Here is a 144,179-nt window from a genome sequence, read left to right on the forward strand (position 1 = left end):
TGTGAAGAGCATTCTAACTGGTTGCACCACCATTTGTTATGGGAGTGGGGGCACTGCACAGGATTGAGGTAAGCTGCAGAAAGTTGTAAACTCAGTCAGCTCCATCAGGGGTACTGGCCTTCCTTGCAACCGGGACATCTTCAGGGAGCGATCATAAGAATCCCCATCACCCAGGTCATGCCCTCCTCTCATTTCTACCGTCAGGGAGGAAGTATAGGAGCCTGAGCACAAACTCAACGATTCATGGATAGCCTCTGCCTCTCTGCCATCAGATTTCTGAATGGACATTGAACCCATGAAACTACCTCACTACTATTTTTCTCCTCTCTATTTGCATGACTTGTTAGACTTTTTGTATATATAGACTTTGTACTGTAATTTACAGTTTTTGTTATGCATCGCAACATACTGCTGCCACATAACACATTTCATGACATATTAAACCAGTACTTGATTCTGATTCAGATTCTGACATTGTTCCAAATTCAGGAAAAGTTATTGTCCTTCAAGCCTCAGGCACCTGAACCATTGTGGATAACTTCACTTACCAACTTTGAACAGATTCTACAACCTATGGACTCACTTTCAAGGACTCTGCAACTCACATTCTCAGAACTATTTATTAATTATTTTTATAATTGCACAAATAGTCTTCTTTCACAGCACATTGGTTGTTTGTCAGTCTTAGTGTGGAGATTTTCATTGATTCTGTTGTAATTCTTTGTTCTACCATGAATACCAACAAGAAGATGGATCTCAGGGTAGCATATAGTGACCCAAGCACATTTTGACAATATACTGTACATCCTTCTGTTCAATGTAAGTATTATAAATGATGAGATAATGGATTTGAAAGAGGGGCTAGAAGAAAATTCCAGAGATTTGTAACTTGCCAGATGAAGTCATCTTCCAAAAATGGAATAACAAACATTAGTCAGAACCAAATGTCAGTCAGTAGATCTGAGGAGTGCAATTGCTGCTCTTTCTTCTTACTTCAATTCTTTCCTGTTTTTATTTCCACCAAAAGGACAAGTTTGAAAGGGACAGCCAGGAGACAAACTTCCATTTCAGGATGTAGAGTCAATGCGTCAATGCAGAGGGGGTGCTCAGGAGCAATTCAATTTGCCTAATTATTGAAAACTGTACAATCATGTTATTGAGGAGCCACAACTGGCGCTTGTGCTGACTGTTTTGTAAGAGCCCACTCAATCATAAAATATTCCGACTCCATTCAAGTAGAGGACAAAAGGCTCCGATTATTGAAGAACTAGTGCGTGGAGCAACCAGACAATAGCTTGAAAGCACACAGAATTAGTGTTAATGGTTCAATAATAGCATTTCTTGTTGTGTTGAACTCAGTGAGCAGTGCTCACACCACTGGGTTTGAGCCACACTCAACAGACTCAATTAGGCAGACACTCGATCAGGGTGACACAGCAGCGTAGCGGCAAGCGTGATGCTTTACAGTGCCACAGGTTCAATTCCCACTGCAGGCTGTAAGGAGTCATGTTCTCCTCATCACTCTGTGGGTTTCCTTGGGGTGCTCCAGTTTTTTCCCACATTCCAAAGACGTATGGGTTAATGTTAGGGAAATTTTGCTTCGTTCAGTTGTTAGCATATTGTTAAAGCAAACTGTTCTCCTTACAGAGATGATCAAGAAATAGAGACATGAAAAACAGTGAAGATCTAGATGGAATAAATAAAAAGAAAGCATTTTTGTTGGCTGATTGAATGTGCCTTCACCCTTCATAAAGCAGGTGGTACAGTAGCGTAGCGGTTAGCGTAATGCTTTATAGCACCAGCGTTCAGGGTTCAATTCACGCTGCTGTCGGTAAGGAGTTTGTACAATACTCATGGCCATGTAGGCCTCCTCCAGGTGTTCTGGATTCTTCACATATTCCAGACACACAAGCTAGGGTCAATAAGTTATGGGCATTCTATATTGGCGCCCAAAGCATGGTAACAACCCTTAGACTGTGCTGGTCGTTGATGCAAACAACACATTTCACTGAATGTTTCTGTGTACACATGACAAATAAAGCTAATCGTTAAAGCAATGCGATCCTGAATGCCAACTACACATAATATATAAGCCATCCTCCAGTAATCCTTGTTCCCACTGAAAATCATTTTAAACCATTCTAGTTCAGAACCCTTCCTCCAAAAACCTCTCTTCCTACTTTGCTAGACTGTTCATTATTTTCAACAGATCTGTCATAACTGCTCTTGACCTTTCCTGCTCCAAGGGAAATGACTGATGAAGTGCAGAAATATGGAAAAGCACTGGCTAGAGGATGGGCTGAGATGTGGCAGATGTATCAGGGTGCAGGCCTCAGAGCATTGGGAACCGGGATCTGATAAAGCAGTGGGGGTGACAGAATATGGATAATGGGAAGTGAATGATAGGTGAGGGGATAATGTTATTATATCATAGGATACCTAATATGGCCTGGTATGGAAATATCAATAATCGAATGGAAAAGCCTACAAAAAGTAGTGGATGCTGCCTAGTACATCATGGGTAAAGCTCTCCCCACCGCTGGTGGCGTAGTGGCATTAGTGCTGGACTTCAGGGCCAGAGGTCCCGAGTTCGAATCTGGCCAGCTCCCGTTAAGAGCTGGTGATCTCTTAAAGAAAACTCACTCGGCAGAAGGCAATGGCAAACCACTACTGTAACTTGCCTAGTACACAATTTCCCAATACATCAGAGCGGCGTGGAAGGAAATTGTCCACTACCTGGAAATTCTGGATTTGACATACCTACTACCATTGAGCACACCATTATCGCAGGAACGCAGCATCCATTATCAATGATCTAAGCCGTGCTCTCTTCTCACTGCTCCCATCAGGAAAAGGTACAGCAGTCCCAGAATCCACCCCACCAGGATCAGCAACAGTTATTACCCCTCAACCATCAGGCCCTTGCAACAAAGGGGATACCCCAACACTGAACTGCTCCCACAACCTGCAGACTCACTTTCAAGGACTCCATCTTGTTTTCAGTACCTTGTTTTTTTTTAATATTTTGTTTTTTCCTTTTTTGTATTTGCACAATTTATTGTCTTTTGCACATTGCTTGTTTGTCCGCATTGTCGCGTGGGGGTTTTCATTGATTCTGTTGTGTTTTTGTTTTTCCTTGTGAATGCCGACAAGAAAATGAATCACAGGGCTGTATACGATGACATATTGTAGTTTGATTATAAATTTACTTTGACATTGATATTGTTGAGTTGTCTGTGTATGTGATTGCTAGTGACAATGGGATTAGCGGGCTGCTTAACAGGCAGAACTTATAATGTATGTAACCTTTCAAGAGGCAGCAGAGATGTCCAAGGAACAGCAAGGGGACGGATAAAAAAGCAACTTGAAAGTAACTCCATTTGCAAAAGCTTTGCTTTCACTCATCTCCACATCCCTGATCACCTCACCTCAATTTCCCTTCCTGATTGTGCTGAGAGCACGCAGCATGGAAATGAACGAATCAATCACACGAGAGGAGTTTGATACACTGAGACAGTTAGCTAAATGGCGCTGTTATCCACACTTCATTTCCCCGTAACTCACTGACAGCAGCAGCCGGAGGAAGAGCGTGTTATTGATGAGAGAAAGGAGAGGGGGGTCATTCATCAGTCAGCTCCCAGCTCAGAGCAACCTCGGCTCCTGCTGCAGGACAACAGGACTGGATCAGATACCAGGCAGTGCCGGTACAGAGAGCCCGTGGACCCAGACTGTGAGGGCGCGGGTAGCAGCAGTCGGTGTGCCCAGACGAACTACGGACAGGTCAGGCAAGTTTGCCAGGACTGACAGCTATGTGCCTGGTCCCAGAGTGTGCTAATACTGACAGTCAGTGCACCCAGACTGAATGCATGCCAGTGTACACAACCCCAAAGTGTGCCAGTACCAGTCAGTGTAGCTGCTCCCAGAGTATCAGTACCAGTGTGCCCATGAATACCCACAGTAAGTGCACCCAGACCATTCCAGCATCAATAAACTGCATTGGTCCCAGAGTTTGGCTTCCCCTCTGCCATCTGATTTCTGAACTGTCATTGAACCCAAGAACACCATCTCCCTACTATATTTCATTTCTATTTTTGCAATTTTAAAATTTAATTACATATATATATATATATATATATATATATATATATATATATACATACACATATACATACACACACACACACACTGTAATTCAGTTTTTTTTCTCTATTACGTATTGCATTGTACTGCTGCCGCAAAGACAACAAATTTCACGTCTTACGTTGATATCAAACCTGATTTGGATGAGTTGATTGAGCTGTTCCCGAATGGTGCCAATTCCCACAGCCAGCTTACCTGCGGCCACACAATGCCAGTACCAGTCTGTACACCAGCTACCAGACAGCAGTAGCACCGTCCCAGACATCACCGGTACCAGCAGTTCCTGTGCAGTAACCACAAGAGTAGAAAACTTATCAACACATAATCTTGCACTTTGTTTACCTGCATTGCACACTGTAGCTTTACACTTTATTCTGTATTATTACTTTACCTGTTCTACCTCAATGCACTATGTAATAATTTGATCTGTATGCACAGTATGCAAGACAAGCTTTTCACTGCATCTCAGTACATGTAACAACAGTAAACCAAAACCTCTGACTCATTTCAGTGACTGCTCCTTCAATAAGAAACATTAGCCTATACTTGCTTTAAAAATTCTAAGCTCTCAGAATTCAATGTGGCACCATTGCATTTTTCTGATAACATTTTGTAATAACTCCAAGGCAAACAAACACCAGCTTAGAACAAAATGTAAAAAGGGGTTAGGGCAGCAAGGACAATTTCACCGTAGAAAGGTTATGTATCCAAACAAATGCTTGCCTTTATACTCAAAAGTGGGAATTAAATGTACATTTGGATTTCCAAAGTTGACAAAATAGGTACAGAGGCAACACGAGTGAATCTGCAGATGCTGGAAATAAATAAAAAACAAAATGCTGGCAGAACTCAGCAGGCCAGACAGCATCTATGGGAGGAGGTAGTGACAACGTTTTGGGCTGAAAACCAAACGTTGTCATGACCTGCTCCCATAGATGCTGTCTGGCCTGCTGAGATCTGCCAGCATTTTGTGTTTTTTTAAAATAGGTACAGACAGAGTTTAGCAATTTACAGCTTGTTTGAAAGCTATGTGCAAGAGGGTTTTAAACAGTGTCTGCTTATTAACTGGTAAGTTGGTTAATATCACTATATTATTCATTCAGTTGCAGATTCTAGAGAGAAGACTTGCATTCATTGACATCCTTAGAAGATCCTAAAGTACTACATGGAAAGAATAGCTTTCGGCCTGTAGCTCCTATTCTGTGGGCACCTCTCTGTCTTGTAGTCCTACTTTGCAGAAGACCCTCCACGACATTGATTTAGTCATTTGGTGCACGGTTCAGTGGTTGCATGGAGTCAAAGGCCTTACTCTTTAAATCTCAAACTCAATCAAGGTCCATCAAGAGTGCTGAGGGGAAGGTGTGTGCCCCAGCTAAGTTCCATCATAGGCACAACACTCTTTGCCATCAAGGACATCTTCAAGAAGGTGGTACTCATCATTAAAGACCCTCATCATCAGGAATCTGCCCTCTTCACGGAGGTGGTGTTACAGGAGTCTGAAGACCCACATTCAATGTTTTAGGAACAGCTTCTGCCTCGTTCACTAGATTTCTGAGTGGTCCATGGACACTAAATTGTTATTTGAGCTATTGAAATGTTGTACTCTGTCACAAATTTAATGATAGATGTGTTAATAAACCCGCCTGATTCTTAACCACAAGAAAATCTGCAGATGCTGGAAATCCAAAGCATAAAATTCAGCTGTGGAAAAGAGTTAAACAGTCCACATTTCAGGCCGAGACTCTATCAGGACTGGAAAGCGGGGGTGGGGAGGGGGGGTGGAGGAGTCAGAATAAGGTGGGGGGGGGGTGAAACGGGAGAAAGATGTACAAGATGGCAGGTGATAGGTGAAACTGGGAGAAAGGGAGGGGTGAAGTAAAGGGCTTGGAAGCTGATAGGTGAAAGAGATAAAGGGCTGGAGCAGGGAGAAAATGCTAGGAGGGGACAGAAGACTGGAAGAAAGAGAAGGGGAGGAGCACCTGAGGGACAGGCAGGTAAGGAGATAAGGTGAGAGGGAAATGGGAATCTGGAATGGCAAAGGAGAGGAGGGGGAGCAATTACCAGAAGTTCAAGAAATCAATGTTCATGCCGTTAGGTTGGAGGCCACCTAGAAGGAATACAAGGCGTTGTTCCTTCAGACTGAGTGTGGCCTCATCGTGGCTGTAGAGGGGGCCATAGACTGAACGTTGGAACGGGAATGGGAAATAGAATTAAAATGGGTGATCACTGGGAAATCCTGCTTTTTGAGGTAGATGGAACAAAGGTGCTCAATAAAGTGGTCTCCCAATCTCTGTCAAGTCTTACTGATATACAGGAGGTCACACCAGGAGCACCAGACACAGTCAATAACCCAGTAGACTCACAGGTGAAGTATCACCTCACCTGGATGGACTGTATGAAGCCCTGAATGATAGTGAAGGAGGGGGTGTAGGGGAGGGTGTGGCACTTTTTCTGTTTGCAATGATAAGTGCCAGGAGGGAGATTGGTGTGGAGGGATGAGTGGACAAGGGAGTCACACAGGGAGTGATCCTCACAGAAAGGAAAGTGTGGGGGAGAAGGGAAAAATGTGTTTGGTGGTGGGATCCTGTTGGAGATGGCAGAAGTCATGAAGAGTTATGTGCCAGATGTGGAGGGGTGTAGGGTATTAGGTGAGGAAAGAGGCACCCTTTTCCAGGTGTGGAGGTGGGACGATGGGGTGAGGACAGATGTGTGTGAAATGCAAGAGATGCGGGTGAGGGCAGCATTGAAGGTGGGGGGAGGGCACCTCAGTTGCTCTGGAATGAGAAGCCTCACGCTGTGAGCAGAAACAGCGGAGACAGGAACTGAGCAAAGGGGATGGCATTTTTAGAAGTGACAGGGTGGTAAGAGTTATGGTCCAGATAGCCATGAGAGTCAGTGGGTATATAAAAGATATCAGTAGATAGATGGTTTTCAGAAATGGAGACAGATTGAGAAAGGGGAGAGAAGTGTCTGGAATAGACCAAGTAAAATGTGATGGCAGGGTGGAAATTGGAGGGAATGTTGATGAAATTGACGAGCTCAGCATGGATGCAGGAAGGAGCAACAATGCAGTCGTACTTCCCAGTGGCCACCCGTTTATTTGATTTCCCATTCTGACATGTCAGTCCCCGGCATCCTCTACTGTCACAATGAGGCTATACTCAGGCTGGAGAAGCAACACCTGAAATTTTGCTTGGGTCACCTCCAACCTGATGGCATGAACATTGATTTCTCAAACATCCAAGTAATTGCCCCTCTTCTCCTTCACCATTCCCCATTCTTGTTTCATTCTCACACCTACACTTCTTCCCTGCCTATCACCTCCCTCTGGTGCTCCCTCCCCTTCCCTTTCTTCCATGGTCTTCTATCCTCTCCTGTCAGATTCCCCCTTCTCCAGCCCTTTATCTCTTTCAACAATGAACTTCCCAGATCTTTATGTCACCCATTCGCCCTCTCCTGGTTTCACCCATCACTTTGTAACTTCTTCCTCCACTCCCACCCCACACTCTCATTCTGACTCCTATCCCCCTCCTTTCCAGCCCCAACGAAAAAATCATCTGGTTACTCTTTTCCATAGATGCTGCCTGGCCTGTTGAGTTCCTCCAGCATTTTCTGTGTGCTGCCTCTGAAGCGTACAAGAATGCACAGCATCATTTAATGCAGCATATGGAATTGTATTTGTGGTCACCCATCTGGGAACAGGCCTTTGGGGCAACCTGGGGGCAAATTAACCTTTCGAGCAGCATATCTTTGGGATGTGGGAGAAAAGCAGAGCACTCAAGGAAACCAACATGTACAAGCAAGCTGGATGAACTCAGCAGGTCGGGCAGCATCCGTTGAAAGGAGCAGTGAACGTTTTGGGTCGAGACCCTTCATCAGGACTAAAGAAGGAAGGGGTAGGGGCCCTACAAAGAAGGTGGGGGGAGGGTGTAGGGCCTACCCCTTCCTTCTTTAGTCCTGATGAAGGGTCTCGACCCGAAACGTTCACTGCTCCTTTCAACGGATGCTGCCCGACCTGCTGAGTTCATCCAGCTTTTTTGTATGTCTTGATCTGACCACAGCATCTGCAGTGCACTTTGTGTTTACTCAAGGAAACCATGTAGTCATGAGGTAATGCACAAATTCCACTCACACTGCAGTAAGTCAGGGTTGAATCTAGGTCCTTGGAGCTGTGCAGCAACAGCTCTGCCAGCTGACATCTCATTGGTTTCAGTCAATGATTTCCTCTTAACCAATATTTCATTTACTTATTTAGAGATACAGCACAGAACAGGCCCTTCAACCCAATGAGTAGTGCTGCCCAACAAGCCACCTATTTATTGAGATTCATCATGGAACAGGCCCTTCCAGCCCTTTTATCCGTGCCATGCAGCAATTCCCCAATTTAATCCTAGCCGAATCACAGGACAACTTACCAATTAACCTACCAACCGTCTTTGGATTGAGAGAGAAAACCAGAGCACCCAGAGGAAACCCACATGGTCACGGGGAGAACATACAAACTCCTTAGAGGCGGCAACAGGAATTGAACCCAGGTCCGCCAAAAAGTGTTGTACTAATGACTATGCTACAATGCTGCCTCTTGCCTAATCACAGGACAATTTACAATGACTAATTAATCTACTAACTGGTAGATCTTTGGACTATGGGAGGAAACCGCACTTGGAGGAAACCCACACAGTCATGGGAGAATGTACAAACTTCTTATGGTCAACATCAGAATTGAACTGATGCCCTGAACTGTAATAGCTTTGTGCTAATCGCTATACTACCATAGCGCCTCAGCATCAGATTGATCTGCTCCTTATCTTAAGGATGTTTGTTATATTCCACTACCTAAAAAGAGGGTGGAGTTAACTGATGATGGTGCTAAACGGTGAGTCCATTGCTTGCATCTCTGGAAACAGCTTTATTTATATCTTTTATATCTCTGTTTTTCCCCCTTTCAAGGTTCTTTTGAAGACCCTGACCTGGAGTTACACTCTGACTTCAGTTCTTTGTGGGACTGAGACCCACTCTCAGGACCTCACGACCGGCCACTTTTCGATATCCCAACCGTGCACCCTCAGGATGCTGAATTTTCGTGGCTCTGGAGGCGGGCTGATTTAAGGCTGCTGCCACCAACTGATGCGTGGTGGGAGAACACGGAAGATCAGAAGCAGTGTGCTTGCTGCTGGCTGGGCGCCCAGAGCTCAGAAAAAGCAACACAACAAACTTAACATAAATCAGTGAGTTGCTTTGTTATGTCTCCCCTCTTGCTATGAAATGGGGACACCTCTTTTTCCCTTATAACAGAGAGAGCCTGTGGATGTTGAATACCGGGTTAATAAGCTGTCTTTGGGGTATTGCAAGTCTGTGTCTTTATTGATGGTTTGCTGCACATTTGAGTGCTCAGTGAGGAGTGCCGATGCTTTTATTTGGCTGGTATGTGGAAGGGAGAGGAGTTGGGGGGAGGGCTTTGGAGTTCTAAGTTAACTGTCATTCATTCTTTGAGGCACTCCTCTGTTTTTGTGGACGTTTGCAAAGAAAAAGACTTTCAGGATGATTAATGTATACATTTCCCTGACATTAAATGTACCTATTGAAACCTGCAAGTCACTGCTCATTCATGGCTGCACTTCAATAATGACTGCATTTTGAGACTTCAGGTTTGAAAAGGGTGAAGAGATTCTGTGACATTACAGGTGGTCTTTAGCATACATGTCTAGGTGGAGCGAGTGAGCAGTTAAGTACACAGGCAGAATTTTGTGTGCATATAGGATGGATTTTACATTTTCTGAAACTGTTTGCACCATGTGTCTGACATGGTTTAAGTAGCAGCAGGCACAGACAGGAAGAAAAGGGCAAATATCCAGGAAGGCTATTTGAGCAGGATACTAATGTGACTGATTGAATCAAATTGCCCTTTGAATGGAGTCTCTGGCAGGGACTGCAGCCTCCATTTGTCACCTCAGTCAGTGTCACAATGAGCACGAAAAGCATCTGCTCAGGATGCAATGCGAAACAGATTAGGATGACGGCCTGTAATACATTGACAACATCCATTAATCATTTCATTGCTGAGAAATTTCACTTTGGAAAAAATTAATTTTGGGCCCCAAAGGCTATTTATGCCTTGCACTTCATTGCTCAAGCATACATAACTAAATGAGACACCCAGAAAGGAGATACCTTATCAGCCAGGTTACAGTGAGCTGAAGTGTTATTCGTCAGCATTGTTAGTGTTCAGGCAAACTTCGCGAGCCTGGTGCCAGATGAATGGTGCTTGGCCCAAGTCCCATTTACACTCAAGCTATCTGGATTGGTTGACAGGCTTCAGCCCCAACTATTCCAGTCCTCTCCTGGCTGCCCCCTGTAGATCTACACCTTGTAAACTTGAACTGCTGCCACATCTGAGCTTGTCTGAAGTCCTATACACTCACAGTTGCCATCACTGGGTAAGAGGGCAAACATGTGCCCAGTCTACACTGGGGGAAAAAAAATCCATCAGCAGCTTTAAATTCCTGGGCATTAACATACTGATGGGCCTTGCCTGGAGTCAATCCATCGATGCAACCAAAAGGAAGACACGGTGTCCTTACTTTCTTTAGGAAGTTAAGGAGGTTCAGCTCATTTCTGAACACTAAAAAACTTCTGCAAAATCATAAAACAAGACATTCTGCAGATGCTGGAAATCCAGAGCAACACACACAAAAGGCCAGAGGAACTCAGCAAGTCAATCAGCATCTGTGGAAGGGAATAAACGTTGATGTGTTAGGCCAAGACCCTTCATCAAGGCTGGAAAGAAAGGGATTCTTCCACAAATGTACTGATGAAAGCATCCTGACTGGTCACATTGTATTCTGGTATGGCAATTCAAGTACAGGGGAAAAACAAGTTGTGGAGAATAGTGGACTCAGCCCAATACATCACAAGCCCATACTTCCTCTCAATAAATCACAGGCACACACCTCCCCACCATCAGCAGCATCTAAAGGAGGTATTCTTCATTGCAGCATCATCTTTGGAAGACTCCCACTATCCTGGGCACATCATCCTCTCATAGCTACCATCAGGCAGGAGGTACAGAATCCTCAAGTGCCAGACCACTCAATTCATAAACTGCTGTTTCCCTTCAACCACTTGATATTTGAACCAAGCAGCACGAGCCTACAGTTTGAGCACTTTGATCACCTTCACTTCAATGGACTTTTTGTTCTCATTGTGTAAAATTTTTTGTATATTTTATGAATGTGCCCTGTGATGTAGCTTCAAGTTTTTATTGTGCATCTAAAGGACATCCTAAAGGCATGGTAGCTAAGTGCCTTTGGCTTACCTTTTGCTAGTGTGATAATTTAGGTTTTAAAATTCTCAACTAATTAAAACTTCTGATGGTGTCAATTCTACCCACTTTTGTAACTAGCTCCAGCCCCTCCTCACTTGGTGGCTAATTGTCCAGTGACCCCCTTAGTGTAAAAACTTGCTTTCATGGAAAAATCGGAGTACTGCAAAGACACTAACAAACAAGTCTAGTTTAGGATGAGCATTTCCCATTACAATACACATTCACATTTAACTTTAATTTCAAACTTGATCAAGCTGGATGGAATGAGCAGTGGGTTGGTCTCTAACACTTTCACAAATAACCACCAAACATGCTGAAACCAGGGTTGTGAAACTTCTTGCAGAGTCAGGACAGGAAAGCATGAAAAAGACTTTTCAATGGTCCGACCTCAGGCAAAATGCTGCATTCAGTTCCAGGTTCTCAATTCTTGATCAATACATCAGTGATAGATGCATGAGATATGCAAAACAAAAAATAAAAACGGTAAAGGGTCTCATGTGAAGCATCAATCCTATTCCTCTTTCCACAGATGCTGCCTGATCTGTTGAATGTTTTCAGGATTGTTTTTATTTCAAATTTCTAGCAAATGCCTTTATTACCAATGTACAACTGATTCACTAGAACCCAAGATATCATTACACAAAATCTTGATCACAAATGTAGAGTAACATTCCATTACTACATTGAAGAAATGTAATTGTGTTAAATGCATAGTCTTGTTTTAAAAGTTAAACCCATTCCATTACACCTGTTCTCACAGATGAATGCAAACCATCCAATCAATTTAAATTGGAAAAATTGTGTGTGAGAGGGGTGAGGGACAAGGGCGTTAAGTGAGTGTCCTGGAAAATGTCTCTTCTGCTTCTGACATTAGTTAATGCATTATCTGACATAGCTGCAAAATATTTTTGCGTTATTTATTGAGATACAGCATGGAATAGACCTTTTCGACTCTTTGAGCAGTGGTACCCAGCAATCCCCTGATTTAATCCAAGCCTAATCACAAAGCAGTTTACAATGACCAATTAACCTACCAACCAGTACGTCTTCAGACTCCGGGAGGAAACAGGAGCACCTGGAGGAAACACACGGTCAAAGGAAGAACATACAAAATCCTTACAGGCAGATGTGGGAATTGAACCTGGGTTGCCTGTACTGAAAAGGGTTGTCCTAACTGCATAGCTACCGTGCCTTTAGGGTGTCCAACTTTTCAAGTAAATTTATTATTAAAATATATATATATATATGTATATCACAATATATAAACCCCGAGATTCATTTTCTTGCGGACATACTCAATAAATCTCTAAGATAATAACCATAACAGAATCAATGAAAGACTACCAAACTTGGGTGTTCAACCAGATTGCAAAAGACAAACTGTGCAAATACAAAAGAAATAATAGTAATAAATAAATAAGCAATAAATATTGAGAACATGAGATAACGAGCGAGCCCATTGGTTATGGGAACATTTCAATAATGGGGCACGAAGTTGAGTGAAGTTATCCCCTTTAGTTTAAGAGCCTGATGGTTGAGGGGTTGAAACTGCTCCTGAACCTGACAGTGAGAGTCCCAAGGCTATTGTACCTTCTTTCTGATGGCAGCAGTGAGAAGAGAGCATGTCTTGGCAGTAGTTGGGTCCCTAATGATGGATGCTGCTTTCCTGTGACAGCATTTCATGTAGATGTGCTCAGTGGTGCGGAGGACTTTACTCGTGATAGACTGGGCCGTATCTGTTATTTTTTGTACAATTTTCAATTCAAGGGCATTGGTGTTTCCATACCAGGCTGTGATGCCTCCAATGTACTCTCCACAAAACATCTGTACAAGTTTGTCAGTTTTAGATGTTATACTGAATCTTCATAAACTCTTAAGTAGAAGTGCTACTGCGCTTTCTTTGTAATTTCACTTGAGTGACAGGCACTGGACAAGTTCTCCAACATAATAGCACTGAGGAATTTAAAGTGGGTAACCCTCTCCACCTCTGATACTCCGATGAGGACTGACTCATGGACCTCTTGTTTTCTTTTGCTCAAGCAAGTAACGATTCCATACTATGATTGTAGCCCCTTGATGAATTTACATCCAATATATAAAATGATCAAGAGTTTTGTTAGGGCAGATTAACCATTTCCTGCTTAAGCTCCAGGATGCCAAAATCTCAAGACGCACAGTCAACAATTTAGAAACAGCTTCTCCCGTCAAATTTCTAAATGGTCCATTTTATACACTAATTTGTAATTTATAGCAGCTTTATTCTTTGCACTGTACTGCCATGAGAAAAAACAAATGTAATGTCAAACAAGACAGTGATAATAAACATGATTCAGATTTTCGGCAGCCTTATTCTATTACTATGTTACAAAGTCATGAGACTGAATAGACACCTCCAGTTTGTTTAAAACAGTTTGTCTAGTTAGCAACAGACTAATAACTGAAAAACCTGTTTTACCTACTTACCCTTGAAACTGACCAACAAAAGCCTTGGGACCATTTGTAAGAGGACATAATGGCTCTTACAGGTTAACCCCACCTACAGTAAATTGTGACGAGCAAACAGAGGCAATATTGAAGAGAAAACAGAAAAAACAATTTTCACCTCAATATTACTGAAAAGTAGGAAGAATTAGTCAAAGACCTTGCTTACAAGATCAGAAATGAGGACAGTTATAGGAACACAATTGTTTACGTGCAGAATAAAATAATTCTACTCAAACCAGAGCCTGCAGGAAACATTTCCAAAGGTTTCCATCGTATTTAGTTTTAGAGTAAAAGGTCTACTTTAGTTTGCCTTCATCTTATTGAGATGTTAAGCAATTGTTCCAAACATAATTAGAAAATTGGACTCTCAGAAGATGCAGACTGAACGGAAGGCTTTCAAGTATCTCTGCTCAAAACTTCCCAAATTGGGACACTTGCACCATACCTCTAACTATCCTGCTTCAGATTTGTTTTAAATTATTAATTCACTTTAAAGTCATACACACACACTTAAAATTTTGCCCAAAAATCCCATCATTCTGCTCCTTTGAAATATCATTCCAACTGGTCTCTGCCCTTGCTCTATAATAGATGAAAGTGTGCAATGTTCCTGCCAAAGTTTCTTCCTTACCAATTTAACTCCCTTTAATTTGAGGAAACAGGAGAGCGTATCATAATTATATGTTTCTATGAAGCTGCACACAAACCACCTGTCCTCATTGAGGGGTCAGCACTGGAAAGGGTGAGCAGTTTTAGGCTCCTGGGTATCAACACAGAGGATTTATCATGGCCCAGCATATTGATGCAATCACAAAAGCATTGCAGCGGCTATACTTGAGTTAGGACTAAAATTCGATATGTTATGAATGACCAGCAAATCGTTACAAGATGTAATGTGGATCACTGCCTGGTTGCATCACCACCTGGTACAGAGGTGCCAATGTACAGTACTGGAAAAAGTTGCAGAGCCTCAACGATCTTCATTGTGGGCAATAGCCTTCGCACCAAGTGCATCCTCAAAAGGCATGGACTCAAGGCGACATCCATCATTAAGGGCCTTCGCCATCCAGGACATGCCCTCTTCTCATTACTACCATTGTGGAGGAGGATCAGGAGCCTGAAGAGACATTCAGCCTTTTAGGAACAGATTCTTTGCCCTTTGCCATCAGGATTCTGAATGGCCCATGAACCCATCAACATTGCCTCACTATTTTAAAATATTTTTTAGGTATTGCACTGTACCGCAGCTGCAAAACAAATTTCACAACCTGATTCTGAATAATAACCAGATAACCATTTTTTTTTAAACATAAGCCTTACACAATTACTTTCTCCTGGAATGCATTGGGTGAGGAATGGAGGCAGTAACAACATTGCAGCCACACTCCATTACCATCTTTTGGTAGAGAATTCCCCTGGATAAGCCATTGTTTTACATCAATCTGCTCATTAGGTTTTTTGTTGCATCTTGCTTTTCTGGTCCTTCAATTTGCTTTCAAAAGTACTTGCCTCAGTAGCATTCCCCATCATGTGTGAAACAGTGCCCCCCAGTGATAAAGCAGCAACATTTTACATTTTGACAGAAAGTCAAATGACATTCTAATCTGCCTTTTGTGTTTCAGCATAATTTATAACCATGATTACACAACATATTTGAAGCTGTAGACATTTCAGAATAGCAAGATCCCACAAAGCTATTATCACAGCACAGGTTAAATTCTACAGATTAAGTACTGGCCAGAACCTTAAGATTTAGAGGAAGACATCTTGTCCAATATCCCAAAACATATAAAAATCTTTAGACAACACACACAAAATGCTGGTGGAATGCAGTGGGCCAGGAGGCATCTATAGGAAGTACAGTCGATGTTTTGTGCCAAGACCCTTCGTCAGGCCTAACTGAAAGAAATCTTTAGACTTTGTCCCACATCTCTCTCAGCTGGAGTTCAACAGATCCACTACACAATGTTGAAAACCATTCTCAGATACCAAATGATTGAGTGCTTGATACCAAGATCTTTGGGATCTCTATACCCAGTCCATCAAACTGAAGGTGGAACCTGAAAATATAAACATAGAAACAGGCCCTTTAGCCTATAAAATTCAGAATGACCATTAACTCTTCACTCTACTCAATTTCTATATTAGTATTCCATTCTCCTTACAGCCAGGCACCTCCACTACCAACCGACACATGGAGTGAAACAGAGCACCCAAGCAGTCACAGGGAGAACGCACAAATACCACAACACCCAAGGTCTCGAGTTGAGAGGCAGCTTTTGTACCTGGGACATACAAAACTGTTCATAATTAAATCTCATTCTTCAAAATTCTGGACAGTAAAGGTTCATTTGTCTTACGTTCTTGACAAATCATCACCCTCCACCATAAATCCACAGAATCATATTTAATATCACCAGCATACATCATGAAATTTGTTAACTTAATGGCAGTAGCCCAATGAAATACATGGTAAGAGAAAAAACTGAGCTACATCAAAAAATATATTAAGTAGTTAAAATAAGTAGTGCAAAGTAATAAAAAAGTAGTGAGGTCATGTTCAAGGGTTCAATGTCCAATTAGAAATCAGATGGCAGAGGGGAAGCAGTTCCTGAATCAGTGTGCCCCTTCAGGCTTCTGTACCTCCTTCCCTTCAGTAATAGTGTGAACAGAGCATGTCTTGGGTGGTGAAGGTCCTTAATGATTGACGTCATCTTCCTAAGGCACCTGTCCTTAAAGAAGTCTTGGATACCCTGGAGGCTGGTACCAATGATGGAGCTGACTCACTTTACAAGTTTCTGCAACTTATTTTGATCTTGTGCAGTAGCCCCGCCCTCCCATATCAGATGGTAATGCAGCCAGTCAGAATGTTCTCCACTGTACATTTGTAGAAGCTTGAGTGTTTTAGTTGACAAACCAAATCTGCTCAAACTCCTAATGAAATATAGCCACTGTCTTGTCTTCTTTATAGCTTCATCAATGTGTTACTTTCAGGTTAGCTCCTCAGAAATATTGACACCCAGGAACTTAAAATTGTTCATGCTCTCCACTTCTGATTCCTCTACGAGGATCAGTTTATGTTCCCTTGTCTTACTTTTCCTGAAGTCCATGATCAGTTCTTTAGTCTTGCTGACGCTGAGTGTGAGGTTATTGCTGCAACACCACTCAACAGCTCGTAGATTTCGCTCCTGTACGCCCTTTCATCACCACCTGAAATTCTGCCATCAAAAAATCTATAGATGGCATTTGAGATATGCCTAGCCACACAGTCATGGGTGTGGAGAGAGTAGAGCAATGGGCTAAGCACACATCCTTGCGGAGCGCCAGGTTTAACTGCCAGCAAGGTGGAGATGTTATTTCTGATCTGCAGATTGTGGTCTTCCAGTTAAAAAGTTGAGGATTCAGTTGCAGAAGGAGCTAGAGGAGCTAGCTGTTCTGTAGCATTTCAATCAGGACTGTAAGAATGATGGTGTTCAATGCTGAGCTATAATCAATAAACAGGACACACAAAAAAATTAGGTCATTCAGCCCATCAACTTTGCTCCATCATTCAATCTTGGCTGATTTATCTTCTCTCAGGCCTTCTCCATGTAACCCTTGACACACTTACTTATCAAGAACCTATCAACCTCCACGTTGTATATACCCAATGACTTGGTTTCCACAGCCATCTGTGGCAATGAATTCCAGATTCACCAAGCTCTGGCTAAAGAAATTCCTCATCTGTTCCAAAGAGACATCTAATTATTCTAAGGCTTTGCCCTCTGGTCCTATACTTTTCCACTATTAGGCCTTTCAATATTTTAAACACGAAAAAGTCTGCAGATGCTGGAAATACAAACCAACCCACAAATTGCTGGAGGATCTCAGCAGGTCAGACAGCATCTGTGGAAATGAACAAATAGTCAAAGTTTCAGGACGAGACCTTAATCAGGAATGAAAAGGAAGTGGGAGGATGCCAGAATAATAAGTTGGGGGGGGGGGAAGGGAGGGTAAAGAGAAACAAGCTGGAAGGTGAAGGGGAAGCCAGGAGGGTGGGAAAGGTAAAGGGCTGGAGAACAAAATCTGATTGAGAGGAGAGTGGACCATGGGAGAAAGGGAAGGGGGTCCTAGCAGAAGTGACGGGCAAGCGAGAAGAGATAAAGGCCAGAGCGGGGAATAGAAGGAAAAGGGAGGGGGAGGGATTTTTTTATTGTAATATATCAATATTTATGCAATCAGGTTTGGAGGCAACCCAGACAGAATGCAAGCGGCTGCTCCTCCACACTTAAGATAGCCTCATCATGGCAGAAGAGGTCATGGACTGGCATTTTCGAACAGGAATCAGAATTAAAATATTTGGCCATTAGGAAGTTTCACTTTTGGCAGATGGACCGGAGGTGCTCGGTGAAGTGTTCCTCCAACTTACTACAGGTCTCACCAGTGTAGAGGCGGCCACATCAGGAGAAGCAGACACAATAGACAACCCCAGCAGATTCGCAGATGAAATATTGCCTCACATGTAAGAACTGTTTGGGGCCTTGAATGGAGGTGAATAGGAAGGTATGGCACTTCGGCCACTTGCAGAGCTAAGTGCTGGGCGGGTGATTAGTGGGGAGGGACAAACGGACAAGGAAAATATGGGGGGGGGAGCAATCTCTGCAGAAAGTGGCAAGTAAAGATGTGGTTAGTGGTAGGATCCCTTTGGAGATAGCAGAAGCTGCAGAGGACAATGTGTTGGATGCAGAGGTTGTGGGGTGGTAGGTAAAGACGAAAGGAATTCTTATCACTGTTAAGACAGCAGGAAGATGGGGTGAACACGAATGTTTGGGAAGAAATGTGGGGGAGGGCATTATCAATAGTAGAGAGAGGAAAACTCCATTCTTTGAAGCACCAGAAAGCCACATCCTAGGAACAAATGTGGCAGACACAGAGAAATGAGAAAAGGGAATAACATTTTTTTTAAAAACAGGAGATAGGGTGGGAAGAGGTATAGTCAAGGTAACTGTGGGAAACAGTAGGTTTATTACAGATGTCGGTTGTTGTCTCCAGAGATTCAGAAAGGGGAGGGAGGTGTCAGAATTGGACCATGTGAATTTAAGGGCGGTGTAGAAGTTGTAGGCAAAGTTTATGAAGTTCTCTTGCTCAGCATAGGTGCTTTAAACAGCACCAATGCAATTGTCAATATAGCAGATTAAGAATAATCAGGGAAGGCTTCAGGCTTCAAACATGGACTGCTTTACATAGCCGAAGAGGCAGGTATAGCTGGGCTCATGCGAGTACCTTGAGTTTAAAGAAAGTGGGAGAAGCCAAAGGAAAAATTGAGGGCAAGGACCAGTTCCGCCAGATGGGGGAGGGTGGTGTTAGAGAGGAATTGGTTGGCTCTTTTGCCAAGAAAGCAGCAGAGAGCTTTGAGGCGATGGGGGGGGGGGGGGGGGGTAGAAATGTAAAGGGAAAATGAGGTGATCAGGACTAAGGAATTGAACATTTGAGATCAAGTGCATGAGAAGTGTATCAGATGAAGGTGGGAAGGGACTGACCAAGGAGGATAGATTGGAATCAAGGTAAAAGGACACACGTTCAGTGGGGCAGGAACAGACAGACAACAGGCCTACCTGGACAGTCTGGTTTGTGGATCTTAGGTAGGAGGTAGAAGCAAGCAGTGCAGTACAAGGGAACTATGAATTTGGTAGGAGTGGATGGAAGTTCTTCTGAGTTGATGAGGTCAGTGATGGTGTTGGGAAACAGTTTTCAGATGGTCTGGAGTGGAGTCCTCTTCAGGGAGTACGTATGAGGTGTCTGAGAGGTGCTGCCTGGCCTCAGCAAGTTAGAGGTCAATGTGCCTCGCAACAACAGCAACCCATTTGTCTAGGGGTTTGATGGCAAGGCTGGGATTGGTGTGGAGAGAGTGGTGGGCAGTGCATTCAGAAAGGGTGTGAAATTCTTGACAAAGAAGAGGACTTGGAGATGGAGGCGACAGGAGAGCTCGACGTTGTGGACGTGGAACTCACTAGGGTGTGGGCAGAGGAAAACAAGTTTGAGGCCCTTGTTGAGGACATAGGGTAAAGTCAGAGGGAATGGTGAAGACAGCAAGGATGAGAGATAGGATCTTAGGGGAGTGGGGGAAGGTGGAGTGGTGGGTAGTTGGAGGATCCAAGGACCAAGAGGTTGCTGTGGGGACCCAGAGACACGGGGTTGGAGAAAGGGGAGCTAATAGATTTCAATGAGAATTTCCCCCAACCCCCATTTTTCTGAACTCCAGCAAGTACAGGCCTGAGCCATCAAATGTACCTTATACATTAACCTTTTCATTCTCGTAACACTCCTCTAGACTCTCCAATGCCATCATATCCTTTCTTAGATACAGGGACCAAAACTGCTCACAATACTCCAAGTGCGATCTGACCAATGCCTTACAAAGCCTCAGCATTAGATCCTTGCTTTTATATTCTAGTTCTCTCAAAATGCATTACATTGCATGTCTACCTTACTACCAACTCAACCTGCTATTTTAAGGGAATCCTGTACTAGGACTTCCAAGTCACAGGGTGTCAAGGTAGCACAGTAGCTTGTGTGATGCTATTACAGCTCAGGGTGAATTTCAGAGTTCAATTCCCATGCCATCTGTAAGAGTTTGTATGTCTTTCCTCCAGTCCAAATCTTACTGGTTAGCAGATTAATTAGTCATTGTAAATTGTCCTGTGATCAGGCTAGTGTTAATTAGGTGGATTGCTGGGAGTTGCAGATTGCTGAGCCAAAAGAACCTATTCCACACTGTACCTCTAAATGAAGTCCCCAATTTCTAAATTCCCTCCCCATTTAGAAAACAATCTACAAAAAATGTGAGACCATTATCCTCCCTGCACTGTATTCCATCTGACACTTATTTGCTGATTCTCTTAATCTGTCCAAGTCTTTCCACGAACTCCCTGCTTCATCAATTCTACCTGCATTACCCATCTCTGTATCATCTATAAACTTGGCCACAAAACCATCAATTCCAACATCTAAATCATTAACATATAATGTGAAAAGCAGCAGATCTAAAACAGACCCATGAGGAACACACCACTGGTCACTGTCAGCCAATCAGAAAAGGCTCTCTTTACTCCCACTCTTTGCCTTCTGCCAGTCAACCAATCTTGTTTAGTAGCCTGTGTGACATCGTGTCAAAGGCCTTCTGAAAACCCAACTAAAAAACATCTGACTCTTCTTTGTCCATCTTGACTTATTTCCTCAAAGAATTCAAACAGATTCATCAAGATATTCATCAAGGAATCAAGGATATTCATCAAGGAAACCATGCATATAATCTGGAAAACAAAACACTTAGTACACTGATGTTATTGGTTAGTTTACCTTCATATTTCATCTTCTGTCTCCTTATGACTTTTTTTAGTTGCCTTCTGTTAGTTTATAAAAGCTTCCCAATTCTCCAGCTTCCCACCAATTGTATGCCCTGTTTTGCTTTTATGCCCTTGACTTCCTTTGCATCTTTCTTTTAAAATGCTGCTTCTGTGGGATACACTAATCCTGTGTCATCCAAATTACCATAAGAAACTTAACCATTACAACTATTGTCATCCCTGCTAGTGTCCCTTTCTAATCAAGGTCAGCCAGCTCCTCTCCCATATCTCTGTAATTACACCTTTAGTCCACTGATGCCAATACATCTGATAGTAGCTTCTCCCACTCAAACTGCAGAGTGAATTCTATCATTATGATTACTGCCTCCCAAGGAGTCTTTACCTTAAACTCCCCAATCAAATCTAATTCACTACACAACATAATCCAGAATTGCCTCTCACCTAATGGGCTCAACCACAAGCTGCTTTAAAAAGCCATCTCGTGGGCAATCTATAAACTCTCTTTTGGAATTGAGCACTAACTTGACTTTTGCTACCTGCATATTGAAATCCCCATGTCTGTTGTGTCATTGCCCTTTTTACATAAAACTTTTCTATACCCACTGTAATTTGTACCCCACATCCTGGCTATTATTTGGAGACCTGTATAACTTCATTCAGGGTCTTTTGACCCTTGCTGTTTCTTAGCTCCACCCACAATAATTCTACATCTTCTGATCCTATGTCATTTCATTCTGAAGATTTGATTTTTACCAACAGAGCCATCTCACCCCTTCTGCCCACCTGCCTGTCCTTTTGATACACATCCTTCGATGTTAAGCACTTAGCTCTAAATCTTCTTTCAACTGTGACCCACAACATCATACCTGCAATTTTAACTACTTTAATTTGTACAATGCATGCATTCAAATAATGCCTTTAGCCCTGATTTCACCAGACTTTTCAATTTTGTCTTCATGATGATGGAGGTTAAATTCTTATCCCTTTCGACATTCTTTATTCTGGAGACTCCAGTAATTCTACTCCTTTTATTTATTCATTTTCTCAAGCTGTTTAACCCACCCCCAGCATCAAATTGGTATCTGTGTTGCAGTTCCTCTACCACACAAGCTTTAGCTTATCTTACAACACTTTAGAACCACCACAAATGTTGAAATGAGGATAGTTTAAATAACTTCAAATCCTTGAAACACAATACATTCTTCTCAAATAAAGTAGCACAAGATTAAATTTCATTTCAGTGGTGCCATCTTGTGGGGAAGATTCAACTGGTTAAAACATTCAAAATTGGAAAAAAATACTAAACAAAATACATAGTATTCAAATTAATTTGAAAGTAAAATAAAAGGTTAGAATAAAGACTTTTGCATTTGGAAATTATCACCTGAAATTAGAACTCTAATAAAAAGCTCCAATAAGGACTGCTGGTTGGCATGCACCACCCCTACCGGTCAAAACCCTCCAATTTCAAACAGAACCACAATTCAAAGGGTACATACAAGAACTTAGACCTCCACATTCAAGAGACTTTATTATCAAGGTTTTGAAATGATAGTAATATGGCACTATGCAGCAGCTTGGGAATGAAGACCTATACAATTTAGAACATTCAAGGTTATAAAACTGACAAGGGTTTCCTGCATAGATGAGAAACCTAGAAGTAAGTATTTCTTCTCACTTAGACACCACCCAATTACAATTTTTTCCCTTAAGCATTTTCTGTTTACTTCAAATATTCCATGAGGTAGAAGGCAGCTTCACATCGTGAACAGATCATGGTTAAAACACATCTTTATTGGATTAATTACATCAAAATTAGACCCCTAACTTTGGCTGATCCCCAATGGAAACAATCTCTAATCAAATTTCTTTATAAAATTTACTATAAAGCTATCTTTCCAAAATTTTTCTGGAAGCTCAACTTGTTCAGGTTTGAGCTAATTGTCCAACTTTCATTTACTTAATCTACAACATTGCAAACTTGAAAGACTTTATAAAAAATACTGCTGAAATACATAAACATTTATAAGAGAACAGGAGGAAAAAAAAACCTTGAAACATCAACTTTATTAATGTCACTAGCATAGCCCTGAACCTCCCTTGACTATGAAAAACCAAAAGCTACCTCTGAACTTTTTAACCTGACTGGAAATAATAGTGAACTCACCTATTAAAATGAATTCATTAGAGACACTAGATAAATGAAAATGAGTTATTGCATTTAACCAGGGTATCAAAACCAAAATGACAAATTTGATGCAAGCCACAAAATTCAGGTAAGATTTTAAGCAGCATTCCAATATAAAGCTAGGGGCAAGAGATTTAGGGATGAATTCCAACTTGTAGACCTTGGCACTTGAAAACAGTTATCAATATGACAAACATGAGGCAGTATCTGAGAAGAGTAAAGATCCTAACATACAGGCCAGGTTATGCAGTTTTGGTGGGAAGGCCTTGCTTAAAAATGTTAGATTTTAAAACTGAGATGGGTAGAAATGTGAGCCAGTTACTCAATGGAAGATTAGGCAGTACGAGAGGATTGCAAAAACACACTTAGAAAAATTAAATATAAGGCACTACATTGTGAAAGTTGCTCTCAAATTACTTCTGTGTTAGTAAAGTATCAGTACTCCTACTCAGCAAGACAACTTAAGTTGAAAGAAAAACTACAGGAGCTTACTTGTCCCGGAAATCTTAAGAGCAGGAATTTCACAGACCACTGAAGTTTTAATAACATCACTAGTTCAAGAAATACCATGCATCAGCAACATGTAAGACTTCTGAACCATTTACCATTTCATCCACTCAAGGATGTTTTTTGAACTCATGCTAAGTTCAAAGCTTGCAGCTGAAAAAAGGCTTGGTATTGTGTGTTGCACAAGGGAAGGGAGGAACATATAACAGTGTATGCAGCAGACTAATGCCAGAATTTCCCAGAATGAAACATCCTGCCAAATCTGCAACACAACGCACTGGTTGAAATTTTTTTTTAAACTTAAGATTCAAAAGGAAACAAATGAGACCCAGGAAGCCAATTTAGAGTTGGTTTAGTATAATATATTTCAGCTTTAAAGAGACATAGAAATCAGCTTTCCACAGTTTTCCTATAAAAGACCCCATTTTCCAAAGCATTATGCACAAAACATTTTAATTAGAATACAATTGTATCGTGAAAGTAAGGTGATCCTGCAACATCCCAATATAAAATGGAGTCACAATGACCAAAAGTAGATGTTAACTGCTGGGATAAGTCCATCAAGGAACAATATGGACTAATAATGTCAAAAACCATCAATGAACTATTAGTGCTTGATAGGGAGAAGAGGTGCAATGATAAAGGCCAATATGTAATCAACTCGTAATTTCACTTGCAACATCTACAACATTGGAAATGTGTCCATGCTTTTTGTATAATTATACAACTAACTCATCATTAAATCCACATTGGCTATAACCACTATGCAAAGAGGTGAAAATACTGTCTGTTCAAGCAATGCACATGGCAAATTTCAGGAACAGTATGTGCAAACGGTCTTCTGGAGATCTTTTTAAATTGAAGATATAAAAACGGGTGAAGCCTCTTCAGATATGTTAATTTTTTTTGAAATTGGAAATGCTGGCACTTTCCAATTAGGCAACAGTTCTTCATACCTGAAAATACATAGAATACAACTAGTCACAAAATCAAAGCATACAAAAACTCTCATAACTGTTCCAAATGTATAATCGTATAAAAGGATAATATTTGTAAATATTATAAACAGAATAAATGCCTGGAATTTATCATCCTCAAACACGTGAGAAAACAAGCTACTTTAAAACAGATCCTTGGCATCTGGTACTTCAGAATTTTCCAAAAATATTAAACTTGTACTTTGCCCATTAAAAGCAGCATCAAATTTCAGTCTATGATAGCAACAGAATGCTTACAACAATAATTATGAATTCAAGAGAATTGGGCTTGACAAAATAATTGAGAGATACCAGGGAAAACAATTCAGAGAAAACAATTGAGGGATACAAGTGATATTTATGCAGAGCTTTTGAACTTAAAAGATTGAGCAGATGGACTGCAATGGCTTTTTATGTACATTCCCATTTACTGATTAGTAAAGCTGATATCATCCAATACCTTGCCTTTGAGGATGGCAAATTTAAAGCAATGGAAAATCAATCAGTTTCAGGATACTAACCAGGCAAACACACATTTTACAGTAAATTAAACGGGAAGTCATTCACAAAATTGGGACAGCGAGTTACTAAAACAGTCCTGCCTCATCAGATATCAAGTCAAACAGCATAATCAGCAAACAAGTGGGAATTACAACTGCAAAGTTGTATTAAGTGAAAATATAAATTCAGAAACAATGGGAATACACCAAACAAAACTCATACTGCTAAAATTAAAGGTACAATTGCCTAGTATATCAATATGTTTAACTAATGAAACTAATGCGAAATGAAACAATGATAAGTTTGTGCAATAATGAATTATAGATCATACCTGGCTCAGACCTGCTGCATAGCAGAAGTTTAAAGCAGCATACATTGGGATTTCTTCTTTTTTGACTTTTCCACTGGCGCTTTCCTATTGATCTGTCTGACCAGGTCATAAAAGATCTACAGAAACAGACTGTTTTAGTTAGAGAGAGTGCGCGAGACACACCCACACACTCATTAAAGTGGGACAGCTAGTAGAGACACTCTCACAGCACTCGAGACCTGGGCATAGGCCCAACTTCAGGTGCTGTCAATAAAAGTTTACAGTTTCCTTCTGCAACCATGTGGGTTTTGCAAAGGGGCTTCAGTCTCCTCCCTAATCCCACAGAAGTATGTGTTGGTAAGTTGACTGGCCACTGTAAATAAATTGCATCCATTGTGTTGGGGGTGGCAGCAGAATTTAGAGAATGGCGAGAATGTAGGGAAAATAAAATACTGATCAATGTAAATAGGTGCTTGATAGTTGGCATGGAGTCAGTGGGCTGAAGGGCCAGCTTCCCTACTACACCTCTATGGCAATACATAATGGTGGGTAACTTGAAAATTGATTCTTGAGTGTTGCGTCCTTCACTGTTATACAGACAGAATGAATCAAATTAATTTATAGTAATTTAGTGAAATAATACCTCATGTTAAAAGTCACAAAGATAGTCAAAGTTAAGGCAAGTGAGAATCCTTCATCCATAAGCTGCACCTTACTCTAGTGAGGGTGAATCTAGAGAACAGTGTTCATACAGATGAGAAACTGACAGGCATTGAAAGCAGTCAGCTGTTATACTGCAAGTGGGGGGGGGGGGGGAAGAAATTGAAATCAGCAGAGGGGAGGGGGGAAAATAGAGATTGATACCAAGAGGAATGGGAAAGGCTAGTTAAGACAAATTTTAAGTTACAACTGGATAAATAAAGTGTTCTAGCAGTGGCCCAAATAGCCTCTATGCACCAAATTATCTTAATGAATAAAGGGTGGAACATAGCATCAAGAAACAAACAAGGAGGCAAATACTCAAGTCAATCTTGTCCAAGAATGGAAACTGCATGCTAAAAAACATCAATAGCCTTTCTCAATGACATCCATTTTATATTACACATTCCCTTGCCATTAGGAGAACAGCTAGACAAGTAAACCTTCCCTTTCTACATTTCAAGTACATACATGCACGGGCAAAAATAATCATATATAATATATGTGCCTGGAATGCAATACCTCAGGCGGCAGTGGAGGGAAATACGTTAGAAGCATTCAGGAAGTTCTTAGATTGTCATGTGACTGGAAGGAATAGATACTGTAGGCAGGAGGAATTAGTTTAGTCGGGCATTTTATTGCCAATTTAATTAGCTCAGCTCAACATTGTGGGCCAGAAGACCTATTTCTATACTAGTCCATTATAATATAATCCACGAATTACTCTAAAATAGAGAATGTGGATCTTCCAGAATGGATAGTTGCACAAACCTCATTAACATTGATCTTCGACTTTGCAGAGGACTCTAAAAAGGCACAGTTGTTCCATTGTCTTGCTAGGTTCTGGCCCTGTTCTTTGCCCACTACTCGCTCATCTTCCAAGTCGCACTTATTGCCAACCAGAATCATGGGAACCTGAGTGAAGACAAAATAATAATGTTAGACTTAGTTTAAAAATTCCCTGTCAAATTTTAATATAATGGATTCTGGTTAATTGGGTCATTGGTTAAGCTGGGCAGCCGCTTATTTGGGACAACCCTTAGAGAACTAAAAAAGAAAATTGCTGGGATTCTTTTCACTTATTTGGGACACCATGATGCTTAAGTGGGGCAGGAGACTGTTGCCAAACAGATTCTAAATAGCATCTGCTGCACACTTGTGTGGCTGTTAGACTCTACACTGTGCTTCGAGCAAAGTTTTAAAATAGCATCAATTACAGGCGTTTGTGTACAAAGAGTGATTTTTGTCACTGATATTTGGTGAGAAGTAAGCAGTAAACCATCTCAGAACTGTTTTGCTCACTGCTGTTTCAAGCATTTAAGCTTGGAGATACCAGAAACAGTCAGGAGTGAAAATGAAACCATTTCACTACTTCAAGTTAGGAGCTAAGAATAAGAAAGTATCGACAACCTTGAGTATTACGATGAAAAGTGCTTCAAGGATGCAACCATTGACAGCATTGTATGAAAGCAATCCATTTTATCTGCTCTAGGTGTCTACGCTGATTTTGTTCATTGGGTACACTGGATGAATTTCTCTATCAATAACAATTGGGAATTAATTTTTTTATGGTTCTATTGGTAGTGTTCTAATTTGTTCTGTAATTCATTTAAATGCATAATTTTGTTACTCAGTTTGTCTTTTTTAATACCTTAACTATTTCCATGCAACTTCAGCTAATTGGGGCAGCCACTTAATTAGCCCAAAATGTACTGGTCCCAATATGGCCCAGTCAACTAGAATCCCTTGTATTCCTATTTTATTTGAAACTATTTCATTACCTATTCGTACAGTACAAAGGACAAGACAAATGCTCTCTCGTTGTTTAAGAAACAAATGTTTTCCTTATGGATTAAAATAATCCCACTCATCAACACTTCTACTTATAAAAATATTAAGTGTCAGAGACCTAAACCTGTACCAGAGCCCAAAGTGATCAGATTCACCTCAGAGGTTGTTAAGAGGGGTTATGGCTTAATGTCTCGACTTTAGGAGCAAGTTAATCTTCCTCTTCCCACCCCCTTAGAATGTGAAGTTAAAGAAATGCAGTTACAAGAAAAATTGTAAACTTCAGTGCTTTAACTTCATTACAGCTCAACATCAGAAATATTAACAAGGTGACTGGTGAAAATACTGCATTTCAACGAACTTCCACAAAATGGCTCCATCCCTTTAGTCACTGACATCAAATTTCCACCTAGCTTCTCCAATGTATATTTGGTTCGTGCTCCAAGATGACAGACCAACTTTTAGATATCAAAGCATCTGGGTCAGTAATAACTATCTTAATTACCACACTGGTTTGTAAAACATAAGACATATGACTAATAGCACCAGCTAGTTAACAATCTTCAATAAATTGACATGACTGTTTGGCATCCACGTAGAACAAAGGAGTAATGGTTGGATCTGATTTAAAGTACAAGTCTCTGATAACTCAATTTATTTGATTTTATAAAGAATTTCATTTGACTGCCATGGACCTGGTGTTAAGTTATTAAACACGAACATGACAGGTTTAGGAAGCCTATTTACAGTGAACAAAGTTTCACTACAACTCAATCAAAAAGTTGGCACAATGTCCCCTTACAACCCAGTATCAAATTATATAGATAATTTTAAACCACCACCACCAAAAATACATATATTGAACCTAGCTCATTGTTGGGAGGCAGTCCTGTCTCACAAGCTAGTGATTCCATGACAGCCATTCAACATTTTCACAAAGCACCTTTTCTAGATGATTAATTTAGAGGTGGAAGCTTGATAAACCAAGTCCCTCCACTTAAATTTTCAATTGCATATTACAAGATAGAAATGCATCTTGGTTACATGGAATTGGAATGACAGGTAGCTTCTGTCTGGCACCAATTTAAAAAATAAAACATTATGATTATTCTTCCAGCTCTAGTCCATAAAACAGATTATTGATTCCTGTTTCACCGTGTCATGGTGAGAAAATACCCAACTTCAGATATAACTGCCCTAAAACATTAGGTTTGTAATTCTCAAGTAGCACTATTTTCAATTTTAAAAGCTTCTGTCACCTTAAAAGAGAGAGTTGAAAGTGAAACATTAAAAAACCTTATGCAGAACATCTACAATCTAAACATTTCAGCTGAAAGCCATAGTTAAACAACATAGTTATGCTATTAAATCACAAATTTAGATTTAGTGAAGTGATCTGAAAAAGGTTTCTGATTATGAAATAATTGTTTTTAGGCCAACAAGTACTATAATGTCTAAATGGAAGCAATTCAGCTATTAGCCCTTCTACTTGTGCAAAATATCAGATCTAGAGCAAAGCATCTTCTGGTGGTATAGCAAACAGCCAGGTTACAAATTATAAAAGGAATTAACTCAGCCAGATCATCTAGTACAGGGGTGGGCAAACTTTTTGACTTGTGGGCCACAAAGGGTTCTAAAATTTGACAGGGGGGCCGGACCAGGAGCAGATGGACGGAGTGTTTTGGTAATACACCTCATAAGAGAAAATAAAATATCATGGGATATGTAGAAAACATGTGCTTTAATTTCAATTGAAAATGAACAAATGCATTACAACAAAATATCTGTCTTTGAAGTCCCATGGTATTTAGCTATTTATTGAAATGACTTTTAAAACACTGAAAATTAAATGAATAAAATACAGCTTTTTTTTTTTTAATAGTAACAGTTATTATTTTAAAGCACTGAAAATTCTGTTATCCTTCAAGATATTATCATCATCACTCTCCTCCTGACTGTCTTTATTTCAAAAACGGTAGGAGATGCAGGTCTACTTGTCCTGCTCCTTCTTATTCAATTGTCCCCTGTGCCAAAACTCAACAACGTCCAGCACAAAGACAGAACAGTGACAGCGCGCCAGTATGCGGAGCACGTTATAAGATTTGGAGCGCATTTTTTATTTCGAGAACGTACGTGCACCTGCGCACTACTCATGTCCATCACTTAACAGAAATGACATGCAACATGTAAGGCTTATTGAAAAAAATATTTTCAAATGCATTTTTTTTACATAACACAACGAAGAAACATATTTTTAATTTCAGTGGGAACAGTGTTGTTGGTCTCCCTTTTTAGCCAGCGCATCCAAGTCTGGATTTAGTTTTGTTGTGGCGATTCTCAGGATGGATCTGAGGTGTTGGTCAGTTAACTTGGATCTGTGGCTGGCTTTGTTGATGTTCATGACACTGAATGCTTGTTAACACAAATAGGTCGAGCCGAACAAAGAGTAAAGCGCAAATGTGGAGTAATACGCTGCACCTCAACAAAGGTCAATGTATATAGAGTGCGTCATCTATTGGGAAAACGCCAGAATTGTGGGGAAAAGACGTTAACAAGGTTTATTAATATAATTTCATCAAGTTCTAAGCCTTTGATAGAGTTGAATGGACATATTTATTTAATGCATTGAGAAACTTTAATTTTAGTCCTAATTTTATATCATGGATTAAATTAATATATTATAAACCTGTTGCTTCTGTTCTTACAAATAATTATAGATCCTCTTTTTTTCAATTATCTCGTGGTACGAGACAAGGTTGTCCTTTAAGTCCTTTATTATTTAATATTGCATTAGAACCTTTAGCTATTGCTATTCGTGAGTCTCCTAATATTTTTGGTATTACCCGTAATGAGAAATTATACAAATTATCGCTTTATGCTGATGATTTGTTGTTATATATTTCTAATCCTAGTAGGTCTATTCCTGCTATTTTATCCTTGTTGGCTCAATTTGGTAGTTTTTCTGGTTATAAGTTAAACTTAGATAAGAGTGAGTTATTCCCTTTAAATGCGCAAACTTTATTGAGTGATAGGATGCCATTTAAAGTTGTTACTGATAACTTTATCTATTTAGGTATAAAAATCACCAAGAAATATAAAGATTTATTTGGACTGAATTTTTTACCTATGCTTCATCAAATTCAGCAACTTACTACTAGATGGTCTCCCTTATTTTTATCATTAGTTGGTCGGATTAATGCTATTAAAATGATGATTTTACCGAAATTTTTATATTTATTCCAAGCTTTACCAATTTTTATTCCTAAATCTTTTTTTGATAATATTGATTCAAAGATTTCCTCATTTGTTTGGCAAAATAAAAATCCTAGGTTAAGCAAAAGGCAATTACAAAAGTCTAAAAAAGATGGTGGTCTAGCTTTACCTAACTTTAGATTTTATTATTGGGCGAATAATATTCGTAACCTAATGTACTGGAAACTAGATTTGGATTCACCTGTGTGCCCACAGTGGGTAAATTTGGAATGTAGTGAGGTTAAGGGATATTCTATATTTTCCGTTCTTGGTTCTTTTCTTCCTATTGATTTAGCCAAATTCAATAAACAGATATCTAACCCTGTTGTTAAACATACACTACGAATTTGGTTTCAATTTCGCAAATTCTTTAATCTGAAAAACTTTGCTCTGGACAGCCCTATTTTATGTAATTTTTTTTTTAAACCTTCATTGACAGATCAAGCTTTTAGTATATGGAAAAGGAAAGGTATAAAATGTTTTCGTGATCTTTTTTTTGAAGGTACTTTGATGTCTTTTGATCAACTATCCAACAAATTTGAATTACCTAAATCTAATTTTTTTAGATACTTACAAATTAGAAATTTCTTACATAAAATTCTTCCATCTTTTCCTAATTCAACTCCATCGGATTTTTCAGATTTGATTTTTACTTTTAATCCTTGTCAGAAGGGATTAGTAGCTTTTATTTATAACATGATTATGAAGATACAGCCAGAAATATCGGATAGAATTAGACAAGAATGGGAAAAAGAACTTCGATGTAATATATCAACAGATAAATGGGAAAAAATTTTACAAATGGTTAATTCCTCCTCTATTTGTGCTAAACATGCTTTAATACAATTTAAAATTGTACATAGAGCTTATATGTCTAAAGATAAACTTGCCCGATTTTATTCGCATATTAATCCTCAATGTGACAGATGTCACTTAGAAGTGGCTTCATTGACTCACATGTTTTGGACATGTCCCACTTTACATAATTATTGGAAGGACATTTTTGATGTCATTTCCTCAGTATGGAATATCGATTTACAACCCCATTTTATTACTGCAATTTTCGGTATACCAAATGAAGATGGCAATCAGCTTTCCCCTTCAATCAGACGAATGATTGCTTTTGTAACATTAATTGCCAGAAGGTCTATATTACAAAACTGGAAAGAAGTAAATCCTCCTACTACATTTCAGTGGTTCTCCCAAACTATTTCTTATCTGAGTTTGGAAAAAATCAGAAGCACTATCTTTGATTCTTCAATTAAATTTGAAGAAACCTGGGGACCATTTATTCGACACTTTCATATGAATTAATTTGGCTTATTTCAGATCCTTTTCTCTACTTATACTTGTTCAGGTATGGAGTTCTGGAGTTTTTCTTGACACCTTTATATATTTATAAAGTGCTATTATTGCCCATGTTAGTTTTAGTTTAGTATTTTTTTTCATTATATATTTTTTCTCATATATAATTTTAATTTTTTTTTCTTCTTTCGACGATTATTTTTGTTTTTCATATATATTTATATAGACTTGATTGATTTATGTACCTTTTGTTGATGGATGTTTTAATAGGATATTATTATCCTATTACTAATGTAATCTCAAGTCTATTGAATCTGTAATCTATTCATTATTTTGTGTTATTTTTTTTATATATGAAATTTAATAAAAAGATTGAAAAAGAAAGAAAGAAGTTCTGCGGGCCGGATTAAAAAGCTTAACGGACCGCATATGGCCCGCGGGCCGTAGTTTGCCCATGCCTGATCTAGTAGCATCCTTGGTACTATACATTGATGCAACCAAGGCAGAGCCAGCCAGAAGTCCTATACAAAAGAAACTAGGAGCTTGTGTCATAACTGGCTCTGTCCCAGAAAGATGTAGCTTAATATATCACATGCAGCATCACTAGAAGGAAGGGTAGAGTTTCAGGTTGGAATGGAGTAATTCTGAAAGTCTACAAGATTGAACCCAGATACAAGTTTAAGCATCAGATCAATGAGGGCAAGAAAACACGTCCATTTTACTAGCACTTAACAAAAGCACTATATCTATCTATCTAGTAGCACTCTTCAGGATCAGGCTATCAGACTACACAGATGTTGAGAAACAATAAAGGGTAAGAAAGCTACTTAGCATCATCCTCAATATGTAGGCTGATCCATCAGCAGTAGCTATTCGTGAAAGCTGTGACAATTTGGACAGATATGAATAACCGAGTCTAAGACATTTCTTTATATTCAATGGCATTACTATCTTTAAATACTTGATTCTAAGATACATTACAAAAGTAGCCGAAGTAAAAAAAAAATGCTATGCTAGGGCTTCACCAGCCTCTCCCAAATCAAGTGAGAACAGTGAAGCAATGGGTACGCTAAAATTAAACAGCACCCTGGCTTAGCATTCTTTTATTGCAAGAATTACATCCTAATCACTTCTGTACAAAATTTCCAGCAACTAAAGATTCATCAAAACATAGGGCTGGGCAACACATGCCCCGATTAAATTAAAATGATTAAGTTTAACATCTACACAAGAGATTTTGGTACTCTATCAATGCTGCTCAGCCCACAATCAGCACACCAACTAGCTACCATAATTAAACAAGATATTCCAAAAAGGAATGAAGTCCACCTGCAGTGTTTCACTTTACAACCAAATGTAAATTTCCAGTAAGTTTACAAACCACTTAATTATCCAAATCCTATCACTTCAGAATCCAGCTATTGAAGACATACATACACATCCAGATGTGCAGAGCTTGCATCTTGGCATTAGACAGGAAGCAAAGTGCAAGAAATAGCCGTACTTTTCAGATTAGCACCACAAATCATATAAATATAAAGGTAACACTTTGCAGAGCAAGTGATCAGATTTCATTTTCTGCTGCCATCTATAAGCGGTTTGGAAATTCTCCCTGTGAATTTCCTTGCAGTTCTCTTGATTCTGGACAGCAGGAATACATCTTCAGACTGTTGGTCATTAAGGCAAAATGACATTTCAATGTATTTTTGATCTATATGTGACAAAGCTTACTTAGATTTCGAATATTACATAGATTTAACACATAAACAAATAACATGATGGCGAGTAGCACAGTAAAAACAGTGTTTCCACTTTAAAAGTTTCCAGGAATATTGAGTGCTGTAATGCTGAAAAAATCTATTACAGTCTAGCTATGGCAAGGAAAGAAACTAGTGGCAAGCCAAAGCACACTTGCTTTCAAGAACACTATATTAGCAATATCTTAAGGACTCAACTTTTACAATTTTGCTGTTCTTCAGTGTTAAAGATTTAAACGGTATCTGCTCAATATTTTTAGATACTTCACTTAAAACAAAAGTCTGTGGTTCTTGGACAATGCATCTTAAAATCTTATAAAATTTTTGGCACACTGGTAGATCTCAAGTTCAGTTGTATTCAATGATGACTTAGGGAATATAACAGGGTGTGGGCCTACTTATCCCTTTCAAACTGCCAACAATCTGTTCTTGCATTGCAAAAGTCTTTTTTCCCCCCACAATGAAGCCAGTTTATGACTTTGTTTCAACATAGCCCTTTAAAAATTTTTTAGTGCACTCACATCCTGAAGAAAAACTGCCTCTTACCATTTTAGCACAAGTTTTTAAAAGTACATTTCTTCTCAGCTGGCAAAGATTTTTTTCAAGAATCTGTGCTGGGTTCTTTGTTGTTTCTAATTTATATCAATGATCTGGATGATAATGTTGTTAACTGGATCAGCAAATTTGTAGATGATGATCTGGAGTGTAATGGACAGCACAGAAGACTATCATGGCTTGCAGCGAAATCTGGGCCAGTTGGATAAAATGGCACATGGAATTCAATGCAGACAAGTGTGAGGTATTGCATTTCAGTAGGACCAACCAGGGTAGGTCTTACGCAGTGAATGGTAGGGCACTGAGCACTGAAGAGGAACAAAGGGATCTGGGAGTACAGGTCATAAAGCTTTTGTCATATTGGCCTTCATAATTCAAAGTATTGAGTACAGGAGATGGAATGTTATGGTGAAGCTGTAGAAGACATTGGTGAGGCCTAATTTGGAGTACTGTATGCAGTTTTGGTCACCTATCTACAAGAAATACACGAATAAGATTGCAAAAGTGCAGAGAAAATTTACAAGGATGTCGCCGGGCTTGGAGGACCAGAGTCAGAAGACTGAATAGGTTAGGCCTTTATTCCTTGGAATTTAGAAAATTAAGAGATTTGATAGGGGTATACAAAATAATGAGTGTTTTAAAAAGGGTAAATGTAAGTATGACATTGGGTCAAGAGTAAAAGGTTTAAGGGGAATACAAGGGAAAACTTCTCAACTTAGATGAGGCAGATTTCTAGCACTCAAAGAGTGCTGAGGGAGGGTTGTGAGAGAGTGGAAAAAGCTGCCAGCACAAGTGGTGCATGCAAGCTCAATTTTAACAGTTAAGGGAAGTTTGGATAGGTACATAGATGGTAGGGGTATGAAGAGCAATGGTACCAGTGCAGGTCAATGGGCTTGGCACAGATGAGCTGAGCTGAAAAGCCTGCTTCTGTGCTGTATTTTTCTAATCACTATTACAAGAAACATAAGGTTGTGATAGTAAGTGATTTTAACTTTCCACTATTGACTGGGACTCCCACACTGTAAAAAGGCCAGATTGGGATAGTTTGTCAAATGCATGCAGGAAAGCTTCTTTAATCAGTACTGATATCCCAACTAGAGTGCCATACTTCATCTACTATTACAGATTGAGGCAGAGCAGGTGACTGAAGTTTGTGTTGGGGAATATAATGCCATTAGATTCAAGATAATTATGGAGAAGGATAGGTCCTCAGGTTGAGATTCTAAATTGGAGAAAAGCCCATATTGATGGCATCACAGATAGCACCAGGCAACCGTGGATTGGAGCAGTTTGTTTTCAGGCAAAGGTGAACTTGGTAAGTGAGAGGCTTTCAAAAGTGAAATTTGAGTGTAGAGTTTTATGTTCATGTACGAATAAAAGGCAAGGATAACAGGTTTAGGAAACCTTGGGTTTCTGAGAGATATTGAGGCTGTGGTTAAAAAAGTGTATAACAGGTATAGGCAGGAAGTTGCAACTGATGCACTTGGGTATAAGAAATGCAAGAGAACACTTAAAGGAAATCTGGAGGGCTAAAAGGTGGCATGAGGTTGCTCTAGTAAAGAAGGTGAGGTAGAATTCCAAGGATAGACAACACGTGTGCTATGATACTCACGACCAAACATTCCAAAGCTAATATCTTAATGTTCCGAATGTATTTCTAAGAACAAGAATAAAAATGGAACCGGCATTAAAAGGTCTTCAAAACCACTACACAGCATTACTGACAGCACTGCAGTGCTGGAAATCTGGCACAAACCTCAGCCTTCTGCACTGCTGTGCCAAGGCAAGAGCCCAACTTAAGGGAACAGTTTGAGGAAGGCGACTTGACCCATAACTCAACTTCTCATTCCACAAATAAATAATACCTGTCATCTTACAATATTTTCTATTTGTTTTCAATCCAGAACCTGCAGTTTTTATTCCACCCTCCCCTCAGGATTCACTTTGATCACATTCCACTGGATGCAATGGAAGCTGCAGCATCACTGCCCCCCCTCCCCGCTTGATTGCGGAAAACAGCATTACTATTATCCCAACACATAGCAGTTGCTTAAAGGGATACATACTTAGAATGACAGAATCTTACTGTATGCCCACATTTGGTACTATAGTGCAGCATCTTACTGTATATGGAAAGCATGGGAACTCTGCTACAAAATATGGCTTACAATATAAATAGTAACCTCAAACCCCATATCAGCACTTTACTGGTGACATGGTAAAGTTAAAATTTATTATCCTGTGCGTGAATTATATGTTCAACTAACTCCTTAACATATTTCATGTCGATACAAAATGCAACCTTTAAATTACAGAACTTCTAAAACTGCCATATTAGATTCTCCAACAAGTTCCAACTTCTTTCCCTTTACATTGCAAGGTTTCCTTTAAAGCACATGTCAACACTTTCTTGAAAATTATTAACAATTCACCCTGTCAGACCATTCCAGATTATTTGTTCAGTGAAGTAATTCAACATCCACTTGCCAATTCTCCAATGTTTATCTGGGTCTTAGCCTTGAATTAATAGCTTTTCCATACCTGGATGAAGATCGCAATTTTGAACTCATTAAATATCTCTATGTTTTCTAACGTATATAGTGTTTCTGGTTTCTCCATATGATTCAATTTCCTTTCCCCGCAGCACTTCTCTGAAAAAATGTTCTATGCATCCACTCCAAGGCACTGACATCCTTTATGAACTGCAAATATTGGTGTTCATAACTCAAGAACTTTGCAACATTCAAGCTACTATCCAAATCAATCTTCACCATGTCTGCAAATTTACTAATCCACCTATTTACATTTTCATCCTGATCATTTTTATAACAAGCACCAGAGATACCACTATGAATCCATGCAGAACATCACTAATCACAGACCAAGTCCCATCAACAACTCCCATCACCTATGGGGCAAATAAATTCTGAATTCAAATGACCAATGCATCTGATCTTCTGGATAAGACTTTTGTCGAATACCTTATTAAAATCCATTTAGATAACAGCTCAACATTTTTCACCTCTCAAAAAAACTCAAGTTAGTAAGACATGACTTGCCTTACAAAGCCATGCTGATTGTCCCCAATTAGACCATGATTTTCTAATGCTCAAATTTTATCCCCAAGAATCCTCTCCAGTAACTTCCCTACCACTTGTGAGAGACCCAGATCTATAGCTTCCAGGGTTATCCCCAATTCCCTTCTTAAAGGGAGAGCATTAGTTCATCTCTTGCACCCCCCTTCACCTGTAGTACATCTCATTACATCTTTGGGATTTATTTATCTTCATGGTCTGTAAGGGAGCCCAGACTATTATCTCAATGTTCAAGTAAATTAGTACACCCCACACTGACCCACCTATCTATCATGTTCTTGGTATTAACTGATACAAGGTACTCACTTTGGACTTCATCCACATTCTCTGCCTCCAAATACTTCCTCCTTTATCCTTGACTGATTCTATCCGCTCCCTATTTTGTGTGCATTTATGTATTTAGAGATACAGCCTGGAACCGGCCCAGCAACCCACTTATTTAAAACTAATCTAATCACAGAATAATTTATGATGACCAATTAACCTAAAAGGTACATCTTTAGACAGAGGGAGGAAACCCATGTGTTCAAAGGGAGAATGTACAAACTCTTTACAAATGGCAATGGAATTGAACTCTGAACCGCCCCAAGCTGTAACAGCATCGTGCTAACCACTGCGCTACCATGGCGCTCTAGTTATCCTCTTGATCTATTGAATGCCTCGTGATTCTCTTTAATCCTATTTGCCAAGGACATTTCATAGCAACTCCTAGCTATCTCAATACCATCCACTTTTTTCTTGCCTTAAGCAGATTTAAATTTATTAAATTATCCAATAGTAAAATTACCAACTCAGCCAAGGATGTCTGAAGACTTGGTGACATGAATTAGTTATGTCCATCACCCCTACTAGGGCACACGATGACAAGGACAGGCCCGAGAACTGCTGCAAAAGGAGGGTTGAGCATGGAGCTCACAACCCCATCCCGTCAAAAACCAAGGGCTATAGAAGTGCCAGCCGAAACTTCAAAGACCTCATCCCTAGGAGAGGAAGGATACATCAAGATGGCTATACCTGGGGACAACTGCAAAGACTGATCCTGAACTGAGGACTCTAGCGAACTGCTATTATCATAACTAACATCACCATGGAATCAGACATTTAGTATGCTCTTGTTGCAAAGTTCCTAGTGTAGCTTGTTTCACTATTTACTTCAAACCTTCAATTTTAAATTTACTTCCATACCCCCTCTCCAATCAACCCCATTTCCAAGCAGAACAATACAACCTTTGAGTCCCTGATAATTGAAGCCCACAGCTGGTACCATTGTAGGAAATCCTCTTATCCTCTCCCATGGCCTCAGCATCCTTCTAAAAAGGTTCTCACCCAGAATTGGACAATACTTCAGCTGAGCTTCAAGGCTTAACAAAACTTCCTTGCTTTTGTATTCTATTTGTAAAGCTGCAAATCCTGTTGGCATTATTTTAAGATGAAATAGCCTGACATCCTGTTCACTGCTCAAGTTTGTGACTAGGTAAACCCAAGTATTAGCTCACACTGCCTTTTTATATATATATATTTATGAGCTTATGAATTCCTGCCTCCACTTCTATCTTAAGATATGAGATAATTAATGTTTTTAATATAAATACCTTACCTGTCTAATCATTGGCTGATGGGATATTGTGCATTCTAACTTTCTTAAAAAATCTATTATCAAATAACACTTGTCAAACTAACAATTCACAATTAAACTTACATTCACATTGAACACACGCTACCAGCAATAAACCTGTTGCATTGCCTTCAAGTACAGTTTTCTCCCATGGTATCCACATGGGCCTCAGCCTTTTCATTGGCCACGTTCCAAATCTTCGCCAGTAATGCTCCTCCCAACTCTTGCTCAGCTGCACTTACGACTGTACTGGTCTTGCTTCACGCACCCATGCTGAACTCAAATTTCAACATTGCCTCCAACTTCCACCCTGCTGTTAAAATTTACATGGTCTATTTCTGACACCTCTGCCCTTTCCTCGATCTCGGAAGACAAACTGTTAAATGCCATCTTTCATAAATTTACCAATTCCTACTGTTATCTTGACGTTACCTTTTCCCATCGTTTCCTGAGAAAACAAAACGCTATTCCCTTCTCTCACCATCTCCGCCGCATCAGTTCACAGCATGTGGCTTTTCTCTAGGGCATCAGAGATGTCCTCTTTCTTCAAAGAATGTGTTTCCCCTTTCTTCACCACTGATGCTGCCTTCATCCACACTTCCTCCATTTCCTGAACATATGCAATCACTCCAGCTTTCTGCCACCTTAACAGAGAGTCCCTTTTGTCCTTACCTACCACCCCAGGAGCCTCCGTATCAAAACACATTCTCCGCAATTTCCACCACCTCCAAAGAGATCCTACCCCTATTTACATCTCAACCCCAACCATAACCCCCTTTCCTTCGTGAATCTCTTGCGCATTTGTCCCTTCCCCACTAATCTCTCTCCCAGTACTTATCCCTGCAAGCAGCCAAATTGCTACACCTGTCCATTCAAGGTCCCAAATAGTCTTTCCAGGTGAGGTAACATTTCACCTGCAAATCTGCCAGGGTCATCAATTGTGTTCGGTGCTTCCAATGTTGTCGCCTCTACTTTCATGAAAGGAGTTGGAAATTGTGCACTGCTTCTTCAAGCAACTCCACACTATCCAAAAAGCGAAATTTCCCAATGGCCAAACATTTTCGCTCCGAGTCCCATTCCGATGTGTCAGTCCATAGCCTCCTCTTGTACCACGATGAGGCCACCAACGTGGAGGAGCAACACCTTATATTCCATCTGGAAAGCCTTCAACCTGATGGCATGAACATCCTTCCAGTAATAAAAAAAATTCCTCCCTCTCACCTTCTATTCCCCACTCTGGTGTATCCCTCATCACCTCCCATTGAATTTTCTCCTCCTTCCCACTGACCCATGGTCCACTCTCCTCTATCAGATGCTGATGATTCCTCTGCTGTCCTCTACTTTTCCTACCCACCTGGCATCACCCATCACCTTCTAGCTATACTCCTTCCCCTCTCTCCACCTTTACATTCTGGCGTATTTCTGGTTCCTTTCCAATCTTGAAGGCTCATGGCTCGAAACCTGGATTGTTCGTCCATTCCACAGATGCTGCCTGACCTACTGAGTTCCTCCGGCATTGTGTGTATTGCTTCATATTTTCAGCATCTGCAGAATCTATGTGTCCAGTTCAGTTTCACGGACATCTTTAATCACTCTACAAAATTACAGGGTGGAGGCAGGAAGCAGCAGACACGTGAATACGATGAAAGGATGCCTTTTGTCAGGGTGGATGTGCCCGTTATGATTGAGGCACCACAAACACAACAGGAAATCTTTTGGTTTCTGCTCTGCTGAAATCTTGCAACTTTGTACGTAGACAGTGATGCAAAACAAGCTCAGCATTGAAATATTTCTAGGACCCATACACAAAAAAACTTGAAACATTAAATAAAAGAGCAAAGAATTATGCAAAGTAATAAACATGTGATATTTTAGAACTGCTATACAATTCTGGTTCAAAAGATGACATTGAGTAGTTTGAAATGGATTTTTATTTAGCATAGGTTGTATACAGATAGAGCAGAATTTGGTTTAAGGCCAAATAATCTAGTTGCATTATTATATGCATGTCTTTTCCAGCTGGATATTCTATTCCGCTCTTTCTCCCTCTTCCCACAGTGCCAAATCCAAGTTTTAAACAGGCCAGGTTGTTAACACCCCTACTTACAAATGAGCTCCCATAACATAATTAAATTCAGAAGTTTAAACACACATACCACGCCTATAAAAAGTAGTCACCCCCTTGGAAGTTTTTGTGTTTTATAACATTGAATCACAGTGGATTTAATTTGGCTTTTTTTTAAAAACACTGATCAACAGAAAAAGACTTTCATGACAATGTGAAAACATCTCTACAAAGTGATATAAATTAATTTCAAATAAAAAAAAATAATTAATTGCATAAGTATTCACCCCCTTCAAGTCAGTATTTAGATGTACCATTGGCAACAATTACAGCCTCGAGTGTGTGCATTGGTCTGTCAGCTTTGCACACCTGGGCACTGCAATTCTTTCCCCCATTCCTCTTTACAAAACTGCTCAAGCTCTGTCAGATTGCATGGGGATTGTGAGTGACCAGCCCTTTTCAAGTCCAGCCATAAGTTCTCAATTAGATTGAGGTCTGGACTCTTACTACTCCGACATTAATTGTGTTATTTTTAACCCATTCCTGTGTAGCTTTGGCTTATGGTTGGGGTCATTGGCCAGCTGGAAAAGAAATCTTCTCCCAAGTCGCAGTTCTCTTGCAGACTGCATTAAGATTTTCCTATATTCCACTGCATGATGCATGTTTCACAATAGGGTTGGTGTATTCGTGATGTGCTGTTTTTGGCTTACGCCAAACATAGCGCTTAGTACGATAGCCAACAGCTCAATTTCAGTTTCAATCGGACCATAGAACCTTCTAGCTGACTTCAAAGTCTCCCACATGCCTTCTGGCAAAGTCAAGCCAAGATTTGATGTGAGTTCTACCCCCGCTCCCCCAACAGTGGCTTTCTCTTTGCCTCTCTGTCATAAAGCTACAACAGATGAAGCACACGGGCAACAGTTGTTGCATGCAGTCTCTCTCCTCCCAGCCACTAAAGCTTTAACTCTTCTTAGTCATTTCCCTCACTAGTCCCCTGCTGGCACAGTCACTCAGTTTTTGAGGACTGCCTGCTCTAGGCAGATTCATAGCTGTGCCACTGTGTCATATTCTTTTGATTTCTTGATGACTGACTTAACTATACTCCAAAGGGTGAGGAAATTTTCTTGTATCCATCTCCTGACTTGTGCTTTTCAATAATCTTTTTGCAGAGTTGCTTGGGAGTGTTTTCTGTCTTCATAGTGTAGTCTTAGCCAAGATACTGACTCACCAGCAATGTACCTTCCAGATACAAGTGCGTTTTTATTATAATCAATTGAAACACCTTAACTGCACTCATGATCTCCATTTAACTAGTTACGTGACTTCTAAAACCAATTGGTTGCATATGTCATATTGAAGGGTGGGGGGGGTGTGAATACTTCTGCAATTATTTTGTGTTTTATATTTGTAATTAATTTGTATCACTTTGCAAGGTCTGTTTTAACTTTGATACAAATGAGTCTTTTCGTTGATCAGTATAAAAAAAAAGCCTAATTAAATCCACTGTGGTTTAGCATTGTAAAATAATATGAAAAATACTGGGGGGGGGGGGGGGAAGAGAAAGAGGGAAGTGTGATGAATAATTTTTTAATAAGCTTTGTAAGTATCCTGTTCTTATTAGTTTCTCTTTCCTTATTGGTCTTCTCTGCTTTTGATGGCATTCATTACAATACTGTAAAGATATGTTACCATATATGATTTTTATCCATTTACCAACTTGAACTAATTTGGCTTATGGACAGCTATAAAACTGAAAATTACCCAGGACAGCCTATACTTGTTTGCATTACCATGCCTTCAGCTTATTATTGTCACACATTTTTGGCAGAACTTTGCAGAATAGTAATTTCAATAAAGTACCATTTCAAGTAAAGCTTAGATACGGAGGATAAAAGGAAATATCATGAAGGGAATAAATTTGCAGTGTGTTTTTTAAAAAGGGTCCTGCCAAATTTGAATACTCAGCGATGGTGCAAAGATCCATGACGTCTGCTTATATTATTTTCTGTTAGGATAGCAATAGATGTTACACTCACTTTAAATCTTCTATATTAAATGCTTTCAACTTCATTAGAACAAGTTATTAAAAACATCCAATTACTAAACTTAAACAGCTAAGAGACTAAGCAGTTGTCTAAAACCCATTAAGAATGAGCAAATTTTGAAACCTGTCGGAAAGGTCAAATGCTGACAATTTGAAAACAAGTCCAGAAAATGAAGTTGAGTGAGGAAATATACACAGAAGCATGACAAATAATGTAAATATACTTTGACAAACTGAATCAGCATTAAAATAGCAAAAACTTGAATTAACTTTTTAGTGCATGACAAGTGTAACAGCAAAGTCTTACATTTTCATAGGTACAAAGGAAGTGGCAGATGTATTGGCAAGATCAGAACACTACTTAGATTGGAATTAAATTGTATAGGCAAGGTAATTGGAATTATAAGGATTTGAATTAGGATTTGAAGCCAAAATGCAGAATTAGCTCAAAGATGATTATGGAAAGTTGATCCAATCTGAATTGCCACTTCCCACCAGGCATTTACTCACAATCCCAATTAGTCTTGCAACGCTAGCAGAGATGAAGATAGCACATTTGATTCCCCTCAGCCAGTGATACAAATTTTCTAATAGCTAACCCCCTAAGCATCAATCCCTGCAATACCTCATTAGACAAAGCTTGTTATACAGAATCAAGTAATCCTCACTTAGCTTCTGTCTAGTAACCTATTCTTAATCCTTTACAGTTTATTAACCCCAATTTCACATGCTATAACAGTTTTCTGAAAATTTACACATACATTTATTGGCTCTCCTTCAGATATTCCAAGTGGTCACAAGAGAACTCCAGAGATCATTCACCCGGTCTTTCACCTGGTCTTTCATTAATGTTTTACATTATAAATTAAAGCTACCAGAAGCTTGAGTTGGAATACTTAATTTCAGGAGACAAAATTAAGAATACTTACATCTTCAGTGTCCTTGACTCGCAAGATCTGTTCTCTCAGGTCCTGTAAGTCATTAAACGTTGACTGTGCAGTTATTGAATATACTAGTGCAAATCCCTGGCCATTCTTCATATACAGATCTCTCATTGCTGTGAACTGCTCCTGGAGTGAAAATAAAACATTTGATCAGTTTGATGATCTGCACAGGATTTCTGTTGTACCCTATATAATTCATCAGGAGCACCCAAGTGTTAATACAATTTAAAGGAAATAGGAAATGCTTTAATTTCCCATTCAGTATCTGTGCATCACTGGATACAACCATCTTTAGCAGCTGCTGGTCCTGCAGGAGGATTTCATGTGCTCTCACAAAATGTACATTACAAAATTGGAGGGAAACAGGGTTCATTCTCATCTATTAGATGGGTGCATGCTAGCAGATGTCAACCTCCATATTTGGGATCAGAACTCCATTCTCTAGCTGTCAGGTCAGTGGTCTTGAATCTTCTATCTACTGAGAGATAGAACTACTTCAGAGAGCAAAATAAGTGGAATCTTTTGATGACTGAAGGGAGTTCAGGTCACAAATGAACTAGAACTACATCATTTGCCAACCCTATACATTGGCCACAAACTATGGTTAGAACTTAAAGCAGAGTTACAAGTTTACATCCTCAACCATCATAGCACATTTGCACTTTCAATTTTTCATGTATAGCCCCAACAATGTTATTTATGCACATTCCTCCCATCAATCCATAAAGATTAATCCACATTCACCTGATTTACAAAGTCTTTTACTTGAACTTTTAGTTTTGTAAGTTAAATGTAAATGTCAAACACTAGCCTGATTAAACACTAGAGGGAGCCCCAGAGCTCAACAGAGAAACAAGGCTTGGTCATATTTTTGAAGTGTCAGCCAGACTGCAGAATTCCACTAACTTAAGTCTTAGAACAACATTTACAATGACTGCTTTCTCTCCCACCCCAAGAAATATAGTTTGAATTATCCACAATTGGAAAGTTGGACATGCTGCATCATTCACCTGGTAGGCTGATACTCTAGGTTAGGGTCCCACAACAAACCTTCATGCTTAAGATTACAGTTCTGAAGGGAATTCGGAAGAAACTCCTTTATCCAAAGGAGTTTCTTTGGATAAATGTAGTATTTCTGCCATGGAATGCCCAAAGTTGGTGGCACTTTAAACAAGAGACTGGATATACACATCAGGGAGAAAGCACAGGATTGTGTTTGTATTTTTTTTTATGGAGGAACAATGAGGGAAAGCTCAAGTTGAGCATAAAATCTTACTGTGGACTGATCAGTTCAACAACTGCCCCGTTTCTGTGCCATAATTCCATATAGTCTTTTATTCCAAGGCTCAAACAACTTAACAGAATTTGCTAGTTTATTACTTCCGGCCGCTTTTTTTTGGCTGGATTTCAATATTTTAATGCAACTCAGTTTTAACATGACCACATCTCTTAATTATTCAGTTATATCATTGTTATGTGAATGAAGATTCTGGTATGGAGACCCGCAACTTTTTCAACAGAGGTATTTAATTTTATTTGGTTATGTGCCAGATGAAGAATTTCAAAGAATTACATCATTCCCAAGATGGAATAACATTATACATTTCTGGATTCAATGCAAGTGAAACTGAATACCAAATAACAACCAACAAGTGAAAATATTATTTGCTCATAGGACACACTGAAATAACTGGGTGGCGTGGTGTCATTGGGCTAGAAGGGCCTGCTACTGTGCTATATTTCCAAACAGATAAACTGAAAATTCAAGTGGACCATTTAGGATTCTCCAGTCACAAGCAGCAGCTGAATGGGCACAACATATTTTGATTACGGAACGGGGCCAATATAGAAAGATCAACTTATTTACAAATAAAGCAACTCCAATTATCTGACATTTATTATAGTGCATCCAAGTATCACATGCAATACATACATTCATGGAAAATAAATGTAGAAAATTAATACATTTAAGACAAAGTTGCAAACATTGCTCATGTTATATAATCATATCATTACAGTCCCATTCAAATGCTTGAAGATCCATTTTACAATGTTTCACAATCTATCTGAAGGTCCTGGTGTCAGGCCACTTACAAAACCAACTTTTAGGGAGGCATGCATGTTTATGAAAATGACAATTAATATTCCATGGATGGATACACTGGAATGCTGTGGATACATTGCACATGTATGCAAGGTCAAACCATGCAATACAGCCAGGATAGATTGATATAACAAACATTGTTTCGTAATGGATGGGGGAAAAAAAAATCACATCTTGGATTCATCTCATTTTGCTCACTAATGAAATTAAGTTCAAATTGGGTCATTTGCAGGGTGAAACAAGACATGTAGCAAAGCCAGATTCTTTAACGTGGAAGTTGCCATGTTCCCCAATTCTGCAAATCCATCTGGATTCTTAATTACTGAAGAATTAACAATTGCTCTTCAATACTGCACAGGCAACAAATTTCAAAGCTGAAGGTAACATTATCAGATCAATAATATGTATCTCAGTGGTCTACCAAATTACATGTCTAACATGGTTTCTGCTAGAAAGAACAAATCTGGTTAGTAGAGAACTGAAGACTACTTTCAGAAGAACAATTAATAACAAAATGACCAATGAACAAAGAACCAATGTACTGCTACAACGATATAATAAAGCTAGAAACTATTGAAGTTTGTTCAATTATTTCTTACTGTTCCTGCTGTGTCGAGGATTTCAAGCATACATTGTTGGCAGTCTACTTCAACTTGCTGAAAAAGAGAAAATACATCTTAATTTAAATCTTGCATAATTAGCTACTTAATTAAATTAATATCCTTTTAAAATATGATTTTTTAAAAGTTGTAGGCATTTATAATAGACAGGTGGATACAAATGGGTCAACTAGTGCCTCAAGTCTGCTCCAATCAGTCAGACCATGGCTGAATTGCACATCAATGTCATTTATCTCAATATTCATGCTCAACACTTCAGATTTCAGCTCCAAAAGTTACTGATTCAAATATTTAGAGTGCTGCCAGCACTTAACTGATGTGGCAAAATGTCTTCTTGATTTTAATGCTGAATTTTCTAATTTAGAGATATTATCTTCTTGATTGGGTTTCCCATTTTGATATGAGTGATTGGAATGGAAGCCATTAGGCAAGCAACTTCTTCAGAACTTAGACAAGAGACTGCAGATGCTGGAATTTGGAGCAGGTATCTGCTGGAAGAAAGGGGTGGTGAGGAGAAGAAATGAGGGCGGATGGATGCTGACGATGAGCGCCAACTGTAGTAGTGAAAGGAAATAGTGGATTCCAGTTAATTGGACTATCAGTTAATCAGTCAGACTTTTAAAGAAAAGTAAATCAGAGGTAGCAACCAAGATACCTTTTTTTTTTGTTTTGTGACACGATGCCACTTCATGTGGACAGGAGACTGTTGCTGAACAGTTTCTAACTAGTGGCAGTCATGTGCACTTGTTAGGCTGTTAGACACTGCACTATGCTTAGAATGAGCATTTTAAAATAGCGCCAGTTGCATGTTTGTGTCCAAAAAGCAATGATAATCGGCAAGAATAAAGTAACAAGACAATTCTGAACTGTTTCACTCATTGCAGTTTCAAGAGTTCAGACTTGGAAATGCCAAAAATGACCAGGAGTGAAAATGAAACCGTTCTTAACATGTTGAAGTAACAAAACTATGAAGAATTTGAAGATATCAACAATCAACTTTAATGTTATCTTTGGCCCCCACTGAACACTCAGCTCTCACCTGTGGCTCAAGTAGTTGTTTGCATGTAACAGCAGCCACAGCCCGGTACAGTTTGAACAGGTGGGATAAATCAGGTGAGGGTCAATGGCGGGTCACATACCCCAGTGAGATAGGGACAGGGACATTGTTGTCCTAGTATGCAAAATCAGCTGTAGCACACTGGGCAGATGAGATCTACAATGAGATCCAAAGGCCAGGAAGGTGGTTCTGCAATGCTATGTGGAGAACAAAGCGCATGAGAAGGCACAGGAAGTAGTCATGGGCATCCAAGGCAACTTGGGAAAACCCCAACTGTGATGTCTACTTGTAGCACTGGACTCAGACTCAAGGTTTAGAGAGTGGAGCTACCCCAATGTAATGGACTTTAAAAACTCTTCCACACAAGTTTCCTGTCAGTGGATGGGGCAGGCAATCACTGTCATTGGTAGTCTTCCAATCTGTTCTGCATTTTATTCAAATAAATAATGTTACTCAGTTCAACAGTAGTGCCTTGTTCATATACCTTTTTAATTATTTCCATGAAACATGATGGCAAAGCAGCACAACACTATTATAACTCAGGTGTTTCAGATCTTGGAATTCAATTCTAGCACAATTCTGTAAGGAGTCTCATTCCACATCCTGTGGAATATGTGTGTTTTCCCCCTAGATGTCAAGTTTCCACTCAGTACAAAAATGTACCAGGTAGCTTAACTGGTCATTGTAAATTATCCCGTGATTGGGTTAGGTTAATCAGAGTTGTGGGTTTGCTGGGGCATCATGACTTGAAGGCCTGGAATGCCTACTCCGTGATGTATTGCTAAATAAACAAACTTTAGCTAATTGGGGCAGCCACTTAATTGAGCAAAAATGTACTACAGGCCCCAATGTGTCACAATTAACCAGAATCCACTGCATTGTCATCCAGAACTTTTGGATCTTTATTTTTAATAATTTAGTAATTCTTGTTTTGTTATGAACAAAGGTAAAATTGTGCTTTACAGCACTTTCTTGGGAAACTAATGCAGGATTTTATTTCCCAGTTTGAACCAATTCTCTTGCTGACCATTCAGCAATTTAGGTCACGGTAATGTATAGTTAAATGAAGAACTGAGCAATTTCTGTTCCACAATGTGACATCTAACAATGTTTTATATTAGCCACCCAGGAGACTAAGATTGCCAAATTGAAGCCTAATTGTAGTTTTATGCTGTGAACTGATTAAATTCCTCAATTTACTGTTGAAATGCAGATTTAAATATTTACGGAACTGTGGAAAATTTTAATACTGTAGGCCTCATAGCAGTAACTTTTATTGCAGTAAACTTTGATGATAATTTTCAAACATCACTCAATGTCACAATGATTTAACTCCATTTTGAATGAAAGGTGAAAGTCACTCCAATATTTGCTGTCTGAAGTATTTTGACTTCATACTTTTGTCATTTAGTTTGCTTTTGAACCAAATTATCAGAAGTTTGAATTTGACTCCTACTAAAATAAATCTAATTGTAGCAAAGTGCCCATTACATCCATTAATAACAGCTCAAAATAGAAAGCATTAAATGTTTAAAATTTAATTTAACAGTTCCAAATGAGGAAAACTTCCCATTTAGAAAAGTATTTATAATATTTCTGAACACTTTCATAAAGCAACATGCTTTTAAAAAAGATTGACATACAACTGTAATACGTAGAGAAGCCATTACAGACACTTTCTCATTAAATAAATTCAGCACAGAAATAACTTCAGTTGCTTTCAATGGATGTGATCAATGGGTCTGAAGGACACTGGTAATTTTGGGTTGCTTTGTGAAGTCTCTTCTTAGGCTCTCGGGCTACTGAGAGAACAGCAGTCTCACGTTTCCTGAGATCACTAGTTAATAATGAAGATTAGAGGCAGCTCTCAAAAACAGATGGCTGCTGATAGATATAGTAATAAAAAAATAACTTTCTGTGTTAATCATAATGTGATCAAATAGTGACACAGCATACACACTCCAGTTAGGAGGATTAAAGGATCAAGATCTATGCAAGTTCTGTAACAGCAGAATACAATAGACCCACACCATGCATTGTTTTCTCAACCCTGCAACAAATCAAATTTGCAAGAAGAATGCTTAGTTTTCTGGAAATTTTAGGAAATCATAAACAAGACAAGAAATAATGACAATTGGGATAGGTGGAAAGTTGGGAACATGGGAAGAAAACGTGCCCAAACAGGCTGGAACAAATGTTCCATGTGCAATGCTTATAAATTTCTATGTAATAAAGGACAGCGAGATTGAAAACCTCAGCAATTTCTTCAATCAAGCAAATTTCAAATGCAATTTGCTGCATTCTCACTTGCTCATTCCCGATGAGACTAAAATGTTTTGTTTTTAAAAAAGATTGATTTCTTCATATCTTGAACTGCATATTAAAAATCTCCATCCTTGACTGCAGACTAATTGAGTAAAATACACTGCAAACCCATTGGCCCAAAGCTGTTCCACCATTCCATCATGGCTAATTTCCCCCCCACCCCCTCCCACCGACTGACTTCTTCCTCATTGCTATAACCCCTGATGTCCTTACGAAGGAAGAACCTCCAACTTTCCTTTGGTACTTGGAGAACAAAATAAAATTTAAAAAATTGTGTCCTGACGAAGGACCAAAACGTCAACAGTGCTTCTCCTTATAGATGCTGCCTGGCCTGCTGTGTTCCACCAGCATTTTGTGTGTGTTGTTTAAAAAATTTAAGGTGACACTATAAAGCTGCAGTGGTGAATAGAATCAACTTGATTACTTATTGACAAATGGAGCAGAGTGCATAAAGCTGAATGCACTGGAACTACTGGGAATGAGGATGGACTAGATGACAAAGTGGTCTGTGCTGTATCAACATCACCATCCCCTACTCTATATTATTGTAAAGTGCTAAATTTTAGTCAAGCCTTCGTAGTTAAGTGTGCAACTCCCAGCTATCTTACTGGATTTTTAAATTTAAGAGTGTCACTTGCAAAAGTGAAATAGGCAAGATTTGGGATCAAAATTTATCTATAATTGTGTTTCATCTCTACATAGATTTAAAGAACCTGATCTGAGGAGGATATGGACCAATGCAGAAAAATCAGATTAGCATAGATGGACTTGTTAGTCAACATGGATGAGTTGGGACAAAGGGCTTGTTTTTAATGTTGTACTTTGCAACAGTTGCACATACTGAGTGGTTTAAATGCAAAACCTTTCAAGGCATTTTAGGCAAGCACAAAATGAAAGAGCCACAAGAATGGATAGCTGATTAAATACTTAGTCAAAGCAGTGGACTTATTGAACATGTTTTATCTTCTCTCCACATTCTTAACATCAAAAAGGAACGAAAGCTAAAATCTTCGCGCTGAAAAACAGGGAACGAACAGAAAAAACGGGCCAAAGGAACAAGGTGGTGGTTAGCATCAGAGATTAGAGGGAGAGCCAAGGCAGCAAGTCAGCAAAAGTAGGTCCAAATTTAAGGCAATAAGTGCAAAATTTATGGCAGCAAGCACTGGAGAGAAGAGACGGAGTGAACATACAGATGTTATAACAGCACAGTAGAGTTTTGGATAGTTCTGTGCAAAGCAAGAGCAGATTTATTTTGAGTTGGTAACAATGATCAGTGGAATGGATACAGTTTATATGAATTTCAGTAAAGCTTTAGATAACTTCCCATATGGGTCTCAACCTTTCGGGCAAGTCACCATTGCATCAAATTGGATCAAAACGTCAGTTTGGCATTAGGAGACAAGGGTGATGGCAGAGATTTGTTTTTTTGTTCAAAGATTAAGCAAAGATCAGAGGTGCTGGTCTGATGAGTAGTCTTGGGCTACACGGTGAAATAAACTTGAGTTGCGAACAAAGGAAAAATACACGTCTCCTGACACCAATCACCTTGCCTTAAAGGGCAGCATAGTGGCAAAGTCCAAGAGCTACTAAATTGATTCAGCAATCTATTTGACCCATAACTGCAATGAACACTGCCAAGAAAAGCAAACCTAGCTTATCCAGTCTCTCCTAAATGCTGAAATATTCCACCACTGGCACATCCTGCTGACTCATCAGCACTGTTCTGGGATTTTAATTCATAAACTATTCAGGAAATTCTAATTGTTTAACTTGATACAATCCTCATCAAATCAAGCCTACATTTTAACATGTATCAATTTTATCCCGTTAGGGGAGACTGAGCTCCTCTTTATCAAACAGGAGGTTGTTTCAATTTCTCAGTCTACTTTGCCATGATCCTTTCATCTTCTGTCTACTGGCACTGCCCTTTCCATAGCTATTATTTTGTATTTTTGTATTTCTGTTTGCACTACCATGGTGTACATATGTTTTCCAATGATTTGTACGGATGGCAATGTTTTCCCACCATCTCAGTACATATGATAATAAACTTGCTAAATGTTTTGCTGTGTTAAGTGCAATAAAATACAAAAAGTTGTCATTGCTACCATACAGAGAGGAAGATCACATGCACACACTTCTCAATCCCCGCCCCCCCCCCCCAACCCCCAACCAAATACATACTACCAAATCTCACCTTTCTGTAGGAGTCTTCTATTGTTGGGTCATACTTTTCAACAAATATTCCCTGAACAAACTGTACAGTCTGAAAGAAATAAAAACAATTTTAATGAGCGCCATTATTATTGCAAATAAAACAATAGTCTAATCTCAGTTGGAATATATTTCTAGGAATGGAAGGAAAAGCCTGGATTGAAAATTAACATAAGTAGCACCTTACCTATTTAGACTTAAAAGTTCATGTTCTATTGGCCTATCATTGCTCCAGTTACAAAACCAAAGTACAGGTAAGCAAATCCACAGAAAAAGATCAAAAATTCATTCAACTCGTAAGTGCTCTGTTATGTTCATTATGCTACTATCAGGCTCTAGAGATTATAAAGCAGAATATGTAATGGTTTAAAAGCCTAAAATAAAAGGACATGATGGCTATAAGCAAGCTCCAATGTAAAATTTTCAAATTCAAATCTAAAAGATTGAATACATCTTGCATAGGTTAATCATCAGCATTGGACTGGAGCTTTCCCAATCCAGAAAATCTAAACTACAAACACTAACATCACAAATTATTCATGAAACTTTACTTTTCAAAGTGACTTCTGGTTTATGATAAACTTGAAGTTAAAATCTAGCAATGTTATTTGAATCACATTGGATCAAACATGAAGCATCAAAGTTAACAGATCTGTGCAAAATTATTACACAGAAACATAGAAAACCCACGGAACAATACAGTCCCTTCAGCCTACAAAGCTGTGCTGAACATTACCTTAGAAATTACCTAGGGTTACCCATAGCCCTCTACTTTTCTGAAGTCCATGTACCTGTCCAGGAGTCTCTTACCTCCACCACCGTCGCTGGCAGCCCATTCCACGCACTCACCATTCTCTGCATATTAAAAAAAACTTACCCCTGACATCTCCTCTGTACCTGCTTCCAAGCACCTTAAAACAGTGCCCTTGTGCTAGCCATTTCAGCCCTGGGAAAAAGTCCACACAATCAATGCCTATCACCTTATACACCTCTATTAGGTCACCTCTCATCCTCCATCACCCCAAGGAGAAAAGACCGAGTTCACTCAACCAATTCTCACAAGGCATGCTAGCCAATCCAGGCAACATCCTTGTAAATCTTCTCCACACCCTTTCTATTGTTTCCACATCCTTCCTGTAGTGAGGTGACCAGAACTGAGCATAGCACTCCAAGTGGGATCAGACCAGGGTCCTATATAGCTGCAACATTACCTTTTGACTCTTAAACAATCCCACCATTGAAGGCCAATGCACTGTATGCTTTCTTAACCAGAGTCGATCTGCGCAGCAGCTTTGAGTGTCCTATGAACTCAGACCCCAAGATCTTCATTCCTCCGCACTGCCGTTAATGCTATATTCTGCCATCATATTTGACCTACCAAAATGAACCACCTCACACTTATCTGGGTTGAACTCCATCTGCCACTTCTCAGCCCAGTTTTGCATCCTATCAATGTCCCACTGTAATTTCTGACAGCCCTTCACATTATCCACAACACCCTCAACCTTTGTGTCATCAGCAAATTTACTAACCCATCCCTCCATTTCCTCATTCAGATTGCGCTATAAATAAAACAAAATGCTCTGCAAATGCAGCTCAATTTTAGTGAACTATGACCAATATAATCTGCTGATAAACAACACTTTTCCTCAGATCTGTAGGGGCTGCTTTTTCCAGGTCACAGCTTATTTGGCTTACAAGTGGAAAACCTGCTTGAAAGCAGGGCATGTTGGCTCAGATAATATTGCCTATCTCAAAGCAAATTTTTCATTTGTGTGCAAAATTACAAATTGTTAGATACACGGACAGGAACAGGAATGCCTTCTTGTAGAATCAGGCACACAAGTCAAAATGGATCAAAAATCAACAGTGATATCTAGCCTGAATACCAGTGCAATAGACTTCAACTCAAATTGTACAGAACAGATGATTTTAGCTCACTTCATCAGCTGATGAAAACATAAATTCCAGAATACTACCAGAACTTAAGCAATTGGTGTTCAAAATCGCAGCACTTTTAAAAATTCAGCAAATTAAACAATGTACAATCAAGCAGGTGTGGTGTGTGGCCAAGTGGTTAAGACATTGGACTAGCGATCTGAAGGTCATGAGTTCAAGCCCCAGCCGAGGCAGCATGCTGTGTCTTAAGCAAGGCACATTGCTCCAGTCCACCCAGCTGAAAATGGGTACCCGCAAAATACTGGGGGTTAACCTTGCGATAGACTGACAGCCTGTGGGTGGGGCTTGTACCCTTAGTCACTTCACACCATGGTAACTGGCATGAGAACCAGCCTGATAGGCCTATAAGGCTCGGGACAGACTAACTAACTTAACAATCAAGCAGGAAGCACTGGTATCTTCATGGGTGGGAAACTGACATCCAACCATATGGAATCAGGCTTAAAATCACTAACATGCAGTGCCTACAATATGTATTCTCCCCCCATCCCTTGGAAGTTTTCATGTTTAATTTTTTACAACACAATCAGTGGATTTAATTTGGCCTTTCTGATACTGAAAAAGACTTGTGTCAAAGTAAAAACATATCTCTACATAGTGATCTAAATTAATTACAATATAAAACACTGCAGAAGTTTTTTAATATGACACAGCAAATCATCACTGGTGCAGCCAATTAGTTTTAGAACCCACATAATTAAATAGAGATCACATGTGTAGTCAAGGTGTTTCAATTGATTACAGTCAAAATACACCTGTCTCTGGAAGGTCCAACTGCTGGTGAGTCAGTATCCTGGCAGAAACACCACAAAGATGAAAGAACACTCCAAGCAACTCCACAAAAAAGGCTATTGAAAAGCACGTCAGGAGATGGAGACAAGAAAATTTCCATGTCACTGAATATCCCTTGGAGTACAGTTAATGAATAAATGAATACAATAAATGAAAAGAATATGGAACAGCTGTAAGTCTGCCTAGAGCAGGAAGTCCTCAAAAACTGAGTGTGCCAGAAGGGGATGAGTGAGGGAAGCCACCAAGATATCTGTGACAAATCTGGAGGAGTTACAAGCTTCAGTGGCTGAGATGGGAGAGACTGCATGTACAGCAGCAGCTGCCTGGGTGCTTCACCCATCGCAGCTTTATGTGAGAGTGGCAAAGTGAAGGCCACTGATGAAAAGACCAGACATGAAATCTTGACTTTGCCAGAAGGTACGTGGAAGATGCTGAAGTCAGCTGGAGGAAGGTTCTATGGTCTGATGAAACCAAAAGCCTCAGAATAGAGGGCAGTCCATTTAGATCAGCGATGGAGGAATTTCTTTAACTCAAGGGTAGTGAATCTGTGGAACTCAATACAACAGATAGCACTGGAGGCTCCCTGAGTGACTATCTTGTCCATTCATTCCTCTCCACTGATCTCCCTCCTGGCACTTATCCTTGCAAGCAGAACAAGTGCTACACCTGTCCCTACACACCACCTTCCTCACCACCATTCAGGATCCCTAACAATCCTCGAGGTGAGTTGACACGTTAGCTGTGAGTCTGTCGGGGTTACCTACAGTATCTGGTGCAGCCTCCTGTATATCAGTGAGATCCAATATAGATTAGGAGACTGCTTCGCCAAGCACCTATGTATGCTCCGTCTGCCAGAATAATTGGGATCTTCCAGTGGTCACCCACTTTAATTCCACTTCCCATTCATATTCTGAAATGTCGGTCCATAGACTCCTCTACTATTACAATAAGGCCACACTCAGATTGGAGGAGCAATACCTTATATTCCATCTGGTTAGCCTCCAACCTGGTGGCATGAACATGGATTTCTCAAACTTCCAATAACAGGCCCCACCCCAGTGTCTTTCTATTCCGCATCCCCTTTTCCTACCCTCACCTTACCTCCTTGCCCTCTGGTACTCCTCCCCACTTTCTTTCTTCCATGGCCTTCTGTTCTCTTATCAGATTCCCCCTTCTCCAGCCTTGTATCTTTCACCAACCAACTTCTCTCACCACAGGAGCCCTTGAGGGCTGTGTACCAAATCCCCTCCTTTACTCCCTATATACCCATGACTGTGTCGCCACCCACAGCTCCAACCTGCTAATTAAAATCTAATTTAATCTGCTAATTAAATTTGCCAATGACACTACATTGATTGGCCTAATCTCAAACAATAATGAGGTAGCCTACAGGGAAGAAGTCATCTCTCTGACACAGTGGTGTTAAGAAAACAAACTTCTCCCTCAATGTCGCAATAACAAAGGAGCTGGATGTGGATTACAGGAGGAATGGAGACAGGCTATTGACATCAATAGATCTGGGGTTGAGAGGGATGTTCCTTGACATCCACAACACCAAGGGCTTCATGTGATCTGTACACACCATCTGTGTGTGAAAAAAAGCACAACAGTGTCTCTTTCACCTCAGACAGTTGAAGTTTGGTATGGGCCTCCAAATCCTAAAAACTTTCTACGGGACACAACTGAGAGCACCTTGACTGGCTGCATCACTGCCTAGTATGGGAACTGTACCTCCCTTAATCGCAGGACTCTGCAGAGAGTGGTGCAGACATCCCAGCACATCTGTAGTTGTGAACTTCCCATGATTCAGGACATTTAGAAAGACAGTTGTGGAAACAAAAAGGCCCGAATGATCATTAGAGACCCGAGTCATCCCAACCATGGTCTATTCCAGCTGCTACCATCTGAGAAACAGTACCGCAGCAAAAAACGCCAGGACCAACAAGCTCCGGGACAGCTTCTTCCACCTGGCCATCAGACGGATTAATTCACACTGATTTGAGTGTACAGCTATGTTACATTGACTGTTCTAGTTATCATAAATTATAAATTACTATGATTGCACATTTAGACAGATGTGATAAAAATTTTAGTCATGTATGTGAAGGATGTAAGAAATAAAGTCAATTCAATTCTCAGCTCTTTAGTTGCCCCTCCCCATTTTACCTATCACCCTGTTTCTTCCTCCTCTCCCCTCCCAACCTTCTTAAACATCCTTTTTCTCCAGTCCTGATGAAGGGTCTCAGCAAGTCCACTGTACTTTTTTTCCCATAGATACTGCCTGGCCTGCTGAGTTCCTTCCGCATTTTGTGTGTTGGTTGAAAGTGCTCTTAAGTACTAATTTAAAATAACATTAAAATACCCCTTTCTTTCAATAACACTCATCTGGCAAGTGGCTTATAAACATTATGAGGGCTGTAGACAAAACTGCACATCTTGATATGGTGTTAATAAAACTTCAAATTAGCTGCTGGAACATTACCAAATCATTAATAATGCACAGATAGTAGCTCTCAAATTCATTCCTATTAGAGAATTCTAACAGCCATTACAAAACTGATTCAGTTGATAACACAACCTACAATACTTAGATCAAGAAAGGTTAGCAAAAGAGCTGCATTAATCTGCGTCTCTGATCATGATACACAGGTTTAATAGGAATTGGAATAATTTAGGTCAGTTCAGGGAGCAAATGGAAGAGAAAGGATAAATGTGAAACCACCCATGCCTGAACACTGCCCAGTTACCCTAGTTAGAATAACAATACATGGTTGGATGCAGAATGAAGAAATGCTCAACTATTTGATGTTTCCCTTAGAAGATAGCAAATAAAGGATTTGTTCATCAGCAGTGCTTACCTATGCTTTTCAACCATGGTTGTTTAAGTGAGAATTAATATGTTTTTCTAATCCCTTCAAATTTAGTACTCGTCCATTCAGGGCAAGCACAGTTGACACAGAAAGGGCAGGAAAGGAAGAAAAATTATAAAAGCAATTTAGATTAGTGGTCAAAAAATCCCTAGTGGTCAGAGTTAATTAGGAACCAAAAAGGAGATTCACATAGCAGATGCAGCAGGGATGCCAAAACAAGCACCTCCATCAGCTTTCCCCAGCTGCAGACAATGTAAATGGAAAGGAAGTGACTGTAGTGAAGGTTTGGAAGTCCTTGAGGTAGGAAATTCACCAGTGTTCATGTGGATATATCCTTCATTGCAGAGGAAAGTGAAGACAGAAGCAGCTCCACTTTGTTTGTTGTTTGCTCCCAAAAGACCAGAGAATTCAAAACCAGATTTTTAACCACGAACGGATGTTGTGAAATGTATTTTGCGGCGATAGTGCAGTGCAATACATAGAAATTACTACAAGTTACAAAAAAGTGCAGAGTTGTTTGTGGATCATTAAATCTGAAAGCAAGGGAAGATGCTGTTCCTTAAACATTGAATGTGGATCTTGAGGCTCCTGTACCTCCTCCCTGGTGTTAGTATTAAGAGGGCACGTCCTGCATGATGAAGGTCCTCAATCATTGAGGCACCGCCTCTTGAAGATGCCCTCAATAGTGGGGAGGGTTGTGTTCCAGGTTGAGATTACAAAGTCTACAGCTTCTTTCAACCCTGCACATTGGAGCCTTCATACCAGGCAGTGATGCAACCAGTCAGAAGCTCTCCACCGTACAGTGGTAGCAATTTGCTAGTGTTTGGTGACATAGAAAAACCTCCTCAAAATCTTAAGTATAGCCACTGGCATGCCTTAGACATGATTGCATCAATGTCGCAGGCCCAGGCTATAACCTGACATTTGAAGCCTAGGTACTTTAAGATGCTTGCTCTTTCCACAGCTGAACCCACAATAAGGAGTGGTGTGTTCTCATTACTTACTCTTCCTTGAGTCCACAATCAAATTACCTGGTCTTGCTGATGTTGAGTGCAAGGTTGATTGTTGCAACAATACAATCAGCCCTTTTCACTCCTATACACCTCACTGCCATCTAAGATTCTGCCAACAGTAATCAGCAAATTTATAATGGCATGAGCTGTGCCTAGCCAGAGTCCGGTATAGAGAGGGTAAACTGGACTAAACATACATCCTTGCAGCATGTTTGCACTGATTGCCAATAAGATGTTATTACAGATTAACATTGATTGTGGTCGCCCAATTAGGAAGTCAAGGATCCAGTTGCAGAGGGAGACAGAGGTCAAGGTTTTGAGGCTTGTTGTTTAGTACTGAAGGGACGGTGTTAAACACTGAGCAGTAATTGACAAACAGCAGACTGATGTATTGCTCTTGTCCAAGTGCTTCAAAACCAAGTGTACAGACAGAACATGTGTCTGCTGAAGTCCTGCCACACGCCATGCAAAATGCAATGGGGCCAGATCCTTACTCAGGCTGGAGTTAATTCTAGCCACGACCAACCTCTCAGAGCACTGCATCACAAAGTGCTACCAAATGATATTTATTTAAGCATCTCATCTTGCTCTTCTTGGGAAATATGACTGAAGTTCATTCGAAGCAGGTGGAAACCTCTGACTACAGCAATGAGAGACTGAATGTGTCCTTGAACACCCCAGCCAGCTGGTCATCACAGTACTCTACACTCTTGAGAAATGTTAAGATGTTAGAATACCTCAGAAAGATCACAGGACCACCAGATACCGTGGGGATTCACACACAGTTATTCTCCTTTCCAAATTGTGCAATAACGACATTGAGCTCATTGGGGAGTGAATGCATCACTGCCATTTATGTTAGGTTTCACCTTTCGAAAGTAGGTATGCAAACTCTGCCACAGCTGCAGTGAATCCAACTGTTTTAAACTTCTCATGGAATTGCTTATTCACCCTCATGATAACCTACCATAAATCATACCTGGACTTCTTGTATGGTCCTGGATTGCCAGTATTAAACAACACATAACTGGCCCTCAGCAGACTGAATGTCTTGTTTCATCCAGGGCTTCTAGTTTGAGCATGTTTGCGAAAGCACACATTCATCCATACAAATCTAGAGGTCTGCAATGACTGTAGCATATTCAGATCCAAAGACGAGTCCTTGAATATGGTTCAATCCACTAATTCAAAGCAATCCTGTAGGTGATATCTGCCTAACTGCTGGGAGTAGAAGCACAGCCAGGTGATTAGACTTGCCAAAGTACAGGTGCAGGTTGGCACTGCACCTGTTCTTGATGGTGGTGTAACAGTGATTAAGCATGTTAGCTCCTGTGATTCCACAGATGACATGGTGGTAGCTTGCCACAGCCTTCTTCAGGCTAGCCTGGTTGAAGTCCTCTGCACTGTCTCATGACTGCTGATCATGGTACTCAGTTCCTTCAGTGCCAGCTTGACATTTACCAAAGGTGGAATATTCAATGCAACCAGGATTGAGAACTTCCTCAGTCACTTTAGTAAGTATGAGCTAAAATGGATGTCATCATGGATATTCAAATAAGAACTGATTTTAACAAGTAGAGTTCTTTGAAGCGAATTGTGTAACCGAAATGCAGCGAGTGTCAGAAATAGCTTCAGTAGTATCTTGTTTGAGTAATCAACTGCTCTTTTAGTGGGGGCACAGAGCATTTTTATAGAAAATGCAAAATGTCATCTCAGAGAACAAACTGTAAAAAATTGGCAAACATAGCAGATGAATCTTAATTCAATAATAGTGTATTAAGGCAGATAGTGGCATAATATTACCGTATACAATTTTAAAACTAAGATCCAAACTGTATCAGCATATCTTTGAACGCTACAGGAAAAGTCAAAGATAAAGATGAACAAACAAATGGAATACAAAAAGCAATTTATGCAAAACTCTGGCAAAGCACTGTTTTACATCCCAGCTGGGATAAAGCATTCAATTCTGTCAAACCCTTGGAGTTGAAAAGGGATTCAGTTGAATGGGACCAGGGAAAAAGCACTTATGTCTGCCGGGAGGCCTGCTTAAAAAGAGGAACGCTTGATTTGTGTTCATATAGATTCATATAGAATAAATAAGATGAAATGTTTTCAAGTTCAAAAGGTTGGTAACCAGACATCAAATAAGATTTAAACACGGCATGAAAATTTGAAAAGGGAATGATCTAAAATACGCTTCCTGAAAAGGCAGTGAACATTAATTCACTTGCTACTCAAAGGTAAAAATCTACAGGTATAATTGGGAAAAATAGAGTAGAACTTGTCTACTGAACAGCTAACTCAAACAGAAGGATACAAATAACTTCCTTTGCCTTGCCATTTTAGAATATGCAATACTGATAGGAACAAGGGCTTGTACAAGTTACATCTGATGGACTTGGACAGGGGACTATAGGGGAATATTACAGGGGAAGGGAATAAAATACAAGCAAACCTGGAGTCAGAAGCTCAGCTCAGTCACATGGAAAACTACCATTAGTGAAAGTAACATCACAATTTTCCAATACTCCCATTGTGCATTGGAATAAGCATAGAATAATTCTGGACTATTTTAGCTGTTATTCATACTCACCAATGCAGACTTTCCCACACCCCCTGAGCCAAGGACAACCAGTTTGTATTCACGCATCCTGTGACGTTGCTAAACAGCGTCACTCTGAAAAAGAAAAAGTCTGCTTAGAAAAGTATGCTATTCACTTTGTATTACAGCACATGCAAAGTTTTAAAATATGGATTCTTCTCCTCAAACTTCACCACTTTTGAAGTTCCAATCATATAATAATGAGTAAGCTTAATCTCATTGGCAGTAAAGCCCATGGTGACATTAAAAGGTAGTACTTTTGATTGGGAGTTTCTTATCCCATAACAACATAGTTCATCAAAGAACTGTTGCACAAAACCAAAAGGTGACTAAAAATGTATCATCTATGTGGTGGATGAAATTAATGTAAGTCTTAATATTTTAATCCATAAAGTCATCTTTGACAATCCAATTACTACTTTTAAATTCTATGTACTTGAGAGTATGCCTTTTATAGAGCCTGTTACTTAAAGCTCAAGGCAAGCCAACAGTAGCTGCTCAGTTATTTTATCATTATGAGACAGCTACAATCTCTTGATACTAACAATGCTACAATGTCAAGCAAAAGGCACATGCTAGATAAAATGCAAGATAGTTGATAACAAGCACCTGAGGACTAAATAGAAAAATAGAAATCAGAAGACAAGCTGCCCCAGAACTGCAAGCAGATCAATTGTGTCAGACTTGCCAGACTGTAAAAGCTTACACTGCTTTTCGAAAAAAAAACCACACTGGTGTAAAATGATTAGCCATATGTTAGCAGATTCTTGCTTGGAGGAAAATTGCAAATCCGGGTTACATTTCACTGGATAAAGCATGGAGGTGGCTGAACATAGCAATGAAGATAAAGCCAAAAATTAATACCATCTTTTTAAAGATTAAAAACTAGCAACCAGCATATTAATTACCCCAGAGACCAGACGATTATAATTACATCCAGAACCCTCAAATCAGCACCTCATAGATTTACTGCACAAATGTAGCATTATAAACATGTTAGTCTTGTGCATCAACATGCAAAATCCAAACGATCTGTACAATGGTTAAAAATTAATCTCAGGTAGTATATGGTGACATGTATGTACTTTGATAACAAAATTGACTTTGAACTTTGTACAATGGAAAGAACATTGCTCAGGTTAATTCTTCCTCAAGCAACTTACACACTTATGTACATTTTGCATAAAAAATGGTGACAGCTAACCATTCTGGATTTGGTAACTAGCAAAACAAAATGCATGCTTCTCATCACTTTCTGGAGCAGTCCACTTCATATCCAGGAAGCTATCAGCATAACCTATTGAAAGTGCTGTGCACAAAGGCTTTTCTGAAAATACAATTCATCATTTACAACTATAAAATGCGCTTGACCTGGCATAGTACATTTCCTAGTGATGTAGCTGACTGAATAACCAATATAATAGACTTAGGTCAATATATTGAAGAATTTTGCTCTGTTAACTTACCAAACACTGCCAAATGGATTGGAGATGACAGTTGCAAAGAGACCTTAGAAATGTAATTTAAGGTAAAATGAGGAAATATTTTCACAGTTGAGAGGATGGGAAATCCAATGCAATAACTTTTGCAAAGAAGTGGCAAAGTTAATGGATAATTCTTTTCTATGATCCTGCTTGAATGTCACATGAAAATGCATTAATTCAAACTTATCCCACAATCAAGGCTAATCCTCTTTTACAGCAAAAATACATGTAGGTAACAATCTGCAAAGATGAAACACTGCTCGTCAACCTCTTGGTCTTTGAAAGACAAAGACATAACATACTTGATAAGGTGACAAAATTAGAAGTCATATAGTTTAATGATAATACTGCATGGCTCTTGGGTTCATGGCAGTTCAAGTTTGACCACTTCATTATAGGTTTGAGTCTTCAACTCAAATGATTCCCTCATGGTCCCAATATGTAGGTCTGTCCTTAAACTCAATTCACACTTTTCAGACCAATCATTTTCCTTGTTTCACAAGGTGGAAATTTACAACACATTATGGTTGAGATTTTCGAAGTTAAACCTGCTAAGCAGTAAGTCACTAAAATTAATGAAATCAAGATAACATATTTGCAAGCCACAGATGTACACATGAGGTTCCTGGTTTTTCTGTATATTATACAATGGACAAATTAAGTCAAAATTAAAATTCATTAGTTTCAATATGTTCAAATCACAATTTTGAAATCCTTAAATCATTTCAAACTGGTTCAAGTGCTCCACTATAACCTCTGGATTCCAGTCTTTTTCTGCACTGCAGAACAGCTAGTTCTGCTCAATTTCCTACCCCTACAATGCCAACAATTGCTTAAAAAACCTTTATGGAAATGCATCCCCTCCTGAAAATTTCAAGCAGCCAATACTTTGCAGTGAGCAGGGACAAGATAATCAGCTCAAAATTCGGAGAGAGAAGAAAAAAAATGTTGTGATACAGCTTGGAATAAACAATGAATTGCTGTTTACATTCTGCAAGCCAAGTCTTGGCTAACCCAATGAACAGATCAGCTTTTTCAATAAAAACAATGACATCACTCACCAATTATCTTCGATTGTACAGTAACCTCTTGACAAAAGTTATTTCCATGTAAGGTCATAAAACAAAAACTACACAAGTAGGAGTCAGGGAAGGAAAGAGTACTCTCACCATTTTGTTCCTACATATAATCCATTTTACTATTTTTGAAGCTGTTGATATTAAAACTCAGTCATTACCAAAATTATTTTTAAATGTGAAGGTCTAGGATGTATGAACCTTTAAATTACATTGCTACTTTTGCTTAAGAAATGTCCAGTTCAAACAAAATCTAGTTGTGAAGTTGCCAAACTATAATAAAAACACCAGGAAAAGGGACAGTCCAGGGGTGGGGGATGGCAAGAGAAATGAGAGCAAGGAAAACAATATTTACTTTTTCTCAACTGGAATCCCATTAAAATGAACCTCTGCCACTGAAATGGCTCCAGAGGAAGTTACTACTGGGTAATATGAAAGTTCACAAAAGCACAGATTTAAGAGTTAAAGCTTCTGCCATGGACTGAAGTTAGATGCCCAGATCTTCTTAGATTAAGTATTCAAATAAATTACAGCAGTAGCCTCCCCCTCCCCAAATAGAATATTTTAATCTCAATTACAGATATAACTTGCTGTAAATTGTATTCAGCAAACAATTTTGGCACAGAAGCTTAAATTAAGGCACAATATTTGCATAAAGAGCAAGGGAATTCATGAACTAAAGAACAAAAAATAAGAGTACCAAGTAAGAGTCTGGTCCACAGCTAACAGCTGATCTAAGCTGGCTTCACCTCTTCTGTCCCTATTCCCCATAACATTTAAAAGATTGAGGAATTGGGGGTTATTTAATTCCACCTTAGATATGTTTAATGTTCTGGCCTCCAACGCACTTAGGTAGTGAATATGGAATGCTCTGCCCCAAGGGACGAAACTTCTCCAGGTCAGTTCTAAATGACCAAACTCTTATTTTTAACAATATTCTTTTTTCCCACAATTGCCACACTTCTAACAATATAACATCTGCCCCATTAGGATCTTGTGTTTCAATACGGTTATCCTCAGTTTTCTAAACTCCCAAGAATATAGGCATAAATACAAGCTTCTTAATAGGGTCACTCACTCATCTTCGAAATAACCTGATCTACTTGATCTCCAATCCCATTACATCCTTTCCAACAAAATGGCTGAGATCAAAACCATGAACAATATTCAAGGTGTAGCCTCACCAACATCTTGTACAACTAAAACTGCCCAATTCTTAAATCTCAATCCTTTTGCAATAAAAAGGCCAGAATGTAGTTTGTCCTACTTTTTGGATCTGTCAGCTAACAATTTGAGCATTAGAACTTCTACATACAGTTGCAAGAAAAAGTTTGTGAACCCTTTGCCTGGTCTTCTGCATTAATTACTCTTAAAATGTGGTCTGATTTTCAACCAAGTTGCAATAATAGACACAATCTGCTTAAACTAATAACACAAACAGTTGTACTTCTCATCAGTACTGAGCACACCATTCAAAAAATCATAATCTAGGTTCAAAAACGTATGCAAACCTGCAAGACCACAAGACAAAGGAACAGATTTAGGCCATTCGTCCCATGAGACTGCTCTGCCATTCCATCATGACTGATTCTGGACCCCACTCAACCCCATACACCTACCTTCTTGCCATATCCTTTGATGCCCCAACCGATCAGGAAACTACCAACTTCTGCCTTAAATATACTCATGGACTTGGCATCCACCACAGCCTGTGTCAGAGCATTCCACAGATTCATACTCTCCGGCTAAATAAATTCCTCCTTAGCTCTGTTCTAAAAGGTTGTGCCTCAATTTGAGGCTGTCCACCCTAGTTCTAGATATCCCCACTACAGGAAGCATCCTCTTCACATCCACCCTATCTAGTCCTTTCAACATTCGGTAGGTGTCAATGAAATACACCCATTCTTCTAAATTCCAGTGAGTACAGGCCCAAAGCTGCCAAATATTCATCTGTTAATCCCTTCATTCCCGCAATCATCCTTGTGAACCTCCTCTGGACTTTCTCCAATGACAACACATCCTTTGAAATACGGGGCCGAAAACTGTTGACAATATTTCAAGTGCAGCCTATCAGGAGAACACACATCATAGTACAATATTCTGTTTATTATTTTGTTCATGATTATTGCACATTATTGAAAATTATTGCACATTGGTAAATTGTGTATATTATTCTGTACTTCATTATTAGTTAAGTTTGCATACCGCTAAGTGTGTTTTTAAATGTTGCTGCTGTAATGAAAATTTCCCACTCAGGATCAATTATAAAGCCTCAGCATTATCTCCTTGCTTTATATTCTAAACCTCTGGGGTAATGCCCTCTACAAAGGCTATATGGAGTCAGGTGTTCCAATCAATGAGACAAGACTGGAGGTGTGGGTTGTAGAGGTGCCTTGCCCTATAAAAAAGACATGCCAAGTCAGGTTACTGACAGAGCATGCTCTTCTCAAGAAAGAGTTGTTTATGTTCATCACGCCTTGGTCAAAACAATTTTGAGGACCTTAGACGAATTGAAGAGATGCATGAAGTTGAAAAAGGCTACAAAAGCATTTCTAAAGACCTGAATGTTCATCACTCCACAGTAAGAGATTGTCTACTAATGGAAGAAATTCAGTACTGTGCTACTCTCTCTAGGAGTGGGCATCCTGCAAAGACCATACCAAGATCACAACATGCAATGCTGAAGGTGGTGAAAAAGAACCCAAGGGTAACAGCAAAAGACCTGCAGAAATTTCTACAACTCGCTACAGTCTCTGTTCATGAGCCACTAAGAAAAACACTAAATAAGAATGTTGTTCATGGAAGGATACCACAGAGGAAACCACTGCTCTCCAAAAATCAAAAAGAAATTAAATTGCTACACATCTCAAGTTTGCAAAAGACTACCTGAGGGTTCTGCAATGCTTCTGGGACAATGTTCTGTGGACAGATAAGCTCAGACTTATCATGGTTTGAGATGAGTCTACTTTAATGCACGGATGAGCTTAGACCGTGGATCAGTACTTGGAGCTATGATATCGTGGCCATTGCAGAGGCTTGGATGGTTCAGGGACAGGAATGGTTACTTCGAGTATCAGGCTTTAGATGTTTCCAAAAGGACAGGGAGGGAAGCAAAGAGGGGGTGGTGGCACTGCTGATCAGAGATAATGTCATGGCTGCAGAAAAGGAGGAAGTTATGGAGGGATGGTGAAGTTATGAACAGGATGGGGTCAATATCTCTACTGGGTGCTTTTTTAGAATATAGACCACCCAATTGTAACAGGGACATCAAGGAACACAGAGGGAGACAGATTCTGGAAAAGTCTAATAATAACAGGGTTGTTGTGGTGGGAGATTTTAATTTTCCAAATATCGACTGGCATCTCCCTAGAGTGAGGGGTTTAGATGGCTTGGAGTTTGTTAGGTGTGTTCAGGAAGATTTCTTGACACAATTTGTAGATAAGCCTTCAAGAAGAGAGGCTGTACTTGAACTGGTATTGGGAAGTGAACCTGGTCTGGTCTCTCCGTGGGAGAGCACTTTGCAGATAGCGTTCACAATTCTATCTCCTTTACCATAGCAGAGGAGAGGGATAGGAACAGACAAGTTAGGAATGCGTTTAATTGGAGTATGGGGAAATATGAGGCTATCAGGCAGGAACTTGGAAGCATAAATTGAGAACAGATGTTCTAAGGAAAACGCACAGAAGAAATGTGGTAAATGTTTAGGGGATATTTGCAAGGGGTTCTGCATAGGTATGTTCCATTGAGACAGGGAAAGGATGGTAGTGTACAGGAACGTGGTGTGCAAAGGCTGTTGTAAATCTAGTCAGAAGAAAAGAAAAGCTTACGAAAGGTTTAAAAAAAAGGTAATGACAGATCTAGAAGATAAGGCTATTTGTCTATTATTGCCACTTAATGAAGTTCAGACCACATTGAGTAATTAATGCAGAAAACCAGGTAACTGCAAAAGATTCACAAACTTTCTTGCAACTGTACCTCAGAATTCCACTCATCTGCAGACTTTATCCATGAGATAATACTTTTAATTCCCATTAAACTGTACATATTTTCCCCACAGTAATCTGCACTTAGCAAGTTTTCTCCCACTTTAGCTACATCCTACTATAGAGTCACCGCCTGCCCTTATACCCATTTTCAGCCAGCCTGGAAACCTTGCACTTCATTCACTCCTAAACAAACTATTCTATAAACTATACGAACTATTTAGGCTTAAGAACCAGTCCACAAGTACTTCCACTATGACCAATTCTTTCAGTTTCCTGTGTGATAATCAGTTCCCAATCCATTTCAACTAAATCACTTCCTTCAATAGCCTAGACTAATTTATGCAACAGCCTCATAAGCCATGTAGTCAAATACTTCTTGGAAACTGATGTACACCACATCTACAGGTTTCCTTCTATCAGTTCTCCCATCACATTCTCAATGATCAAATCTGTCAAATATGTACTGTTCAAAAAACACACTAAAAGTTGATTATATCCAATGTTCCTACATTAGTTCCCTCTAACTGATGATGGCATTTTGCCCATAATGTTAATTCATTGACTTGTTATCCCTTGCTTAGTCTTCCTTTTAGAAGGGAGTCACATTGGCTCCTGTCCCAAAATTTATTTAGTTGTGAAAAAAAAATTGACAAATTGGTGCATCTCTACAGTCACCTCTTAAAAATCTTTGGATGTAGGCCATTCATCCTGAACATGTTACATAATAACAGCTTATCAACAGTGCTGAGGTTGAGAAGGTTATGATAAATAAATGAATCAGAAACCGGTCAAAGAACATTGCAGAATTCACCCACTAGTGTGCCACAAGTTCTAAAGAAAACTGCTGGCATTCCCTCAACCCATTCAGTATTTCTGTGCAAGAGTGTACAATGTGAGAAACCAAAATGTCTTGACAGCTGTTGGCCAAGCCTCAAGTCTACACACCACTGGAATCCTGTGGAAAAGCAAAGAAAGAAAGAAATTTCTAGCACTTATGATTGCTAATTCACTTGAGCAATATGCACCAGGTTGCAACTAATAGGGAATCTGCATTTTTAATACTTCAGAGATTAAGGTAGGACTTAATAATACAGTGGGAGCCACAGTAACGTAGAGGTTAGCACATTATTACAGCTTAAGGCATCAGAGTTCAATTCTTGCAAGGAAATTGTATGTCCTCCCCATGAACCCATGGGTTTCCTCCAGGTACTCTGGTTTTCTTCCACAGTCCAAAGTACCATTTATTAGGTTAATTGGTTATTGTGAATTGTCCTGTGATTACGCTAAGGTTAAATAGATGGATCACTGGGCAGTGAAGCTGATTGGGCCAGAAGAACCTGTTCCATGCCATCTCTAAATAAAAATGGGCTCAAAAATTAAGTTTAAGTATTTCACCATATAGAGTCAGAAAGCAAAACATGACAGATACAGGTCCTTCTGCCCAACCTGTCCATACCGAACATGGTACCCATCCAGCTAGCTCCAGTTTCCTGCATTTGGCCCATATCTCAAGCCTCATCCTTCAGTATCTAAATGCTTTTCCTCTTCTCCAACTCCCACCCACACTAAACTTAAGCCCTCTATTTTGGACTTCCTTCGGGAAAAAGATTTTGACATCATCCACCTTATCTATGCCTCTTATCTATTTTATTTTAAAATAAAATTTTAAACATTGTAAAGGTCACCTGTCATTCTTTTACATTCCAAGAAAAAAAATGAAAAGCCAGCTTTTCTCTCCCCTTGAAACTCAGGCCCTCTACTCTTGGCAGCATCCTCAGTCTTTTCTGCACTCCCTCCAGTTTAATTACATCTTTCCTATAACAAAATGACCAAAACTCTATACAGCACTGCAAGTACAGATTCACCACAGTAGCATGTCCCAACTCCTATACTCAAAAACCTGACCGAAGGCCTTTTTCACCACCTTGTCTACCTGCGACACCGCTTCAAACTATGCATTTGTATTCACTGTTCCATTACACTCCTCAGTGCCCTACCATAGTACAATCTCTGCACACTTGACTTTCCAAAATGCATGACCTCATATTCAACTATATTTGAAATCCATATACCACTCTTCAACCCACTTCACTAACTGACCAAGATCTTCTTGTATTATACAGGTAGTCCCCAAGTTACGAACGTCCGACTTACAGACAACTCGTACTTACGAACCGAGGAAGGAGAACGCTGTCCGCCATTTTAAGTCGGATCGTGATGCCATCCACCATTTTAAGTCGTTGCCGTTGACACTGTGTTGAGTGTTTAACTTTGTAATTGGCTTAAATTTTTCTTAGTAAGATTCACCCGACCCTGCCCGCAACCCCCCCCCCCCCCCCCCCAGTCGGCTGGTGGCGCAGTAAGATCAGCCGGGCTGGCGAATGGAGTTTGAGTTCAATCCAGTGATAGACCGTTTCCGTGCCGGGTTGATGTCGATCTGGTGACTCCATACCACCTGTGCAGGGTTGACGTCGAGCTCGCAACTCGACCTCGTAAAAAAAAACTGCCACCTCCAGTTTAAATTCCCACGTGGAATATTGTAGATGATCAAATATCCAAACCCAGCACAGCCCCCCACTTGTCCCATTTAGCCTGTCTCAATGCGGACCCAGCGGACATCGGGAGCCGGCGGCGGCAGTGTTTCTGTTCCATTGATGGGAAGTGATAGCGATTGAAAATAAAGTGGAAATAATAAAGTGTTTGGAAAGAGGTGAAACGCCATCAGTCATTGGAAAAGCTTTAGGCTACAGTCGGTCAACGATCGGAACAATTTTAAAGGATAACGGATAAAGTGAGAATAATGAAGCATTTTGAAAGGCGCTGCCCCGATGAAAGCTACAATTATTACTAAGCAACGCAGTGGTTTAATTATTGGAATACTTACATTTCTTAAGTTTTATATGCATAGAAAGATAAAATATATACTATATACTAAGACAAACGTTTGACTGACACTAAATAATACCGGATGTACTTGTTCCGACTTCCATACAAATCTGACTTAAAGACGGATTCAGGAACGGAACTAGTACGAAACCCGGGGACTGCCTGTACAATGACCTTCACAAAGCAGTGTCATCAACAAATTTGCTGATCAAGTCTTATGCATTCACATCCAATTGTTTTTATAAACAATTAGAGTCTCAACACTGACCCCTGATACATTAGTCACTGGCCTCCATTTTAGGAAAACCCCTTCAACCACCATACTCTGCTTCTTAACCCCAAGACAATTTTGAATCCACCCAACTTACTCTCCCTGGATTTCACGGGATCCAGCCTTCCAGACAAACCTAACATGCAGGACCTTGAAGATAATATCCACTGTCCTACCCTCATTTACCTCTGGTTAAACCTTGGTAAGTTCTTTGAAGGGTTATCAACCACAACTTTCCATGCACTAACACATGACGCCTCCTCTTAATCAAGTTGTCGATCCAAATACTGATAGACCTTGTCTTTCAGAATTACCTCCAGTAATTTCCCCCACTATTGTTGTCAGGCTAAGCAGTTCCCTAGCTTGACCTTGCTACCCTTCCTGAAGGATGGAACATCGGTCACCTTCTAGTCTTCAAGAACTTCACTAATGACCAATGAAGTAATATCTCCACAAGTGCCACTGCAATTTCACATTAAGCCTGCCACACGGTCTAAGGATACATTTGGTGGCGCCCTGGGGATTTAGTTACTAATATACTGCAAAGCTAATACCTCCAGTAATACAGATATTCTCCAAAGATTCACTTATTCTTACCCCCATTTCTTCCGCAACTATCATTTCTCCTCAGTACACATCAAGTATTTATTAAAAATCCCACCCATTTCCTACAGCTTCAGTCATGGGCAACCTTGTTCATTCGGGGATCTACTGTCCCTAGCAACCCTTTTACATAGCTGTAGATCCTCTTTACCTGTCAGATCCATTGCATTACCCTTTGCCCTCTTGATTCCCCTCAAGAGTAGTCCTTATTGTTTTATAATCCAGTGATTCACTCGTCCCCAAACTCCAAAGCCCAAAGTATCCTTTTCTTGACTACAGCCTCAATATCACCTCATCAGCCAATGTTCCCTAAACTTGTCAGGTTTAAGATGAAGATGCTGCTCCTGACACTTGACATCAAAGTCCTCCAATTACTTTTCAGTCCTTTCCTTCAGGCAGACTCATCCAATAAACCTCTACTAGATCCTACCTAATTACGTCAAAATAAACCCTGCTCTAGTTTAACACCCCAACTTGTGAACTCATCCTGTTCTTTTTCATCACCATCTTAAATTGCATTAAGATCAATAGAGCCAAAGGACTCCCTAACTGGAAGCACTTTGTAATAATGTAGCTAGTTATTACTTAAAACAACCAGCAGCACTGACTGGCAAACTGCATATCAATATTGTTGGTAATGCTTGTTTCGCTTCCACCCAATTGTCAGGTTTATGCAGTAAATGGTGTATGTTGACACAGAATTTAACATTGATAATCACATTTACCCAGGAGGCAGCCCAGGGATAATCTGAACAAGGCAAGTTTTAAACTTAATAGCTCACATGGGTAGCTTACTACTGACAGTAAACCTTGATCTTCTATATGTTCAAAGAATAAGTCAACGAAACAAGAGGCGACAACTGTTCGACATTTGAAGGATTGAGAAATCTGGTAAACTGAAATGTTAAGTACTCATAAAAGCAGAGAAGTATAAATGGAGTTCAGACGACTAAGGATCAGAAGAAATGTAATGATACAGAAACAAAATTCATGACAAATGAATCAGATAGGACAGCAGGTACATGCTCGTGGATGAAAACTAAAACCGTACAATTAGAAAGTGGAATGCAAGAGTCAAGATGACAATTTATTAACTACATTAAATGACTTGAAGGTAATTGATTAATACAGTATGGACAATTGTAGATGATCAAATAGTATACTAGGATGATAAATGACTTCTGGTGTAGAATTTTTGGCAGTGTTCATGGGTTTCATTTGAAATATTCAGGATTCTATTATACATGGTAAAATGGAATATTAACTTCAGATAATCTTTAAGCCAACTGATGTGACCAATCCAATTAGCTGAATGGCCTCAGTGTCCTGAGTCTTGTTCCTGTATTTTCCCAGTAACCTAGTCTCTTTCACACATTCAATTCTGTTTTACCACACCAACTGGGAGAATTTACTGCAACCATTTAGAAGTAACCAATTATTCTAAGAGTGTAACTTCTGGACTTGAGAAAACTGTAGCACCAAAGGAAACCCCATGTGATGGAGAATGCAATCTCGACAAACGTCCAAGGTCAGGACTAAGTCCAAATGCTTGGAGCTAGAAAGCAGCAGCACTAGCTGCTGCGCCACCATGCAGCCCAGCACTAAACAATTAAGCTCTCCAGCCCACTTGGAAAACGCATTCCAACAAGTCACTATCCCCCAGTTCAAGAAATTTCTTACTGGCTCCAAATGACCAAGCCTTTGAGATACACCTCTGCTTCTGAGCCAGAGGAAGCATTAGCCATTTGTCTCCTCTAGCCACTTCAGACATTTCTACAGTTGGAAACACTGAAATACTTGAATAAAGACTGGATTATCAAATGGTAGTTAGGTAATGCCAATATACAGTATGCATAGTACTTCACAACTAGAAATCAGACTAATCAGACTAAGTCCAGAAGTTACAGTAATGCATTTAATAAATCTAGTAAATCAGACCAGAGATTCATTTTATACTCTCAAGGAATCTAAAGATATTTCTGCAATAGCACCCAATTAGTAATTCTGATCTACTGATGACTTACAGAATTAATGCTAATCTATAACAGTGATACAAATGATCTAATCCATTAATTTCAACTTGAAAATTTAAATTCCTTTCACTTTTGCTGGACATTAAAAAATTGAACTGTTTATATTTACAACAATAGTGATTAAATTTGAGTCACTTTGAAAAAGTAATCAGCACTTAAAATTCCAACACGTACTGCATATTTTCACAGTATTTGATGAAAATCAACTCCAATTTTCAGCCTTTCCAAAGCCGATGTGCAAATGTTACTTTCCTAACCCCTAATCCAAAAGGTATGCATGGAAAGCAGCCAATATAGAGAGGTCTGAAAAGCAGTAATAAATGGAAGTAAACAATCAGCTTTAGTAACCTTGGTTAATTGACATATGTCGGCCAGGTCACAAGGATCTTCCTCTTTTTGAGTACCTGACTTTCAAGTCTAAAATACAATTAATGAATTTCAGTCATTGCTGGAATTCTTCCTTACATGAAACACATTTCTCAATCTGGTATTTAAAGAGATGCATGAAGTAAATCATGCAGTTTACAACATGCCAGTTTGCAAAAATTTGCATACATAAAATTGGCAGCAATAGAAACATCTTCTGAAGTAGGAACAGCATAATTGATGATTGTTGCCATCACAACCAAAATGTTCCACCACCAACCAGCGAGTTTGCTCTCCAGTCAGTAACTAAATGGCTCAGTATACCAAACCCACTAGGCTGTCTCACAATTAATTGCTGTTCTTATGCTCACTTGATGTTCAGGACAAAAATGACATGCAAATTTAACCAAATTATACAATTAATTCTTCAAATCTACAATGGGTCTTTTTTCCCCCAATTAGGATACTAAATTTGAGTGTATTGTTAATATAGAAACATAAAAAACCTATAGCACAATACAGGCTCTTCAGCCAACAATGCTGTGCCAAACATACACTTACTTTAGAAATTACCTAGTGTTACCCATAGCCCTCTATTTTTCTAAGCTCCATGTACCTATCCAGGAGCCACTTAAGAGACCCTATTGTATCCGCCTCCACCGTCACTGGCAGCCCATTCCACGCACTCACCACTCTCTGCGTAAAAGAAACTTTACCCGACATCCCCTCTGTACCTGCTTCCAAGTACCTTATGTAACCTCTCATGTTAGCCACTTTAGCCCTGAGAAAAAGCCTCTGCCTATCCATACGATCAATATGGCATATTAAAAATGTAGGATTGAATAGACGGATTTATTGAAAGAGGATGTCTTTTAAAAAAAACTAATGAGAGAAAGCATAATATTCTTACACAAGATTTCAAAGCAATATGGCAACAGATAAATTGCCAAATAACTTTGCCAAGCAATTGGCTGGTCAGATGAAGGATAGAGATTAGGTTGGTTGAAACTGGAAGTTTGACACCTGATTTATTCAGGATGCCAGACAAAGAGCGAGACGAGCAACATGGTAACAACCATCTTAGATGCCATTTCCTTCTCGAACACTGACTACTGTTCTAAAGCACACAAGACTTGAATATTTAATATCTTAGAGATCTTTAGAATTTGTGTCAAAGTGCAAACATTCCTGACACACCATTTCATCCAAAGATGCTTTATGTAAGAATGGAAGCATTAAAGGGTTTAAGAGCCATCAGCCAACAAATGTGGGATACCCACTGGTTTTATGGTTATAACTCAAGCAGAACAAATCAGGAGATGCTCAAGTGGAAAAGGAATCTTCACTGCATCAATTTGAAAATAATCTTGAAAGTGTTTTTGACCTGAGACCAACAATTTCTTTCCACAGATGCTGCCTATAAAGCACTTCCAGCATTATAAATTTTAAAATTGCTGACTCAGTTTTTTTTTATTAGTTATACAACACTACAACACAGAAACAGGCCCTTCAGCCCATCTGGTCTGTGCCAAGGCATTAATCTGCCAAGTCCCATCAACATGCCCCCAGACCATAGCCCTCCATATGCCTCCCATCCAAGTATCTATTCAAAATTTCTCTTAAATGTTGAAATTGACACTGCATCCACTACCTTTCACCCTTAACGTAAAACCTCTGGTTTTAGTCTCATCCAACATCAGCGGAAAAGTCTGCTTGCATTTACCCTATCTATACCCCTCAATTTGTACACTCCAAATTAGGCCTTGCCAACATCTTGTGTAACTTGAACATAACATTTCAATTCCTGAACTCAATGATTTGATTCAAGGCTCATGTACCAAAAGCTTATAACCCAATCTACCATGACACCACTTTCAAGGAATTATGAACATGTATTCCCAGTTCCCCTTTGTTCTATCACACTGAGTGCCATAATGCTCACCATACAAAACTTAACTTGGTTGGTCCACCCAAAGTGCAACACCTCACACTTGTCTGCATTGAATTCTATTTTCAGCCCATTTTTGCAGCTGGCACAGATTTAATTGCATATGCCAGTGATACTAAACCTGATTCTGATCCCGCTGCAAGCTTTGATAGTTCGTCACTACCCACTACAGCCACAATCTTGGTGTCATCTGCAAATCTGCTGATCCAGTTTACCACATAATCATCCAAATTATTGATATAGATGATAAACAACAGACCCAGCACAATCCTTGCAGCTCACCAGTAGTCACAGTACTCCAGTCAGAGAGGCAACCAGCTACAACCACTCTCTGGCTTCTTCCACAAAGTCAATATCTACTCCAATTTATTACCTCATCTTAAATGCCAAGCAACTAATTCTTCACCAACCTCCAATATAGGACCTTGTCAAAGGCCGTGCTAAGGTCCATGTAGGCAACATCCACTGCCTTGCCTTTAACTTTTCAAATTTGGTTAGATATGACTTACCACATGCAAAGCCAGATGGACAATTAGTAATCAGTCCCTATCTATGCAAATACTTGTATATCTGGTCCCTCAGAATACCTTCCAATAACTTTCCCACTACTGATGCCAGGATCACCGGCCTATATTTCCTGTCTGACTCTAAGATTAGCTAGTCTGCAATCCTGCAACACCTCAACCCTGGCTAAGGGTGCTTTGAATATCTCTGCTAGGGTTCCTGCAATTTCTGCATTATCTTTCCACAGGATCCGGGAGAACACATTGTCATGCCCTGGGGATCATCCAATCTATTTTGCCTCAAGGCAGTAAATGCTCCCTCCTCTAATCTGTATAGGGTACATGAACTCAACGCTGTTTTGCCTCACTTCTCTAGACTGTATCGAAATCCCAAGTAAATATAGCTGCAAAAAAAATCTACTTAAGATCTCCATGCATACTGTAGGTAACCATTTATCTTCCAGGTGACCAATTTTGTTCTTTGCCATCCTTTTGTTCTCAACATACTTGCAGAAGCCATTGGGATTATTCTTCTTATCTGCTGGAGCAACCTCATTTTCTTTTAGCCCCCTTGATTTCCTTAAGTGTCTCTTGCATTTCTTATACTCAAATACCTCTTTTTCTCCTTCCTGTCTATAGCTACAATGCACTTTTTTAAAATATAACCATTACCATAATATCCCTCAACAACCAAGGTTCCCTAAACCTGTTTTCCTTGCCTTTTATTCTGAAAGGAACATACAAACTCCGTACTTGTAAAATTTCATTTCATTTCAGAAGGCCACCCACTTATTTACACCTTTGCCAGAAAAACAAGCTGCCCCAATCCACGCTTAATTGAGCCTTTCCGATACAGTCAGAATTGGCCTTTCTCCAATATAGAATCTCAACCAGAGAACCAGACCTATTCTTTTCCACAATTACCCTAAATTCAACTGGAACTGTGTCCTTGCCCAAGATGGCAAAAAGAGACAAAAAGGAAGAGTGAGAAGACTTTGCTGAGAATAGAATAGTAGTAAGGAAATCTCCATGAAGAGAGGCACTGGTGTGTTAAAAAAAGGCCTCAACAGGTAAACCATACACCAAGTGGATGAATTAAATCCTTACATGAAACAGAATAGGAGAGAAGATAGGTGTGGAGCTTGCGACTTTGTAATGGATTGGTTGTTAGCCTATACCCATTGCCCCCCAAGACAAAAATAACATTACATAAAGAATTAGAGATGGTTCATGGAAAATGCCTCAGAAAGTAATGAAATTTAAGTTTTGTTCAAGCGCAGGAGGCAGCATGAATACACACAATGTAACAGTTTGGAAACATGGAGATGATTTCATACATCAAGGAAAAGCAGCAGCTTGGACCAATGCAGGCTTCCAAAATTGCATCTTAATTTTTTTTCCCCCAGTGTGGAGATGGAGAAGCTGTTGAAGAGTATACTTTCAGCAATGAATATGGGGGAAAACAGTAAAAAAAATGAAATAGAGAAAGATTGGCATATTATAAATCAAGTGCTGTTGGGAGTTTGCAACTTTAGGTTTGATTGCAATGAAGGATACAGTGGAATTGTGGACTGCAACGATATTTGATAATGCAATGGTGAAAATTATGTATGATCATGTCAGCAAGGAATGTTAAATGCAACTTTAGAATTTCTACTGCTTTGGACCAATTTAAAAGGAAGTCACAGCATGCATGACCAGCAAGAGTTAGATCCATTTGGGCAAGATTCCATTGACAAGCATGAAGACTGACGTAGTTTTGGCATGGTGTAATTATGTACACAAATTTGTCCAAGGTTATGACATTTTATTCTAGACATTAGAAGTGATCAAACAAGAGGAAGCATTGCTTCCAGCCTAATTAGAGGTTTTAAAAAGTGGTAGATTAAACTCATGGCATCACTTGATATAAATCCAATTATGTTTAAGACTTCAACAGTAAGGCGGTTGCATACATATTTTTATCCTTGTGATAGAAGGCAACCTCGTCTGTCAGGTTACATCCAACTTTCACTGTCTATTTCTGACCCTTCCTAACTTCAAGGATATTTTAACGATCAGAATCCATACAAGCCTACAAGGAAACGCTGGAAAAACTCAGGTAAAGCAGCAAAGAGAAATAAATTTAACATTATAGGTCAACCATTTATGACCTAAAAGATAAACTTTTGTCACAGATGCTGCCAAACTTGTTGACGTGTGATTCAGTGTTTTCTCCCATATAAAACAGTCGAATGGAGAATGTACAATGAATTGCAAAAGGCCAAGATTGACTCAAAAGGATTTCAAATTTTTCATACAATAATCTCAATCCATCCATAAAATACATAGTGATGAGCCAAATTAGAATTTTGAATTAAATCCTCTAACGCAAGAAAATCAAATATTTCCAATATACATAATACCGCTACCTTAGAAATAAGAGCTACTGATGGAAAGTTTTGATTTACCCAAATCAGGTCAATTTTTTTCTGTTTTTATGCAAAAATCTGAAATAAAGTAAGATGTAGATGCTTAAGAACAGCCTACAAAAACACTGCTTACAAAATTGCCAAGTTGTACAGTCATATACTCATGTAATGCTAGGAATAGATAGTGGGAATTCTGTCAAAGTTTTAGAATGAAAGTACAGTTCCTGTTCTCAATGGGCAGTCAGAGGCTATGAAGCTGTATTTAGTCAAGCAATGTCTAATGTTTGAGTTGCCTTTGAGCTTCTATTTTTGATTAGACAAGACAACGAGCCTTAATCTATTTTCTCTCCTCATTTAAGTGATCAATAGGTGGTTCCTGACAGATCAGTAGTACATACACTAAACAAAGAAACTTTAAAAAAGTTACAATAACACAGAAACATGCAGATTCTAGTTAATTGGAGCACACCTGGACCAGTATATTTTGGCAGAATTAAGTGGCTGTCCCAATTAGCCAGAAATAACTGCTAATGTATATTAAAAAAAGACAAATTACTGTTTAACTGAGTAACAAATTATGTATTTAAATGAAATTCAAAACAAATTACAGCACAACTAATACTCTTCTCCATGGATTGTCACTTTGTTGTGGTGGAGAAGCTTGTGTGGTCCTGAGATCCCGAGAGCGATGCCGTCTGGAGCTGTGCTCCTGCTAGGGTCACCCATGGTGGTAGAGGGTGAGGTCCCTGACAAAGAACAATCTAACCAAAACCTCAATGGTGGAACAGGTGAACGAAGTTACTTCAAACTCAACGGCTGTGAAGGCGGATAAAGGCAGCAACAAATCCATCAGCTCCCATCGTCGTGGTTTCCATGCCATAGGAATCAGTTGGTTTATTTGTGAAGTATCGTGTGCTTCTTGGAGTGCAACATCAAGCACATGTTAAACAAGTACACGCACAGGTGCTTTCGCTCTATAACGGAACGAAGACCATTATCCTCGACCTCGAGGAATAGGCACAATGACTACTAATACTGGTACAATATTATAAAAACTGTATTGGTTCCTAATAGTGGTTATTGGAAGAATTCATCCAGTGGACACTTATGTATTCTTTTGATTGACTAATGAATAAAATCAGCACAGATACAGACAACTTGTGCAGATATATAGACTGCCTTCATCTAGTGCTTTCAACAAATGCATCCTTTATTTTCATTTCAGCATTCAAGATGACTGTCAATACCTTCAAATTCTTGGTAGTTCCTAACTTGAAGTAATCAAATAGTTTCATTTTCTGCCATTTCTGGTATCTCCCAACCTGAAAGCTTCAAACCACAGTAGGCAAAGCAGTCCTGAACTGCCTTTTTGCTTATTTTGCCATCAGTGGGGGGAAAAATAAATCACATTTTGAACACACACGCAGCAACATTTTAAAAATATTCACTCTAACAGTGACACAAATGCACACAACTGATGTTAGCTGGAAACTACTCAACAGCAATCTCATGTCCCAATTAAGCGACAGTGTACCTAAATAAATGAAAGGAATCCCAGCTAGTTTTTTTTGAGTAGCTTTTGTTCAAGATTTGCCATAACTATGCAGTTGCCCCGATTTACTGATGTCCCTATTAACTAGAACCCATTGTATCAATAAGTACACAGTACAGTTCAGTAAATCTACATTAATATTGCTCCATCCACAAAATTTAACCACATCTCCCAACAATTGCCAAAAATTCCAATGCAATGACGCAAGTTCGTCAGAACACAGACTACAAAAGTTCTTATCCACCACTCAGCACATGAAAGATTAGCATTTTAGTTTAGAACCATAGAACATTACAGCACAGAAACAGGCCTTTTGGCCCTTCTTGGCTGTGCCGAACCATTTTCCTGCCTAGTCCCACTGATCCACACCTGGACCATATCCCTCCAAACCCCTCTCATCCATGTACCTGTCCAAGTTCTTCTTAAATGTTAAAAATGAGCCTACATTCACCACTTAACTGGCAGCTCATTCCACTACTGTGTGAAGAAGCTCCCCCTAATGTTCCCTTTAAACTTTTTCCTTTTCACCCTAAATCCATGACCTCTGGTTTTCTTTTCCTCCCTTAGCCTCAGTGGAAAAAGCCTGCTTGCATTCACTCTAACTATACCCATCATAATTTTATACTCTTTCAAATCTCCCCTCATTCTTCTACGCTCCAGGGAATAAATCCTAACCTATTCAACCTTTCTCTGTAACTCACTTTCTCAAGTCCCAGCAACATCCTTGTAAACCTTCTCTGCACTCTTTCAACCTTAATATCTTTCCTGTAATTAGATGACCAAAACTGTACACAATACTCCAAATTCACCAATGTGTTCTGGGATACAACAGAATCCAAATTTGATATAATCACAGCTTCAATTGACTATTAACTTAAGAATCAGGAGTAAAACTAGATTTAAAAAATATCTCCATATAGACCTAATCAAAACGTGTACAGATTCAGCCTGCAATGGTTATATAGTTCACAAAGACTGTTTTGGCAAAGAGCTTCCAATCTGAAGCAAACACCCTTTAATTTTGATTCTTCAATGTTTTTAGTGAATATTACGCACTGTACTATACACAGCCCATTTCCTTTTCAATATATTAATTCTTTGCCGAATTCTGAAAATGTTCCTAATTCTTAGACTGACAACACAAGCCATTTCCCTTAGCAACCACATTAGACCACTTTATTGCTATGAAATCCTGCAGGTATCAAAAATTCAAAATCAAAACCGAAAATGCTAGAAATACTCAGGTGAAACTGCATCCGAGCTAACATCCATGGTCAAAAGACCCTTTGTCAGAAATGGGAAAGAGACAAACATTTTAAGGTGCATTCAAAGTTGATGATTTCACAACTGCCACATTTGACCAGATAAACTTTATTACAGATAATGGCAATGGTCACCATGGTTTTACCTCAGAGACACCCTTCCTTTGCATTTCTGGCAAACTGTCTGTGACCAGGAATGTTGGCTCCCTTTCTCTTCATGCATTTCAATTATCTCCAGCCTTCTCACTTTGATAGATTGCATCTTAAAGATAATCTATTTGTAGTCACAATTCCATAAATTTCCACACATTTAAGGTAGTGCATTTCTGAAAGGCCAAGGCAAGAGAATAATAAATGATAGGATACCAAGTGTAGGAAGAACAGATGTACCCTGATGCACATTATCATAGGTTCAGGAGGACAGCTGAACAGGCAAAAGGGATACAGATCTTGACACAAGACAAAAAGCCAAGCTATTCCATGAAGGCTGTCACATCAGGATGAATACTTGAAGGAACAGAACATCTTCGTGAACCACTACAATACTTCTCGCAAAGGTACACTCAATATTGTTGACTAAGGTCCAAGATTTAGACAAAGCAATGAACTAGCCAGTTACAAATAAGAAAAATGTGCAACTTGAAGTGGAAATCTGTATGTGGTGTTCTCACCTTTGTCCATCCAGTTGGATGCGGTCACAGGTTTGGGTGGTTTTTGGCAGAGTAGCTTGGGCACATAAATGCAGTACAACTTTGTCAGCTGTACACAATGCAGCCACTGTGCACCAGTTTAGACAATAAATATTCAGGTTGATGCAAGCAGTGCAGGCTTTGACCTGAGCAGCGTTGACTTTGCTTTGCTGGCCGTCCCTTCATCCACACAAATGCAAAGATTTTCTGTCACAATCCTCACTGATGCTTGCAGATGGTGGAAAGCCTTTGGGGCATAAGTTAAATTGTCACCAAAGGATACCCAGTCTCTGATCCACTTTGCAACCATGCTACCCATGTAGCTGGCCCAGTTAACCCCTGCGATACTGGTGGTGATTAAATTTGTGGTGTACAAATGTCAATCTCCAAAAAAAAAAGCGCAAGACAATTTTGCTTTCTACATCAGCCCGCATGCTGTCATAGTCCCCACAACTCAAATTACCTTTAACTGATGGTACCATTATTTCCTCTGCCTTCCAGACATACACTGAATGGTCACTTTTTTAAAAACAAATTTTAAGTTCTCTTTTCTGAAGCAATTTTCATGACTCCTAAGCTACCTTAAACACTTCCCAATAGATAGTAGCAAAGCTCCTGAGAAGATCAATTCCAGTCCCAATGGGATGCACCCCACATCAATTATGTAAGTAAAACAGTCCCAATGACCCAAGGAATCCAGACTCAACTGCAGCATGTTTAAAGAAAATAAACCACATTTACCCCATTTGTGTACTCACTCGCATATTTATAGCACAGTAATCAAGTTCAAACCAGAAGTGCTGCTCCGACATTTGAGTTTGAGGCACAAGATGGAGCAGAGGTGAAAATAAAAGCTCAACCGAGAGTTACTGCTGACAACAGGAAATATTTAAGTTTGAGTAACCATATTAATAACAAGTTCTACTTTCCAAGTAAGGCACCTTTTCCTTTCTGAATACGTCCAGAATGTGATAATAAAGATAGACAGAAATTGCAAATGATTCTAATTATGAAGTCCTTGCAATAGAGAAGATTTTTTAAAAAAGCATGACAGATAATGCGAGGTTAGGTTTTGAATTTTAATGTTAACTTTAATTTAATCAAAAATTAGAACATTCCTCAAAAGATCATAACATGACAGCCATTTCAGCCTCAAAGCAGATTACAGCCCACCTCATTTCCAAATTTGGTGTAAGTTAAATAAATATTGTTCTGCTGTTTACAAGATTACAAAAAACCACCCCCCACGGAAATTAATATTCAATGTTTTCATCACCATCCACAACCAGGTCATTCATTTTAACAAGATCAAATAAGTTTCCACTGTTGACAGATTCCGGAAGTAAATGACACCAGTTGGCTGCCCAATTACGTACACAAGTGATTAGATAAATTAATCCCCAGCAGCAACTGCTCCAAGATATTTCCTCAACAATTCTTGACATTTTTAAAACAGCATTCAGCAATTCCCCTGCTGCCCTGCCCCTTCCATCCCAATATTGTATAGCATTGCATGCTATTTCCAATAATCTTCCTGCTGAACTCAACTGCATTTTCATTTCAGCAATTTATACCTATTACACTGATCTTTGAAGTAACTTGAATTACTGTAGTTTGATTATAATTTAAACAGCATGTCAATTGAAACAGAGTAATGTACTCATCCAAAATGCATTTGATGTCAATTATATTGTTTAAATTACATTGCAGGCCAGAAGTCAACTTGCAACCAGAGTTCCAAATGTGCAGCTCAATTGAGATACATTTATTTAAAACATCTCCATTTTCTGTTCCATTCATTTGTTTAGGAATGTTAAAGCAAATGCTCATGTTTCTCACCCAACCAAATACTAACCCAAAAAGAAACTGCTGGAGGAATTCAGTGTATCAAGTGATTTCTGTGGAGGGGAAGGAATTATCAACATTTTGGACTGAGAACCTGCATCAAAATAGTAAACAAATGAAGCCCAGCTACCTTCCCTTTTTACAATTGCAACACATCTGTTGTCCCGTCTCCCCAAATGTTAGCACCAAATACAGTTATCTGACATTCACACCAATCTTGATGATTGTAAGGTGTGCAGTGATAGACAACAATTTTAAAAGTTATCTAAAACAATGGCGTGTACCACACTTGCATCTATGACACTGATGTCATTCTGGCCACAGCTTATGCTGAGTCACAATGCAACTTAATTTTTCAATTTTGCCTTTAATATGTTCTCATCAACACCACTCCACCAGATTCTACCACTTATCCACACCAGGGGCAATTTAGTGGCAAATTCACCTACAATTAAAAGATATGCAGGTTTACAGAGGATAATGAAACTGGGTGGTTGAGAGTCAGGTAAGGAATATACAACCTTTTTATTTAATCCACCTGCAGCACTATGCCACCTTTAATTTCTGCAGGAAAAAACAAAGTGTTTGAAAGACAGGATTATCAGCTGTATTCCACAATGTCAAATTTTTGCAGATGTCTTATATTTGTTCAAAGTGGATTCTGAAAGATTAGTAGATTGCAACTCAACTTCCCCAAGTTGATATTACCCAGGAATAGACTCCAGGGATGAATTAAGACTCTGAACTTGAGGTCATATCTTTATTTAACCTATAAAATTTTATCTGTTAACTTCTGTGCTCTTTCAAATTTTTTTTAAAACCTGTTTTGAAAACATTCCCCCAAGGATCAACTCCTCTAGCCATAGGGACATCTACACTGTATTAATCCTGCCCTTTGGCATTTTAATCATTATCACCACAAGCAACCAAGCATTCAACTCCTGAGACCCTAAACTCAGGAATCAACATGACTGTAATACTACCTACACACTTCGTTCCTCTTTCTTAGCCCCAAGCCTACATTCAATTACTAAACTAATAATTAGTATATCCAGCATTTATACAAAATTTTGTTAAGCTTTACATTTTAAGGTAGTATAAATTAAGGACATTAATGTGGATTAAGATCCCTTCCAAAATTCAATGAATCTGTCCCTTTGAAGCATGTATCATCTAGCCATAGAACAGCTGAGATAAGATTTCCAAAACTTGGAATGGTTGATATTGACTGCAAGACAGAGTTTGAGTCAATAATATTGTTTTGTTGATTATTAGACAAGTCCTAGCAGAGGACAAATTGCCACCCCTCTACTACAGATAACAGAAATCAAAGATACCACAAGAGTAAACAGTCTAAGGCGAGTGGGCAGTGGACAAATGTCGTTCTTTGAGCAGTGTTGAAGACTGCTATTTGCCACAGTAGTACCACAAGAAATAAGGGGTATTGTGGTTATTTATGTCATGATCTGGAAGATGGAAGTACAAGCCAAAGAATAATAGCAGTTATGGATGGAACTTGATTTTATGTACATGTGCAGATTTATGGAAAGCAAAGTTTCTGTTCGCTAAGTGCATCAACGATTCATATATTTTAACTTTAGGGTGGTAATGGACTATGTCAACCACAAATTGCAGAGTTTAGGATGTGGAAACAGCATACAATATCAGTAAGCATTTATACTCCAAATAACTGAATTGCCAATTGCTGCTGGGCATCTTGTTCCTATCATTTAGATTGCCACGGTGCCTAGATCAATTACCAAATTCACAGAAGATACCAGATCAACTAGGGCAATAGCTCATATCTGAACAAAGTCTTATCTGTCTTCAACCTTAAAGGGGTGGAGGCAGTAGAGGGAAATTAAGTCAAATTCAGAGGATAATAAATCATAACCAACAATAAGCACAGATCATTTTAAAGGACTTCAAGCATTTCTCCATTTTCCCCTTGCCCAATATTTACAACATTGGAAAAATAAATACACAATTGCCACAAGCATCACATAAGTAAACCATGCATATAGAAACAACAGCTTTTTATAGAATCTTTCAATCTGTCTCTTCTACACACAAGCAATATTTGATTTGAAAGGAAGTCACCACCAACCACTGTTCAACTCTTCCAGTTCGGTCTTGAGGAACTGAGAGATATAGTTATTCCACTTTCTCACATGGATACAAGATAAATTGCAATCTTGAAGCATGACAGAAGATTCAAAATGACATTTTAGCTGTTTAGGGAACCGAGTTACAGAGCACAGAAATGATCCCTACGGCCCATCATCAGTTCCAGCTGAATATCAAGTAGCCATCCGTTCCAATTCTACTCTTCAGGCTCATGATTTGGGGCTAGATACTTAAATTAGCAAGTGTGTTCTAGATCCAGGCCATCTCTGGATGGGAGAAAAAGTTCCTTCTAAACCTAACATCCCTAAGACCTCTGTCCTATTGTTTCAACATGCAGGTGTTCCCAATCTGGGGTCCATGGCATATATAAAAAAAACTGGGAACCCCTGCATTATACAGAGATTCTCTTCCAGGTCCCTCATCTTAACATGCAAATCAGACTCCTGCACTCAGGAGGACAAACCCATTCTTTCCAGTTCCATGCTGGTGAATTTCCTCTGCACTTTCTCCAGTGTAATCACAACACTTCGAGAAGGTGACAACCAGAACTGGGAGACAGTACTCCAGCTGTGACCTAACCAGTGTTTTATAACAGTATGCCATAACCTCACTGCTCTTACAATCTGTGCCCAAAGGCAGGAAGGATCCCATATACCTTCTTAACCACCTTACTTTAACTTTGCTAAACATAAAGTACACTGCAAATGCTGTGGTCAAAGCAACACGTACAACACGCTGGAGGAACTCAGCAGGTCGGGCAGCATCTGTGGAAATGAGCAGTCAATGTTTCGAAGTCAGGACGAAGGGTCCCGGCCCGAAACGTTGACTGTTCGTTTCCACGGATGCTGCCCGACCTGCTGAGTTCCTCCAACGTGTTGTACCTTCTTTAACTTTGCTATCTTTCTAATTATACCAAAAACCATACCAATGGAAGCACCAATGAACATGCCAGGTATTAAACAGACAACCTAATATTTTACAATACATCAATTCCCAAAAGAATAAAACAAAAATGGAATAAAAGAAAATGTTACCATTGAAGACAATTAGGAGGAATGGAGCAAGTGATGGCCATTTAGAATCAGAATCAGCTTTATCACTAACATTTGTGAAATATGATTTAACATAAAAATAACATTTGTGAAACCAGAATTACAAAAAAAATACTGAGTTACAGTAAGATATGAATAGTGTAAATCAGCAACTCAGTGAGGTAGTATTCATGGACAGTTCAGAAATCTGATGGCAGAGAGGGAAACCTCTATCTTCAGGATCCTGCACCTCCACCCCAATAGTAATGAGAAGAGATCACTTAAAGGCAAATGGAAATATACTAAACTAGTGTTGTCTACATTTGTGACCATGTCATAGAGTACTACAGCACAAAAACAAGCCCCTTGAGATAGTACAAGCTAGCCAGGTTTTCTGTCTAGACCAGGAATTCCCAACTTGGGGAACATGGACCCATTGCTTAATTATATTGGCCCATGGCACAAAAGGAGGCTGGGGAACCCCTGATATAGACCTATCTACTTGCACCTGGATCATAGACCATCATCACTCTCATCCATGTACCCATCCAATCTTTCAAATGTTACAAATGAACTCACAGCTACCACTTCCACTGTATGCAAACACATTTCCAAGAAGACCTCCACATTGGGAGGAAAAAAGCTTAATTACATGGGACTTGTGAATTCTCTATCTAGATGATGCTGATGGTTATTCCTTGCTATCTTTATTAGCACTGAAATAAATACAAACATAACACCTTCTGTTAATGCAGACAGGACCACAAATTACATTTTTCTCCTCTAGTCTCACCCCAGCGAAAATGTCAGCCACCAAAACCAACCATCTCTCTCCCCCTCTATGCAGAAATACAATCAGATGAAGTATTTCCAGCATTTTAGTTTAGATTAGCAGCATCTATCTTTTGCTTTATAGGTACAGAGCAATATTTTTACTTACGAAATGCTGAGCCTCTTGCCTAGTTGGCAACAGTATCCACTCAGATTCTGAAGATATCAATATTCGTCATTAAAACAAGTCAGTCTATTACAAATGGTATGCAAATATCAAATCATGAGCAACAATTATTCCAAACAAATGTCAGCCAAGTCAGAGGTTTTTGAAGATTTGCAGATACTCTAGTATTGACTAGCAAGGTGACATTTCAATAGCACTTACAGGAAAATAGAAGGAAATAATTTTCAGTAATCTTATGTACTTAGCTTTGGTTCTAGATTATACAAGTATCATTAAGTTCAGGATAACATACAGCAAGACTAGAGTCAAGTAAACAAAAATTCAGGTATTATGCCCAAGACAAAGGTTGAATTTAAAATAAACATTGAGGAAATTTCTTAAGATGGTACTCAGATTTTAAAGTGAATAAAGTTGCCATAACATTTCAGTGCAAAATTAAGGACTTCCTGCAATAGGAGGATAAACGCAAAAGTTAAAAGCTCTTCAAGACAGGAATATGAAGCTGCTGAGAGAGCAGAGGCCAAAACATGGAGGACACTAATGGGTCATGATTCATTGCCCTCTAAATATGGCTTTTCTATCTCCTTACCCCACCCACAAGACTGAAGACACAAATAGTCTTTGCTCAAATCATGAACTACTGGATTAATTCATCTAACCCCTGGTACTTTGGGTTACCTCAATTTCAATAAAAAGTTAATTAGGACATGTCCAATACAAGTAGGGAGGGAGGAGGTAGAGATGGTGGTAAGGATCAAACAAAAATGGTCAAGGGACACAAGGCAGATATTATGCTCAAGTTGTCCAAAATTCTGAAGACAAGGAAAGCATGATAAAATATTTCAACACAAGATAGCGATAGCTGCATGAAGTGATGATGACATAATTGGTAAGTGATTAAGCTAAGGCAGAAAGGAATGTTTGCAGCTTTGATGGCATTGAATAAACTGGTTTCAAATCTGTCAATCAGCTGTAGTGGTTTTGATATTCATCTAATTATCCTTGCTTTACAAGCTTGCCAATCCTTACTTAGCAGCCCCTTGATATATAAGCAAATACATACAAATAGCACACAAAAATGCCAATGTTCATTTATAGCACGTCAACATATAGGCTGAAGAACAATTAGTAAGTTGCCCACAGACCTTCAAGCCTACCTGCAAAAAGAAATGCAATAGAACCAAGGATAAAAGCTGCACATTAATTTCAATATTTGTACACGTGATTTTAGTGTGGTGGTCAATTCACTACTTCAATTGTTCACCTTCCCAGTTTCTCATCTGTTTCAATTCATCATGCCCGGAGCAAAGATGGATGCTTTTCCACTTTAATTGCTCCAGTTCACCTCACATTACAGTGGGGTTGCTTTCTTAGAAAACTATCCATATTATGATTTTCTGTAACACAAACCTTTAACAATTATTAACAAAATTTCATTCATATGTGCCTAATATCCACTTTATCTCAAGCTCAGTCAAAAGCAAGTTTTTGTCCTGCATCTCAAATTTTTGCTAGTGATTTGTGAATTCTGTAGGGGTGCATTAGCAACCCAAAATGTATTAATGTTTCAGTAAAGAGCCAACTCTTTTCAGCCAACTCCAAAACAATTTAAATTATTTATATATTAATCACTTACATCACAACACACTGAACACAAAATTCAAAATTGTTCCACATGAAGCAGCATGTCTGAATTGGTAAACGAGTCAAGATGCCATCGATGAAATATTCTTCCAACTTCAATTTGCATGAAGTACAAGCTAAATTCTCAAACTACAATCTCTTCTCATAATACATATAGGGCTAATTTATTATAGATGCATAATGTTTGAAGCTACATCCTTCAAAGCATCTCCAATTTAGAAGTTTCTTACAACAAAACTTGTAATAAAAGCACAAGAGAATATAAATAAAAACTGATGCAGAAAAATATTCTGACTTTGGTCAGACAGCATCTGAGTAGGAAGAGAAACAGTTAACATTTTAGTTCCAAGATTCAAAACTGAAAATTGTGGCTCAACTGAAGCAGCAATATAAAGAAATTGGAGAATATATTGACTGGCTGCATCACAACCTGGTATGGAAATAACAATGCTCTAGAACAGAAAATCCTAGAAAAGTAGTGGAAATGGCCCAATCCATCACAGGTAAAGCCCTCCCCATCATTGAACATACCTATACAAAAAACCATCGCAGGAAAGCGGCATCCTTCACCAGGGATCCCCCCCCCCCACCCCCCCAGGACATGCTCGCTTCTTGCTGCTGCCATCAAGGTGGTGGTACCAGAGTTTCAGGACTCGGACCACCAGGTTCAAGAACAGTCATTGCCCCTCAACCATCAAGCTCTTGAATCAAAAGGAGGGTAACTTCACTCAAATTCACTTGTCCCATCATTGAAATGTTCCTACAACCTATGGACTCACTTTCAGAGACTTTTCATCTCATGTTCGATATTTATTTCTTTTTCTATTTGCTATGATTCTGCTATGATTATTATTCTAGGGATTTATTGATAATTCCCACAAGAAAATCCATCTTGGGGTTGTATACAGCTGTGTACAATTCCTCCATCAACAACTACAGGAATTCATAGAGTTTTATATTACTGTAGTGTATTGGTCTTCTAATTTCTGTATTCATTTAAATACACAATTTGTTAATCAGGCTAAAATTAGTTATTACAAGACTATTGAATGGTTCCTTACAATGGCAATTTGGGCTCAGCTTCACACAACTATTTCAATGTGACAACACACCTTACCAGCATGTACTGTCACATTAACTAATGGATAGCACCATCAGCTCCACAATACTGTGTGGAATGGGAATAGTATTCCAGTGCCCAATTCACAAAGCTCATTTTATTTAACCATCTGGAATTTCTTTATCACTATTTATGACTCAAGGACATCCCATAATTTTTTTTTAAAAAAAACAGCAAAGTAATTGCATAACACATTCCCAGGTTGGAACAAGAAACGCACTAGCAATCCTGATGTGAAAAGTCAACAAAATATTCTTTGTAATCGTTAAGATTCTAACAGTGGTTAGTGCAATGCTATTACATCTCAAGATGCCGGATTTCAATTCCATTGCTGCTCATTTCTTCAGGGTGTTCCAGTTTCCTCTCACAGTCCAAAGATGTACCAGTTAGTAGGTTAATTGATCATTGTAAATTGTCCCATGATCAGGCTAGGGTTAAATTGGGCAGCACAGCTCATTGGGACAGGAGAGCTTGTTCCTCGCTGTATCTCAAAAGTAAATTTTCTTCATTAGTTAATTTCAATTTCCAACATCTGCAACGTATTTGTACCTTGGCTCATGAACAAATTTGCTTCTACCAGATCCCATTTCTTGACCATTTAAAAATAAATAGTCTTCCTTGCAGGAAAGTTGTATTTAGTTCACATCATTCCAATCAAATATTTTTGGAGACTATTAAAAGATCTTAGCAGATAATCTTGCCCAGTGCAAGATTAGAACACTAGCTACATTCGCTAGCTTTAACATTTAGACATATTATTCCATTCAATCAGATGCTAAAACACAAGTTGGTAGCACCATTCCTTAAAATTGACCGAATGAGACAGTTACAAGTTTTCAACCTGCATTCCAAATTTCCGAAAAGGCTTTTCCACTGAAGTGCATTCCAGTTCTGCACATGTAATGGCACTTTTGTGTGGTGTTGATAGTTCTTTTGCTAGATTGATTGCACACCAAAATGAAGGAGCATTGCACATTACTGAAGTTTACTGGTGCATCCAGTTATCAATGCTGTTAGCAGGATGCTGAGTGGAACATAAATTCCAAGTACTGAGATTGAGAAAAGCAAACCTTGGTACATAAATTTTAAAAAGGGAGACATGCATCACATTAAATGTCCAGTTTACCAAGCTGAACTCATTACCCCATTCCTCAAGATGTGTCTTCCATATCCAGCAAGGCTCAGCTTGCTAACCAGCATGGTGCTGAAACTCAGGTTCAAACCAGCAACAAGCAGACAAAATGGTCCAAATCATACAGGCAAGCCAAAGTAAATGTCATTAATTATAAAGCTATCAACCACTCTCAAATAACAAAAAAGGTAGACGGATTATAATGCAGGGAGGTGTATGGTCCAGCACTTAGGTAGAATATTGCCACACAATATTTTATAAATAAGGAATGGGAGTCCTCGCGCAAATTCCCTAAAGGTTACCTTGCAGGTTGATTTATGACAAGGAAGGCAAATGCAATTTCAGTATTTGTTTTGAGAGGACTAGAATACAAGAGAAAGGATGCAAGGCTGAGGCTTTAAAAAGGTATTGGTCAGACTCGGAGTATTGTGTTTAGCTGTGAGCCCCTTATTTAAAAGATATGCTGGCATTGGAGAGGGTCTAGAGGAGGGTCGAAAGAATGATTGTGAGAATGAAAGAGTTAATGTATGAAGAGCATCTGATGGCTCTAGACCTGTACTCACTGGAGTTTAGAAGACTGAGGGGAGATTCTCATTGAAACCTATTGAATGTTGGAAGGCCTACATAGAGTGGATATGGAGCGGAAGTTTCCAAGGCAGAGGGGTCTAGGGCCAGACACCCATTTAAAACAGATGAGGAGGAATTTTTTTTAGCCAGACAGTGGCAAATCTGTGGAATTCATTGTCACAGACAGTTCTAGATTAGTCAAAGCAAAAGGTTATAGGGGATAATAAATCATCCATGGAATGGTGGAACAGACTCAATGAACCAAATGGCCTACTTGTGTTTCTACGTCTCATGGTCATTTGTCTCCCCCTCAAAACTCATTGTCTTGTTGCTAAAGCAAGATGTAACATTTGTACTTGCAGCTTTTGCCTCTGGACCCGCTGTGTGCAAATATTTTTTCCAGGCAAAGTAACAATTCACATGTGTTTTAAATATTCTACACATACTGCACTGAACAGACAAATTCAGACAGGATGATCAATTTTTGAGATGTCTCTGAGGAGTCCACAAACATCTTCCTATGTCTCCTTTGAGTTTGTGTGAAGTGGGGTACTGTAAGGATCAGGGAGAAGAGTCAACTTTGAACAAATTAGATTGAGCTATCCAAAATCAATTCCAACACTGCAAAGACAATGATTTTCCCAAGATGATATCAATGTTTATATAATTCATGATTAACAGATTAAATATTAACACAAATTAAAATGATTAACAGATTGGTTCAGTGTACTCAATCATTTCTCCCTGGAGCGACGGAAGATGAGAGGCGACTTGATAGAGGTGTACAAGATGAGGGACGTTGATCAGTGGATAGCCAGAGGCTTTTCCCCCAGGGTTGAAATGGCTAACATGAGGGGTCATAGTTTTAAGGTGCTTGGAAATAGGTACAGAGGGGATGTAAGGGGTAGGTTTTTCACAGAGAGGGGAGGGTGTATGGAATGCACTGCCAGTGATGGTGGAAGTGGATACAGTAGGGTATTTTAAGAGCCTCTTAGATAGGTACGTGGTGCTTAGAAAAATAGAGGGCTCTGCGCTATGGAAATTCTAGGCAGTCTCTAGAGTAGGTTACATGGTCAGCACAACATTGTGGGCAGAAGGGCCTGTAAAGTGCTGTAAATTTCTACGTTCTAAGTTCTAAAGGAAACGGCATGATTTAAAATTAACAACCCTACAGCCAAATGTACTATTTTTTTATATTTGCAATGTACCTCAATCTCAGCCACGTGGTAACATTGAATTATTAATATTTTGTATAAGAGTGAGAATGCAAATTGAGTTTCAAACCTGTGTAACAGATAGAATTGCATCCTGTCTTTAACTCTGATCTTTGGGTTGGTGATCTTTCTCCCATTTTGTGAAAGGACTTGATACTAACAGATACTTAGAATAATTTACATCAATGATAACTGCATTTACCAGCACTTACTGGGACAATACAAACTGTACTTGGACAAGAATCTTTGAAAATGCAGTTATTAAAATGGATACTTCAAATGAAGTGAAGGCCACAAAATCTTTGTTTCCCTAATTAGATAGTGAAATTCTATCAAGTTGAACTGAGATATGTTTGATATTCCCACAGAACTTTCAGATATCATCTGGAATAGCATCATGACAAAATTCAATCTAGAAAAACATTATCAGCTGTTTGAGCTTCAAGCTTTCAAACTTCCCTACTCAACCCCCATTGATTACACATCATAGAATCTATCAAATAAATGTTATCTATGTTACTAGCAGCATCATAATTTTAAACTGTATTAAGTTATGAAAATGAGCAATACACAAAATGCTGGAGGAAATCAACAAGTTAGGCATCATCTATGGAGGGGAATAAAGTTGTTTCAGGCAGAGATTCATCATCTGGGGTCAGACAACAGTTCAAAGTGGGGGGAGGAAGGAGTACCAGCTGGAAGTTAATAAGTGAGATCAGGTGAGGGGCAAAATGGGTGGGCAGGGGAGGGGTGATAAAGGATTGAAGGAGGAATCTAAGTGGACCATGAAATAAAAGGGAAGGAGAGGAAAACCAAACAAGGGTGATAGGCAGGTGAGGGCAAGAAGCGAGAATGGAAAAGAGAGAGGGGGAGTAATTCTTAAAGTTAGAAATGTATATTCATGCCATCAGGTTGGAGGGAACCCAGATGAAATGTGTCGTTCCTCCATCTTGAGTTTGCCTCATCACGTCAACAGATGCAGCATGGGAATGAGAATTTAAATTGAAATGGATAGCTACTGGGAAATCCTGCTTTTGGCAACAACTGAGCAAAGGTGCTCGAAGAGGTCCTAACCAAACCGAACACAAAACCTTACAACAACTGGAAGGAAGTTAGACACTGCCATTAGAAATATTTATTGCCCAGCAAATGTTATGACAGACAGACATACTTTATTGATCCCGAGGGAAATTGGGTTTTGTTACAGTCGCACCAAGAATAGTGTAGAAATATAGCAATGTAAAACCAGAAATAATTAATAATAAGTAAATTATGCCAAGTGGAAATAAGTCCAGGACCAGCCTATTGGCTCAGGGTGACTGACACTCTGAGGAAGGAGTTGTAAAGTTTGATGGCCACAGGCAGGAATTACTTCCTATGATGCTCAGTGTTGCATCATGGTGGAATGAGTCTCTGGCTGAATGTACTCCTGAGCTAACCAGTACATTATGGAGTGGATGGGAGACACTGTCCAAGATGGCATGCAACTTGGACAGCACTCTTTTCAGGCACCACCGTCAGAGAGTCCAGTTCCACCCCAACAAAATCACTGGCCTTACGAATGAGTTTGTTGATTCTGTTGGTGTCTGCTACCCTCAGCCTGCTGCCCCAGCACAAAACAGCAACAGTATTACTTGCCAGTTATTAGCCAAATTCATGACTCACAGTTATGGGCTATCCTAAGTGGTGGTGCAATGTTCAGTTCATTTCACAATCAAGCGAATAGGCCAATTCTGACCTTGGGAAGAAAAGAACGTGAAACAGCTGAAGCTGGGCACCATCCAGTAGAATTCCTGTGGATGTGTCCTGTAGAATTGAGCATCAATCTCAAACATTTTTTCTTTAGGCTTGACTAGTTTCCCCAATTCGAATTCAGCTTTCCCCATTGCTCTTTATTGCCAAATTCAGTCAAATACTGCTGAGATGTGGAGATAGAGCATTCTCACCATAAGATCAAGAATACAGGTCCCTTAGCCACAGTAATTTATGGAAGTGACCAAAATTTAAATCAACTATATTGTCTCATGCTCCAGAGCTCAATTGAGCATGTGCTTGGCAGAGCATCCAAAATAAAATTAAAGTTATGGTTTTAAGCGAGGAACATTCAAAACAAAACACCAAGGATCACGAATAGCACAATAAATCAGAATTACATTGTGACAAGTTGTAGCACTATAGAAGGGGGCAAAGAATTAAGAATCCTTAAAAATTAAGGATGCACTGTGAATCAGAAGTCACAAACTAAATGACTGCAACATTCTAACTAGAAGCTATAGTCAAATCTATAGGAAACAAAGGTGAAGGTTTCAAATCAAGTGCCAAAACTGGCACAGATTCACAAGATATTCAGGGGGTAGAAAAGTGATATCATGAGTGGAAACATTCTTGAACAAGAATGACACAATGTAAATTTACATAGGACAATAGCTGGACTTATCAGCATCTGCAGTAGAAATATTACAGGCCAGTATTTTGAAAATAACTGGATCCAAAGCCACCGATCAGTCTTATCACGTTAAAAAGGACCATTTCACAACACCTACTAAACACAAGTCTCACCATTATTTAATTGCTCAAGTTGTACTGTTGTGAAACCATTTGGTCTTATGTACAAGTAGCACAAGCAGAAACCATGCAACTACCACCTGTGGCTGCAAACTTATATTTGGTCTCTAGCAGGAAATGTCAAATTACATTTATCACAGAAATTAAACTCAAGTTGATGAAAAATAGCAGCTCTTCGTTCTTTGAGAGTGCATCATTCAATCACACAAAACCCCAAATTTATCAGACCATAGTTTGCTAGAGAAATGCGAGACCCGAAACCTGGGCAACCTTTGAGCAAGAGTTTGTATGGGTACTCAATCATTAGTTATCTAGGTGGAAATCTTGCACTAAGATTTTAAGACAAGGATGCAAAGGGTGAGAATACTATCAGCCACAGGAATGCAAGTGACTAAGCAATTGCCAGCAGTCATGCTGTACAAGCACAACTCCTGCTAGTGTCAGATTGCTTTCAGGATCAAGCTTCATGCAACTACTTTACACTCACTTCCTCTTCCCAGAAAAATAACCCTGGGGGAAGTTACTGCAATTTGTTCCTGCTACTCTTTTTCTGATGAAGGGTCTCATTCTGAAATGCTAACCATTTATTTCTCTCCATAGATGCTCCCTGACCTGCTAAATTCCTCCAGGATTCTGTATTTCTGTTCTCTTTTTAAAGATTGTTCACTGGGTAACTTAACTTTATGTAAAGTCATTTATGTCCCATACTCAAAGCAACCTCAAATTTACTGAGGGCATTAGCAGTGCGTACTATTTGAATAGACATGGTTTATTTTATCTTTAACTTGTCCCTTCAAGATGTCCCTTCTTCAGACTGATGCCACTGCAAATGCATTGGTCTTTGCAATTTGAATTCTATAGATTTGAAATTACATAATGGGAGAAAGGCCACCAACACAAAGAGAATTGCAACCTGCCTTTAACTTTCATTTGGTTATACAAGTTTGACACTCAATTTAGCTTTTCCCTTACATCATAAAAAAAATTAAATTTTGAAAAATCCTCTAGTCCACGCCAAAAGCAATTACTGTACAGTGAAAATAGTAAGCCAAAACAATTCACGGGTACAATCCATTTTCTATAAACAACTATATCCAGTTTATAGTCTGAATTTAGGGGACTGCAAAGGGATTAGTTGCATTACTGATGCATTATTTAAGGCGGGGCAGGAACACTTGTAACAACTAAATAGCTCATTCTGTACATGGATAGACTCTGCAGCTATTTCTACAATTCAAGAAATGCCCTGAGACACTTCTAGAACAGCACTAAAGTAGTAAACTGCTAGTATTTGAAAATCTAACAAGATCTGGCGGCTGCCAGGATCTCCCACAATGTCAAAACTAAAGAGCCAATTCCTTCCTTATTCCATAAATGGGCCTTAACTACAGACTACTGATCTCCTGACAGGGAAATTATGCAAGCTTCACCAGGAGACCCAAAAAAGAAACAAAACTCCACTAACTTTCACTCTATGTAAAATTTCAGTGAAGAACAAAATTTCTCATTCTTTCTAGTAATAGTCAATTTTTCTTCAGATTAGCCACAAGATCCAAAAAGAAATCAGCCAAAATTAAAAGTATTTGTTTTAAAAATTGCTTTCCCTTGTAGAAGTCAGTATTGATGTAACTAGATCTCTTCTAGAGACTCATTCGAAACCCAAATTCATCAACTGTAGAGTCATAATGTTTGCTCATACCACTCAAGACAACCCTTTCAAAACCATTTTGTCCTATACAATGGAGAAATTTCAACTGAAACTGAAGGTACAAGAATTTTCTTTTAACATACTATGGTCAGCTGTCAAATGCATTAAGTGCTCATTATGAATTTTGTCCAAAGCAGTATGGGGGAGGGGCCATTGTTCAAGTTCAAAGTTCAAACCAGCTGGCTGCACCAGGAGTTACATAAAAGGTTGTCATACATGAATAGACTTTCAAGAGACTCATAGTGACAAACAAAATGCTGGAGGAACTCAGGTTAGGCAGCAACCATGAGGAATAGAGTCAGCTTTTCAGGTGGATATCCTTCATTAGGATTGGAAAGGGGGAAGCAGCCAAAATAAGGTGGGAGGAGAGGGAAGACAGATGATGGGGAGATAGGTGGCTGGAGGACAGGCACCAGAGGGAGGTGATAGGAAGATAAAGAGGCAAGAATAGGGAATGGAATGGGGGCAGGTGAGACATTATCAGGTTACAGAAATTGATGCTCATGTCATCATAGAAGCTACAAAGAATACAAGATGCTGTTCTTCCAACCCGAGTGCAACATCATCTTGGCAGCAGATCAAAGTAAGCGGCAGAGAGTGGTAAAACTAGTCAGCTCCATCAAGGAGACTAGCCTCCATAGTATTCAAGATATCTTCAAGGAGCAGTGCCTCAAGGTGGTGTCCATCATTAAGGACCGCCATCACCCAGGGCGTGCACTCTTCTCATTGTTACCATCAGGGTGAAGGTACAGAAGCCTGAAGGCACATTCTCTGTGACTCAGGAACAGTTTCTTTCCCTCTGTCATCCAATTTCTGAATGGACATTGAAACCATGAATACTACCTCACTACTTTTTTTTATAAAAAATGTTTTATAACACTAATTTACCTATTTGACATAAATATATTTACTATATTTCAGTGTTTCCTATATCATGTAATGCATTGTACTGCTGCTAAAAATTTAGAAATTTTACAACATATGCCAGTAATATTAAACCTGATTCTGAAATCAACAAAATGAAGGAACACTATTCAACATGGCATCTATAAAATTGTGGACCAAGAACTTCAAGCACAAATCCTAAACTGATGGCATATACTTCAAAGTGCAAAATTATTCAAATAATGATAGTCAGAAAACAATTTATGATAACAGAATTATCCAGAGTGTCTTAGCCCACAAAGACTAAACCACTCCTTCAAAAATCCCAATCACTTTGTCGCATCCTTGTACTTCCCACCCCTGTCCAATTACCCATCCAATTTAAAATTACAAAGCCCAAAAATCTACGTGCCTTATTTGTTGCTTTCAAACAGTTCTTGAATCTCTGGGTACTGTTGAGCATCCTACAGAATGATTAACAGCTTGCTAGATTTACAGCAAAGGCCATTGCTTTTTGGAGATATTCTCACTGCACTCCTGGGCCCAATGAATGCATTGCTACAACATGTACCCTGCCAAGTTAATAATGGTATTAATTTGCATATACAAACAATCCAAACTATCACATCACTATATATATTCATTGTGCATTGAAATTCTGTCAAGTTAACCACAGTGAAGAGATCTCAAAATTTGTTCCCTCAGTGCAACTAAATTGGTGCTCTGATATTCCCAGATGCACTCAATGAATAAAAAAAAAGTACTGGCCACATCTTCAGCTGCACATACGTTTTCAGGTCCCATATCCAAGAGCTCCTGAACACTTAACGGAGGCCCAAAAACAATCATGACTTCTCAATAAACTTGGTTTGTAATGACTTTTATTGCATCCTTAAATTACAAAAAGGTTGAGTACATGGATCAATGGTATTAAGTACAATACATACACAACTCCTTAGTTTTAACTACCACTATATTAGTATGAAGAGGTTTGTACAAATGCCATATTCATAGACACCTGAAATCTTACTTCCTGTGATGTATTACTTTGATTATATAAAAGCTTTAACACGCTTCAGGGCAGGCTGCAGTTTGTTGTGTTATATTTGGACATGATGCTGGTCATCTTAACTGGAAACATACATGAATTTTCAACACATTTGGAGCCTGTACTCCAGGCCAGTTATTTGCAAGGAATAAAATACCATGGTAAAGGGAAGGTTGGTTTTGTTAGTATTTGTGTTATAACGGGCTCAAAAACAAGTGGTAAAGTTTTGCTTCCACTGTGCAGGCAGAACAAAATAATGCTGCAAGGCCAAAGAGGAACAGTCTATTTACTACAAGCAAGATGGCAATAATGAGAATACAGAACAATCCAGGATAATAGAAGTAATAATTTGAGGAAATGAGTTTTAAGTCATTATCACACTGCATGGCATGACTGCACCCAAAAGTTACAAGCAGCTTAGTTGAATTTTTTTTAATGCAATTTACATTTCAAATTTGTCAAAATTTATTATGAATATTGTTAATTGATCGACATAAGACAGCTGATGTCACATCAACCAGATAGTGACAGCACAATTTTTTTTAAAAGGGATAATTTTTAAGAAATAAATGTGAATTTGATTCAAGGTTTGAACTGACGATTTGAATGGTGAACACCCAACCTCTCCCATATACTTTCACACACATCTCAGAACATACTCTATTATTACTTTGCTTGATAAGCAGACTACTCAGAGCACAGAATAGGGCCCTTTGGCTCACTCCTATCACTTTTTTGCTCAATGTTACAAATATGTGCCCCCATTAGGTCTGTATCTTTTTATGCCTTGCGCATCTAAATATTTCTTAAAGCAATTCTATCTGACTCCACCACTATATTCTCAAATTTTGAATATTAACATGCATAGAAAAGCTTTCCCCACAATCCTCTTAAACGTCCTTTCACTTTGATACTCTTGGTATGGGGGGGGTGGGGGGGGGGGAGGAGAAAGAAGAGGTTAATACTATCTCCCATTTCTCTTAGAAATTTTCTACACCTATCGAATCATCCCTCAACCTCCTTTGCTCCAGCAAAGACAAGCCTGGCCTATCCCATTCCTCCATGTTTAAGGTCCCATTCAATTCTCTACCGACTTAATTGCTAATAATTTCCTCCGAATGCAAAAACATTTTTATTTTTGAGCACTTTTCAAAATAAAAGACAGCTACTTCCACCTCGAATCTGTGAAACTCAGTTCAACTGCCACCATTTCCCATCCAAAAGTCAATGGATGCTTATCAGATCAAGAAAACATAGTTAACCAGTGGAAAAAAATTTTAAATATGTTACAAGTACCAGTCTGGCTTCACTCTAAAAAAAATAGTTGCACAAATATTGCACAATTATACACAACTTCCAACTGTCCAGCCATCAACCATTGTGTTTTGGCAAAGTTTCTACTGAAGGAACACAAAATAGCACACAAAGTAATTACCAAATAAAATTACTAAGTAGCAAGTTTGCCATTCCAAAATTTAAACTGAAGCTATTCAAAATGGGTTTGGATTATTCAAGCAAATCTGATTTGGAAAATTGATGCACCATTTATTGTACTATTAGAGCACTGAAATTTAAAGTTATTCATGAAGCCTTCACCTATACTCTCAAATTAAGAACTGCAAAAGAGTCAGTAGAGAAAACTGAACATACAGTTTAAACTGAACAAATTTCAACAGTACTGCGAAGGGTTACCTGTCCAAAACAAAGATTTTTTTAAAAAGATAGATCATGCAATTCAAACGTTATACTTAAAAGTGAAGCCAACTTTATAATAGTAACACTTTTCAAAATAAAGTAATAACACTAATGTCAGCATTAGAAAAATTGTGATGTTTCTCAGTTGCAGATTCTAAGAATGAGAATTTTATATTCAAGATAATTAAAATTGTATCAACTTTGTAGGATTCTCATTTTTCTACTTCAGGGAAAGCAATTCATTCTTCGCCACATTCCACTTTGTTTTTAAGATTCTATTTAGGTTCAGTTTCAGTCCAAGTATAAAGATTTACAAGCTTTGATAAATGTTACTGCCACAGTAAGCTTGCAGATAACTTCAATACTGCAGACACAAACATTCTCCAATGTGATTCCTGTCAACTTGATAGAGTTCACAGAACAGAAACCAACTTCCCCACAGTTCAGCATTTCAAAATAACTACAGGAAAGAAAATTACACAGTATCCAACTAAATCAGCAGATAAAGCTTCAGTCATTCCTACTCAGCCTAGATACAGTATACAGTTCACTTTTAAAAGCACTGTTTTAGTGGGACTCTTAAAAAAATTTAGAGGATTGAAGGATAAATTCAATTAATTTACAAATTTGAACAGTTTTCTCAAATCTGTGCTGGAAAACCTGAAAATGAAAAGCAAAACATGTCATCAGAAACTCATTTTCATTTAAAAGGTTTGGTGGTTACAACATAGCCCACTAAAGAGAAAAGGCCATGATACAAATACAATTATTTTAATGGAATACTTGAATAGGTTACACCAGGGATGGGAAAATATAACCTCAGAACCTGGCATGCTTACTGCTGCAAGTAAAGATAAATGGGCACAGTTCCAAAAATAAATTGAAACGCTTGGTAAAATACAGGATGGCCACTTTGTTGGGTACACATGCCCGTTAATGCAAAAATCTAACCAGTCAATCATGTAGCAGCAACTCAATATGCAAAAGCATGCCGACATGGTCAAGTAGTTCACTACTTTTTCAGACCAAACGTCAGAATAAGCAGAAGTGTGATCCAAGTGACTTTGACCGTGAAATGATTGCTGGAGCCAGATGGAGTGGTTTAAGCATCTCAGAAACTGTTGATCTCCTGGGTTTTTCATAGACAAGTTTCTACAGTTTACGGAGAAAAACAAAAAACATCCCGTCAGTGGCAGTTTTGTGGGTGACAATGCCTTCATGATGAGAGATTAGAAGAGAATGGCCAGATTGGTTCAAGCTGACAGCAAGGTGACTGTAACTTTAATAATCATTCATTAAAACAGTGGTGTGTGGAAGAACATATCTAAACACATGTTAAACATTAGAGTGGATGAGCTCCAACAGCATTGGACCTCTCCAGATTCCACTTTTGCACCTAACAGAGTGGCCACTAAATTGCAGCTGAATGTTGATATGAACGCAGGTCACAAAAAATATGCTCCATGTTCACTTATCGTGCAGCAAGCCACCATTTTAACTAACCCATCAATAAACCTTTATGGTGTATAAACATCAATAACTTCCTCATTTGTTCCAAATGGACGAGGCCACTAATTTGTAAACTCTACCTGTAACGATATCCTGCAATCCACCTGTAACTGCACAAACTAAAAGGTTCTGACAAAAATAAAGAGAGATACTTCACTGTACCCTAAATCTACAACAGATATACTTGTAAACCAAATAGTATATAGAGCATCTGGAACCTAAACCTGGATTAAGGAAGCTTCTTCCGAGGCCTGAAGGAAAAGCATTGGAAAAACCCACATTAGGCAGCATCTGTGGAGAGCAGTAATACATGGGTGACTTTGCATCAGAACTGAATAGCTCTGACTTCACAGGAAACACTTTAGAAAGTTACTGAATTCAAATCGATGCTGCCCAATATGTTCGGCATTCTTAGCATACTTGCAGTTTGATTTTTAGCAACTACTGCATCTCCCAGTTATAGAAGTTAATCTGGTGTCATCCGACCCAACTCTCATCTGCTATTGCCTTCATTTATATTAAACAAGAACAGAACCCCAACTTGGGCTTTCACCCTTTCAAAGATATTCCATTGGTTCCCTCCACCCATGCTGCAGTTTAAAAGAAAAGTTGTTTCTTGTTTCGCCAAGTTTTAATGAAGGGCCGGTGACTTGAAACATTACTTCTATTTTTGTTCACAGATGTCCAGATTACATGCATTTTCATATTTTCAATTACTTCTACACCCACCTTCAGACTACCCAAAACAAACAAAGAAAAATATGTACCTGAAGCAATATCTGGTATAAAGTCATTAGAGAGTCCTCTAGAAGAGAAAGGCCTAAACTCAAAATCAGAAATAAATGTGAAAATGATCGTTAGGTCCCACATTTACTGACAGAAGGTGTTAATTTATTAGGTTGTGGCTAAACTGAAAATACCATTCTTCATAAATGCTGCCTGAGCCAAGTAGTTCAACAAGATCTCATTTGGCCTTCATTCTTAATCATAAGCTATATCAACAAACATGATTTAAATGTTCACATTACTGTTGGAAGAATGTTGCTGCTTGCAAATTGACTTTCAAATCTCAACAATACTTCATGTGCTGGGCATCAGTCTTAGCACAAAGTAAATGGAAGTTCTTTTATGGTTTAAAAACCATAGTCATCTGTTCCTTGTTCAGACTGAAGTGCACATTTTCTTCCCCTTTTTATATTTAGAACCCTCAAGAAAAATAAACAAGGGCAATAAGGGAAAAGCAAAAATATTGTAGTCATTCTGTTAATTCATTGTCTAATTGTACTTAGCCTGTAGTAGCCAGTTTTTGAACAGTTCAGATCACCTGTTTCAGTTTTAATACAATTTTATGAAATGGTTGTACTCCGACTTAATTACAACACTGTAATACCTACTTGACAGGAAGCTGGCTGAACATTGCATGCTAAGCAGTCAGTTTAAGACAAGACATAGGAGCAGGATTAAGCCATTCAGCCCAACTAAGCTGTTCTGGGAATTAGCAAGGTAAGGGACCACCTTTGGAAATAACAATGGAGGTGGAAATGAAGTGCAAACAATCAAGATGGCATAAGATTCTAGAATTCATGAACAAAAGCCTCTTAAGGCTGCATTTGATATGGTGTATATCATTATATGGGTAAACAAGTTTTACAGAGGGAACAGATATTGAAAAGGAGGAATTGTCAACATTTAGGTCAAAGCCCTGGGAAGAAAGTCCAGATCTTTCAAATAGATGGCTCCAAAAGCCAAAATACTGCAACTGTAAAGCTCAGTAAAAACTAAAAAGATTTGTATTAAAGACAGGTGCCAGTTTGCAGATTTAACCAGCTAAACTACATGAACTAATGCCACACAAGTGCACAAAAAGGAACCCCCCCTCCCCCCCCAAAAGAAACATCCACTTGGGTTCATTCACCTGGTTGCCAGCATCCTGGAAATGGACAAATCATTACACAATCAAGGTTCTGGAATTAGGCAAATCAGTATTTACATTGACCCAAGGTGCTAGAGCTTCCTGAAGAGATATTAAGCAGAATAAAAAGGAGGAAATGGCAGATATTGTCCAATAAGTTAGGTAGAATGAGAAGGGGTGAAGTTAAACATGGATAGGGAGGGGCCGGGATGGAGACAGAGGCAGGTGAATGGATGGCGGAAGCAGGGGAAAAAAAAACAGATGAAGCCACGGAGCAAGGGTATGAAGAGGGGAGATTCAGTGGTTAAGTGTATAGAATCAGGAGCAGAAGGACTGAAGGTGGATTGGAAGGAAAATATGAAGGTAAAAGAAACAAATGAATCAAAGGTTATATCAAATTGTAATATTCACTGTTGTCAACTACACAGGCAGAATGAAGTGTTGTTCCTCTAGTTTGCACAAGATCTAACCCTAGCTGTGAAGGCATCCAAGGATGGTTAAGTCAGTGTAAGAATGGAAGGGAAATTACAGTAACATGCTGCAGACAAAGTGCAGGCTCTCTGTAAACTGGTCGATTAGTCTGTGTTTGGTCTTGCCGATGTACAAGAGAACATCCGGAGCACCTTTGCATCATCTCCAATGACCAGTTAGATCCCTGGAATGTGGCAAAGGAAGGGATCCAAGAACAAATACAGAACCCTCCTCGGGGGTCAGATATGAGCAGACCAGGAATTCTGTGGGTCCTGCAGATGTGGGCGAGAAGATGCAGCTAGAGGCGGGATCAAACTGCAGCTCACAGTGATAAAAGGTTTATGCAGAGGCTAGGAGGATGCAATGAATCTGGGTTGAGACCTTGCATCAAGATTGAGTGGAGAGGATGGACAGCTAATATAGCAAAGGGGACTGGGACTTGGTCGACATCTGTTCTTTGGTCAGAATGAAGATGCTAAACTAAACCACTAACTTTAGCTACAATCTCCAAACCCTTAGCTGAGAAAACCTTCAGATTCCAAATTTTAATCTGTCCAAATCATTTCATGCAGCAAAGTATCGCATACTCTATCTGACACACAAAACTATCTTCCTTGAAACTTGTGGACTCAGTGTTGAATTCTACAACTTCACAGAACTCAATTCCTTGGTCTATACCAGTTAGACATCTGTAATAGCTTCTCTCCCCCCCCCCCCCCCCACCCATTCTGATTTACTGGGCTTGTACTCAAATCTGCATTTCACAACTGCCACATTCCTCTGTCTAGGTTCTTTCTGCCAATGTTGTCACTGTTTAACTGCTCCCATTCACACACCAGCTAGATATTATTCACTGCTTACGCCCATATTCGTCATTGTTTCTCAAAAATGTCCTCTCGCCACTGTCTGCAGCATTACCAGCTTCATTTGACACCTTTCTGATACAGTCTCCATCCACTCTGACATGTTAATACTTTCTATCCCCATAGATATGGCCTGAACTGCAGAGTAGTTCCAGCATTTTCTGTGTTCCCATCTTTATGCAAGTTACTCTCATTTGGGAGGGGAAAAAGTGCAGCTTCTTCAAAAGTAATATTCTAGGGGAATACCAAATTAAACTATTTTAATTTTCAGTGTCAGTGCAAAGACTCCCATCATTACTCAAGGGTCACAAACACTTTGGACCCTTTATATCTATCCCATATGGGTGGGGTACAGAAAAAACAAAGACAGCCCAATGTCACTGCATCACTTTCATCATCCCTAAAAAAGCCTTCTACCCAATTAATGGAATATTGTCAATAAAACTGTCAACAAGGCTCAAAATTCAAAATATAGTTTTCAGCAGACTCAATTTACTTAAAGCATTAAAATAGATCTGCATAAAAAGCATGGCAGGCACCAGTTTAAATATCAGAGCGAATGCCACAAAACTGTACAGTACAGAATTTCTCCTACTCTAAAAAGAGGAAAGACCACTATTTGGATTCATTCACTTGACTGCCTGTGTCCTGGAACTGAGTAAAACATTACACACTCACCTTCCTCAAACTAAGGAAAGGTACCACAAAGAACTTGCTCTGACCCAAAATCCTGGAGCTACAAATTTCCAAAGTAAAATAGTATGCAAATACATTTGAAATTTCTATCGGCACTTGAACTGCTGACCCAAGTGCCTGAGTTCTACACCATTCCAGCAGAAAATATAGTCAATTGACGAAAAGAAATGAACAGTCAAATACATAAGCAACTTCCAGACAGCCCAATATTCCAGCCTTAATTTTACCCCTAAATATTCCAATACTATCACAAAGAAATATTCAAATACTGCATTTCTTCATTTTAATCAAACTTGTCACATACAGATTTTAAAATATAATTAAAGGTATACATTATCTCACATTACAGTTCAACATGAAACAAAAATTGGCCAGCCACACAAAATAATTGATGCAGTGTACAAAACCAAAGTGGATCTCAAGAATCATAATGCAGATTCAAACTGAAACATACATAATATAGAAGATATCAAATTCCCTTTTGAAATCCCCATTAACAAAGTACCCAAGTGAAAATTATTTACATAGCTACAGGGAAACAACAAACAAATGGATTAGACAATGGATCATGCCCCAAGGTGCCAATTTTTAAACATGCACCAAATGAGAACTTCATGTGATAACAATTCTATAATTTGGTTGCTAAAAGACAGCTTCAGAAAAATAGTCAGTTCTTAACAGAGAGACATGGCTTCAGAAGGTGGTGTAAAAATGGGTCATAATTCCAAATATTCAATTCCTAAGTTCTAATGCAATATTAACATGTAACCAATCAATACACAGAGTATTAAAACAATGCTCCATTCTGCTGAAAACTAGTACTAATGTTGTTATTGCTCAACTTCCCTTTTCACAATACATTGCAAAGTGCCTTAACTTTCTTCCATTCAATAAAGTTATAGCTGATCCTCCTTTCCATCCAGCTCCCATTCTTCAAGTGCCCAAAACCCATAACCCGTTAGTGGAAGCATTCTTAAGATCAACAATCATATAGAATGTGCCTCCCAGACCCAAAAGTCATGCCTCTAATTCCAAGGTCACATTTCTTCAGTTAGAAGGAACGGACTGGATAGATGCTGAATATCCATCATGCTTCTAAGAACACAGAGCAACAGCCTAGGAATAGAACAAATCTATGCTACAAATCAATGTGGATTCAAAATTAAGTGATCAGAAATTTGGGTTTAAAGACTAGCATCCTGTTTAGCCTTAAGCAAGGAACTGAGTTAGTAACCAAGGTACACAAATCATGCCAGATGAAAACAATGGGTTCAGTTCTCATGTATGGCTCCTTTATTTACTATGTATCAAGGAGGAAATTAAATGCAGTCACACAAAGAAGGTATGCTACAACTCTGATACATGACAAAATTACAATACTTCAAGGATAAATGGCAGAATTAGAACTTTAGTTTCCATTTGCAACAGACTATGTTACTTTGGAAAGGATTAAGAAGTCTTGAACAACTTAAAAATGTTACATCATATCGAAGTCATTGAGATGACCTACAATGTGTTGAAGCTGTTTTTGCAAGCAAGTCCCATTAAAAGTCCCAGTCCACTTTTGATAGCGACAAAGTTGAGGATATTAGGAGAGTAATCTTTAACCATGACCATTAAATTATTAAATTTTAATAAAGATTTGGCTGATCAGATTAACCAATGCTAACAAAAGGGCTACACTCCATTCTGGGATCCTGCTTCTCAGAGGCCACATTACAAGCACTCTCACCACACTGACCTGTTTAGCAGCAGTTAAAAGAAATTAGGAGCCAAGAATATTTTTGCCACATATGTTGATGACTATCTTTAACAATTTTTTTAGTGGACTGGAAATTCTAACTTGTGTAAATTTAATTTTGAAAAAAATTGTCATCCAAGTTGAAGTTTACCATTCAAGATAAGCAAGAGTCTTTCATATAACCAGAGTAAATATTTTTATGGGAAAAAATAATCACTATTTTGAAGCAATTTAAATTAAGCACAACCAGAGTAGATCTAGAATTTTCAATGCCAGTCTGAACACATACAATACATCCATAATGGCTTCTTTAAGTCAGCAAATTCCAAAAGGTAAGCATCAATTACTATTTGTAATATCTCCGCTTATAAGTGGAAAAAACAAAGATAAAAAAGCAAAGCAACACATTTTAGAGGTACATTAATGCTAGAGGAACTCACCAGTCAGGCAGTATCTATGGAGGAAATGGACAGTCAACATTTCAGGTCAAGACTCTTTATCAGGGAATTCATGACCTTATGAGTGGTCTCAACTCAAAACATTTTCCTTCCATTGATGCTGCCTGACCTGCTGAATTCTGAGCATCTTCTGTGTCACTTAAGATTTCCAGCATCTGCAGTGTTTCCGAAGTGTTTAAAACATAGATTATAAAATAATTTTAGATGATACAAAGTGGTGTACAGAAGAAAGATAGATCAGTTGGTTGAGTGGCATCAACAACCTTGCACTCAATGTCAGTAATGTCAAAGAATAGATTGTGGAGTTCAAATAGGGCAAGATGAGAGAACTCAGAGGGATCAGAAGGGGCAAAAATGAACAATTTTAGATTCCTGAGTATCAACACAAGACCACAAGATATAGGCCACTTGGACCATTGAGTCTTTTGTCATTTTGCCATGACTGATCCAATTTTTCTCTCAACCCCAATCTCCTGCCTTCTCCCTGTATCCCTTCATGCCCTGACCAATCAAGAATTTATCAACCTCTACTTTAAATATACATAAAGACGTGGCCTCTACAGGTGCCTGTAGCAAAGAATTCCACAAATTCACCACTCTCTGGCTAAAGAAATTCCACATCACCATTCCAAAGACACCCACTAATCTGAGACTGTGTCCTCTGGTCAAGACTTTTCACCATTTGATAGGTTTCAATGAGGTCTGATTTCTTATTCTCATTCTTCTGAATTCTAGTGAATACAGGCCCAGAACCAAATGCTCTTCACATGACAAGCCATTCAATCCTGGAGTTGTTTTCATAAATCTCCTTTAAACCCTCTCAAGTTTCAGCACAACCTTTCTAAGATAGGGGCACAAAACTGCCTCAACCAGTGCTTTATAAAACCTCAAGATACACTGCATACATTGTTGCTTACATACTCCAGTCCTCTTGAAATGAATGCTAACATTGCATTTGCCTTCTTCACCAGTCTCAACCTGCAAATTAACTTTTAGGATATCCTGCACAAGGACTCCCAAGTCTCCCTGTGCCTCCTTTTATATTTCCTCTCCATTTAGAAAACAGTCAACCCTTTCATTTCTCTACCAAAGTGCATGACCATACACTTACCAATACTGCAATGCCATTTCTTTGCCCATTCTCCGAATCGGTCGAGCCCTCCTGCAGCCCCTCTACCTCCTCAAAGCTACCTGCCCCACCACCTATGTTCATTTTGTCTGCAAAGTTTATAAAACCATCAATTCCATCATCCAAATCATTGACATAACATAAAAAGAAAGTCACAACAGAGACCCCTGTGGAACATCACTAGTCTCAAGCAGCCAGCCAGATAAGGCTTCCTTTATTCTCCCCCTTTCCTCCTGTCAATCAGACACTACTTCATCCACGCTAGAATCTTTCCTGTAATATCATGGGCTCGCAGCTTGTTAAGCAACCTCATCTATGGTGTCTTATCAAAGGCCTTCTGAAAATCCAAGAACACAATATCCTCCAATTCTCTTTGTCTATCCTGTTTGTTATTTCTTCAAAGAATTCCAACAGACTTGTCAGGCAAGATTTTCCCTTAAGGAAACCACACTGACTATGGCCTATTTCATCATGTGCCTCCAAGTACCAAGAGACCTTAATAATTTACTCCAACATCTTCGCAATAACTGAGGTCAGACTAACCAGCATATAGTTTCCTTACTTCTGCCTCAATTTTTGAAAAGGGGAGTGATACTTGCAATTTCAGTCTTCTGAAACCATTCTGGTATCTAGAGATCCTTGAAAGATCATTACTAATGCCTCCACAATTTCTTCAGCCACCTCTTTCAGAACCCTGGGATGTACATCATCTGGTCCAAGTGACTTAATCTACCCTCAGACTTCCAGTTTCCCAAGAACCTTCTCTCTAGTAATGGTAAATTCACACACTTCATGCCCTCTGACAGCTGGAGCTGCCACCATCCTGCTTGTGTCTTCCACAGAGAAGGTAGATACAAAATATTTATTTGGTTCATCCACCGTTTCAATGTCTTCCATTGCTAGCTCTCCAGCATCGTTTTCCAGCAGTCAACAACTGAGGTTCTACCCTGGGCCCAGCATATTGACATAATTACAAAGAAAACACAACAGCAGCTATACTTCATTTGGAGTTTGAGGAGATTTGGCATGTTACCAAAGCCGCTCGCAAGTTTCTACAGATGTATGCTGGAGAGCATTCTAACTTGCTGCATCACCACCTGGTATGGGGGTGGGGGGTGCTGGCTACTGCACAAGATTGAAATAAGCTGCACAAAGTTGTAAACTCAGTCAGCTCCATCATAGGCACTAACCTCCCAAGCACCTTGGACATCAAGCAGCAATGCTTCAAAAAGGCAGCATCTATCATTAGGGACCATCATCTAAGACACTGATCACCTTCTCACTTATCAGGGAGGTGGTACAGGAATAGACCTTCGAGATTTGTGAAAATGATTTCAGCATCATACAAATACCCATGTCAAGATGCTGCTCATTGACTATAGCTCAACATTTAACAGCATCATTCCTACATTCCTGGCCCTCTGTACCTCCCACTGCAACTGGATCCTCCAATTCCTAACTGGAAGCCCACAATGTGCAGATTAGTAATAACATCTCCACCTTGCTGACAATCAACACCAGCACACCTCAGGGTTGTGTGCTTAGCCCTCTGCTCGACTCTTTCTACACCCATGACTGTGTGGCTAGACACAGCTCAAATGCCATCCATAAATTTGCTGATGATATAACTACTGTTGGGAGAACCTCAGATGGTGACCAGAGGGCATACCAGCTAGTTGAGTGGTATCACAATAACAATCTTGCACTCAATGTCAGTAAAACCAAAAAGTTGATTGTGGACTTCAAAAAAGGTAAGATGAGGGAACACAAACCAATCCTCAGAGGGATCAGAAGTGGCGAGAGCGAGCAGTATCAAGTTCCTGGGTATCAATATCTGAGGATCTAGCCTGGTCCAAACATATTGATGCAGCTATAAAAGGCAACAAGACAGTAGCTATATTTCATTAGGAGTTTGAAGAGATTTGGTTTCTCACCTAAACCTCTCAAAACCATGGAGAGCATTCAGACTGACTGTATCACCGTCTGGAATGGGTGTTGGGGAGGGGCTACTGCACAGATTGTAGCAAGCTGCAGAGAGTTGTAAAATTAGTCAGTTCCATCATGAGTACTAGCTTCCATAATATATATCCAAGACATCTTCAAGAAGCAATGCCGCAGAAAGGCAGATTCCATCATCAAGAAACCTCACCATCCGGGAACGTCCTCTTCTCATTGTTGCTGTCAGGAAGTGTGTACAGAAGCCTAATGGCACACACTCTGCAATTCAGGAACAGTTTCGTCCCCTCTGCCATCAGATTTCTGAATGGACATTGAACCTACCTCACTACTTTTCCCCCTCATTTTGCATTACTTAATAAGTATAGTTCTTACTGTCATTTTGTCATTATCTATTGCATTGCACCGCTGTCATATAACAAATCTCAAAACATATGCCAGTGATATTAAACCTTATTCTGAATTACATGTCTAAATTTGAAAAACATCCAATTAGAGAAGGCATCACTAAATACAAAGATGATTCTAACATTGATAATGTGGTTTTTCATTGAACATGCAAGGCATCTCAAAATAAGCATCATGAATGCAAAACATTTTCATTTTTAATTACTAAATAAAAGGAATCAGCAGATTTTTACTAAATAGAGCTTAGGCGTAGGGAAAACAACAAATAATTCTTAAAGAATGCACTTAATGAATACATAATTTGATGTCTGTATCCTTCCAAAACCATCTTGACTTTATTTTCCCCTTCTTGATATTTTTCAGTAAAGAGACTTAATACCATAGGTACTGGAAAGTCAGAATTCTTACCCAAGTAGCTATTGACCAATTCTACATGCAGAACCTACTTCAGTAGATATTTTAGTACTATACTGCCACTTTAGTAGAAGACTAGCAAAAATAGCATTCATATCCCATTTTGGTCCACCAGTTTTACTTACTAAAAAAAAACAAGTGAGGTAAAAGCGGGCAAAATTCTTTCAAAATGAAACAAATTCTGGCCTCTTTCCACTAATCATTTGTTCACCAACTCCAATCTATAGCACCAATACTCATAACCAACATGCTGCTATGAGTATTAGTTTTGTAAGTTGCAGAGGAACAAATAACAGCTTATGAAATGAAAGGCTGATTTTTATTAACATTTCTAACAGATATTCCACATCTTGTGGGGCACCATGGTAGCATAGCTGATAGCACAAAGCTTTTACAGCTTAGGGTATTCCAGAGTTCAATGTTCAACTTGAGCACCACTCAGTAAGGTGCCTCTTTACATCCTTCTCGTGGACTATGTGAGGTTTCAACAGGTGTTCCAATTTTCTCCCATAGTTCATATATGTACCATTAGATCACTCATCGTAAATTGTCCAGTGATTAGGTTAGGGTTAATCGGGGTTGTGGAATTGCTAGGTAGTGTGGCTTGAAGGGTCAGACAGCCTATTCCTTGCTGTATTGCTAAACCAAATCTTTTAGATCAAAAACTGACAAAATCAAATTCTTCTGAGTTTAGAAAATATTTCAAATATAGCAATTGTACCAAAAGAGAACAGGACAGGACAAGCATGTTACAACAGGGACACTTGCAAACTAAATGCTTCTTCTCTCCCCACCCCCACAAACAAACCCTAGAAGGTCATGATGTAGTCACAGAGCTGTGTGGTTCCAGGCTTATAGGAGCTATAGCCCAAGGTTGTTTTCCAAAGTCACCACAGAAGTTTAAGTTCAAGGTGGTTTTATTGTGCAAAACATCCAAGCACAAGATTGTATCACAAGGAAATACATGAGATGAGCAAGAAAAACAGCTTACAGAAGAGAAGAAACATTGCAAGCAATTTACATGCAAACTGAATACAGCAGAACTGACAGCCAATGTTCCATGATCAACAGTGAATACTTGGGAGCACAGAATTGTCAAAATTTACAGGCTGAATTAAAGTTACAGGGATATCTAAAGTAACAGTCATGTAGATTAAAATTAAAATTGTTATTACAATTCCCAGGGGATTAAGGCATCAGTGAGAACATACAGGAAAATAGGACCTGGTGCAAGGTCTTGCAGTGTGCATTGATGTAAAGTTAATTAATAAAGATTTACTCAATGAGAAGGTAAGACTACAGGCAAGGGTGAAACTCAGCAACTGAGTGGGAAACAAAGTAAAAAAAAAAGCCAAGATTTGTAAGCCACCTTTTACCCAATTACTACACAAATTTCAATTGTCACAATGCCGTTTTAAAAATCATTATTTCCATATTATACAAAATTATCCAAAAATGTTTTCCAAAAGACAAAGCAGAACATTTCTTCCTTCACATTAAAATAAAAACTTTACACAGTTAATATAATTGCGGAAGTTTGCACTACTAGTTTCAAATCAAAACATGCTACTTTAAGCTTCTTAGGCTCGGACACATTCAAGAATCTGACAGCTTAGTTAGTAATGACAGTAACCACTGTGAAATTTCATGACAATTGCAGAGGGGAAAAAAGCATGGACTTTTCCATTTAACTTATCGAAAGTATTTGATTTTCATCTTGTACCAATCTCATTCTAGGAGGAAAACGTTAACCAAAAATGCAAGTTATTCCATTTTAAAATGGCCTCATAAAATACTGCCCAACTCTGTACAATCCTACCAAATTGAGAGCCTTTGCCAGTTTTGTTTTAATTTAAAACTTCTTTCAAATGTGTTTATTCCTCTCTCCACCCTGGGCAGCAACCTTACTGTTTATTTAGCATTTTTCAAAAAAAAAAACACGATGCCAAGTTGCTAGCTCACTCATCCTGGCCTGGATGGAAAGCATGTAAGGACCCTGCCAACTTGCCTCAGAGTCCAGTGCAGATGCCACTACACCACCAGCTAGTTTTTCCAAATGACAAAAGCTTTTGTAGCATTCTTCTGGTATAGTTAGAGTATTATCAAAAAGCAATCATTTCCCAGCTACAGTGAAATTCTATTGTGGTTTAAATACTGAAATTATTTCTGATATTATAGTTGCAGAAGACATTTAATGTAACCATAGAAGGCAGTACCTAACTGAAAACTTAGTACAAAAGCAAAAAATCCAAACTGGATCTCATTTAATAGGCATCATACACTGAACATTACAATTGTGCTAACCACTTAGACCCCTATATTAAAAAAGATGCTGATTAAGCTGAATTGGACATGCATTTTAAATACACCATAAACTCAATAACTCCATTTACTTTTTTTTTAAGTGCTTTCATCATTGGCAAAAATTTTAAATTATCACTTAAAAAGTTATTGCAATTTCCATGTTGTTACACTGTAGCACAAGAAATGTCAAATCTTCAAAATAACACTTCAAAACTTCACATTGCTCAAACCCCAAATGGAATTCCAATGCTCCCCAAACTACACTCAAAAAACACATTGCAACTTTGGCACATTAAGGTGGACACAGATTTTCCACACTCACCCATTTTACTTACTGAACTCACGCAGGATTTCAAACTAAGATATTAGAAGTGAAGCTACATTTCCCAAATGCCACCATGTTCACCTCAGGACAACAGCAATAACTTACAAAGCACTAATCAGAAGCTGAAATATAATAGGATCTTTGCATATACATTACAGAATAAGGAAGAACCCAGCAGCCAATCAACACACAGAACAGTCACAGGTTAGAGCAAATGTCTTGTAATACAGCGTATTATACTTGGGGGAGTGTTATCTGCACAACTCAAAAGTATTCTATGCTATTTACATAAATAAAATGTAGAGAAAATAAGCTAGAAATTAGTTTTTAATTTCTATAATTGGGTAAGTTTTCAGCATTCAAATAAAGATATGAGAATACCGTTAATCAAGGTGTACAGAAACAAACTTTAATTACAATTTATTTTTATTTTATTGACTGTTCATAGTCCATTTCAGATTCTTCAACTTCACTAATGAATACCTCCATTCTCATCCACATTGATTTTTAAGTTCTCATACGATGTTTGAGAACTTAAAACTCATCCATACATTCAAGGATTAGTCCTTTCATACAACTAAGGTTGGTTAGTATAAACAGTTAGAGCAAGCAGCAAAACAGTTTGCAGTGATATTACACTCCAAAACACTTCAAAGTTGTATCAAGCAAAATACGACTCTAACCCAAGGTGGGCAAATATTACGTCAGATGACAGAAGCACCTGACAAGACCAAACAATCTCAGCTGGGTTCAGGCAAGGCTATGCCAGCCCAGCCCAGCACAGTACCTCATTCAGGATAATATGATTTCCTCTCTATTACCACATGTGTTCTTCATTCTTGATCAACAGCACTGTGTAGGAAGTTTTTTTTCTTCCCTGCAAATGCCTCCAGGTCAGGTATGGAAAAAATTACAAATAATCTGGTTTGCTTTGACCATGGTCAAATTTAAATGTTATAATCAAGCAGACCTCCAAGCTGAAGAATCAGAATATTTCACAAGGTTATATAGCTGGAAAGGATTACAGAAATGAGGGACAATACCACTGAAGATTGTTTTAATTCACAGCAGTGCTTAACTGGGAGCAAATGTAGGTCACTAATCAGAGGAATGGTGGGTAAACAGGACAGTGCTAGTTAAGATATGGACAGCACATTGGGATGACCTGATTTAGAGGATAGAATGTTCCAGCTACATAAAGCATTTTATACAACATACTCATTCATTCTGTAATAATTGCTACTCTTACTCTGGAGGATATACATCAGATTTTACAAATCAGATTAAATAAAACTTACTCAATTCTCTGGATAATCCCAGAAAAAAATGCTTTAAATGCACCACATCAAGAGGCATGCTCTCTCAAAGTGCTTCCTTAAGTACCTTTTGAAAACTATTCCAGAATTGGACCATACAAGTGGTGAACCTATACTTAAGTGAATGCTATAATTGGGGCCTCCCTACACATCACATTTTCCTCTTAAGTGACCCAATTCATTTTCCATTATCCAAGTGCTCAGTGTATTTAATTAACTCAAAAAATAGCAAAATATACTTCCACACCATGACACAATACACAAAACCATATACCAATATGGGCCAGCATGCCCAAAAGCCAAAAAGTAACATGTCTTTAAGTTATTAAACACTATTATGGGAGGTGGATTGATGGAAATAATGGGATTTGATCTTAAATTAAACTTAACCCAAGCAAGATACCTTAACGTAACTGCAATATACCTTTCTGGGCACATAACTTTACCCTGGCATCCAACTCTCAACTGCACAGCGTTCGCTAGTTAAGAGAAACTCAGAGAAAAGTCTAACTGAAAAGACAAGAGTGAGAGAGAAAGAGAAAGCACGTTAACGTTTCAGATCGGTGACCGAAGTCACTGACCTGAAACGTTAACCCTGTTTCTGTGACTACTCTGAATGCTGGCCGATTAGTTAAGTATTTCCTGAAATAAAGTTTCACAGGCTTATTACACTGCCCTGTCTTCCCCCTCCCCAAACAGCATGTTTGCTTTTGCCAGTGTAGTCGATAGTTGATAAACTTTACAGGGGTTTCCTGCCTGACATTTTTTTTTAATTTAAAAAATACTTGTACCCGGACACAACTCAGCCACACGGGAAGCAGCAACAAGAATCGGCTCCCCACCCCAGGACCGGGCAGGGTCCAAGGGTGCTCTCCTGCTAAAGGGCGCAACTCCCTCAGCTGCCGGGATCTGGCTTGTTACGGGGAGGTGGAGCAGGCCCGGCGGCCTCACCTCCCGAGTGCCGCCCGCCCCCCGGGACCAGGGTCATTAGCCCCCCACCCTAAACTACGCCCAATCGCCGTGATCGCCCTCGCCGCCTCACATGCTCTCGGACCGGGGTGCCCCCCGCTCGGGCTCCGGGGCCTGTTGGGGAGCGGTGGCAACTGCTCGATGCGAGGAAGGCGGTGGCTCCAACCGCAGCGCCGCCTGGCCGGACGCTGCCTCATCTTCTCCCTCTCGCCCGCCCTACTCCGCCGCGAACGGGCCCGTCCTGCCTCCGCGGTGTGGTGGGCAGCGGCCGCGCTCTCCCCCGCCGCCCCTCCCCGTCCAGCCCACCCCACAGCCGGTACCTCGGGCTCACTCGGTCCGCTCCGCTCCTGTCACTCCGGCTCCGGCTGCACCCGCTCGAGCTCCCTCCCCAACGTCACCGCCAGCCTCGCTCTGGTGCACCTTAAAAGGGAAATAGCTCTTAAAGCGGCAGTGGCCCCACAAGCAAAGGCACACACCCAAATTCACACTCACGGGCCCAGACCCCCAATCCATATCTATCTCTCTCACACACAATTGTGTTCAATAGACATGCGCACTCACACATATAACTTTAATCTCTCACACTTTGATCTCGCCACACTTTCAATCTTGCTCACTTACAGTCAAAGCACCCTTTAATGACTAGTTCATACTTGCACATATAAAACACTCAGTCACGCTTACACCTTTCTGTAACACATAAACTCTCAATCTTATTCTTACACGATCATCACCTGGCCACTGCCTGTAAGGAGTGTGTATGTTCTCCCCGTGACCGTGTGGGTTTCCTCCCACAGTCCAAAGACCTACTGATTGGTAGGTTCATTGGACATTGTAAATTGTCCCGTGATTAGACTAGGGTTAAAACGGGGGTTGTGGGGCAGCAAGGCTCGAAGGGCCATTCAGCCCTGCTCAATAAAATCAATATTAAAAATACTGTATCCAAATTCTTACAAGTACCACACACACACACACAAAACCAGGATTAGCCATGTTTCCAAGCTCATTCATTTCTCTGTACATTCTTATCTTCAAACTCTCATCCACACTTCCCAATTCACACACAATTCCATGTCCTTACCCAAATTCTGTCATCCACCCCAAACACTATGACTCACACACATTTATACACAACAAAACTTCCATCCAAGCTCTTCACATGAACACGCAAATTCACTCACGCTCTCTTTCAAAACTTTAAACATAATTAAATCTAAGCTAGTCTGCACATCTAAATCTACATACACCCAATTTCACACAGGCAAATAAAGTGCTGTGCAAAAGTCTTAAATACATATATAGAGCTGTATTATGCCTTTCCAATTACCAAATAACACTTAATAGTACTGAACTAATACAAAGCTAAGTAATTTTATTTCTGTTTCCCAACCACCTTCCTATTTTAAACAATATACTGTACTGTGCAAAATTCTTAGCCACCCTCACTAGATATATGTGCCTAAGACTTTTGCATAGTACTGTATATAAACTAGTACACATCAACCAAGTGATACACAAACTCCCGTCTATACCATCACATGCTTAAATGCACTCATTCACTCCAATGCACATGCACCAAAACACACACAATTACCTATACACCTAATAATCACACACACACTGCTAGAGACTAAAATGTGCCCAATATATGCACGTGTATGCAAATGGAGATTAAGATATGCCCAATTTTGCATCTGTATATACACACACACACACACACACTCACACACACACACACACACACACACACACACACACACACACACACACACACACACACACACACACACACCAAGAAAGGCTCAAACTTAATTATTCACACACCCAGGCCATTATCAACCTACTCCATGTTCAAACTAAGTAGTAGAGTATGCTGCAGAAGTTGTGAATTTCTAAATGAGATGTTTAAACAAGATACCATCTGTAGCCTTGAAAGAAATTTAAAGATCCATTGATACCAGTTTGAAGAAAAACAGGCATGTATTCCTCCATGTCTTGGCCAATGTCCGTACCCTAACCAATATCATTTTATTTCTGTGGTCCAAGAATTTCCTGAGTACAGCCTGACCCCAGAGCATTAAATATTAAAATTGTGAGCACATTTCTAAAAACATTACTCTGACTATAAAAGATTTTGTAAATGTCCTATTTGATTAAATTTAATTAAGTAGCTGGTGTTTAAGGCAGCAATGAAGATCCTCCATTTCTGTCCATCCTTTGCCACATAGGAATCTTCACTACCATTTTGTAACAATTTTTTTTTTGACCATTCGGGGTTGTTAGCGCTGAGAACATGGAGTTCTGGTGAACCACTCTTAGTCTGGCCTCTGCCCTTATTGATCCGCTCAGCATGGGCAAACCCACCAAGAACCAAAGAACAAAGCCCTGACTCCAGCCAGCATAGCTCCCTGGGTCACTGAGGCACACAAACCTCCACACCGCAACAAGGCTGTGGTCCTCTTGGAGGTATTTGAGTTGCTATAGAAATGCAAGTTGTTGTTGCTGGTTCAATTGTGTTTCTCAGGTAAATCTACATGCGTCACATATGCTCAGGCACAAACAGAGCCAGAGGAGCTCATTGTGCAAACATAGTTAAATATAAACACACAGGCTAAATCAGGAGGTTTAAGCACTTCCACAGCGCAGTGGTGGTATTGACCTCTAACACAACCTCCACTTAACTGAGTAATATTGTGAAGATAAGCCTACCATTTTAACAAAATATCTAACACACCTTGCAGTCTGCTGCAAGTTACCAGAGAGCTAAAACATAGCTACTAGTAAACATAAACTCTTGGATATCTGGTGCACCTGCAGGATGACATCAGGCATCAAACATGTCTTTGTTAATACTCTGTCCAATTACAGAATTAACAGTCCCACAACGTACTCATGACCTGCTCAAATCATTGAGCCTCCTAACTTTACAAGCAGGATCCATGAGATAGAGTCAGAATCAGGTTTAATATTACTGGCACACAGTATGTCATTAAAGTTGTTAACTTAGCAGCAACAGTACAGCATAATATGTGAATTAATAAATAAATAAGTCGTAGTAAGTAGATCTGTATATTAAACAGTTAAATTAAAAATAATGCAAAAACAGGGAAAAAATAGGTCACAAACAAAGGAAAATCTGCAGATGCTGGAAATCCGAGTAACACCCACAAAATGCTGGTGGAGCTTAGCAGACCAAGCAGTACAGTCCGTACTTTTCCCATAGATGCTGACTGGCCTGCTGAGTTCCTCAAGCAATTTGTAGGTGTTACTTAAAATAAAAATGACGTAGTGTTCAAGGATTCAATGTCCATTCCGAAATCAGATGACAGAGGCGACAAAGCTGTTCCTGAATCACCGAGTGTGTGCCTCAGGCTTCTGTACCTCCTTCCTGAGAGTACCAATGAGAAGAGGTGATGAGGGTCCTTAATAATGGATACTGCCTTTCAGAAAATGTCTTGGACACTATGGAGGCTAATACCCATGAAAGAGCTGACTATTTTACAACTTTCTGAAGCTTCTTACGATCTTGTGCAGTAGCCAGCACCTTCCCCCCCATACCAGACAGTGATGCAGCCTATCAGAATACTCCCCGTACTACATCTGTAGAAGTTTTCAAGTGTTTTAGGTGTCAAACCAAATCTCTCAAACTCCCAATGAAGTATAACCCTATTTTGCCTCCTTTATAGCTGCATCGACGTGTTGGGTCCAGGTTAGATCCTCAGACATATTGATACACAGGAACTTGAACTTGCTCATTCTGATTCCTCTATGAGGATTGGTTCCTCATAGAAGAATGAATGAATATTGGTTGAATTCAATAAACACACAAGCTTTTCCTGATTAGTTTTGCCAGGCTCATGCCTGCTCTCTGAGATGGACATAGATTATCACACATAGATTATAGACAAACATGATATCCTAGTGTTCAGTAAATTCCAAGTACAGATGATCCAGTGAATTTTTTCAGTTGTTGTTGAGTAATATTGGTATGAGAGAGTTGCTGATATAATCTATTTAAAATGAAGTATTGAACACAATTTGGGCCGGCTGGTGGCGCAGTGACATCAGCGCTCGACTCCGGAACAGAGGTTACTGGGTTCGAATCCAGTCCGGCCATTCCCGAGTATGCTTTCCATCCGTGCCGGGTTGAGTGTTGACCTCGCAACTCCACTTCGTAAAATAAAGAAAAATACTGCGGAATGTCTGTGTGAGGAGTGGAGCGCCACGCAGTCTTTCATTCCGCCCCTTGTAAGGCATGAAAATGCCCAATGCTGGCCTCTCAGGCCTGGGTCGACATCATCATCATCAGTAGTATAATGGTTAGCATAACACTATTACAGTGGCACAACCCGGGTTGGATTCACACCAATGCCTGTACGTTCTCTCTGTGACTGTGTGGGCTTCCTCCCGTGCTCTAGTTTCACCTCACGTTCTAATGACGTACAAATTAATAGGTTAATTGTTCACATGGGTGTAATTGTACAGCACAGGCTTGTTGGGCCGGCAAGGCCTGTTACTTCATTGTATCTCTAAATAACAAATAAAACAGTTCAAAAGCTCCACGTTGCACTTTGGACTATCTTAAGGTCTTGAAAGATACAATTAAATTATTCTTTCTTCCTTTTCGAGGACCCAAATTAAAATTCTACTCATTAAATTGGATGGGTCTGGTAAAAAGATGGAAGTTTGCACCACACTATCCAAGTAGTCAATCCCCAGCTAAAATCTCATTGAATTGAAATCAAGTTAGCGGGCTCATCCAGAGAGCCAAAGGATACTAGAGAACATGAATACAAAGAAACAGAAGCTTGAGCAGGCCATTCACCCCTCATTATGCAATGTGATTATGGCTGACCTATGCTGGCCTCAACTTTTCTTCAGCACCATTCCCCCACCACTCTCAGTTCCCCAGTCTTTCAAGTTTTGTATAGCTGAGTGATAGAATCTCAGAGAGGGTAGAAATGAATGTGAATGTGGAGAAAACAAAAAGGTTTAGGATATCATTAATATAAAACTAAATGCATTACAGTTTGTGCAGGCACAATGACTGAAAATCCATTTCCATGCTGTATCTTTCTAAGTTTTCTATGGGCTTATCATTTTGGACAAAGGATTTTGAACAATATACAATAGACAAATTATAAAGACTGTATGAGTCAAAGTGGAGTGTGAAGTGTAATTATGTAAGCTAGCAGAATTTTGTAGGGCAGATTGGGTTGAGAAGAAGGCCTTTACACATTCATTACTGATGGTACTCTGATAACTTTGAAGGCTCAGTGAAGTAGGTGGGATTCCCAGATGGAAGACCTGTAATCTCAAGAGTCCACATTGTAAACTTATGCTTGCAAGAGTCATTTCCTGATACTCTGATACATATCAGTTGCAGAGTTAAGTTGCTTTAATTTGCATCCAAATACTCTGTCTCATAATCAGCCACAATATCATTCAATAGTGGAACAGGCTCAAAAGACTGAATGGCTCCCTCCTGCCAATATACTTGGCTTAACACAGCTGATTGCTGAAAATGGGCACTCTAAAATCAGTTCACTTGCCATTGTTCAACTTTGGTAAATATTGATGAGGTAAATATTGACAGTTCAGAGATAAAGAAAGGAATAAGACCATGGAAATACCTACATAACCAAAATATTTCAATGAAAGCTATGGATTTATTCAGACCCACGGAATTATTTCTTGAGACATTTGTTTAATTGTGTTTTTGTGAAGAGAAATACATTTTGTTTGTGTAGGTCTTTTGCCATTCTCCTTTGCGCACAGACAAAGCAGAAAGGATTTATGACAATTAGCATTTTATATGGTGGGAAAGAAATATGTTCTATGATGAAATGCAAAGATTCTAACCATGAAGTTAGAATCCTACCTTTGGGTCAAACAAGTCATTGTCATTATTCCAGTAATTTCTTAGTCTTTCTGACAGTTCATTTCCAACAAGCTTTCAGCTGTACAACTTGTCGCCTCATCTCTGGAAGCAATGAAATGCCAACTTCAGTCAATGAGCTGCAGCTCATAGGTGACACTGTGTAGACATTTTTGGATACTGTGATCCAGATAAAAGCTGATTCTTTCACTAGTCAGAGAAAATGAGCTACAGGTTAAATAGCAGCAAAACAAGGTCCTCCATTAACGCCACAAGCCATCCACAAAGGCCTATGACAAATTCCTGGAAAACTTGAACAACTTTCCATATCTCAAAGTTACAACCCAGAGAAAGTAGAAGTCGATGTTGAAAATCACCACTACTTCCTAGATACCATATAGCCTTTGGGTATGAAAGAAAAGTCTTATTCAAAGACCAGACCGGTCCATTAGACATTGCTGATCACCTCCTTTCTGTGTATTTCAGAAACATGGACTACCCACAGCAGACACCTTAAAAGTGTCAGGAAAATATCATTAAACTCTGTTTCCACCAAATTCTCCAACTCTGTTGTTGGGATAAGCAAAACAACATCGGTGTCTCTGCTGGGTTAATATCCCCAGAACCAAAGCTCAAATTAAACTCAGTCATTTCCATTGGTCAAGCTTCATTGCCTCCTAAAGCAGACATTCTGTTCTGACCTCTGACACACCAAGGTGCTACCAGGTGGACATATGGAACTCTTCAAGGACATCCTCAATTTTGTTTCCTGAGAAAATGTAACATGATGGCAATGAAGGAGCTTCTGGGATATTTAGAGCTTTTAGTTTCTTCACCAGAAGCAGTAGAAAGTCAAAAAAAATTGGCAGAAGAAACACATTGCCTCCCATCCCATTAAGCACCTTCTGCCACTCCTATGGCAGAGACTGCACAACTTGACTTGAAGTTCCTTCTCATAACCTAGAGAACGGGTATAGAAACAAGTCTTTATTAAACTATACAGCACAGAAACAGGTCCTTCAGCCCAACTTTCTCATTTCCACCCAAGATGCTATTTGAACTAATTATTTTTCCCTATATTTGGCTCATATCCTTCTGAAGGTTTCCTGTTCATGTACCTGTCTAAATGTTTTTTAAACAATGTAATTTATCACCCTGAATTGTAAGAGGAAAAAATAAAATTGCTTGTGGGTTAAATTGTTTACCTGCTTAATAGATTCTCAACAAAAGCAGGAGAGCCCAATACCCAAATCTTTTGATGATTCCCGTTTTGCTGTTAGTGTGGGTACATTATTGTATGGAAGGTCCGAAAGCTAGCATTAAAACCAAAAATCCGGACTCAAGAATCTTGTAATGAGCTTTTCATTTGTTTCAAGAATATTTCCCTGTTTAAGTAAGAACTTTATTACAGACTACTGCATCAGTGCTGTGGTGCTAGTGCCAAATATGACGACTTCTGGACAAGTACAATGGAGTGTAAGGCTCCCTTTATTTACAGCCTACAAGAATGATATCAGACTATAACTATTACCACACAGACAAGGGTTCTTTTCACAAGAAAAGCAACAACTGAGGGTATCCTAAAAAGACATCTTTAACATTATTGAGGGAAATCAGAACATTCAAGAGGGAAAGGGGACCCTGTTGCTCAGTAGACCATAAGCTTTGTGCAGTGCAAAAGGAGAGTGACTTCAGATGAGTGAGTGTCAAAATTATGATTCATAATCACATTAGGAATTCAGGGGAACCCCAGATGGTGATGAGAATGTGGAACTCACTAACACATGGGGTAGTTGAAACGAAAAGTATAAGTTAATTTTAAAGCAGAAGCAAAATAAATAACGAGGAAAACAGGACTAAAAGGATTAATGATAGTCACAAAAGATTCTACAGATGCTGGAAACCCAGAGCAACACAAACAAAATGCTTGAGGAATGCATTAGATCAGGAAGCATATATGAAAATGAAGAAATAGTTGATGACACCCTTCTTCAGCTCTGGAAAGGACGGGGAAAGATGGAAGATTATGAAGATAATGTTAGTTTTATTATATTGAGAGACTATACCATCACGGGCCGGTTGAGCTGAAAGATCTATTTCCTTGCTCGAACGTCTGTCCATCCAAGTGTTTACCACAGCCTCAGGTTTATTTTCCATTAAACCATCTGATATTCCTTTTCAACACGAGTGCATCTGCAGATGCTGGAAATAAATAAAAAACCTGAAATGCTGGCAGAACTCAGCAGGCCAGACAGCATCTATGGGAGGAGGTAATAACGACGTTTCGGGCCGAAACCCTTCATCAGGAGTGAAGTAACGTGGGATGGTCGAGGGGGGATAAGAAGTGGGGGGAGGGATAAAGTAGAGAGCTGGGAAGTGATAGGCTGAAGGGAAATGGGCTGGGGGGGGGGGAAGGTGGAGAATTATGGGAAATAAAAGAGAAAGAAAGGTAGGGCTGGGGGGGAGATTATAGTGAGGGGGGAAAAGAGAGAAAAAGAGAACCAGACTAAAATAATAGATAGGGATGGGGGTAAGGGTGGGGGCAGGAGTATCAACGGAGGTCAGTGAGTTGGATGTTCATGTCGGCAGGAAGCAGGCTACCTAGGCGGGAGATAAGGTATTGCTCCATTGACCTGCTTGTGGCCTCATCTTGACGGTAGAGGAGGCCTTGGACAGACAAGTCGGAGTGGGAGTGGTCTGTGGAATTGACGTGTGTGGCCAAGGGAGATCCCGCCACTGCTGGAGGACTGAGCGCCGGTGTTCGGCGAAACGGTCTCCCAGTCTGTGTCGGGTCTCCCTAATGTATAAATGGCCACATCGGGAGCACCGGATAAAGTATATCACCCCGGTTGACTCGCAGGTGAAGTGGTGCCTCACCTGAAAGGACTGTCTAGGGCCTGGGATGGTAGTGAGGGAAGAAGTGTGGGGGGCAGGTGTAGCACTTCTTCCGTTTGCAGGGATGAGTGCCCGGAGCGAGGTCGGTGGGGAGGGATGGGGGGGATGAATGGACAAGGGAGTCGCGTAGGGAGTGATCCCTGTGAAAAGCTGAGAGTTGGGGGGAGGGGAAGATGTGGTTGGTGGTGGGATCACATAGGAGGCGGCGGAAGTTACGGAGGATTATACGTTGGATCTGTAGGCTGGTAGGGTGATAGATGAGGAGCTGGGGAACTCTATCCCTGGTGGCTGGCGGGGGGATGGGGTGAGGGCAGAGGTGCGTGAAATACAGGAGACACGATGGAGGGCAGAGTTGATAGTGGACGAAGGGAAGCCCCTTTCTTTAAAAAAGGAAGACATCACCTTTGTCCTAGAATGAAAGGCCTCATCCTGACAGCAGATGCAGCGGAGGCAGAGGAATTGAGAGAAAGGGATAGCATTTTTGCAGGAGACAGGGTGGGAGGAGGAATTGTCTAGGTAGCTGTGGGAGTTAGTAGGTTTGTAGTAGGCGTCGGTGGATAGGCTGTCTCCAGAGATAGAAACAGAAAGATCTAGAAAGATGGTGTCAGAAATAGACCAGGTGAATTTGAGGGCGGGGTGAAAGTCGGAGATGAAGTTAATAAAGTCAACGAGCTCAGCATGTGTGCAGGAAGCAACACCGATGCAGTCGTCGATATAACGCAAGAAAAGAGGAGGACAAATACCGATGTAGGCATGGAACATAGATTGCTCCACATGGCCGATAAAAAGGCAGGCATAGCTAGGTCCCATGCGGGTACCCATTGAGCCCATTTCCCTCCAGCCTATCACTTCCCAGCTCTCTACTTTATTGTTCCCCCCACTTCTTATCCTCACTCGACCATCCCATGCTACTTCAGTCCTGATGAAGGGTTTTGGCCCGAAATGTCGTTATTACCTCCTCCCATAGATACTGTTAGGCCTGCTGAGTTCTGCCAGCATTTTGTGTTTAATGTTCTTATTCCCCTTGTCTTCAATTCTTCTGGCCCTTCTGAATGACATTACTAATTGAATGCTGCTAAGCGTTTTTCTGAGGTCAAGTAATGGACCTGGTAATATTGATTAAACTTATAGAGGGGTTGTTACTTCAATGATATTGGGGAAACCTTTCTTCTGTTAGCCGAGAAAGCTGTAGAAACAAGAGAAAATTAAATCAGCTTGATTTCAAGTCCTTTGGATTGATATAAAGAGAAATCTAAACTCTGCCTTTAACGTGTTAAAAGGAATAATCAGGCAACACACACAAAATGCTGGAGGAACTGAGCAGATCAGGCAGCATCTATGGAGGGAAATAAATAAACAACGTTTCGGCCTGAGTTCCTTCATCAGGACATCAGGAAGGAATACTTGAAAGTTAGAGGGGCATTTATGATAATGCATTTTTTCAAAAGATGGTAGCAAAAAATTGGGAAAGGCAGTGGATGTTGGGGTTCTTAGAACTTTTAAGACAAGTCAGCAATTTTGTGTGATGGTAGTACCAAAAGATAGGGGTAAACATGATGAAACACAATTGAGATGTAAATTACTCATCTAATTGAATGGCAAAACAGTCTCCAGGGTAGAACAGATTTCATTTATTGCATTCACATAACACACAGTTCCTCTGACCCATATGAATGCAATTTACTTGACCACAATACATTTACAAATTAGTGAAAAAAGTATTTCCAGAATGTTTCTTCTTGATGAGCTGTTGCCTTTAGGAATGACAGGTTGAAACATCCCAAGATGTACTGTACTACTATGGTGTTATTAATGCTCTCCGGGAAAACACAGGAAACAACCACACTGGCAAGATAGCCTTATCTTGGATAAGTTATGTCTTGTTTTTTTTATTGTTTGATGACATGAACAACAGGCCTCTGAGAATTGCAGTGGTGGACAAATGCCATCAGGAATTCTTGCTGTTTATCACCCATGAAAGTTAATAGCGATTAACTTTCCAAGATAATAATAATCATCAGAGCTATTAAATATTGATGAGCTCAGCTTCATATCCAGGATTTTGCCATCTCAGAGAGTGAGATATTATGACAATGCCAGGTATTTTACACTTGCTTGGAAATTAGCATGCAGCATGAAGAAAGGGGTGGGATGTTGGAAAGCAATGAAGTGACACAATAGTTTAGTACTTTCTGTTCTATAGAACACACTATAGCAGGTTTCCAAATTAATGAGTAAAATTACTCTTCAGTTTTTTAAAAATATTGTTTTTTTGGCAAGTAGATGAGTATTTGTTACCCATTTTAGTCAGGTTATTGATGCTTTCCTCATAACCCTCTAGCTTGGGTAAACAATCATTCTTCACCTCCATATCTGTAGGGTAAATTTTCCTAGACAAGTTGACCATTTAGTTGTAAAGCCAAGAATGTTATGATTTTATTTAACAATGCCTGATGGCTTAATAACAGTAATATCCATCGCTATCATAGAAGTGAATCTGTTGCTTCTTCTTCCTGTTTGTAAAGCTTTCTACTCCACCTACATTCTCTTCCCCATAGTCATATGATCTTTCTTCAAAGCAGGAGAGATCACTTGATTATGGGGAAGGGAAAATAGTTGGTATCAGATCCAATCCAGATCATTTATTTTAAGAATTTAAAAATGTTTTTTCCCACACGTTGATGTCTAATTTGGTTTTCTGGTTTTGTAGATCAAAGTTTTGTAGACTCGGGGAATTATACTGAGCTGACAATCATCATAGTCTTTCCCTTTAGCTGAATCCAATGCCCCAAACTCTTTCTCCATTCTTGTTCCTGCCTATAACTCAATGCAGCATGAAATATGATTTCCATCCTGGATTTTTTTCAGTCTGTTTCCAATGTTTCCCTTACAATCTGAGAGCCACAAAAATACTTGGAATTTCTAATCTCAAACTAGGCTGCTTTTTTTCCTTTATTAAGCAATTTTTCAAATTTACCGATCTCCCATATTTGTGATTAGAATTTTCAAGTGGCTAACAATGACGCTTCATGCCACAGTGGGAACAGTTCTAGTCCCACACCCTCCTCAGGCATGTTTGTCCAAAATTCTTCTCCATAGCCTGAATTGCACTATTTCCTTCTCATTTTCATGTTTGCTGAAATAGCCCATTAATCAGTTTTGTTGAGGAAGAACTCAGCAATGGAGTAAATGCAAAACAGTATTAAAAATGTTTAACTTGCAAATTTGACCCATTGTAGATTTGGGCCGCAGTAGGTTAAACTATAAGATGTAGGATCAGACTCGGGCCAGTTGACCCATCACATCTGCTCCACCATTTGATCATGGCTGATTTATTTTTCCTCTTAACCCCGTTCTCCTGCTTTCTCCCCATAACTTTGGGCAAGGACCAATGAATCCTTGCTTTAAATATACCCAGTGTTGAATGTGCATATGGTGAAGCTAGTCCAGAAAGACAGCGAACTGTATGCTATACTGGAACTGTATTTGAAAAACAGGCTTGCATTTATAGCCAGAGTCATATGGTAAAAAAAACCAGGCCCTTTGGCCCAACTCACCCATGCTGAATGTGATGCCAGTCAATACTAACCCCACCTACCCTCACTGAGCCTGTATCACTCTAATCCTTCCCGATCTAGGTTCCTGTATAAATATCTTTTACACATTGTACAGTAATTGTATCTGAAAATTCAAATTCCGTGTTTCAAGAATTCAGAATCTCAAAGTGCTTCTTAGGTGTAAACCATTTTTGTAGTTATAATTATAAGGAAGTAAAAATAATAAATCTGAAGACTAATTTGAATTTGTAGCTAAAACAAGCTTGCGTCAGGCTTAAATCTTCTCTTTGACCCCCTCTCCCTGCTTCCCCCTCTGTGATCTCCACTGCCCTCTGACTCTTCGACTTTGTACTCACCGATGCCTGCTACCACAGCAACGTATCCTTCCTGGGAGCTTGTCTTCATCGCCATCTTGTGCCACATGACTTCCAGATCCCTTTTCAGGTCTCTCGGTTGGGCCTACCAAGGAACCCAGATACACGGGTTCAGTTGACTGTTTCTCCCATTGCTTCTCCCTCTGCATTCTATGCACTGTCCTTTCTGCCATGCAGAGATAGCTGGTGGCCCTGTCTCAGTCGTTTTGACAGGTTAGAACATTGATTTCTCCTTCCAGGAAGCAAATTTCTGCTCCCTGGTCTTCTTCTATTCCCCACTCTGAGCTTTTACCTCTTCTCACCTGCTTATTACTTCCCCCTGGCTCCCCTCCTCCTTCCCTTTCTCCTGTGGTCCACTCTCCTCTCCTTTCAGATTCCTTCTTCTTAAGACCTTGACCTTTCCTTCCCTTCTGGCTTCACCAATCACCTTCTAACTAGCCTCCTTCCTCTCCCCCACCTTTTTATTCCAGCATCTTTCCCCCTTCCTTATCAGTCCTGACAAGGAGTTTTGACCCAAAACGTGGCCGTCTATTCACTTCCAAAGGTGCTTCCTCCAGCATTTTGTGTGTGTTGCCTTGGATTTCCAGCATTTGCAGATTGTCTTGGATTTGTGATTCTACTACTACATTGTGAAGTCTCTTTGAACAGTGCCTACCCTGAAGAAGTTCAAACTTTCTCTTCGACAGGAGTTTAGTGAAACCCTCTCTTACTGCTCCCCCTCAATGACCTCTGTTGCTCTTCGACTCTTCAACTATGTGCTCACACAGACCCACTACCTCAGGCATGTATCCTTCCTGGGAACATGTCTTTGCCACCATTTTTTGCCATCTGACTTCTCATCTTTTTTTTCAGTCCAGATGTCAACCCAAAACATAGACTGTTTATTCCTTTCCACAGATGATGTCTGGCCCACTGAATTCCTCCAACATTTTGTGTGTGTTGTGTTGAATGGACAAATGGGTCTCTTTTCGCTCATTATTTTCATAGATCTATATGTTGATTAAAAAGTACAAGAGCCATGATAGACAGCTGTTGTTCCTCTACTACTAATGGGTGGAAAGCATGTCTACGCCAATTTATCTGCAATACTCAGCAGTATGAATATGATCAAGATTTACAGCAGAGGTTCACACAATGACACAGAGGCAAGGCGGAAGGGGTGGAGGGGGAGGGGTTGTGAAAGTAGAACCAAATTCCACTTTAGAAAAGGGGTAAAATTGGGTGATACTAATCAGACTGTGGATGGCAACAAGGCTGTGAACTCTGGGTGGTAATATATAGCTCAGGTGCCTAATGGCAAACATCTCCTTTAGATTGGTAATGTTAGCATAGTTCTAAAAGGAAGGGAAAACAAGGAAGTTGATCATCGTCACAAACGGTATTCACTCTAAGGGCACAAGAACCACAAAACACATCCTGTCAGATACTGCATGTTTAGACATGCAGGGGAACCAATTCAGAAGTGAATTCAAGATCCAAGTCTAGGACATGGCACAAACAGAGCTGGTGATGCAATATGTCGGAAACTACCAGTTATCTCCGTGAAAGCCTGAACACTGACTAACTTAGTAACAAGAGATGTTTTTCGTTGCAGCCAAGGTCCCCTTTTCTGCAAAATCATTTGCAAGCCAAGTCAAAAGTCCATGAGCACCTCCCCCACCTCCAAGCGTTTGACCACAATCAATTCAGCGCAAATTAGCAATAGATCTGCAACCCGCAGAATGACTGGTGGCGGCAAAGTGGAATTATTGCATAACGTTGAAGAAGAGAGTGCTAATTTTCAGTGTAGATTCAAGGGCCATGTGGGGGAAGCAACATTTTGCTAAGTGTGCCTCTGCTAATCATCTACATGCCTGTTACAGAACTGAAGTAGAGAAACAGTATTTTTGTAGATGGTATGTCTTTTTCACACAGGTATGGTATATGAGACAGAATCTTCTTTGATCCCCATTTGTATTGCAATGGTAATGACACAGGTGAAAAATATTGTTAGTACTTTAACTTGTCCTATCAAAATGCAAATAACAATGCAAGGGCATTCAGTCTGGTTTCCAATTGAGTTTGAACTGTTAGCCTTGACTGACAGTCTCTCGGAGATACTTTCTACCTGCTGGGTACAGGTGTTGGCTAAAGTAGCTGAAATGAGTGTTCATCATGTTTTACTGGTTTTGCTTGCCGCATTTCTATGATGTAATTCGGACACCTTACAAACGTAATGACATCAACATGGAGCGGCACAGTAGTGTAGTGGGTAGCTTTACAGTACCGGCGGCCCAGGTTCAATTCCCGCCACGGCCTTAAGGAGTCTGTACATTCTCCCTGTGACCATGTGGGTTTCCTCTGGGTGCTCCGGTTTCCGCCCACTGTCCAAAGATGTGCCGGTTAGAAGGGTAGGTGTCCCCTGATTAGGCTAGGATTAAATTGGGGGTTTGCTGGGTGGCATGTCTCGAAGGGCCAGAAGGGCTACTCCATGCCGTATGTCAATAAATCAATCAGTCAATTAATAAATAAAATGAACAAGGACCAGAAAAGCCTTGTCTTGTATTTTCAGACTCACCTGCCTCAAGTTCTTTGCAGATGAGCAGCACAGAAAATATGCTTAAAACCTCTACGACTTGAAAGCAGCACAATTAATTTAAGTTAATATTCCCAAATTAACTTTTTATAGACTATTTATTGCTATTATCATGTCTTTGTTAATTGTAATCTTCTCTTTTAATGACTGAAAGTTCAACGTTGTCTTGTGAGTCTTCAAGATGAAACCTAACAATTCAGTACTGAGAGTTCTGTAGAGGTAATGCCCTGGAGTCTTGTTTTAAGTTCAGATTGTAAAATGGCAGAAAATATTACACACCGAATTTTCAGTATGCTTTACAGTGAGAGTTTTGGCATTAATTAGAAAGGAAAATTAGCTTATGTGAGTTGAATGGAGTATCTGCCTTTTCCCATGTTGGTTTGGCTTTATGCATTCTTCTTAGTGAAAACTTCCCATCCACTCCTATACTTGCTGTCTGTGACTTCAGATGCTCCAAACACATTGAACATGATCACCCTTGTTCCTTCACCTGACCAATCAACTCAACCCTTCCTTCATCTCCAAAAACTCTGACTATTCACCTTTATTCCCCTCTTGACTCCAACCAAACCTACCATGACACACAACTAAACTGTCCATAGACCCATCTGATAAATCCTCCTTCAAACCCTTACAAATCAAACACACCCTCAACTGGTCTGATTATAAGCTCTCCCTAGTCAATCCCAACATTCTCCACTCGAAGCCACCATCACCTCAGTACCTCCTCTCCCAGATCCTTAGCATACCTCTATCCCCAATACTGGCATTCCCTTGATACTGTTTACTCACTACCTGATCCTAATTTTCTCTATACATCTGACTTTCTAATAGTCCTCTCTCTCTCTTTCCTCCAACTTGCTGCCCTTTGACATCTTCACTTACTTACTTACTGCCCACTAAACTGCTGGTTTTTAGGGCAGCAATGAAGCTCTTCCGTCTCTGTCTGTCCTTGGCCATTTTCATACTGTCACACGCAAATATAGAAGGGCTCTTTGCAGCTGTTTCTGTAACAATTTTTTTGATCAATCAGGATTGGTAGACCTGAGCACAACCTCCGAACCTGGAAGAAATTTAAAGATACATTGATAGCAGTTTGAAGAAAAACAGGGATTTATTCCTCCATGTGTTGGCCAATGTCAGTTCCTTAACCAATATCATTTTAAAAAGCAGATTATCTGATCTTTACCTCTGTGGTCCAAGAATTTCCTGAGTACAGCCTGACCCCAAAGTATTAAATATTATAATTGTAAGCACATTTTTAAAAGCATTACTCAGACTATAAAAAATCTTGTATCATCCACAGGTTGCAAAAGCTGTTGTTGTAAAATTACCTTATTTAATTAAATTTAATTAATTAATTGCCTGTTACGCCACTGGTACTTAGGGTAGCAATAAAGGTCCGTCTCTGTTTGTCTTTGACCATATAGAAGGAATCTCTGTTTTATAACAATTTTTTTTTGACCAGTCAGGGTTGTTAGCCCTGAACTGAACCCCCAAAGGTGGAGGACAGGTGGAGCACTTTAAGTTTGGTCCATACCCTTTGACCTGTTTGGCATGGGTGACTCTACCAAAAGTCAAAGCACAAGGTACTGACTCCAGCCAACATGGCCCTACGGGTTATTGAGGCAAACAAGCCTCCAAACCCTAAGACCCCTTGAAGGTTTGGTATCTTTAATGAGCTCCCAAATAGTGAGATGTTGCAGACAAAATGTATTTCAGTGGATTGAAGTGTGTGAAAGTTTTGTCCCTAAATCCACAATTCTATTGATGATTTTCAGGGTCAGTACAATTTCTAACCCCCCGCCATTTGGATAAATAACTAAACTAAAGATCTATCAGATGGGCCCAAAAATCCCACGGCTCTATTCAGACAAATGTAGGAGAATTCTTTCAAGGTCACATCCTCATCGCCATCCCCAACCTCAGCCAAACTGTCTGTATTTTCTGCCACTGACATTGATTGCACTCTTAGATGAATCAGTTATGAAGTGATTTGGACTGCCAAGAAAGGTATAATATAGGTGCAAGCACTTTCATGCACGCTTTCCACTTGATTTTGTTATTAAAATTAAAAGGCTGCTGCCTTTTGATGATAAGAAGAAAGCATGGATTTTCTCTATAGATTATTCACAATGAGCTTAATTGGATATGATGCAGAATCAATAGGTTCTGGGAATCATTATCATACCTCACAAGGTGTATTCTTGGGGTGTTGTGGGTTTAATAAACAGGTGTGCAATGTTTGTACTTCAAATCCAGTCCTAATTAAATAAAAGGCTTATTAGAATTTACATTTCTATGGCAGCATTATTCTACCAGGATATCCTAAAGCAATCCACAACTAATGAAATACATGCAGTGTTGTCACATAGAAAACAAGAATACCTTACACGATGCAATGAGCAAATAATTTGTAGCTGAGGGATAGATTCACTGAAGCTTTTCCATCCATCAGATTGGGTAGAAAGGGGACCTGAATTTAACGTCTCAACTCTTAGTACTGCAATGAGCCGTCTGTTTAAATTGTGCATGACCGAGAATTTTGCCAATGAGCCAAGGTTGGCGTAATTGTCCCAGCAGACAGAATGTGAATTTAATATGTGTGATTTTGAAAGGTTTAGTATAATGCACAATAAATATTGGTATCTGAAATTGAGCTTAATGCCTCTCAATAAAGTGTAATTGAGTACGGGATAGAGTTTCATCCATAAATGTTATTACTGCCTCACTGGCAGCCATTAAGGACATCCTTACTGCAATTCTATCCCTAAACCTCCAGCTTTCAGTTTCCCTTCTGTACAAAAGCTTTAATCCAAAGTAACACACACAAAATGCTGTGGGAGCTCAGCCGTTCAAGCAGCATCTACAGTATGGAGAAGAATAAAGAGCCTGTGGCAACCCATTTCCTGGCACATCCGAACCGGCTCACAATTAGCCAGCTTTCCGGCTAAGGGAGATCGCCTACGGGGGTTTGCGAGCACAGAGCTTTGGAGCCTTTGCGCCACGGGGGGCAGGTTGAGGGAGGCTTAAAAGTGAGGCTGAGGATTGCGAATAAAGTTTTTCCTTCGACTGCAGTTACCGACTCCGTGTCGTAATTTTAGCGCTGCATGTAGCACACCGCTACAAGCCGGCATTTCTGGCTGAGACCCTTCAGCAGAACTGGAAAGGAAGGGGGAATAAACCAGAATAAGAAGGTGGGGCACAATCTTCCCTCCAACTTGTAACGACCAATGTGCGCAATAATCTTGAATTTTGCAATTTTTTGCCCAGAGACGTGTGCACACCAAATAATTTCTTCAATAAAAGCAGTAGAAATAAGCCAGTTCTAAAACTTGCAGACATATCATCGCAAACTCCACGTCGTCAACACCGTCCACCTCAGAAAACAGGAAAGAAAATACGATCGTGTATGATTGTGAAACACTCTTAACGTACTGACGAGGTAGGGGGTGACAGCCTTTTGTGTGCAGTTTAAATTCACTTGTGCACTGGTAGCAAAAGATGTGTGCCTTAGAGGGAACACTGATAGGGGAAGGGGAGGGAGTACAAGCTGGAAGGTGATAGGTGAAGCCAGATGAGGAGATGCATAGGTGGGTTGGCAAGGTTGGGGGGTGGTGGCGGTTGAAATGAGAAACCGGGAGCCGATACGTGAGAAAGGTAAGTGGCTGAAGGATTAATCTCATAGAAGAGGATAGCAGACTATGGGAGAAAGGGAAGGAGGAAGAGCACCAGGGGAACGTAATAGATATGAGGAGACGAGAAGGGGTAAAGGGGAGTGGGAATGAGGAATGGAAAAAGAGAGAAAGGTGAGGGGGAGAAATTACTCTGGAAACTAGAGAAATCAATATTCATGCTACTACCGAGATAGAACATGAGGTGATATTCCTTCAGTCTGAGAGAGGCTTCATCATGGCAGTAGGGGAGGGCATGGACCAACATGTCAAAATGGGAATGGGGACGTACAAAAAAGCTGGATGAGCTCAGCAGGTCGGGCAGCATCCGTTGAAAGAAGCAGTCAACGTTTCCGGTCGAGACCCTTAGTTAGGACTAAAGAAGGAGGGGGCAGGGGCCCTATAAAGAAGGTGGGGGAGGGTGGAAAACCAATCAGATCAAGGGATGGCGGAGGGGCAGCAGGGAGGGGATAGGCAGGAGAGATGAAGAAGGAATCTAAGGGGAAAGGACTATGGGTCGTAGAAGAAGGCAGAGTCATGAGAGGTGATAGGCAGCTAGAAGAGGAGACAGAGTGAAGGTGGGATGGGGGAAGGGAGAGGGAGGGAATTACTGGAAGTTGGAGAATTTGATGTTCATACCAAGGGGCTGGAGACTACCCAGACAGTATATGAGATGTTGTTCCCCCAACCAAAGTTTGGCCTCATCATGGCAGTAGAGGAGACCATGTATGGACATATCCGAATGGGAATGTAAAGGAGAGTTGAAGTGAATGGCAACCGGGAGATCCCGTCTCCTTATAGGGCCCCTGCCTCCTCCTTCTTTAGTCCTGACGAAGGGTCTCGACCCGAAACGTTGACTGCTTCTTACAACGGATGCTGCCCGACCTGCTGAGTTCATTCAGCTTTTTTGTACATCTTGATTTGACTAAACACAGCATCTGCAGTGTACTTTGTGTTTAAAATGGGAATGGGGATTGGAATTAAAATGGTTGGCCACTAGGAATCCTGTTTATTGCGGACAGAGCAAAGCTTTAATTCACCTGCCCTAAACTCTTTTTTATATTGAAATGTCGTGCTCTGCCTGAAGCTGCTACTGTGTCGTGCATTGGGATGTCTTGTTCCGGAAAAGGTAGTAATTAAATAAACAGTGTTGCTGTTATTGCTTAACGTTCTGCACAACGTATCAAGGAAATCTGCCATGTAATTCAGGAAAACAAAGCACAGCCTCACAATCTGAAGTAATCTGTTTCATGGCAGGATAAGGAAACATCAGACAAAATTTTGGAAATCCCAAACCCTGGCCCCAAAAAGACCCAATCAGTGTAGGATATCAATACAAAATGTAACTACTTTGATGATTCAAACTCTGATGTTTATGGTTATGGTGTAAAAGTATGCATATCAACTGTATGCATAGATTAACCATGATTTCAAATTTCAAAGTAGAATTTATTATCAGAGTACACTCATCACCCAGTGATTCTATTTTGGGGGCATTCTGTAGATCAGTAACTGCAAACGGGATCAATGGGCAACAAACTGTGCATATGCAGATATACAATAAATAAGAAGCAAGAAATAACGAGATCAAAGAATCCTTCAAGTGAGACCATCCGCTGTGGGATCACCAGAAGCAGAATGATTATCGCTATCTACTTTTATTCAAGACCCTGATGGTTGAGGGGTTGTTGTTTCTGAGCTGTATTTCTAAATAATAAAAAAACTTATGAAATTCTGGTAAGGGGAGGGTTCTAGCCAAGTGTGCACAGTCATAGGAATAAAGCCAACTAATTGAAATCAGACACATTATTACAAATGGACGAATCTTTTTCATTATCTGAAGTCTGCAATGCCGGTTGTAAGTGTGCTTTCATTGTCCTCTGTACCTTTAGTGCAGAGGTAAAGGCCAAGGAAACATAGGTGTACACCACTGATCACACACTGGCCCGCTCTGGCTGAAAAGTGAATGGATGTTGGGTGAGACTCATGTGTATTCGAATACCTAGAATAATATATTCAAAAATTATGTGGTCTGCATACGAATTTATGACAAATCCCATTCACGTGCCACCCTTATGCCCACTGACCTCCATTGGCACAAACAAATCGCTCTTTATAAGTTCTTCTATAGACTCAACCAAATATATCTTTCTCCAGTCCTACAAACTCTAGAAATACCTGTGCCCTCTTCTTCCTCCTTCTGAATCTTACTTCAATTAATCAATGGAAGAAATACCATAGTATTCATTTGCAATGTTATGTCTCCTTCTTCTGAATTATGATTCCTCTAATCTCACACATGGAGAATACAGGCTTTGAGTTCTTGTGTTCTTCCTCTAAACACCTTTGTCTCTTTCTTTCTTTAAAACTCTCCTTAAAAGCTTATTTACTGAACAAGGTATTTGGTTCTAATTTTTCTTTATGTGGCGGAGTGTCAAATTTATCAAATAATATTTTACTGCATTGAAGGTCCTGCATAAAAACAATTTGTGTTTACTGAGAGAAAAGTGTACAAAAAAAGATTCTGCAATTATCTTCATTAGTGTAGCAGTCCATTAGGCGGAGAGGCTGCTGATATAAATTAGAAGCTAACATGATCTGAAGTGCTCCTGCAGAGTTAGCAGTTCTTCAGGAACCTTGTCCTACGTGGCCCTATATCTGGTGAATCAATTAAACTTAAATACAAGCTGTGTCTTTGGATGTTTTCTATAGAAGCATTTATTTCCACTGCCCAGGGTTCCAAGTTGATGAAGAGTTTGTCAATCTATTTGAATTTCATTCTATAAAATAACAAGTACGGTGCTTTGGAAGGATCAGTGATTAGGGGCACATGACCTCTTGCCTCCCATTGCTTAGCAACGATGCAGTCTCTCTGTAACCAAGTGAAGAAATATTTGTTCAGTCAGATTATTAACTTCCCTGTTTGACTCAGTTCATGATGATAAGATGTGGGATTTGTTAACTCTTTAACAGACATTTTAGCAGGATAAACTTTTTACTTTTCCCTGATTTTTCCTTGCCTCATTATACTAAAGGCACAGGTGCAGAAAAATAAATCCACAGCATCACCAGATACCTGCCCTACAGCTCCATCTTTACATTATGAGCATACACTGTATTTCCTGTTGGAAAACATCAATGGAGTAAACATCATTCAATAGCATCATCATCATCATCGTCTTCTTCTTCTTCTTCTTTTCCTACTTCTTCTCCTCCTTCTCCTCCTCCATCTCCTCCTCTTCCTTCTCCTACTCTTCCTCCTGCTCCTACTTCTCCTCCTCCTTCTCCTACTCTTCCTCCTGCTCCTCCTTCTGCTCCTTTGCCTTCTTCTTTTTCTCCCCCTTCTTCTCTTTCTTTCCTCTTGTAACTCCTGTAACTGAGGATGTCTTACTTTCATTCCGGTTTTGTGAAACCTGAGGTGTCCGTTGAGGGCAGTGCTGGAACTGCAGATACTTTTGCATATGGAGTAGGTGGTGGTTGGTGTAGTGGATAAGTGAGTAGTTTGTGCGGAAATCTGTTCCCGCTACTATTTACATGGTGCCTCTGTGTGTTCCCGATGCTTAACTTCAAGTTTGTCAAACAGCCACCCCACAGAAAATTTCTCCTAGTTATAATGGTATCAGATTAGCAATCCAATGATTGTTAGTTAAAGTGATGAGAAATGCTTACTCTTTCACATCTGAATTCAGCCCACATATTATTCCATTTTATACTTTATGTGCAATATCTTAAGTGTTAAGACACAATTTATCATCAAAGCATGTGTATGTATGTCAGCATATTCTACCCGAGATTCATTTTTTGTGGGCATGAAGACAACCAGGATTACATTCAGAAAACTAGGGATGGGCAATAATATACAGCTGGCCATCATTCCCTACACTCTGGGACCAATGAAATTGCCATTTCTGTTCTAATTAGTTGCCCATCAACTTTCACTTCCAAGACTGATAACTACACAAGTGAGAAGTTGAGATATGGGTTAATGTTTATCCCCTAGTCCAAACCATGTGTCTAACTTCAGAACCCAATGGCTGGCAAGGCAAAGATCAATAACGTACTGAAGGATGAAGAATGAACTTTATGGAGTAGGAATTATAGGGTAAAAAATAGACAAAAGTCTATGTATTCATCTTCTGTCATCCTAGTAGTCATGCGGCACCACAGTAATTGAGTGATTACTGCAATCTGTCTCTCCATAACTGACCCAGAATGAGGCCAGCAAACCTCCAGCTTTAAGAAACTTGCATCCCATATAATCTGTCCCTGCAAGTATACTCCACTGGGAAGATAGTGAGTCTCAAATTATTCATATTGTGTAGTCCTTAATTTCAGTTCGTTTACCACACCTTGGTAAGGCTACAACATGAGGATTTAAGTCAATTTGCTATCCTTCTGTGAATCTGAGGTATCTTAGTGAAGTGACTATGGGTCTAGATGCAAAGAATATTAGAGAAGTTGGGTGACTGGATGCTCAGAACCGGAAAGTGGCAGCTAGATGATGCAATTTTTTGGCTTTAAAGGCTGGTAGGTCGAAGAAGATGGCAGACAAGAGCTGAACTACCAGTTTGGGGACTGTAGGAAAATAAATTAAAGAGGAAGTGTGTGACACATGAGGAGGAGGAATGTGTAAGATGCAATATTTTTATCTTCAGAGGAAAAGATCAAACATAGAATTTCTTTGTAAAGCTAACGTAGGCTGTGGAGGGGACAGGGAGAATCTCCTTTACAAAAATAACAATTTATCTTCTTGTTTCTGAGCTTGATCTCTGATCTACTATGTGTTTAGCTGCCAGTTCCACTTATTCCCACAACGGCCCACCATGCCTATCCAGATCTGCTGAGCACGTACTTCTCCATCTTAGTAAGCCACACAACATTTCGAACTGAAAAGTTCCAATTGTTTCTAGGAGAGTCTTGCGAGAAGGTTGGGATAAAAGTGTTGAGCGGGGGTGGAGGAGGGTTTGTGTAGAGTGCAAGGTCAGGGCATTATTGGTATAGATATTGCTATGGGTTTATTATTGCCACGTATGTCAAGATACAGTGAAGATCTTGTCTTGCATACTGTAATACAGATCAACACAATGCATTGAAGTAGAATAAAGTAAACCAACAATGATGCAGAATAAAGTGCAAAATCTACCAAAAAAAGTGTGATACAGGTAAATGATAAAGTACAGGATAATACCAAGCTAGATCATTAGGCTAAGAACTCATCTTACCATGCAGAAGATACATTCAAGAGTCTAAGATAAGTGGGCTAGAAGTTGTCCTTGAGTGTGGTGATCAGTGCTTTTGTTTTCTACACCAGTGCCCAAGAAGAACAGTGTGAGCTGCCTTAGTAATTTTCAACCAGCAGCACTCACATCTAAGGTGATGAAGTGCTTTGAGAAGTTGGTCATGGCTAGAATCAACTCCTGTCTCAGGAAGGACCTGGACCCACTGCAATTTGCCTACCATTACAAAAGGTCTACTGTAGATGCAATCTCAGTGGCTCTCCATGTGGCCTTGGATCACTTGGACAATGCAAATCCCTACGTCAGGATGCTGTTTATCGACTATAGTTCAACATTTATCACCAACGTTCCTACAGTTCTGATTGAAAAGCTACAGAACCTAGGCTTCTGCACCCTCCTCTGCAAATGGATCTTCGACTTCCTGATCGGAAGACCACAACCTGTGCAGATTGGA

At 39.5% G+C, this 144,179-nt stretch overlaps 1 protein-coding gene across 2 annotated transcripts; it reads right to left on the reverse strand.

The window, feature by feature from the left end:
• Positions 1-24,325: 24,325 nt before the first annotated feature.
• On the reverse strand, positions 24,326-119,955 carry rap1aa (RAP1A, member of RAS oncogene family a). Of its 2 annotated transcripts, none has more exons than XM_059950287.1 (8): positions 119,856-119,955; positions 62,447-62,530; positions 53,200-53,268; positions 47,600-47,656; positions 44,882-45,022; positions 27,248-27,391; positions 25,799-25,914; positions 24,326-24,945 (listed from the first exon to the last, which is right to left on the reverse strand). In XM_059950287.1, exons 2-7 carry the CDS (start codon positions 62,501-62,503, stop codon positions 25,828-25,830), a joined length of 555 nt encoding a protein of 184 aa, XP_059806270.1. In that variant the 5' UTR covers positions 62,504-62,530; positions 119,856-119,955; the 3' UTR covers positions 24,326-24,945; positions 25,799-25,827. The 2 variants fall into 2 exon arrangements, with proteins under 2 accessions (XP_059806270.1, XP_059806271.1); XM_059950288.1 differs by lacking the exon at positions 119,856-119,955 and adding an exon at positions 119,609-119,767.
• Between the last annotated feature and the right edge of the window lie 24,224 nt (positions 119,956-144,179).

This window comes from Hypanus sabinus, chromosome 25 (genome assembly GCF_030144855.1).
Source record: "Hypanus sabinus isolate sHypSab1 chromosome 25, sHypSab1.hap1, whole genome shotgun sequence".
NCBI lineage: Eukaryota > Metazoa > Chordata > Chondrichthyes > Myliobatiformes > Dasyatidae > Hypanus > Hypanus sabinus.

What these genes read in the sequence shown, in the direction of transcription:
- rap1aa (XM_059950287.1), bottom strand. Translation starts at nt 62,503, where the DNA reads ATGCGTGAATACAAACTGGTTGTCCTTGGCTCAGGGGGTGTGGGAAAG. An exon ending in TCCTCGACACAGCAGGAACA is followed by an intron (nt 45,023 to 47,599) that starts GTAAGAAATAAT and finishes TTTTCACTCCAG; the next exon opens with GAGCAGTTCACAGCAATGAG. An exon ending in GAGTCAAGGACACTGAAGAT is followed by an intron (nt 27,392 to 44,881) that starts GTAAGTATTCTT and finishes GTCTTCACTCAG; the next exon opens with GTTCCCATGATTCTGGTTGG.